This window comes from Calliphora vicina, chromosome 2 (genome assembly GCF_958450345.1).
Source record: "Calliphora vicina chromosome 2, idCalVici1.1, whole genome shotgun sequence".
In the NCBI taxonomy this organism is placed as follows: Eukaryota; Metazoa; Arthropoda; class Insecta; order Diptera; family Calliphoridae; genus Calliphora; species Calliphora vicina.
The window spans coordinates 123,086,359-123,230,537 of record NC_088781.1 but is presented as its reverse complement, the minus strand read 5'-3'; positions in this window follow the sequence as shown (position 1 = coordinate 123,230,537).

Here is a 144,179-nt window from a genome sequence, read left to right as displayed (position 1 = left end):
GAAATTATTACCCCATTTTTAAATTCTTCTAAATTTTTGCACCACCCTTTCCATCTACTATTCATATGAATGAATTTATAAATTTTATGATTTCCTACAAAAAAAAGATTATGTGAAAATAAAAGAAATGAAAACTAAATTCCTAATAAAAATACAAAAATTATATAATGGTACATATTTTTTTCCTAGCTTTCGGCGTAAAAACACAGATATTACAAATAATTTTTTTTTATGCCCTTTACAGGCTTTATTTTATATTTAAATCTAAAAGGTTTTTTTTTGAACATTTTCATGAAAAGTATTAAATTTAATATTTTATTTACTTACCAACAACACACTTTCCCAGGCCATCCATCGTATGGGCATTGGTTGTGTTTGACGACCAGCCGAACCCTCCAACTGACAATAGTCACTTGTGTAGGCGGAACGATTTATCACAGTACCAATTGTGCAGACTTTAACGCTATATTCAGGACCGATAATGCAACTTCTGAAATGAGAAAAATGTAGAGGAAAAGTTAGAAGAAATTTCATAATTATTATAAAAAACTAACAAAAGAAAATTATTTTAAATTTTTGCTCACTTAAGTGCGTTCTTAATGTACAATTTTTGGGCAATGATTCAAAGCACACTTTAAATCAAAATAAACAGTTTCTATTAAACCACAAAATTATTATTATTATTTTCAAGTTCTTCTTGAACAACTAGAAAACATCCCTTAATTTACACCCCACCAAAAGTCACCCTTCCTACTATTTTGTTTCCTGCTACTATCTCAATCATCTTTATTATAAGTGTTGATTTTTATTAAACTCCCTTCGAATTTTTAACAAAAAAAAGCAAGCGCAACAAAACGTTAAACAATCTTTATTGTCACAGTTAGTGCCAGTTTTGCAAACAGCATTTTTGAAATGAATTAATGCTTGTTTTGTTTATTCTATTTCCCCTCATAAGTCTATATTCTGTAAATTTTTGTTGTTTTGGTTATTTTTTTTGGTGTATCATCATCAAACATTTTTTGCTTATAAATGCCCCGCAGACATATCACTCTAATATCTGGTCTATACAGGATTTCATAAATGTTTAGTGCCCACGGCAATGGAGTTTTTTAAATTAAAAATGGCAAACGGAATTTAAAAGTAAATGGGAGTTTAGCAATTAAATGAGGTCGAATTAAAAAAGCCGTAAACTATAGAGAACTACGACTATGACTAGACTATGACTAGACTATGACTAGACTATGACTAGACTATGACTAGACTATGACTAGACTATGACTAGACTATGACTAGACTATGACTAGACTATGACTAGACTATGACTAGACTATGACTAGACTATGACTAGACTATGACTAGACTATGACTAGACTATGACTAGACTATGACTAGACTATGACTAGACTATGACTAGACTATGACTAGACTATGACTAGACTATGACTAGACTATGACTAGACTATGACTAGACTATGACTAGACTATGACTAGACTATGACTAGACTATGACTAGACTATGACTAGACTATGACTAGACTATGACTAGACTATGACTAGACTATGACTAGACTATGACTAGACTATGACTAGACTATGACTAGACTATGACTAGACTATGACTAGACTATGACTAGACTATGACTAGACTATGACTAGACTATGACTAGACTATGACTAGACTATGACTAGACTATGACTAGACTATGACTAGACTATGACTAGACTATGACTAGACTATGACTAGACTATGACTAGACTATGACTAGACTATGACTAGACTATGACTAGACTATGACTAGACTATGACTAGACTATGACTAGACTATGACTAGACTATGACTAGACTATGACTAGACTATGACTAGACTATGACTAGACTATGACTAGACTATGACTAGACTATGACTAGACTATGACTAGACTATGACTAGACTATGACTAGACTATGACTAGACTATGACTAGACTATGACTAGACTATGACTAGACTATGACTAGACTATGACTAGACTATGACTAGACTATGACTAGACTATGACTAGACTATGACTAGACTATGACTAGACTATGACTAGACTATGACTAGACTATGACTAGACTATGACTAGACTATGACTAGACTATGACTAGACTATGACTAGACTATGACTAGACTATGACTAGACTATGACTAGACTATGACTAGACTATGACTAGACTATGACTAGACTATGACTAGACTATGACTAGACTATGACTAGACTATGACTAGACTATGACTAGACTATGACTAGACTATGACTAGACTATGACTAGACTATGACTAGACTATGACTAGACTATGACTAGACTATGACTAGACTATGACTAGACTATGACTAGACTATGACTAGACTATGACTAGACTATGACTAGACTATGACTAGACTATGACTAGACTATGACTAGACTATGACTAGACTATGACTAGACTATGACTAGACTATGACTAGACTATGACTAGACTATGACTAGACTATGACTAGACTATGACTAGACTATGACTAGACTATGACTAGACTATGACTAGACTATGACTAGACTATGACTAGACTATGACTAGACTATGACTAGACTATGACTAGACTATGACTAGACTATGACTAGACTATGACTAGACTATGACTAGACTATGACTAGACTATGACTAGACTATGACTAGACTATGACTAGACTATGACTAGACTATGACTAGACTATGACTAGACTATGACTAGACTATGACTAGACTATGACTAGACTATGACTAGACTATGACTAGACTATGACTAGACTATGACTAGACTATGACTAGACTATGACTAGACTATGACTAGACTATGACTAGACTATGACTAGACTATGACTAGACTATGACTAGACTATGACTAGACTATGACTAGACTATGACTAGACTATGACTAGACTATGACTAGACTATGACTAGACTATGACTAGACTATGACTAGACTATGACTAGACTATGACTAGACTATGACTAGACTATGACTAGACTATGACTAGACTATGACTAGACTATGACTAGACTATGACTAGACTATGACTAGACTATGACTAGACTATGACTAGACTATGACTAGACTATGACTAGACTATGACTAGACTATGACTAGACTATGACTAGACTATGACTAGACTATGACTAGACTATGACTAGACTATGACTAGACTATGACTAGACTATGACTAGACTATGACTAGACTATGACTAGACTATGACTAGACTATGACTAGACTATGACTAGACTATGACTAGACTATGACTAGACTATGACTAGACTATGACTAGACTATGACTAGACTATGACTAGACTATGACTAGACTATGACTAGACTATGACTAGACTATGACTAGACTATGACTAGACTATGACTAGACTATGACTAGACTATGACTAGACTATGACTAGACTATGACTAGACTATGACTAGACTATGACTAGACTATGACTAGACTATGACTAGACTATGACTAGACTATGACTAGACTATGACTAGACTATGACTAGACTATGACTAGACTATGACTAGACTATGACTAGACTATGACTAGACTATGACTAGACTATGACTAGACTATGACTAGACTATGACTAGACTATGACTAGACTATGACTAGACTATGACTAGACTATGACTAGACTATGACTAGACTATGACTAGACTATGACTAGACTATGACTAGACTATGACTAGACTATGACTAGACTATGACTAGACTATGACTAGACTATGACTAGACTATGACTAGACTATGACTAGACTATGACTAGACTATGACTAGACTATGACAAGACTATGACTAGACTATGACTAGACTATGACTAGACTATGACTAGACTATGACTAGACTATGACTAGACTATGACTAGACTATGACTAGACTATGACTAGACTATGACTAGACTATGACTAGACTATGACTAGACTATGACTAGACTATGACTAGACTATGACTAGACTATGACTAGACTATGACTAGACTATGACTAGACTATGACTAGACTATGACTAGACTATGACTAGACTATGACTAGACTATGACTAGACTATGACTAGACTATGACTAGACTATGACTAGACTATGACTAGACTATGACTAGACTATGACTAGACTATGACTAGACTATGACTAGACTATGACTAGACTATGACTAGACTATGACTAGACTATGACTAGACTATGACTAGACTATGACTAGACTATGACTAGACTATGACTAGACTATGACTAGACTATGACTAGACTATGACTAGACTATGACTAGACTATGACTAGACTATGACTAGACTATGACTAGACTATGACTAGACTATGACTAGACTATGACTAGACTATGACTAGACTATGACTAGACTATGACTAGACTATGACTAGACTATGACTAGACTATGACTAGACTATGACTAGAATGTTCACTACTTTTCTGACTAGACTAGTTCATGTAGGTTACAAACCGAATGTTGAAATGATTGAACCATCCTAATATAAATTCTCAAGGTTTGTCAAGTGGTCAACAGATTTTTTTCACTTATATCACATTTGTCAATATGCGTCTCAAATCTAAAGTAAAAAGGGGTGGTTTTATTTAATTTTGGCTTTAAATTTGTCAAAAGTTATGAATTTTATACTTAAACCTTAATAAAACCATAACGAATGTCATCAGAAGTCACCATGAATTTAATTATGTTGAGATAAGTTAAAGCATAAGCAACATATGATGGAATTAAAATATGATTTCATTGTATGAGACAAAGAAAATAAACAAATGAATTAAGAAAACTTTGAAATAAATTCTTTACCAAACCAGCAGTATTTTTTCAGAAATTTCAATTTCGTTAAAAATTTTATCAGTAACTTCAGACTTAAGAAGGAGTGTGTTACTCATGGATGTATAAATGTTTGCATAATTTCTACTTTCATTTTTCATATTTCCTTTAACCCATTCCTGATTTAAATAACGATTGCATATTTAAATCTTCACATTGATGCCATGTTATGAGGCATTTGCATTTAATTCTTAACATATGTTACCAAATATGGCAGACAATACAGTCAGACTCCTTCCTAGTTTTAACACTTTTTTCTTTTTACTTTTCAAAATTTGTTTATAAAGAAAAGGAAATTAAACGAAACGCAGGATGTATTCTTGATATCAGTTAAAATATGAAGAAAAGGTTGAGATATTTCTTGTGGAAAAAAGTATTTATTTGTTGTATGGGAAAGAAAAATAAATAGATGTATGAATATTTAAATAACTAGTCTAGCTAGATTTTTTTTGTTGTTCTGTAAAGGAAATTACTAAATTAAGTGAAGGGGAAAGATAAATAAGAAGTTTTATTTTCTTTTGTGATATTAGAAGGATGTTAAAAGAAATTACAAAAAATATATTTACATAAATTTAGGAAATTTTGTAAAACATGAAAAATATTAGGAAAAAATATGAACTAGAACTGAATTCAACTAGAACCTGAACTAGAACTGAACTAGAACTGAACTAGAACTGAACTAGAACTGAACTAGAACTGAACTAGAACTGAACTAGAACTGAACTAGAACTGAACTAGAACTGAACTAGAACTGAACTAGAACTGAACTAGAACTGAACTAGAACTGAACTAGAACTGAACTAGAACTGAACTAGAACTGAACTAGAACTGAACTAGAACTGAACTAGAACTGAACTAGAACTGAACTAGAACTGAACTAGAACTGAACTAGAACTGAACTAGAACTGAACTAGAACTGAACTAGAACTGAACTAGAACTGAACTAGAACTGAACTAGAACTGAACTAGAACTGAACTAGAACTGAACTAGAACTGAACTAGAACTGAACTAGAACTGAACTAGAACTGAACTAGAACTGAACTAGAACTGAACTAGAACTGAACTAGAACTGAACTAGAACTGAACTAGAACTGAACTAGAACTGAACTAGAACTGAACTAGAACTGAACTAGAACTGAACTAGAACTGAACTAGAACTGAACTAGAACTGAACTAGAACTGAACTAGAACTGAACTAGAACTGAACTAGAACTGAACTAGAACTGAACTAGAACTGAACTAGAACTGAACTAGAACTGAACTAGAACTGAACTAGAACTGAACTAGAACTGAACTAGAACTGAACTAGAACTGAACTAGAACTGAACTAGAACTGAACTAGAACTGAACTAGAACTGAACTAGAACTGAACTAGAACTGAACTAGAACTGAACTAGAACTGAACTAGAACTGAACTAGAACTGAACTAGAACTGAACTAGAACTGAACTAGAACTGAACTAGAACTGAACTAGAACTGAACTAGAACTGAACTAGAACTGAACTAGAACTGAACTAGAACTGAACTAGAACTGAACTAGAACTGAACTAGAACTGAACTAGAACTGAACTAGAACTGAACTAGAACTGAACTAGAACCTGAACTAGAACCTGAACTAGAACCTGAACTAGAACCTGAACTGGAACATGAACTAGAACCTGAACTAGAACCTGAACTAGAACTGAACTAGAACCTGAACTAGAACCTGAACTAGAACCTGAACTAGAACCTGAACTAGAACCAGAACTAGAACCAGAACTAGAACCTGAACTAGAACCTGAACTAGAACCTGAACTAGAACCTGAACTAGATCCTGAACTAGAACCTGAACTAAAACCTGAACTAGAACCTGAACTAGAACCTGAACTAGAACTGAACTAGAACCTGAACTAGAACCTGTACTAGAACCTGAACTAGAACCTGAACTAGAACATGGACTAAAACCTCAACTAGAACTAAAACCTGAACAAGAACTAGAACCTGAACTAGAAGCTGAACTAGAACCTGAACTAGAACCTGAACCTGAACTAGAACCTGAACTAGAACATGGACTAAAACCTGAACTAGAACCTGAACGAAAACTGAAATAGAACTGAACTAGAACTGAAATAGAACTGAACTAGAACTGAACTAGAAGCTGATCTAGAACCTGAACTAGAACCTGAACTAGAACTGAAATAGAACTGAAGTAGAACTGAACTAGAACTGAACTAGAAGCTGAGCTAGAAGCTGAACTAGAAGGTGAATTAGATATAAACTTAAAAGATTAACTAATTTCATCGAAAGACATAACTGTCATATTTATATTAAAATTTCTTCAAATTAAAATCTATTTATAGAAAATTTCATTAAAACTATGCACATACATATATTTTCCAAGGCTTCTATTTCATCAACAATTTTGACAGTTTTCAATTATCTTCCTCAAATTTTAAGCTTTCAAATAATCCTTAAAATGATGTTGAAACCATAACTCAACTTATGAACTCAATTCAGCAGCACACCGCCATCATGTGTGCATGATCCCTTACTAAGCTTAACAAAAGTATTGACACATTCAATTATCATGTGGAAGAAATGAAAAAAGAAGGAAAATCTAGTTTGCCAAAATAATAAGAAATACAACAATAAACTATTCAAGCATAAATTTTCTAATAATTAAGGTAATTTTAATGGTAAACACCCTTATAACAAATACAATAACAAAACACAAGGAATTACACGCACTGTCAAAACTTTAATAAACAACTAGAAATATTGCAACCCCGTTAAGGATGAATTGCTTTCCACTGTGTTGAGTAATAAGAAAACCTAAGATGAGCTTACAAAACTAATCTCATACACTTGACAGGAGGAAATAAACAAAACGTAACAACATACATACTTAAACTTTTTGGTAACACGAGAGCGGGAGATGAAATACAATAAATTATTAACAATAAAATGTGTAGCATATAATATGGCGTGCATAACCTTTTTTCCCCTGTTTGTTTGTTGGTTTGTGTACTGGTCTGGGTATTTTGGGTTGATGTAAGTATCATATGACTGTAGAAATGGAAAATTGAATTTATACGATACATTATCAATGCAGCTTAAATTCCAGACATATTTATAATCCTTGATCTCATCAACATTACAAACGTCATCATAAGGATGTAGTTGTTGTGGATAATGTTTGAGATGGTGGCAATGTGGATGAGGACAACGTTGTTGCTGATGAGGACCATCAGCACATGTTACAGTGCATGTTTTAAGGCATCATAATAAATGGCATGCAGTTAAAGAAATTAATAATACGAAAATATTTGATTCATTAAAAGAGGCCTTTCAATTCATGATGCCCAGACTTGAAAATATCATAAGCAATGTATGCTGGGTCTTACTGTCCCGAGATGTTACCTATTATTAGGGTCACCAGTTATACGAATACAAGGGCTAAATTTCAAATTACAAAAAGACACTTTAAAAATGACTTACTGATCCATTAGTGAAAATTACTGTCTTAAAATGATACATTGACTTCTTTAGTACTCAATGCAGTACTGCTGGGGTATCATTACCAATAATACAATATTTTTCTCTACGTGTACATTCTCACATGTCTTTTTACACTCAAACGCATACATTAGGGTGGTCTTTATTTTGCACATCTTGGATTTTCGAGGAAAAATCGGATAAAGTTTAGAGATTGCATATTTTATACTTCAGAATTAGCTGTTCGATCATATCTGGTTTTCCTTTTGTCACTGGTCATTTTAATTCGTGTGCGTATGAATTCATGAAGTTAGTTTAGGTGCTCTTGCTCCTGGGTACAAGATTGGTACCAAATTCTAAATTGCCAGGCAATTTCAGCTCTGTTCCAAAGGCAATTTCCTTGAATACGATGGATTCAAAATTTCTGCCCTGATCGGAGTGCAACTCCTGTGGAACACTGACAACCGTTTTAGCATTCTGGTTGGGTATGGGATATACCTCTGGCCATTTGCTAAAATAATCCGTCACCATTAGTAAGTAACGGTTTCCGGTATCACTGACAGGAAAAGGACCAGCTACATCCATTGCAATCCGCTCGAATGGGGTACCCGAGTTGTACTGTTGAAGTTGTCCACGACTTCTTCTCACTGGGCCCTTGGTTGCCATGTATTGTTGGCAATTGGCTACCCAATCGGCTACTGCTTGCTGACAATCCACACTATAAAAACGTTGTTTTAACTTTTCTAGGGTTTTTGTCACGTCAAGATGACCACAACTACTTCGTCATGGAACTCTTTCATTACTTCGTTTCATTGCGGGTAGGCTTTCTGTCTTCTTCTTTTGCTGATATTATTTTCGCAAGTATGGGGCCACTCCTTTCAGCTAAAGATCAATCTTCACTGGATTCTACAATGATTGCATCTCACGTTGCAGGGCCGTCTTAAGAGCGCGTCCGCATTGACATGTTTCAAACCTTTCCGGTGCTCGATGCTAAATTCATAGCTCTGAAGCTGCTCAATCCAACAGCAACCACCTGAGGATAGAATGATCGGTTCTCAGTTGGAAGTGTTGACCATACAGATACTTGTGGTAGTGCACGTCTCGTTAGGCAGTAGATTCTTTCAGACTTCGAAAGTATTCGGCTGTAATAGTCTATAACGTTTTCCGTCCCGCTGATCACCTCTGAAAGCATCACTATCTATAACAAACTTTGCTCCAGGAATGGGATATGACAAAATTGGTCCCGTAAAAAACAATTCCTTTAACTGCAGGAATGCCTGTACTTGAGATTCACTCCACTGGAATGGTCGTGACTTCTTAGTGATGATACATGATCTAGTAGAAGATCTAGAAAACTGCGCAATTCGTAAAGAGTTTTCGGACGAGGCCAGTGCTTTACAGCTCGTATTTTATATTCATCTTTTAATATGCCGTCTGCTGTTACGCAATGCCCTAAATGCTTAACATTTCTTTGCACTAAGTTTGAGTCCAGCCGCTGATATTCATTTAAGGAATTCTTCAAGGTTTTTCAGGTGTTCATAGAAAGACATCCCCATGACAATTATGTCATCGAGATACACCAAGCTTGTCTTACAGTGAAGTACGAATGTGGCTGGAGCATTGCTAAGTCCAAATGGCATCCCATTAAGCTGCTCTACCTGCCAATAACCACTTTGCAAGTCCAATATGGAGAACCATTTTATTCCAGCTAGTGTGTCCAGATTGTCGTCAATTCTTGGCAGCGGTTAGCTGTATTTCTTGGAGACGAATAACGTCTCCAAGAAAGACAGCTAACCGCTTTCTATAATCGACGCAAAATCTAGTGCTGCCGCCTTTCTTCTTAACTAAAACAACAGGCGAGATCCAAGAACTTGAGGATGGTTCGATTATACCGTTCCACTCCATTTTGTTGACCAATTCCTTCACTTCGTTTTGCTAGAGGAATACTTGTGGGTGCCTGTTTTATAGGCCTCGCTTTGCAAGTATTTATTCGATGATTTAAAATTGCCGTACTTCTTGGAGACGAATAACGTCTCCAAGAAAGACAGCTAACCGCTTTCTATAATCGACGCAAAATCTAGTGCTGCCGCCTTTCTTCTTAACTAAAACAACAGGCGAGATCCAAGAACTTGAGGATGGTTTGATTATACCGTTCCACTCCATTTTGTTGACCAATTCCTTCACTTCGTTTTGCTAGAGGAATACTTTTGGGTGCCTGTTTTATAGGCCTCGGTTTGCAAGTATTTATTCGTTGATTTAAAATTGCCGTACTACTTTGGCTTTAACGTTTTAAGTCGAAGACGGAGGAATGTCTTTTCAGAAGCTGTTTGGCCTAATTTCATATCACTGGCGCTACTTTTTTCGCCAGTAGCTCGTATTCTTTAAGTCAACTTTAATCAAATTTTCAGCATTTGATTTTTAGATTACGGAGAACCATTTTAGACCTTGATAGCATCGAAAATCCAAAAATTGCAAAATAAGGACCACCCTAGTATGTATAAATAGCTATAGGGGTTGAGTTGAGCAGATTTTGACACATAAAATAAAAATCCTTCTTTGTGTTACATCTCTTACTCTCTATATTGCCTTAACATAACGCAACGCAACTCAAAGCAACACAATACTGTTAAACAAAAAAAAAAAAAAGGAAAATTGACACGTGTCAGTGTCATTGTCAATACTTGTCAAAATAAAACGTAGTTTTCGTTACGTTCTTCATAATATCCAATGGAAAAAAAGCCAGCATGATAACGTTACTGTAAAGTAGCTCCATTATGATTCGTCTTTATTTCAAGCTCATCGTCAACGGCGTCGTCATCACCGCCATCAGGACATTTTGTCTGATGGAATGTCCTGTATTAAATTATCTTTCACTTACTTGTTTTTTCGTAAAAGCGTGTTTGCGTTTTAATTTTTTTGTTTTTTTTTCGCAAATGTCTGCATTTAAAACGTTAAAAATTTAATAGTCTCACAATGCCCAACATGTGAAAAATTCTTTTGAACTTTGCACTTGTTCCTTTTTGTCAGGTCGTCATTTTGTAAATTAAACCTTTCACTCAACATTTTGGGGTAAAAGTAAAAATAACAATAATATTTGTATGTTGTGTGTATTCATTCATTTTTAAGTTGTAACGTTATTGTTTTTTTGAATACAATACAAGAGTGATAGAATTAAATGGAAATATATGCGATAGAACTGGAGGAAATGGACGAAATCATGGATTTTAGTAGAATTATTAGTAATTATGGATTTTGTTTGGAACGCTATAATCGTAATTCGAGCGATCGGAAAGATTTATACAAAAACTTCTGTGATTATTGGGTGTATGATTTAAATATTAGTTTTAAAAATTTAGCTGAAAGTAATGGTCATTGTTAGCTATCACCTTTTCCCATCTTACTGGCAACATATGGATACCGAGCTAAAAGAACTGCTCATCTTTTGAGGCCAAGAACGAATCAAGCCAATATCGGATAGTCTGTTCCAAAGAGAAGCGTATCTCATCGAAATAAATAGTAGTCGGACGGTGCACGGTCTGGACTATAAATCGAGTGAGGCGAAACTTCCCAATCACTTCATTCTTAATACTTTTTAACAGGTATTAATATGTGGGCGAGCGTTGTCATGATGGTTTCATGTCTGGCCGCATATTCTGGGCGTGTTTCGGCCAATGCTCGCGGATATGTTGCATTCGGTGTTTGTCTGGTCAGATTTCAGCAGCTCATAATAGATATGACGCTTTTGGTCCCACCAAATACAGATAATTACCTTAGTGTCATGGATATTTGGCTTTGGTGTCGATTCGTCTGTTTGGTTACATGCGATTTCTTACGCTTCGGGTTATCGTAATGTCCCCATTTAATGATTATTTCATTTAAATAAACCGGATACTTTTGATTGCAAATAAATGCCGTTTAGTAGTTTGAAAATGGTAACAATTCTTTATTTATTCAAATGTACAACAACAACAGAATTAAATAGTCATTCAATATTTTTTATACACGTTTGTAAATTCGCAGAAATACAGACACAATTTATAATGTACACGAATTTACTTGAAAAACACAACACACTTTAAAGCACTTAGTTGATGTTTATTCGAAAAGCGTCTCTGATAAACTGACTCACGACTGCAACCTCTGCCACTATTTATAACACTGCCATCTGCACTCTAGATTGTTCTTTAACTGTCAAAATTCGAATATTCTAGATCTTACTAATACATACGCATTCTGTGGTGTACTTTCTACAATGTTTTTTAACTGAATATTCGAATTCGAATACAGCGTTGCCAACTTACGATCAAATCAACTGAAAGCTTTTATTTAATAATGCCCACAGATATGTTACAGTTTGCTATTACAGCACTGCTATTTGAAAGCATTATGCTACTTTTAAATCAGCCCTTAAAATCGTTATATTTGAATTCAAGTACAATTTCGTAACAATACCAAATGTGCCCGCCTCTGGATGAATCCTGCTGCCTTTTGAAATTACTGCTTGAGTAGCTTCCAATGATTTTGCAAGCTCTTGTTAATTTTTACAACAATCTTGATGGAGTAATGCCACCAATTCTTGGTCTTCAAACTTGTTTGGCTGGTCTGGTCGATCTTTGTCTTCCGTGTCAAAATCACCTCTTCTGAACAGCGCAAAACATTTCTCGCATGTTGAAACCGATGAAAAACATTCACCATAAACTTTGGTAAGCAATCGGTATGTTTCAGCGGCACATTTTTTTTTTAAATTTAAGAAGCAAAACTTCCCTCATTTGAACGATATGTCATCTATTGTAAATCCCGCATTTTTAAGTCATACACCCAATAACATTCAGAGGAATACATATCAGTTAGAATGTATTCGTTTTACTGATATCTTAGGAAGACTGATTGACGTTCATATACTTCAAAGAGAAATTTCAAAAAGGAACATAATGCCTGACCAAAAGACTACCTTGCAGGACGTTTATGAATTAATCATAGTATCATTGAGATAACCATATTATTATGGACTGATGTTAGACTGATAAAGAATTCGTAGAAACGTAATGAATACTGACTGTAGAACGCCATATTGCTTAAAATATCAATGGAAAAATAATATGTCTTCTAAGAATTTAAAGGAAAATATCACAGTTTTCTACAAGCTTTTCACATGTTAAATTAGTGGATTCACTATTGATATGCCTACACTTGTTTGCGATGGGCACAAAAACACTAATCTTTATTCATATCCTTTATCTTCAAAGTGGTTGAGAATCGCACTGCAAAACAATGTTGGAACGATGCTGGACTTAGCTTTTATGATTATATTCATAAAAAACATCAATTCAAAGACTCACAGAAATTCTAGAAAAAACAGCGTCTTATTAATGTGTGAAATTACATATTTTGGAGCTGTAAAAGAATTTCATATCCACTGTGCCCTGAACTTTATTACAAAAATGGGTGGTACAAAAAACAGTAACAAAATTATTGAAAGCAGCGAAGAATCTACCCGCATATTCTCCACCAGGACATCTATGTCTTTTTGTCTTGAAAGCAGATCCTATTTGTGGTAATTTTATGTCTCATATGCGGCACCAAAGTCTACCAAATTTCTATTATATTTCTTCTTTAATTTATTTTGTTTTCAACATCTCCCTTTGCAAAACTTGTAAAGTTAAGTTGGTTATTTTTTTATAATCCAGTAGTTCTGCATCGAGATCCAGGCCAAGGTCCATAAATCTTTTACAATTGAAGTTGGCTTGGATGGGCAGTTGAATAAGCTGACTATATTTGTAGTAATTTAAGGTCTCATATGTGGTACAAACCAAAAAGGTCTATTTAATCTCTATAATACTTCTTCTTTAATTTTTTCTTTTCAACATCTCTCTCCCTTCCCCATACTTGTAAAGTTTAGTTGGTTGTTGTTGTGACAGCTAAAACTATAGAATTTTCTAATCCGGGAGTTCTGCATTGAGGTACAGGCCAAGGTTCATAAATCCATCGGAATATGTTAAGTTGGATTGGATTGGATGAAGAGTTGAATGATGAGAACTCGGACCACAAGCTAGTCACACGTTTGGGACGGCACGCTATATGCGAAACCATTAGGCATTAAGTCTGTTGTAATAAATTTATATATGCAGTATCATGCGACTACTGCTGAATAAAAATTCCCATAGAATGGATCCTAAGTGATGTCGAAACTAGGAAGACTCCTACGATGATATGGTGTTCTGAAGTTATCTGCAAGTAGCCTATGCCGTATCATGCGACTGCTGCTGAATACAAATTCCAATAGAATGGATCCTAAGTGATGTCGAAACTAGGAAGACTCCTCCGATGACATGGTGTTCTGAAGTTATCTGCAAGTAGCCTATGACAGTCCTTAAGGCAGTATGTTGGCAGATTTTAATATTTATTCACTGGGTATCACTCAACGAAGCTGAGCATACTGGTATAGCATTGACCACTGACCGACCAGTTATCTTGTAGTAACCAATAAGGTATCCATGTTTGAGAAAATTGTATCTACATCGGTTGTAATCTGTTTGTCTAATCAATATATATTATTACTTACTCCATTTATTGTTAATCGCTTTACGATCCTACTATATTCTCCAATGATGTTAGTCGATCCCATATGATAATACAAATTCTAGCCGACAAATGGCCGTCAATTCTGATAACAATCCAAAGGGAAAGCTCAAAGCAAATTATGTAAGCACTATATTCTTAATGCAAGATATTCAGTTCTTGACGCAGTGCAATTGGGTTCAATTGGGTTAGACAAGTCCAGAACTCACAGCCATCATTCTCAGACTTAGATTAGATCAATCACAGAAAAAGAGAAAGATCCTCGTAAAAATTTCCATGTTATTCCCAAGACGACCATTTAATGAGGTAGTCTATTAGTACACACAGCCTCAGAAGTGAGTAAACACCATTGAATTTTTTTTATTTTTTTAAGATCATGAAAATCATTATAGTCCGACTTAAATCTATTTTTTCAGAACCGAATCTATTATTCAACCCAATCTCCAGCAAACCGAAACTTTTAAATTTTAATCGATGGATAGATTTTAGGATTTTTATTATCTTAAAAAAATCAAATAATTTTTGGTGTATACTCACTTTTGAGGCTTACTGTAGTTCTGGAAGACGAAACAAAAGTGGCTTAATTGCTACTGAAGAGAAAATAAATGTTGGACTGACTGAAGCTATAGTAGCCCAGCCTTAGTGTGAGGGAAACTAACTGGGGACGACACCTAATAATGTTTCGCTCCGCGAGTTCAGATGTGGATGAATCTGCTTATAGGATTGCAGTTATTCAAAATTTCTCCCCCTCCAAAAAATTCGTTAATGACACTGACAGTCATGCATAGTATTAAAATGTAAGACAGACAACATATGTGATCTTTTAGCCAGGTAAGTCCTGTACACTATATAGTACAATCAATATACTCAATATAAAAGAAAAAAGCAATGAAATAAATGGTAAGAAAATAATAAATTTTTTCTTTATTCGCAGCATTGCTCATCAGAAATTTCAGTTGCAAAAGTCCATCTGACCATAAGGAAAGGACATGTATGCTTTTACAATGTTTTACTTATTTAACAGAAACGTCCATGTTTAACAAATAATAACCTTATATGTGAATGGTAAAGGATCCTGAAATAACTTCCTATGTTAATTATACAATATTTACCTTTCAAAATTTTCACAAAATATCCACAATATACATATATAAATCAAACCACAAATCTATTAGCAATCAAAGACTTTTCATCACCAAAAATTCTTGATAAGTTGATTTTTTCAATAAAAGTTATTTACTATAATTTAATGCAATTTAGTGTTGTGTATTGGTGTATTTTTCATACGAACTGATAGAGCTGACACCTACTCCATCATTTATAATTCCCTTAATGTCATTGCAAAAAATCGGGGAGTTGAAATCATAACCAAAAAAAAAAAAACATGCACACATTCAAAAACACACAGGCATTCGCAGGAAAAAGAAATAAGCCAACATAGCAAACATTGTAAAGGTTTGGATGTAAGTAAAATTAGGGGGAAAAATATGCAGTGAAGAGGCCTTTCTAAAGGCCTTATTTTGCAGAGACAAGGATACCCAGCTGAATTGCAAAATCGTTTCAAATTTATATGTAGTGACATTGGTAGCCAAGGCCTTACATACGTTTTTCTGATAGAGGTAAGATAGAAGGCCTTCTTAAGAAGGCATATTAGAAGGTATTCCGTTGAAGGGCTGTAAGAAGACTTGCCGCGTAATGCCCCATAGAATGTCTACATAGGAATTTATATTAAAATGCCTGCAAATGAAAGTGTAATTGAAGGTCTGCTGAAGCAAGCCTTTAAGAGGAAAATATTCTTAATGAATTCAGCATAAAACCCATAGCAGAACAAGCAAGGTACAATTATTAGAAAGTACGTTCTCAATTATACATTCCCTATAACGTCAAACAAAAGAAAATTAGAAAAAAAAAACAAAACAAAATGTCTAAGACAAAAAAAAATAGTTAAACAAATTTTTGTGTATTTACTTTTTTTCCTAAAATATTCAATTCAAATTAAATTTTTTCCAAATAAATATGTGTTAGTTTTAATATAACGTGCAAAACATTGAGAAAACAAAATAAAAAGTGATTAAAGTAAATGCGTTATTTGACGTTGTAGGGGTAAATATTGAAAACTCTCCCTAATAATTGTACCTGGTTGGTTCTACCATGCATAAAACCTAAATAATAGTTGCTATATTGTTAATAACTTATATGTCATTTTGAAGGCTAAATATCTGTCGTTTATTCCCACTTAGTTATTGAACTTAATAGTGTAAACAAGAAAGTTTTTTTTGCTTCGAAGAAGGCGAAAATCAAAACTGTCTATAACTTTTCTATAGAAAATCAAACTTTTCGGTAACATTTCAATGTTTTCGATAGCTTTTCTATAGAAAATCAATGTTATCGATAACTTTTCTATAGAAAATAAAAGTTATCGATAACTTTTCTATAGAAAATAAAAGTTATCGATAACTTTTCTATAGAAAATAAAAGTTATCGATAACTTTTCTATAGAAAATAAAAGTTATCGATAACTTTTCTATAGAAAATAAAATTTATAGATAACTTTTCTATAGAAAATAAAAGTTATCGATAAATTTTTCATTGAAAATAAAAGTAATCAATATGTTCCGTAGAAAATTAATGTTACCGGTAACTACTCTATATAAAACCAAAATTATCGATAAATTATCTATAGAAAATCATATTCACATAGAAAATCATAGATATCTAAATTTTTCTATAAAAAATCAAAGTTATCGATAACTTTATGATAACTTTTCCATAGAATATCAAAGCTTTCGATATTTTTTCCATAAAAAATCAATGTTATCGATAACTTTTCTATAAAATATCAATGTTATCGATAACTTTTCAGTAAACCAAAGTTATCCACAACTATCAAAGTTATCGATTTCCTTTCTATAGAAAATTTAACTTTTTCAAAGAACAAATTTCGGGAACCAAAATGTTTGTCTATCGATAACTTTTCTATAGACAATTCAAAATTAACTTACAGTCCAGCGCTGATCTGAGTTTTTTTTACAGTAAATGAAAAAAATGTTTTAAAAAATGTTTCTTATTGCCAGAGTTATACTGTGGAATTTTATGGTAATCATTTTTGTGGAAGATCTTAACCCTCTAACTCCTATCTTTAGGGGTCTTTAGTTTGACCATTTTTTTTCGAGAAAATCAAAATAACTCCTTACAAAAAGGACATTTAAGGATTAAAATATTCCTCGAAAGTTTTTGCCGGAAAATTTCAGTGGGGGTCACCAAAGATACTAAAGTTGTAAATAAAGCTCTTTAAGCTTAATTAGCAAAATGTTTAAAAAGATCCCCATAAATTAATTTATGATCCGAATGACCTGATATTTAAAATATAAATAGTCCTTGGGAAGATCTATAAAAAGCATGCATACACATGTACGTTATCACGTTTAGGTCAAGAGATATTTAGGTTTATTTATTTATTTTTTTTTAATTCTGCTCGATCTTTTTTTGTTTTTTTGGATATGGCGGGCCTACGAAGGGTAGATTTTTTTTTTAAATATCAGCTATATTTGCTATCTGCGATAAAACATGCATCCATTACGATTACCCGAAGAGTAAGAGATCATATGTGAAGCCCGACCAACCTGCCGAATCTACATGAAAGCCACATAGCCATGACAGTAAGGTAATGCTGTACCCAATGCAACTTATTCCTTTGAAGCGAGCATTGGCCGAAAAATACCCAAAATATACGTCAAGAATTGAAACTGTAATATTCCATCATGACAAAGCTGGGCGACATGTTGCAATACCTGTTAAAAACTATTTAGAAAGATGTGGTTGGAGAGTTTTGATTCACCTGTCTTATAGTCTAGACCTTGCCCCGTACGATGCAGAATGCTCTCTCTAGGATACACGTCACTTCAGAATAAAGTATCCGAAATTGGTCTGATTCGTTCTTGGCCCCAAAAGATGAGAAGTTCTTTTGGTTCGTAATCCATATGTTGCCTGAAAGATGGGAAAAGGTCACAGCTAGCCAATACTATGAACAAATTTATATTGTACAAATAATAATAAAGAGAGCAAAATACATTTTATTACAGAGAGACAACAGATGAGAGTAAATGCAAAACCAATCATGCAATTCTCATCATTTCTCATTTGCAAATCTTGTAGGAAAAGACATAGTGGAAGGAGTATCGGATGTTAAAGAATATTTAAACATGTATGTATTTTAGAAAGCCTATAAAGTGAATCCCTAACATATTTTCCGCTGCGAATAAATACAATTTTTATAAACATCATTCGCATACACATTGGACCAGCCAACCGAGACAACAAACAACATGGGGTATCAGAGATGGGAACACATTTATGCTCCAACATGAGTATAACATCGAATGTCATATGTCAGTTATAGGCTGTAATGCCAGGCACCAGGATAGACTGGTAGAAGGAAAGGTAAAGTAATATGACTGCTAAATATTTATGTACAAAACAGAATTTATAAAACATATTAAATACATACTACTATCCCCCATAGCTATACTGAATGCTCTCACACGCATTCAAATATATAGTAGATCTCATGGATGGTTGGCCTTGTCAGCATCCTCAAACCATTTATAAAATTCATGCATTTGTACATGTGTATAAAAGCATATTATATCAGCACATGCCTCGAAATATGTACATCTCTGCACCACATTTACTCATTCACTACCAAACCCTGTCAAAGTTAAGAGTAAAATAGTTTGGGGCACAAACAAAGAATAAAAACTGAAAGCTTATGATTCTATTTAGTTTATTCATTTTTTTCACATGCAGTTTCTGCAGCATATGTGGGGTCTACCAGCCAGTAGTGGTTGTTTGGTTGTGTTGGATACTGTTTGGTTGCCGACCTGGCTGCTGGATGGCTGCTGCATGGCTCGCTCGTTGATATTATTATATGCCTGATGCATTCCATTTATGATGGTTTTTAATACTAAATGTCATCAAAGGTACTGTGTAGGATGAATGATAAAATTGCAATGGAAAGTTGCTTCATAATGATGATAGTGTGGTTGTTGTTCTTGTTATTGCTATTGCAACTATAACAGCTACTGCTGCAGTTTCCGCTGTTGTTGTTTTGTTGCTTTCATTTTATGTTGATGACGTTGGCATAAGTGTCAAAATAAGAGTGAACAAAATAACGCGTTCAGTGTAATAAATTTAACCCATGTCGGGTTTAAATTTGTAAAATATATATAAATAAATCCATGTCAGTTCAATGGAAAAATGTACATTTATATTACAATAACTTTTACAAGTAACAAGGGATCATACACAAGAATCACACCTGCAGATGATAGTGCAAGTGTGTATTCCAGCAATTTTCAAGTCATACTAATATTTTTAAAGCATCTGAACAAGGATTTTAGTAAGGATGATAGGTAGAGAACGGATGAGAATTAATGGATCCAAATAGCTTTGGAAATCCATCTGACTTTTGCGTTTCACTCAAGATGTAATACAAAAATCTGCTGAATCAGATTAAGATAGTCTCATTAGTAGATCTACTTTATAATGAAGACCTTGGTATAGGCAGCTGTAAGTAATAGAGGAGACCATGATCTAGTCTTTGGATATGACACAAATATCTATCTATCTGACCTCATCAACTTTTCGACTGTTCAATGTATCTTCACCTTTGGAACAGGGTTGTACATATTGGTGAAGTTCTACACCTTGATGTTATGCTTCAAAGGCATTCAAATATGTAGCGACACCGGAGCTTCTAGGTACACGAACCTCATTTCTGGTATGAGCTTATAAATTTAAATTTTGCAGCTGACCGAGTCCCCATCCTCGTACAATGGGGACCCAGTGAGCACTTTGTCCTGAGTGAAACGTTTTTGAGGTCACTTCGGTGAGAAGATCTGTGGTTAAATTACTGATGTTTGTGCTAGTGGAAAATTTCGGGCAACCAATTGTAAATTACTAAGTGCTGTTGCTGACTTAACAGAGCCATTAATAAATAGCAGAAATGCAATTGGCTTAGTTCTTGGAAAAAGTGTCGGAATGGTGGTGTTCGTGACACAAAGGATGTTGGGCTTGGCTCTCGGTTGAGATCAATTGTGTCTGGAGTCAGAACCACACACTTTGACTCTTATCGGTTGAGAGTTTTTGAAGTCAGAAAGCAGGCCATACGCTGCTGTTTTATTAATTATACTAGACTTTGCTGATTGAATAGCTAGTCTATTTAAGAAGATTTGCCAAATGCATTGTTTCTATTCGGCGTTAAGAGCACCGTGCGGTTAGGTCTTCGAGGCGGGTACGCACGATAATCTTAGACACATCTGTTTAATATATATGTAAGACTGTTGAACTCTATGGGGTCATTATTACACTTCACTTATTTAGTTGTAATATCCCAAGAAGCTCTAGCAACCAATGTGGATATCACGAAGAGGAAACGAAACACTTTACAAGCAGCCCTATTTCTATATATACATATTTTCAAAAAGGAAATCAGAAGTGCCTGAGAGCGTTTATGTTTTAAATTTAGAAAGCATTAATTCATTACGTCTAGTGTTTATAAAAAACCGACTTTTTAAAAAACCGGTTTGTCGGTTAACCGAAAATTGGCCTTTTTTAAAAAACCGGTTTTTCGGTTAACCGACATCGAAAAAACCGGTTAAACCGGTTAACCGTCATATATGTGTAGAAAACATAAAATGTCCAATAAAGTATATACAGCTTAAAAAATTTTAGTTTTTAGTAGTCAGGAATGGTTAATATTAAATAACTATGAATAGACAAAAGTGCTAAGTCCATTTTATTTTGTAAAAATTTCAAAATTATTATCTCAGTCAAATGGAATTGAGTATAAATATGTTACTATATATATATTACTTGTTTTAATTATTGGTGTATTCATTAAATTTCAACCAAAAAATATATGTAAATCAATTTTTTAATTAAATATTTGATAATTTTTAAACTTATTATCACCTCGACTTTCTGATATGAAACAGAGAATGTTCCAAGTCCAAAAAAGGACATATAAGGTGCAAACGCACTTCTTCATAACTGTGATAATTTGTCATTATAAATCTTACCAAATAATTAATAAAACTACATTATCAGATTTCAAAAATATTAAAATTAAATTTTAAGAACAAAATACACTAATGAATTCAAATTGATAGAAATAAGGTATGCACATCAAATTCAAGTTAACGTTAAGTAAAATCATCACTCAGTTTATAATGAATCATTATTAAGATTTAACTTAACTTCTAGAATTATGCGGAATTTCATTTTTAATAGTTTCATTATGTGCAATTTATTCAGAAAATGTTTTTAAGTAAACTCATCGTCCTCTACTATTTAGAATCATTGTAATTCTTAAAAATATCAATATAAATAGGTTTGTATTGTAAATCAGCAGTTTAGGTTTCAAATAAGACCAATAATGTGTATACAAAGAATATAAAAAATGCACAAAACCATGAGATTTCTTGATTTTAGACCTAAATTTTAAAAACCGGTTAACCGACTGATAAAAACCGGATAAACCGGTTAACCGAAAATCAACATTTTAAATTAACCGGTTCGCAAAAAACCGAGATTTCGAAGAAAAACCGGTTTTTCGGTTAACCGGTTAACCGGTTTATAAACACTAATTACGTCCAAGTGAATAGAATCAATGAACATGATTTGGAGACATCAGTTTAGGGTAATTGCGTTTATTGTAATTGTCAGTTATACTGTATTAAGGCTTTCAATTTCGATGATTTGAATGAAGAGCATTCGACAGTAGACAGTGTGGATGATATATGTCTACTCTTACACAAGATCTCCAACATGCAAGCAAAAGTAGACGATTTGGAAAGATTAGCACGCAATGTTGAACTAGAGATTTACATATATCAAGACAAATAAAGCTATGAGAATCAAAAACATACTCCAAGAACAAGGACAATGCAATTTTACATGGGAAGACGTAAAAACAATTGCAACAAATTGTGTAAGATGGAGATGCTTTGTTGAAGCCATATGCTCCCAAGAGGGGTAATGGAGAAAAAAACTGAAACCTAAGCGAGGCAACATCCACAAATAGAGTATATGTTATGCTACAATCATTTCATTCATGGCATTTTCAATGTTCGATTAATATACAACTGTAATATTTCCTAATGAACTAGAAGAATCAATAAGAGCACAGCATTACACTTTCGTCATCATTTAGAACATAACATCTCCATATGTATGCTATCCCTTGGTTGGATTAGCGCTTAGCTTCTCTCTTGGTTTTTAGGAGATTTGGTACATTTTTGCATTATTTTTTGCCTATGCCCATTGAGTATTAACTTTCTTGGGGTGATTTGGCAATGGTAACGTTTACTTTCTCTACCATTTTATTCAATTCATTTATTTTGCATTATTCTTGATATTTGCATTATTCTAGATAAAAGATTATCCTGGAAACTAACTATTCAGAACAGTATTAACAAGGCCTATAAAGCCATACAATCCTGTAAAAAGGTAATTGTTACTAACTGGGTTATTAAGCCGAAGAATATCAATTGGATCTTTAAAGCAGTTGTTAAACCCATCTTGTTTTATGAAGTACTGATGTGGTGGCACGCCTTGGAGAATGCTACTCACCGGAAGGCCGTTGAACGAGTTCTAAGGACTATCGCGATACTGACTACAGGCACAGTAGATTTCATGGTATTACAAATGGCTCTCACCTCAGCTGTGAGACTGAAAGCTGGCTGTTCATGGTCTGGTAAGGACCTTGGGCATTCTAAGATAATGAATTGCTATTACTATGAATTACATTGCAAAACCATTTTTCTATATTAATTTCCATATTATAATCCCGAACAAGGATTTAAGGCAGCGCGAACCCTTCCAACCTGACGATGTCATAAGGGTACCTATAGTAGGGAGCACAAATGCGTACATGTTGGTACTTTGTGCACTTATTATGGAATAAAAATAAATATGTTTAATATGTAACAAAATAAATTACAATTCAAAACAAAAAGCATCGAGTTCTAGGTAAAACACCGACTAAACTAAAATAACTCGCATGTACTCAATTTTACACCCCACAAAAACTTTAGGGAAGAATTGCATTTTTAAATTGTTTTTTTTATTATTTTTCATTTACTAAAGTTGGAATATTCCCTCTCTAGTGCTCAATACGCAGCTAAAGCTCAAATTGGTTGAAGTTAATCGGTATTGTTCCAACCTTCACTTTACGATTCAACTAAAATTCTCAATAGGATAGAGCTCGGGACAAGGCTGTCGTTAACGGAATATCGGGTGTCTTCACGACATTTAGGTTAACCGAAGAATCCCTGGTATCGCTAACTGAGATAGTGAAACATTTTAGGATAACGGTTATATGGGTCCCTTGGCACAATGAAAATCAGGGCTATTGCATAGCAAATGAATTGGCCAAAAGGGGTGCAATGATGAATGAGTAGGCGATCCATTTTCTGGTACTTCTCTTGTTAAATGCTAGATGGCTGTACTGCACAAACTATATGAGACTGCACAAAACAGATGGACCAATGAACCTTTCTGTGTTATAACGAGGTCGACTTGGCCCGTATACGACGCCAGCAGGACGAATCTACTTCTGGAATTCCATCGTGAGAAAATAATAAATGTCTCCTTTATTACAGGACACTGTATAATTGGGACAAATGCTAGAAGACTGTAATAACGAAGAAGAGGAGGATACTGTGTCTAACCTTTTCTGCCAATGCACTGCTCTGACAATCCTGAGGGAATGTATCCTTGAAATCCCATTCCTATCATGCTTGGGTGAGCTATGGATGAATCTTAGACGAATTTACTCCTTTATCAGGGAATTTGGTTGGTATAACTCGGAGACAACGGAAGTATTATAAATACCACTTAGGTATCACAATGGGATCAGTTGGACCCAAGTGAGCTGCTTGACGAGAGGCTGGCTGCCCATGGAACCTAACCTAACATATCTTCTTTTGCAGACTTGAAACATTAATCTGTCAAAGTAGCCTGGGTTTGCGAAAATACCATCGCTTCGGATCCGTCCCTTCGTTCCTTTTTTATACCCTTCACCATGAGTGGCAAGGGTATATATAAGTTTGTCATTCCGTTTGTAATTTCCACATTTTTCATTTGCGACCCCATAAAGTATATATATTTTGGATCGTTATAGATAGCGGAATCGATATAGCCATGCCCGTCTGTCCGTCTGTGTGTTGAAATCAACTTTCCGAAGCTCCCGAATAACTTACATACACGATTCATACATCAGTATCTCCGAAATTCTTCCGGCTCGGTAGCTATTTAAAATCGAGAAAATCGGTCCACAAATGGCTGAGATATAAGGAAAAAACTAGGACAACCTCGATTTTTGACATATTTTTGACCTATATCTGGATTACTAAGTCATTAATATAGACAATATGGATATCTAATGATAGATATTTCAAAGACCTTTGCAACGACGTATATAAGACCATAGTAAGTTGGACATACAATGGGTCAAAATCGGAAAAAAATATTTTTTAACCCGAATTTTTTTTTCATCAAAAATTTTTTTTTGTCATAAATTCTTTTTCCAAAAAAATTAATCAAAGAAATTTAAAAAAAAAAAAAATTTTGATAAAACTTTTTTAAAATAAAATTAAAAAAAAAATTTAAAACATTAAAAAAAAATTTTGATTTTGTTTAAATAAAAATATTTAAAAAAAAAATAGTTTTAAGTATAATTTGGTGAAGGGTATATAAGATTCGGCACAGCCGAATATAGCTCTCTTACTTTTTCTTCTTCCAGTTAGTCTATCGCCAGCTGGCAAATTTGTATGTCGGCTGATATAAATCACAAACTGCGAAACGTTTTGCTTGTCTGCAGATACACCCAGAGCCTCTGACGGGAATCGAACCCGTAATCCTCAGATTAATAGTCCAGCTCACTATCGATTAGTCTATCGGGGCACATTTCAATAGAGCATTCCCTTTTATCAAAAGAACACAGTGTGTCAAATTTAATAATATTTGAAGGCAATACCAAAACATTTTTAAAAAATATTAAATATCAAATTTATTGGAGGTTGTCTCACATTTTGGTCCATAACTTTGGTTCTACTTGATAGATTTTGCCCCATTTGCAATACCAAATGTTTCTGATCAACAAAAAATATTTAAGAAAAAGTTCATTCTCCTAAGTCCTGGCATGTAGGCCCTATCGTGCCTTAAACTGACAGACAGACGGACATAGCTAGATTGTATTAGAATCTTATGATCACCCAGAATATATATACGTTGTGGGTCTGCGATGAATATTTTGATATATTATAAACGGAATTCCGAATCAATATACCCGTCATGTTTTTGATGGTGGGCATAAAAATATGTTACTGTAATCTATATTCCATTTTTTCTCTACATTTTTGAAAATGTCACTCTAAAATTCTCAATCTAAATAACTACTTTCATATACATTTTGCCACTAAATTGTAATCAAAGGGTTAATATTTTGTTTTAGCTTTCAATAAATTTATGGCTTCATAAAAAATAAATACATCTATGCAGGTAACAGCTATTAATATGAAAGTGAACGCGCGTTGGAGCGTTATGAACTCTGAAGGAATGAGTGTGTTGGCTGTGATAAAGCTCTAATGTTATGAAAACATAAGTACATATATAATTTTATAGCATTTATTGTAGTATTTTTGCTTTGACATAACAGTACATGCAGCCAATGATGATGGTGGTGATGACGATGACATTAGTTTTAACAGATCACCAATTTTAATTTTTCACCTGTATGAGTTTATGTTTTAAACATAAATGGACAACAAAGTAAGTTGGCAATGAAGCGAGAGTTACAGGAATGTAGGAGATAATTAAAGCAGAAGGATTTAAACAGAAATTAAGATTTATTTTGTGGTTTTATATGTTCTGTATGTTGTTAATATATTTTCCTTTAATTTTATAATAATCTCTTTTATAATTTGAAAATTAAAGTATATTTATATATGACCTAATTTTAATATTGTAATTTAATAATACTGTTAATTGCCTATATAAAATTGAAGGCTATTTTAAGGGTTTTGTTTTGCAAATAATAAATATTGTGAAAAATCCTTTTGAAAATTGTTTTTAAATCCCATAAATTCTTCTCATAATTACAAAAGATATTTCTAAATCCTTTCAGTTTTTGTAGTAAGCTTTTTGCTAAAGCAAGCAATTTAAATTTCAATTTAAAACTTATAGCTTACATACAGACATATGTATATAAAGCCAATAAGGAAATACATACAAGTCCTTATACAAAACGTATATGTACATTGTACATATATACAACTCTTTGCACCATACTATACTATATACAAGACTTTAACTTTCCTTTCCTTTCAGTTCGTTATTTTTTTTTGTTCTTTCACAAAATAATGCTTGTGAAATAAATATGTCACAAATGAAAATTGCAATTAATTTTTGCCAACAATACAACATACTAAAAAATATCGCATTATGGTAGTTTGAGGAGCAAAAATATAAAAAAAAATTTATATATAAAGCTACTGACAAAATATTGTATTGTATGAGCCATACATATTGGCAAAAATCAAAAAAAGGAAATAAACTACCAAAGAAACAAGCAAGCAGCACAAAGAATCATTGCCAAAAACATAAAGATCTTTTTTTTTTGTAGCTGTTTTTCACCCATACCCCGAAACAAGAAAAATTCACTATGACACACTTATTACAAGGATTTGTAAGGATTGAAAAGACGTACATGAACACAAATTTGTTATATGTAAGTTTTGTTTTTTCTTTATTGTCTGAAAAAATTTAATAAATTTAAAGATTTTTGCTCATACTATGGTGCAAGAGAAAGGCACTGTGGGCTGCAGTAAGAAAATATTTAAGTTAAGGCAGCAGAAAATTATGTATTATTTTAAACACTTTTTTAAAAAAGCTCTATTTCCAATAACTTTTTTACTCCAATGTTTTTTGTTATATTATAACAAATTAACTATATTACAACAAACGATTTTTTGAATGAAAATATATTTTTTCACAAAAATTTGATTTTTTCAAAAAAAGCTACTTTTTGATAAAGAATAATAAATGAATACCTTATTAAAACAAATAATTTTTTTTAACGAAAAGATAATTTTTTTCATAAAAATTAGATTTTTTCACAAGCTCTTTTTTCAACAAAAGCTATTTTTCAGAAAAAATCAGCTGTTTCATAAAGAATCTTCTATTTTCGCAAAAATTCCTTATTTGTAATAACTAAATTTTATACAAAAAGTTTTTTCGCAGAAATTTTTTTTCCAAAAAATCCAATTTTTTCAAAAAAAAAAATTATATGTAACAAAAAAAAAAAACGTTTTCAAGCATTTTTATGTGTTTATTTGAAAAAATTTCTTAACCTTTATGTCAACAGCAGAACTGCTTTACGCACGTCAACAGCAACATACCTGGGTATGTTCATACGTTTTATATGGTGAATGACTGCCCTTAGCATAAAAATGCTAATATCTAACTCGTTTGTTGGAATTTCTGTATTATTTATGATAACCAGTTTTACCCTCACATTTAGTCATTGTTTTTTGAAAAAAGTGGTGGTGAGGTATGACAAAAAATGCTTTTTATTGAGTTTTTGCAAGGATACAAATTTTTCAAAATTAAGACTTTTCTATGAGATATAGCAAAATAAAAATAGATTTTGAAATTTATAATCAGGAAAAAGTTCCCAAAAAAGTTTTGAAAAATCCCAAAAGTGGGATATTTTAGTTTTTTTGCTATAATATATCCACACCAGGAGCGGGGTTATCGGAATCCTTTACAAAATAATTAAGAACATATTTGGCCATCTAAAATAGGTTACTACGCGATTTGAGAATTTTTGCTCTAAAGTTGAATTTTACATAAAAAATATGCGTTATTTCAATGGACCTGGTCCCCTCCGTATCAAGAATTTTTAAATTTATTTTCATTTAAAATATTTAGTGTATAGTTAGCTTTTCAAAAAGTATAAATTCCTAATACATCATCTTTGAAATTTTTTAGATAACTTAAAAATAAAAAAGTACTTTTAGCCTTTATAAATTTTTTTAAATTCAAATACATATAACTTTGGAGTCAGTCACGATTTTTAAATAACTCTTTCTTTGTTTCACATATATAGGGCCTTTTCGGAAATGCATCACTGCGCTGCATTTGATGCGCATCTGTGATTAGTTTGCGATGCTCATGCAAATCAGCTGATGCTGATGCGCAGACAATGCATCAGCCATTTTTGTGATGCTTTTTTGATGGGTTTTTGCGCATCATATGTTTCACTGTTGCTTTTTAGAACTCATGATATTTGCAGTGTTGGCAACTTTTGCATTTTAGAATGTACTGCGCATCAGATGCAGCGCAGTGATGCATTTCCGAAAAGGCCCATATTTGTTGTTAGTCCAACAAAAGAAAAATGGAGATAATCGGGATAATGGGGAAAACATTGAAAAATACAATACTTTTCAATTTTATCATTATTTTGCATGCGTTTTACTATGGATACGGAAAATTATCCAATTCAGAGCTACAACATTTTAAAAATACAAAACATACCCACGTATGTTGCCATTGACATGAAGGTTAATATATAACCAATATTTTTTTTTACAGAAAAAGCTTATTTCTTTATATTTTTTCTTAAAGGAAAAAAAAGTATTTTTAATAAAAAATGAGCATAAATTTCCTTCCCTAGTAACTTTTTCAATAAAAAAAATTTCACGCAAATCAAAATTTGTTTATTTGTAAAAATTTATAAATAATATTTTTACAGAAAAACTTATCTCTTAAATTTTTCACAAAGAAAAACAAGTGAGATAGCTGTATTCGGTTGTGCCGAATCTTATATACTAAATTATACTTAAAAATATTTTTTTTTTTTTTAAAAAAATATATATTTTTTTTAAATTGTTTTTAAAAACTTTTTCAAAAATTTTTTTTTCGAATTTTTTTTTATTTTAAATTTTTTTGGAAAAATAATTTAAGACAAGAAAAAAATGTTTTTATGAAAAACAAATTATATATCAGCCATTTGTGGGCCGATTTTGTCGAGCCGGAAGAATTCTCGATGTATTGATGTATGAATCATGTATGTAAGTTATTTGGGTGCTACGGAAAGTTGATTTCAACACACAGAAGGGCAGACGGACATGGCTATATCGACTTCGCTATCTACAACACTCATGGCGAAGGGTATAAAAATAATAAAAATGAGCAAAAAGTTTATTCACTATTAAATCTTGTTAAATAGAAATGATATTTCATGCATTTTGATTTGTTTATTTGCTAAAAACTAAGTTTTTTACAAAAGGTTTTTTTCGTAGAATAATTGTATTACAAAAAAGCTTATTTATTTTTTCTCCAAAATAAATAATAAATAAAAAACTTTTTCAATAAAAAAGCTTTTTCATGCATCTTCCCCTTGAAAATGTGTTTCACTAAAAACACATCCAAAACAGCTTTTTATAAACATTTTTCATCAAAAATCCCAATTTTATTATTATTTATTTAACACTATTAAGTTTTTTCATAAAAACTCGTTTTCCAGCCTTTTTTGTACAAATAAAAATTAAATAAAAAATTAAAATTGTTCAACAGTAGTAGCCTTTTTTCACAAAAAACTTCAGAAACTATTTTTTTAAAAAACTTTTTATTATAAAAAGTTCAAATAATTACCAAAAATCTACAAATTACTTTTTGTAATCTTTTCCTTTTCGACGAAAATAACTAATTTAACTACATAAATTTCTTTCACAGCTTTTCAAAAAAGTTTTTTTCAACAAATTACTTTCTGGACAATTTTCCTTTTAGAAGAAGGAAAATTGTACAGCAAAAAGTTTTTTTTCCACAAATTACTATCTGCACACTTTTCCTTTCTGGAAAAAAAAATTTCAACAAAAGAGCTTTTTTGGGCAAAATAAACTATATATTTTTTTACAAAGAACTTTTTTTCACCAAAAAGCTTTTTTCACAAAATTTAATAATAAAAACACATTTTTACTAAATAAGCATTTACTAAAAAAATATATCAAAAACTATATTTTTTAAGCTTTTTTCACACAATAACATATAAATATTATTTTTTATGGTTCAGCTTTTATTTTATTTATTAGCAAAGAAAGTTTTTCGGCAAAAGAGCTTATTTGTTGATAAAATGTTCCAAAGAACTTTTTTCCAAAAGAGCTGTTTTCGGAAAAATTAATAAAGCATATTTTCCGAAAAAAAAGCTTTTTGTAAGAAAATAAAACGAAATAAGCTTTTTTTAAATGTATAAATTTTCAAGAAATGCAAGGATACTTTTTTGTTTTTCATTTTTGACAAAGAACAGCCCAAAGAACGGTTTCTCACAAATTTTTTTTTTTCAATAAAAAAACTTTTTTTATAAAAATTGTCTCAACAAAAAAGCTTTTTCACAGAAAATATAATGCAACCAACTACTTTTGTTAAAAAAAAATATGTACTTATGTCACATAACAAAATTGTCAGCAATTAATGTTTACGTTAAATAAAGCTTTTTCTGTGCCAAATAAAAAATTATTTTTTTCCAAGAACTTTTTTAAACCAAAAAAAAATTTCACAAAAATTATTAAAAAAACATAATTTACGAAAGAAGCCTTTTCACAAAGATGTATTTTGTACAGGTTTTTTTCACAAAAAAAAAATAAAAGCCATTTTTACGGAAAATACAAAAAAGCTTTTTTTTACAAAAAAAAACTTTATTAGAGAAAGATTTTACTAAAAAAAGTAGCAAAAAAGCTTTTTCATTAAACTAAGCATTTTCTATATAAGTTTGTCATTCTATATAAGTTTGTCATTTCTAGTACATTCTTCATTTCCGACCCTATAAAGTATATATATTCTGGATACTTATAGATAGCGGAGTCAATTAAGCCATGTCCGTCTGTCTGTTGAAACCAATTCCGAGACCTCCAAATAACTTACATACACGATTCACACATCAATATCTCCGGAATTCTTCCGGCTCGGTTGCTATTTAAAATCGAGAAAATCGGTCCACAAATGGCTGAGATAAAAACCAGGACATTTACCTATATCTGGATTATTAAGTCATATAGACAATATAAATATCTAATGATAGAAAAAATTTGAAAATTTTAAATTTGAAAAAAAAAATGTTTTAAATTTAAAAAATTTAAAATTTTTTTTTAAATTTAAAAAAAACAATTCGAAAAAAATTTTTTTTCCAAAAAATGTAAAAACAAATTTGGAAAAAAATAAATTTTGTTGACGTAAAAATATTTAAAATTTTTATTTTGAAGTATAATTTGGTGAAGGCTATATAAGATTCGGCACAGCCAAATATAGCTCCCTTTTTTTAAAATTAATTTGCTGCAGACTTTAACGTGAATGTTATAAGGTTCATATCAATATTTGTTATAATTATATATCTTCCCCACAGTGCTCAAAGTCTTTGTTCAGGAAAATCTTTAAATTTATAGTATAGAAATTGTTTAACTGAACTTTTTTTTACATGTCCTTGCATGCTTTGTTCAATACAAACTCATACACATCCTTACACTTGCATGTAAGCCACTCACACATAAAGACACATGAGCAATTTAATACTTTGTTACAAATTTGTTAGATTTTCTCCACGTTCATCTTCATGCAACATTTATGCATGTATGTGTCTGAACATATGTATGTATAGTTAAGTTGATACTAAAATTTGTAGCCTGAACAAATGAAACAATGGTTGTTCGAGTGTTAAACATAGAAAATCGTTAAGAAAATCTAGTAATAACAATAAATTTAATAGATTTTCTAGTTGTTTTTTGTTCATACATATTAGTCTAGTTTTATATGGTGTCCCTAAATGTATGCTTTAGTTTCTTATTTTTTTTTATAACTATGGCAAACAATAAAACGAACTTTCCTGTTAAATCCTATAAATTTGTTGCTTTTGTTGAGCAGCCACGCTAGAAACCCACGTTTTAGCGACAGTAGTGCTGTTGCTGCTGCCGTGCGGGTTAAAAAAGCAAACATTTAATTTCTTTTATATTAACAAAACGTGCTGTTTTCCACATGCATGCATTCATGCATGCCTGCATACATGATGATGATGTTGATGACGATCATGACGTTTGCTGCTGCTCTTTCTTTCCATTTCGCCTCTACGAACGAGGTGTTTCATGTGTAACTGGCAAAAATCTAATTAATGACTTGTGGCAAGTTTGTGCACTTGCATTGTTGCTGTTACTGTATGACCAACCGTTAAATTGTGGCAGTTATATAAAGAAAACTGTATGAATTTTTTTAAATAAATATTGTTGAGTATTAACAATAGTTATTGGTTTTGTTAATAATTCATGTTGTTCTTGGTTTTGTGTAGAAAAAAAAGGAATAATTTCTGGGTCATGTAGGTATATATAATTAAATATTAAGTGAAACGCACGGAAACCGGATATGGGCTTTAAACATTTTAAATAAATCTTAAGGAAATAAAATATGTTTCATAATAAATTAGTGTTGAATTTATTCATACGCATTTCAGTACAATATCCTGCTGTGAGATTAAAACAAATGCGTTTTAAATTTTGAAAAAATTTTAAGAAAATTTTGTGTTATAAAATTGTTGGAAATAAATTTAAAGCGTTTAGTGTTCTAGTAGGGTGGATCTTATTTTAAAATGTTTCTATTTTCACTGCTCGCAAGGTATTAAATTGGTTTCCATCATCTAAAAACCAAACTGATTATTTCTAATATTTATATGGAGTATTGAATTCTGTTTTCTACGATATTCATCATGTTTATCAATATTTCCATCGTTAAACACTTATACTTATAAACAATGTTGATAACACACTGTTATTAAAAGCTTTGAGTGAACATTGTAGAAATAGATAATGCAGGAATTTGCTAGAAGATGGCGCGGAGTATATAAATAGTAACAGCTAGTTGCTGAGCAGTCAGTATATACGCAATACAGCTAATCTGCTAATGTATTATTACGAGGTGTCTCCGTTTTTAATGCAAAACATGGCGGATCTACAGCGGACACTCTAAAAAGCCCGTAATTCCGGATGTAGTTCGTACCATGACCACGGAATGAATGGCACTCCGTAAATGTGTCTAACGGTGGCCTCGGGAAATGGGCATTGTCCGGTTGCATTCATGTCCATCAACAGCAAGGGTCTCTGTTGTATTATGTTCTATTTTTTATCCACAAGGGGATCTGTTGTATGATGTTCTTTTTTTCTCGTCATATGTTTCATTACAGATGGAACATATATTAAACAATAATAATGAAAATAAATCAGAACAGGTCATTATGGACCTAACTGAACCTGTTAAAGGATCCCATGATTCTAACTCGATAATCGAAGAAATAGATGATACCTTGGTGTTGGGGGACTCTTGTGCCGAATCAACTGGGATATCTTTACCAACGTATTCTCTCCTCTAACTTATATCTATTTTCTCTTGTTAACTCTACTCCCGCTTAAATTATAACTTTCGCTCTTCTTTCACTTCTCTCTTTTATTTTCTCTTCCTCAGGGAACACAAAGGGAATGAATACACGTCATCTGTACAAGACAAAAAGCTTTGGTCAGCTTTAGGGAACCTAACCTACGAATGTATGAATAAGACGCGTTACTGGAATCAACGCCTAACACAATCCTCTACATCCGATTCCACGGTGCACCAGACAAAACAAGTGAAGAGTGGGGCCGCACAAAAACATCTAAAACTCTTTATGGAGCAAGACATGTACATAGAGGACGCAATAATAATGTGCCTAAAGCCGATTAAAGAGGTTCGAAGCGAGCTGCGGGACCTTAAAATCTCTAGGAAGAGAGGTAGGTCAGACGTATCAACTCCGAATCCCCCAAAAAGAGTTGCTAGTGCATATGCAGATGGTGTTAATTCTACCAAAACTATAGACACTTTTAAATCTTCTCTACCTTCGTACAAAGATGTGGTTCAAATCGTATAGCTGGGAGTAATCCAGACTCTCCGAGGACAATATGATCTGATAACATACTAAAGCTTATACAAGCAGCATTCCTGGAAAAATTACGGAGCTAAAAAGGGCTCTATAAAACCACAGCTACATTTTTAAATCTGACTGGCTTGTTTTTAACTGCAAGGAAAACGATTCAGCACAGTGGATCAAGCAACATGCTGCCACACTGGAACCTTGGAAGGAAGCTGTGCTAAAGGTTGTATCAGAAGATGAGGTAACACGGACAGAAATATTTAGATATTTTATCGAAACTACCTTTGTAATTGACCCAAAATCGGAGTCCAAACTAAAGCGAAAGAAATTACCAATACAGAGCTAACCACTTACACCAGAGGGCAAGACAGATAACGTCTAGGTTAGGTTATAATGGCAGCCAGTATTAACCAGCTCACTTGGGACCATGACTTGGTCCCTTTGTGATACCCTAAGGATCATGCTCAGGTCCTCAAGAGGTCCTTCACACGAATGAACGAATCCATTTTCCTGATATCCACAGTGAATAGATACGCTAGGCCGTGCAAAAAAAGGACTACCTATTGTCGGAGTCCGAGTTCCCGACAGACAAAGACAGAGGAGATATGCAATCGTTTCATCGTCTTCATCGTGGCAACTTCTATAGAAGTCGTTGTATGGAATGTTCAGTCTCCTAGAATGCGCACCAAGCAAGCAGTGGCCAGTAAACACTGATATCAGAGCTCGCAGCCTAGCCCGTGATAGCCCCCTGATGGACCTATGATTAGATGATCTGAGCTGGGCAGACTCAAATAATTTACGCTGTACGAGTGCATTACAGCAAGATAGCGGTAAACCGACCAGAAGATTGATCTCATCAACTTGTAGACGTGATCCTCTTTTGGCCAGTTCATCCGGAATAGCATTGTCACCCAGTAAGGGAAAAATATGCAGTAAAGAGGCCATCCTAAATGCCTTCCAGCCGCATGGCAAAATCATTTCAATTTTACACAGCATGTCATTGCGAGCCAATGCCTTGCATTCTCGCTGCTGTTAGAGGGCTTACTTATGATGGGCTGCTGGTAGCCAATTTTCATTTACTTAGAAGGGGATTCATAGGGCTTTTTGAACACCTTCTAATATCAGGCAGCGTGGAATGAATATCGTATCTTTTAGAATGAGTAAGTATGCCTTTTAGAACTGAAGTACTATCATTTTTTCTCACTGGGCAAGTACACCAGAGTGACCAGGCACTCAAAATAACTGCAGGTTAGATTGTCTCGCCATCTCGTTAAGATGTATCCTGCATTCATGTACCAATCTAGATTTCGACAACAGACAACGTCTAGCATGGAGGACATTAAGTGTCTTAAAATGCAAATAGACCAACCTTATTATTCTGGCACAAGTCTGACAGGCAAAAGAAGGACGTACCCAATTTAACGGTTGCGGTTCGTCAAAATCAAGAGGACAAAAAGTCATCTGATGAGTCTAACAGTTTGAAGATAGCAATAAATTCTAAAGCGACCAAGCTAAACTTCGAAAACAAGAAGAGAAGCTATGGAAACAGGAAACCAAAGAGCTTTAGTCCCTCCTCAGAAGAAGCAGTACTCAACAGTGTTGCTACTTTAACCCAAAACTGGGGTGTTAAAATAAAATGTTTAACCTTTAAACGTTATCCGAGTTGTCTTAAATTTACAGCCTTTGGTTTTTAGTTAACGAAAAACAATTTTAGACCCTGGCAGCAGCGAATATCAAAAAAGTGAAAAGTTCTACAAAAACTTAATCTTAAAATTATTTAATAAAATGTTCCAATTTGATTCTCTAATCTCAAGTTTATGATTTACAAATTCGTTTTCGTTCGAATAACCTGCTTCTTATTATATATCCTTGAGTTTTATAGCTAAAAATCTCTTAATACCACTTGTTTTTGAAATATTTTAATCTGTGACCTTGTTTGAATCCTTGTTTTTCTTTTTTTTTAGTCATAAATTTAGCTTTATTTATGTTTATCATTTCTTTTTTTTTCATAATAATTTCACTCAATTGAATTCTAATATTAGTATCATCACCCAGTTGTAGTTTTGCTACTTATAGCTTTAGCTGTGCCAGTAGTTTAATATACAACATTTTATTACCAAAAAAAAAGTATAAAAAAAATAAGAAATAATATGGAAAAAAACAAACTTGTTGTTCCTTCGGATCTCAGTGAATATACAACATCAACATGTTGAAAATGTTTTGTACCATTTTATGAGTACAAGTTAATATTTATTTTTTGTTTTGCTTTTTTTTTATTCATCTTCCCATTTTTATCATCTCCAAACTATCTCATTTATAAGCTTTTATGAGTATGTATCTTCTTATGAAAGTATTAAATGTGTTTTTTTGTTGTTGCTGTTGCTGTTGTTGACTTTTTTAAGCCATAATATGGGACCTCTTATTGAAGCCACATACAACGAGTACAACCAACTACAGCTAACAATATTCACTATAACTATACTCTTATGATGATGACCTTAACATGGTCATAAAACGAAGTGACCCTGATGTTTGAATATGTGAGTGAGTGTGGGATATCTGTGTGCCTTTGTGAATGAGTCAGTGTGTCGTTGTTAATAAAAAAAAGAAAGCAATTCACACACATATGGAAAGTCTTGTTAAAAAAGCAATAGTTTGTTAGTTTATTATACAAGTGCTACACACACATGTGGAAATATTTACACTGTTTCCTTTATTTTCCAGAAAAAAAACAAAAACATTATACTCTAATTGAGGACACCTGCTACTGTCAGGGTCAACAACAGGAACATCCGGACGGTCTCCAGATTACCAGCCTTAGTAAAACATTCACTTACAAGACCGTTGCCTAAGGAGCGGAAAGCCATCACCACCATGAAAATATACATCCTCCAATATCGCTATTCCCTGTATACAGACATATAAGATGGCCTGGGAATTACCCCATCCGGTCACAATTGAAGTCCGATACCCAGAAAAGCTGACTGCTCATTTTGCTCCCCTTTCGTAAGCCTCTCCAGGTGGGAAAAGGAAATCTCAAACCTTGATAAAAGCATAAGAGGCAAGTGGACAAATTATTCAATATCTCAAGGCAACCCCTGTTCTTTAATATACTCTGAGATCCAGGGTATAATCTCTTCGACCTTTCAACTATACACTAAGTAAATGACCCCATATCCTGAATCATTCTTCAGTCAAGACCACCCCTGTACTTCAATATACCTTGATAATCCGAGTATACCCTCATCGCCCCTTCCAGGATATTGTCAATATGACGATAACATTTTAAATTCTCATGGAAAGTAACTCCGAGTTATTTCTTACTATCCCATACACTAATTAACAGAGTGCCTATCAAACATAACAAGTTCGATCTACGGTTAGTGAAAATATATATCCGTCTCCCATTAAACAACATAACCACAGTCTTCGGAATGCTTAAATTCAGTCCCCGTTCAAAAAATAGTCCTCTAGTCCACACAAATCCTCATTAAGTTGTGTATTTAAAGTCCAGGCTCTCAACCTCGAAGAGAGAACACGAATGTCATCAGCTTAAATAAGCAATAAGTGACCCTTCGCTCACTGAGATTTGTCGGGCAGGAAGACGTTGTAAAGGACAGGGCAAAGCAACGATATCTCAGGCGCTCCAGTAGAAATTGTACAGCCAATGCGACAGGAACTCCGCTACCGTAACCCTATATGTATGATCTTTCAAAAAACTGGTCATCATGAAACATACACCCGTCCCATGAGAGGCTGTGGAGTATCCTAGACTGCAATACTTAATCAAAGACCTTGACAAAGTTCAAAACCTACAGCCGTTATAGGGCACATATTGCTCAAACCTTTCGCAACATAATCTTAGAATACCATCAAAGGAAAGGGGGAGTGGCCACTTCTGAATACAACTTTCCAAATGCGAACAGCAGGGATATTAACCTATAGTTTCCTTCCTGTTTTGGGTCCGTTCCAAGCTTCAAAACTGGAACAAATACAGCCGCCTCCAGAACTACTCAATATTAAGGCAAATACTGAATAAAAAAGCGAATGAAATCTTCATGTTACAATATCCGACTTCATCAGCTCAAAGTCGAATACCATCCACAACACTCGACTTCTTGTTGGACCTCCTCCTTGGGGCATCACCAATTGATGCAGCGTCAATAAACCTAAAACCATTAAAAGTCCTATTAGAGTCAACAATCCATCCGTCTGCAGTGGTCCAGTGCGTAGACCGTATACCCTACTATCATAATATATGGGTTCGTCTGACTAGGTTAATGTATCTGGAAAAAGCAAATTTGTCAGTGGGTTTGCCTTCCCATCCTGAATGAGTACCACCAAACTCTAGAGTGAACGTTCAGACCTTCAATTATCTAGGCGCTCAAAAACAGCAATATAATTCCGAAGTATTCTATGCAAATTCTGAAACTCCGCCCGCTGGATATTACATCTCCCTGGGTTTCCACATGTCCGTCTTAGTCTCTTCTTGCCCCAGAATTAGAAAAAAACTCATTGCTTTGTGTTCTACAATATTTTAAGTTTTGAAATTTAAAACACTTCCTTATACGAACAGCCTTGGTGTTGCCCACTTTCAATATTAGTATATGTATTTATTTTATAACAACATAATAGGCTTCTGTTCTCTTTTTTTATATTTGCTTGCTTGTTTTTTCAGCACAGTTTTTGTTACAAGTATGATGATGTTGACTTTTTCACTATGCTTAAGGTCAAGGATAATGATTTGGGTATGATGATAACAAATGACTACAGCGATGATGACGACGATGAGGATGGACATTGAATGTGAGAATATAAATATATAAATGATGTATTAAGTGCGTAGATTTCGTTAGAAAAATATGTTAGAAGAATTTAAAAAGTAGGGGGAGAAATTATTCAATATTTTAAAGAATATTAAGGAAAATAATGAAAATGGTATGTTTAAAGGGATGTAGATTTAGTTAGTCTGATTAAATTTCAGGTTGTAGTTCATGTTTTAGATATATATATGTGGGCATTCTTCCAATGTCATTTTTGTTGCTTTATCACAACCTCAGTTGTGCCAGAAGTACTCCTATTTTCCGATACAAGTCTCCAACGGGCAGTGTGGGACTTCCAAGTATTACCATCATGCAGTATCCTGTAACCGCGTTTGTTGACGATGTATCTATGAATCTCGTACGAATTACTTTCCAATAGATCCTGAACATACCTTTGTGAGTTGTCCTCCTTCCTGACATCCCTCGGTGGAGTCTCAAGAAGTGTATTGTTGAAGCTAGGATGACTCTTCCGATGACATCACAGGTGGAAATTTTCATGACATTGTAATCCTCTATTGAGGGAACATTAGCATACTCACGTAGATGGTTTTCCGACATGAAGTCTGTGACAATTTTTACGGCAGCATTTTGAAAACTTTGAATATTTCTTCACTGGATATCACTCAACGAAGGGACCACACTGCAGTAGCGTAATTGTTCACTGACCGACCAATCATCTTGTAGGAAACTAACAAAGTTCTTTTATCCATGCCCTATGTGCAGAGCCTTAAGAACCTAGTTTATACTTCGCAATTTGCGCGTGATTGCAGTGGAATGGGGTGAGGAGATAAAGAGGCTGTCAAAGGTGAATCCCAAAATAGTTGGGTGGTTCACAGTCGTAGTTTGAACCCCATCGACTACGACGTCAAGGTTAAGCTCCAACTTCTGCGTCCAGATGGTGAAGAGTGTTGTTGAAGAATTCGTTGGCGATAGTTGTGTATTCCTTCGAGATAAGCATTCACTCGATGGCATATGTCCGTCGCCATTATGCTGCGGTCGTCCTCATATTAATTTATGTCCACTTCCTGGAAGGTGTGGGGAGTTTAGAGATGTAGTAGTTAAACTGAAGTGGTGACAGGACTCCAGCATGTTGAACTTTTTGTTTAACTCTATGGATGGTGAGCGTTTGTCTCTCAACTCTATGAACTACTTAAAGATAATGGCGTGGATGATGATGTCAATGGCCATTGGTAGGTCTAGCTCTATGAATATCGTCCTTTTGCAAGACTTTAGCTGGTTTAAGCTCTGTGAGATCTGAGTGCCAATAGCGTTTAATGCTGTAAAAGTGTCCCTCAGTAGCCTGCTTCCAAGGTTAGGAAATCCGAATGACTCCACACTTTTTCCAGGCTATGGGTATAATCAGGCTCCTCACTGACATGTTACTTTTAAAGACCATTGTCAGGTATTCGACTCCTCGCTCGCCAAGTTAGTTATTTAGCGTTAAAAATGGAGGCGTGTCCGAGATTGGATGGTTGCTTACAACAATACTTCGCGATCATTCTTTGTCGGGTTAGAGAAAGGCCGAACTGTAGACTACCATTTTTCAACCCTTGAACTCAAGTTAACTTTTTTTCAAAATATCCTCATTTACAAACCTGTTGATATCTGATTTAGCTTTCTTTAGTCGTCGGAGTTCTACAGCTTTTGCTGGGAGTATCGTTAATGTTGTGATGGTGCTATGTATTTTACGAAATCCATACTCGAAAGGGAAATTGACCTGTAAAAGTTTCCCTCAGTAACGTGCTTCCCAAGATTAGGAATCATAATGACTTCATCCTTTTTCCAGGTACTGTTTGTGAATAGAGCTCCACAACCCTGTTATCCTTCTTCTTCGGTATAGATAGAGTCCAAACTGTGGACCTAAGCCTGCCAACTCTTTAACTCAAGTTTTAATTTTTTCCACCTATCCACATTTATCAACCTTTTGATATCGTGATTCAGCTTTGCGATCCTTTTGTCATCGCGGTTGGTATAATGGTTCTCATTATGCTCATCTGCATATCCCACAGCTTGAGATGGGAATTGCGAACGCACTACGGATAATTAACCAACTGAAATGGAACGAGCGGCTGCTGCTGTTACGGTTTCGCGAAATTTCCTTTCTCCTTGGTGTACATTGGAGGGTGTTGGAAGATCATTGAAGAGCTGAGCGGTGAATTCTCTGAAGCCGTGAAAGTCAGTTTCCTTTTGATTGTGTAATTACGGCGTTCAGAGAAGATCAAATCCTGACAAACGATTATGAGTAAGTGGTTGACGATGCCGATGATGTCGTTGAGATTCGTCATTGGCAGCATGTGGAGACATAACTTATAGACCACTTCCTTTCACGGTTGAGTGCGGAACAGTTACTGAGGTGACAACCGCCGAAACTAGCATTGCACCTTTATTGGGTGGATATGTGGTGCAACCGGTTTTGGAAAACAATGCAGAACCAAGGTCCAGTTGTCCTTTACTTTACAATTTTCTCCAGCGGGAGTGCTTGACTGGATATCCCGGGTCATTTCGGAGCGTAGAACCAGCAGTCACAGGAATGTTAATTTAGCCGTCTTCCTATGTCTACTATTGTCTTTTTCAGTTCAAACTAGACAAGGTCTGACCTTCACAATAGTAGTATTAAGCATAGCTTCAGACTTTCGAATCAAGAGCCTTTCTTTGCCACTAAAGGACACTGGATTATGTTCGTACCATTCATAGTTTTCTGGTCAATTCCAGCTTGGATGATCCAGTATCACAATAAGTTTTATTCCCTTTAAACTGAAGTATGATTGCAAAATATGCTCCAGTATCGAATACTCCCTCTGCTACCATTCTAAGATTTGTAGTTTATTATCTGCAGTCGTTTAAGAGAACACTAGACATTACTTGCAATATTCTTATATCAAACACTTTCTATAGTCTACTCCCAGGCGTTAGCACTTACTACCCTCCATTGTATGCATCTAGGAAGCCAATTACAAAATATTCTTGTACATTCCACTTCTTTATTTTTCTCTATTTAAAATTTATTTAGCCGCAAAAAAGTGAAAGTTATTTAACCAAAAATTCCATTTAATTTTAGTTCAGTTGTTACAACATCATTTCAGCCACAGAAACCCATTATTATAAATAAAATTACCAGTGGCAAACTTACAGATTGCAGTTAAATCCGAAAACTTACTCTCTAATACAACAATTTTCGTTTCACCGAGAAAAATGTGCATAAATTTAAACGCAAAAAATAAATAAAATTTACTACTTACTAGGAACAAAAAATAAAACACAACAATAACAGAAACATCAACTGTTAGAGAAAATTGCAGAAAATAGAAACTAAAATGATTTTCACAACAAATAAAAACGAAAAAAAAAAAATAAAACACAAAGTAAAAATTGGCTTAAAATAACTTTGAATTTGAACATGCCAAAACAATAAAACTTGTAAACTGCTAACGAAAAAGGAAAAAAAAAACTAAATAAATGAAAGAATGAATGAATGAATGAAAAAAACCCTTAAAATTGAAATGAAATGCAATTAAACCACTCGACCTAGAGGAATAACTACAATAGACCCAAGAACAAGAGTGAGTGAAGATAAAATGGAAATTTCTGCACAAGAAAGTAAAACACTTTGTCGAAGACAGGGATTTCGTTTTTTGAGTGAGAGCTCCTACAATGGTAGATGATCATGTCGGATTTTGGTGTAGAGTTTGAGTCGAATATAGAGATTTAAGATCCAAAATTAGAGAATACAAAGATTATGAACCTTTGATAGGAGGTATTCATTTTGGAATAGCAGAGTCCTTGATTAAATTGGATTGAATTAAATTTTAATATTTTCAAATGCTGTTTTGTCATGTGTTAAGTAGCTCTCTTTAAAAACCATACTTGACCAACCATTCTCACTTTCTTTTATTCATTTGAGTTTGTTCTTTTGTTGCTGCTGTAGTAGCAGTTTTTTTCTTACAAAAGAACCAAAACTACAGCTAAAAAAATCATAGTTTCATACAACAATTGAGGCGTAATTCATTGGTGGTTTTTGCGTTTTTCTGCCATGGGTAATTGCTAAGATTTAAAAACTAAAACATTGTAGATTTTACAAAGCGTAGAATTTTGCAATTTTTTTCTTTCATTTTATAATTTCTATGATGATTTTGATTTTTCTGAATTTTCCTTTTGCCATGACGTTATCGTTATTTTTTTGTTGCTCAACATGAAACGAAGACAAGTCAAAATGTGTATCAGGAAAAAAAAAATATGCGAATTGTTGGGAAAAAAAAGCAAAAGTGTTGCATGTTGTGTATTGTATAAAGTTGCTATGATTTGCATATATGCAAATAGTTTTTCTCCTCTTCTTTTTTTTGCTATATTTCCAAGCCAAGTTTACTTTAGCAATTTTGTTTCTGTTGCTGTTGTTAGACACTCTTACGTTGCAAGTTAAGAAGCCATAAAGGTTGCTTCAAATTTATGCAAAATGCTACTTTTTTTTATTATTTAGTTTATTTTCTTTTAGCTGCTTGTTTTATGTTGCTTTTTTGTATTTAATAAAATGCAAATATTTATTTATGAAACTAGTCTCAACGTTGCATTGTAAGACATAAAGGAAATTAATATTTTTTTATTTTGTTTTGCGAAATAAGAAATTCTAAAGTGAGTTGCTGGTATTTGTTTTAATTTATGCACGGAATTATGTTAGATGTGAAGGACAAAAGGTATTTTTTAAGTATGAAATTTTTTTTGAAAAATTGATTCAAAACTCAGGCTATAAATGCAGGAAAGATTTATAATTATCTGGGATGAATCAAAAATAATTTAAGCGAGAAAAAATTACTCATTCCGTTTGTAACATATCGAATAAAGTCTGGATCCTTATAAAATTCTCAGACAATCTAAATTTATTGCAGATATGATATAAGCGCTGTTGATACGCTTACTAAGAAGCCTTACCAAGAAAGCGACAAATAAGTCAATACTATCGAAAGCATTTTTGTATTAATGTAAGCTAAAACAAATAAAAAGCTTACTGTTATCCCTTATAGAGAAGCAGGTTGTAAGTGAAATAGTGAAATAGTTAATAATTAATGGACTTAAACCTGTCGCTTACAAGAAAGCAGGTTGTATTGCAGAGTAATGCTTCCAAGTGGGAAATCGCCATATAAAAATCATGACTTCTGTAAGCAGGTTTGTAAGGGGTAATATTGCTTCTCTCCCTTACAAACCTACTTAAATGAAGCTCCAATTTGTGCTGGGTAGTTATTTTCTCGGGTAATTTGGACCAGTAGTAGACAATCAACTAATTTACATTACATCCTGCAGACATGCCAATAGGCTTCGCGGGGTTAGAATTAAGAGAAAATGTAAAGGTAAATGTAGAATTAGGATAAATGTATAAATACTAGGGTATTCGATTTATTCGATTTTTCTCTTGTTCAAATAAAACGAATAATTCGATTAAGAGATTTTAACTTGTTCGAATAATTCGATCACACGTTTTAAATTAATCGAATTATTCGAATAATTTAATTTTTTTTTTAAAAGTAAAGAATGAAGTTTTGATGTAGGTTTTTTAATATTTTATTGTTAAAGAAAAACTAAAAATTACATTAAAGTTTGTAAGGCAAGATTGTATACTTTCATGTAACTCTACAAACATTTTCTTCATTTCCCCATTAATTTTTTTTTAAGCAAAAATCTCCATGTTGACGAATACCTATTTTGATGATTTTAGTTTTCTATGGTAAATGTTTATTATTAATCACCTCTTTTCAATTATTATTTTTCTTTTGGTGTAAACAAAATAGCTTACAGATTTGTTTATAACAATATACCTTAATACTCGACAAAAATAGTTCTTAGTTGTGTTTCTACGCATACATACACAAAACTGTTGTAAACATTCTCACAACAAAATGTTATACGTATAACATTTTCTTGTACAAGATCCAATTTAGCAACTTTGGTAAGTGTCCGTGCTAAAATGTTAAAAAAAAACTATATGCTTGTTGCTGTCGAATACGCACTTACACAAAGGTAAACGTAAATAAAAACACAATAATTTATTATAAACATATTTATATGTTAAGAAATAGAGATGTTACTTAAACATTATTTACATATATAAATCCACTTGTGTTACTGGATACAATGTTATTTTGTAAACATTGTTTTAAACAAAAGAAAAACAACTGCATATTAATAGCTTGTTATATTTTTATGAATAAAATAACGAAATATTGCTTTTAAACCAATACAATTAGAGTAGATATTTCTAACCGAAATGAAATTAATTGTTTTTATTAAGTTTTAATGAATAATTGCAATTGGTCTCAGTTGGGATATCTTTAAATCCAACCAAATAAAAATTTGCATATGTCAATTGCTCTTTGTATGTGACAAATTGTACTTAATTTGTTAACTTGTCTTCGTTAAAAAATATGATTACAAAAAAAAAAAAAAAAAAAGGGTGGCAATAATTGTTTTATGACATTTCATATAACAGAGGTGTTAATAGATATATTTTGCTATGAACAACTCCTTTTCCGGTTTGCTTTAATCAAGAACACATTGGTACGCTTGCAATACTATAAAAATTTACTAATTGCATTGTAGAGGTATTTCTTGAAAGTAACATTTCAATAAAATTAAGGAAAAATTCCTCATCACAAGGTATAATCTTGTTGAACCTCTTAGTTTTTCTTGTGCGTCCAAAGAAACGGAAATATCAAAGTAATCACCTTTTTTGTTCATTATCATCGCAAGGAATCATTAATTTTTTCGTGGTGGACTCATACAGTGAGCCACCACTGTTCCTTTTTATCATAGTTTATTTGTATATACGTCTGTTAAGCTTTTGCTCACGTTAACAGCAAGCGGTGATCAATAGCTACGTATGTATGTTGATATGTGCATTTAAAATTCCATAAATTCCTAATGAATTATTGAGTAAAGGGGAGAGAAGTAAGAGTTGATAACCGCTCCAGCGCATATCATTTTTGGTACCCCGAAGAGACGAACATTTTTCTATTACGCATAATACTTTTTAAATTTGGAACTTTGAATAAAAAAACAAAAACTTTTATTAAAAATCAGTTGAAATCATTAAAATAAAGATCCGGAAATTCAATTGAGAAAAAATCTATTGCGTTAATATCAACTTCTCCAAATCTCACAACACCTAATGGGTTTGTTCCTGGAGTGAAATTAAGCCTAACATCATTGGGAAGCATTAAGATGATAGTGTTTGAACATACTTACACGTAACTATAGTGTTAATTAAATTTAAGAAAAAAGAAAAAATACTACTTAAAAATAAATTTTCGTGCATATTTCGATAAAAATTATAAAAAATCCTTAAACTTAAATAAATTAATATGTGAAAGTTAAATCCGAAACCAAGAAACTATACAACTAGTATACATTCACAAAATAAAAGTTCTATAAAAAAAAAAAAATTCTAAAAATTTAATAATTTACCTAGCCTAAATCTAATAAAATACTCTAAAATTAAAATATTGCACATGAAAATTTCTTTTTAAGTTGTTTAAATCAGATTAAGTAATTTAAATATAATTAAAATTTTTCTATAGCCTAAGTATCACAAGATAATTGTCTGCAGCGAATACCATTAATAATACCAGCGTGTCACATTGTCACATTCCTACATACATATTTTTTTCTCCAGTACAAGCAGTTGCAGAGGCCTCTACAATCGCTGTATAAACATATAAACATTTCAATTTCGGTGAGTGAAAAAAAAAAAAAAAACATGCAATTATTCTTAATCTATGTATGTACGTATGTTTAGCTAATAATGTTAACAAAACAACATTGAATTTATTTAAGAACAGAGATTAAGGTTAATTAGAATGATAACAATTTAAACATTCAGATCCAATTCTTTTTTCTTAAACTAATGTTGTTTTGGTTATCATTCAATTGAATTTAATGCAGAAGTTTATTAGTAATGATTATTTGCCAATACTTAAAAGTTAAAAGAATAATATTTGCAGTTTAATTATATATATATATACCGAAACAAGTAAAGCTTAATTTCCTATTTTTGCTATTTTTTATTTTTTTTTTTTTGAATTTTCTAATTTCACTATTAATTACATTATTAAATTTACATATTAAATTTTGAAACAATGGAAATTATCGTAAATTTATTGAACTCTAAATACTTGTTCGGTATTTTCTAGTTTAATTAAGTAAATTTTTGTTAGAGATTTCCGAAAGAATTGTTTACCGGAAAAGTTCATATTTAAGCGTTTCCTTGAAATAGTATGATAATTGTTTCTTTTATATACTAATTTTAATAAGGCTGTTAACAATAGTAATGTAGTTTTCTTTAAGAATTTAATCGAGTTTTATCAACTCAGGAAAACAATGTTAACATTTTTTTTTGTACAATAAATTGAATTATAATATGTATTGCTAATTCATTTAAGTTTTTTCTTACTGTAATGTGATGTGAATGTAGTAATAGGGTGAGTTTGGGATCTTAGTTTAATATTTGGCGCTACTAAGATCAATGGCAGGGAGGGTTATGAAGCGCGTCTCTACCAAATAATACCTAGGAGAGACTATTTAACTGTTATTGTTTTCGGTTGATATTTTTGTTAGATGTTCAGTATAATTGATTTAAATATGGGGTTTATTTGACATCTTCAAGTTATATGATCAATTCCGGTCCACACATGTTTATAAGGAGTCTACAATAATATTTATGTAGCAAATTTTCCATATTGGCAAGCGAGGTAATTGGGACAAGAACCTCACCCACCCGACTGATAGCTAGTATTTGCAATGGCTCCTATCGTCCTATTACCTTGATCCAGAGCACAGTTCGCCAATAGTCAAATGTCATCTATATGTGTTGTCGTTGTGAGTTTATGCTTATCAAAGCAAAAAACTGAACAAAGCATTCACAACATAAGTTTGTTCATTACATAAATTGGCGCCCAACGTGGGGCCTGAAAGCTTGGAAAAATTACAGAAATGTAATAATAACCAATTTTTTTTTGCTCTACAAACTATTTTCAAATCATTTTTTTTAGTTTTTATTTAAATTTCATTAATTTACAAAATTTTATATGTTATATATATGAATTTTAATCTAGATTTCAAATAATTCTTAGTCTCTTTAGGAATTTTGATTATTTGATGTTTTCGATATATCAACCAAAGACCAACTAATAATCCTTTTGAAGTTAGATAGAAGTTTTTATATAATTCATAACTTTTTGTAGAAGTTTAGAAAATATTTATCCTAATATTTTGTATCATAACTGAGTTATCGATATCCTGTTTCTTTCCTGGAATTACAATTTAGGTGCAAAGCGACTAATTGTCCGTTAGAATCAGAGGAAAACATAGAGAAAAATTTAGCATCGGTTTGTTTTGATCAAATATTATGATTAAATAGTTTTTGAATTCCATAGACTGGGTTAATTTCTCCATCAACCGTTAACATTTTATAAATCTTTTCACTTTAACTAAAAACCATTCACTAATCACATCACATATAGTAAGAAAACAAATCGTTATTATACATTACCAAATCAATATATTTTCTTTGTTCAAATCGTATGATTTTTGAAACAAATTCAGCTTTAGGTTAACAATTAACATATTTTTAACCAAATTTATTTGTTTTAATTTAATTTTTTTTTTTTTCTTTACAAATTCGTATAGTTTTAAATATATATAATATTTTTTTCTATTTTTGCTTGCTAATATTTTGGTGACATTTTTCTTGTCTGGAAAAGTATTTTGATTTTTCGGAAATCATTTATCCAACTTTTCTAAATCTTTGAAATAGCCCTTGAAATTTGCATAAAAGTTATTTTTTTTTTTAAACAAAAATAAGTTATTATCAAAAATTTAATTTTGGTTACACACTTGAGTCTTAATTTAATTTCGTGAAGGTATTTCGATCTCCTTTAGGATTGTGCAAGTGAAACACTATTAAACTTAAAATTTTTATTGCATTAATATTTAATTGGTTATATTTCGGATACCGAGGTTTTTGGTTTTGTTTATAATCTATAAACGATCTTTATAGGTTTAATTGTATTGAATAAATAGTTTTGTTTTTTAAACAAAGCATATGTTTATATGTATATGTTTAAACTTCAAAATTTTTGTTTGCTTTAGTTTTTGTATTCGATTGAATACACATTTTATTATTTTTTTTTTTCAATTACACATTTTTGTTTTTTCTTTTGATAAAATTGTTTCATAAATTTAAATTTTTGTAAAAATAATTGAAAAATTTTTATCTTACAATTTTTTTTATTCTAAAAATTTAGTTTTTTTTTGGAAAAACTAAAGGAAAGATAAAATAATATTTTTCATTTCTGTTTAAGAAAACTTATCTGTTCAGTTAAGATAATTTTTCTATTTTTTTTTACAACTTCATAAAAGATTTCTAAATCAATTAAAATTTGTTTTGTTGTTCATAACAATTTCTTCGCAAAATTTTAGTTTTTTTTTTAAAGTATTTTTTTTTTGGAGTTTTTTCAATTTTATTAGATTCTTTTTTTTGAGAAAATTAGTTTTGCAAAATTTTCGTTTTTTAATTTAGTTTGAATTTTTTTTTCTTTACAAGTTTCGTAATAATACTCTTAATTTTTGAATTACCAAAAATTTTGGTTTTTTTTACATTCGTTTTTTTAAAATTTGCATTTCTATTTTTAAAATGGCTATGATGGGAAGATCACCACCTCCAAATTCAGCTATGCCTGAACTAGATAATGATTCTAATTGTCTTGTTTGTAATGAGAATATGTCCGATTGTCAAGAATGTCTTATTATATCGGAATGTAACCATTCGTTTCATCGAATATGTATTGAGAAATATCTCTCTCATTCCGCAGAATGTCCTTGCTGCAAACGGCCTTGTGCATTATCGGAATTAAAAACAATGAATTTTAATGACAGCTCTCAGCCTTCAGTAAAGGCTAAAGCGTTTGCTCCTAAAACTCGTGGTGTTGTGGCTAAACACTACAATACTAGGAAAAATGCGCAAATGTTATTTAATGAACCACAAACCCCTAGTGTAGAATTTAGGTCTGAAATCCAGTCAGCCAGGCCAACAAACACACCACAGACAACTAGGCCTATGTCTCTCAATGAGAATGCATCTCAAAATAATCCGACAATAGTGAATAAAGAAAATAGTTCGACCAATACTTCTGTCACTATAGATTCATCGCAGCTAACAAGTATTATAGAAAATACTGTAAGTCGTTTACTGCAGAATTTGAATATTGTACCTTCCGTTCAAAGTTCCCATGAGAATCGTAATTCTCAACATTTTCAATATTACAATGATAACCGAAATGTTCAACCCTCTACTTGCCGACATCCCTTTGATTTCCCGAACGTTTCAAATTATCCTCACAGTCGACAAGATGGTCGTTACAGAAACTCAACCACTCGTCAAGCATCTCACAATTCCTTTGATGAAAACTTTGCCATTCGTTCAGATAAAATAACTTCTATAATCCAAAATTGGAATATAAAATTCGATGGTTCAAGTAATGGAATTAGTGTAGAGGAATTCCTATATCGAGTTGGATGTTTGACTAGGGAGAATTTCAATAATGATTTTTCATTTGTGTGTAAAAATATTCATATTTTACTAGCTGGTAGAGCTCGAGAATGGTTTTGGCGATACCACAAACAGGTCGAATTTATAGATTGGAAGGAGTTTTGCCAAGCCTTAAAATATCAATATGGAGAGTTTAAATCTCCCTTTGATATTCATGAGGAAATACGAAATCGCAAAATGAAGGCAAACGAAAATTTTGATTCATTTTACGAGTCTATCTGTGCACTATTAGACAAACTTTCAAATCCTATTCCAGAAGCAGAGTTAATAGAAATATTAGTTAGGAACCTTAGACCGGAAATAAGACATGAGCTTCTGTACGTACCAGTTTACTCAATGGCTCATCTGCGAAAATTGGTGCAGATGAGAGAGAATTTGCTGGAGAATGATTATTTCCGTAAGAATGGGCCAAATAAATACTTCCCTAGTTTTGCAACTCGAAGACAAGTGGCTGAAGTCGATTGTTCTTCTGAGCTTAATAATACCGAACCAAATGTTGATCACGAGATAGCTGTTGATGCCATTCAGCAATCGTCAAATATATTAAAGTGCTGGAACTGCGATCAACCTGGTCATCACTGGGAAGATTGCTTAGAAACTCGAATTATTTTCTGCTACGGTTGTGGGCTGAAAAATACTTATAAGCCTCAATGTACCAGATGTGTAAACAAGAAAGTAAACCAGGCAAAAAACTCCATGGCTCAGAACACAATTCGAAAGCCTTAGAATCGGCTAGCTCAGTCTCTAATATTTCCACGAACACTTCAAAATTATTAATTGTAAATTCACAAATCCAAAATGAGAATTGTTTCAATAGCAATAATAATTTTAAAACTTCTGAAAAGATTATAATTCTAAAACCTGAAAATAAAAAGCAAAATTCTCTTAATAAGTACAATGAAAATGACAATGAATTTCTTTATCCATTGATCCCCTATCACATACGAATGAAGCGATATTTAGAAAAAAGAAAAGCTATTTTTAATGTAAACTCTATTAGCAATTGTCCTGGCAGAAAACAAAAACGTTCTTCACTTAGACTTCGGCAATATTATAAAAATCGAAAACTTAGCGCAAAGTATATTTTATCCACCATTATTAACAATTCCTCTGACAAACGATATTATGCACCTGTAAAATTTTTAGAATTTTCTGAATTTGGTCTCCTAGACACTGGGGCAAATATTTCCTGTATCGGTTCCGATCTGGCACTGTTTGATTTTTCTAAATTTGCAGAATTTCGACCTTTAAAGTCTGTCGTAAAAACTGCCGATGGTAGCGTACAAAAAGTCCGTGGAATTTTATATGTTGATGTACATTTTAAGTGTATCGTTAAAAAATTAAAAATTTTAGTTGTCCCTTCTATTACCCAAAGGCTAATTTTAGGCTTAAATTTTTGGGAAAGTTTTAATTTAGCTCCTGATTTCTTTAGTTCCGTAATATATTCGTCTGTCCGAGAAAGTCCTTCAAAAGTGCTGTCCGAATTAGTTGATTGTAGTCATGTCTCTTCTGAAGTAAAGTCTGATGTAAATACCAACCCTGAATATCCTTTAAACTCTGCTCAAAGGTCTCAACTCAATGCAATTGTGAATTTGTTTCCAAATTTCGAGGAACAAGGGTTAGGACGAACTAGTCTGATGACACATGACATTGATGTTGGTGAAGCAAAGGCTGTTAAACAACGCTTCTATCCCATATCGCCTGCAGTCGAAAAACTAATGTTTAAGGAAATTGACCGCATGTTAGAGTTAGGAGTCATAGAGCCCTCGTCTTCTGCATGGAGTTCACCTATGAGGCTTGTGGTAAAACCTAAGAAGGTCAGGTTATGTTTGGATGCAAGGAAATTAAATGAGGTCACCAAAAAGGATGCATACCCTCTTCCAAATATAGAAGGCATATTTTCACGCTTACCTAAGGCAAATTTAATCTCAAAATTAGACCTTAAGGATGCTTATTGGCAAATCGCTTTGTCTGATGATGCAAAACCTTTGACAGCATTTACAGTCCCTGGAAGGCCATTATACCAGTTTGTGGTAATGCCTTTCGGGCTCTGTAATGCTCCGTCCACAATGTGTCGCCTTATGGATAGCTTAATACCTCCTGATCTTCGTTATTCAGTTTTCGGATATCTTGACGACTTGGTCATAGTCTCAGAAGACTTTAACTCTCATCTTTCGGTCCTTGTGCGCATTGCTGAGCAATTTAAAAAGGCAAACCTCACCCTTAACATCTCAAAGTCAAAGTTTTGTGTCACAGAGGTTAATTATTTAGGATATATAATAGGAAACGGTGGTATCAAAACGGACCCAGAAAAAGTAGAATCAATCCGAAAATGGCCAACACCGAAAAACATTAAGCAGGTTCGAGGTTTCCTAGGCTTAGCAGGTTGGTACCGAAGGTTTGTAGCTAATTTTTCATCGATCGTTTTCCCAATAACCGAGGTATTGTCCACTAAGAGAAAATTTTGTTGGACTCCAGAAGCCCAAGAATCCTTTGAACAGATAAAAAACTTATTAACATCCGCACCCATTCTGTCAAATCCTGATTTTTCAAAGAAATTTTATCTACAATGCGATGCAAGCGACTTTGGCATCGGTGCTGTGCTTGTGCAGTTTGACGATGACGGCAACGAAAAACCGATAGCTTTCATGTCGAAAAAGTTGAACACTGCACAGCGCAATTATTCCGTCACCGAACGCGAATGCTTAGCAGCGCTAGAGGCTATAAAAAAATTCCGATGTTATTTGGAACTGCAAGAATTCGAAGTCATTACTGACCACTCTTCATTAGTTTGGTTAATGAAACAACAGGATGTGACAGGAAGGTTAGCGAGATGGGTCTGGAAGCTCCAAGGCTATAAATTTTCTATTAGTCATCGGAAGGGAAAGGATAACGTGGTGCCCGATGCTTTGTCTAGGTTTCCTTTTGAAGAAGTAGGTGAAATAGAGTATATGGAACCGGAAATAGACCTTTCATCACCCCATTTTAATGATGAAGATTACGTGGAATTGAAGAATAAAATAAAGGACAATAATACTAAATTCCCTGATATAAAGATCGTGGACAATTTTGCATATATACGAACATCGCATTACACAGGAGACGTGGAACAGGATAATGAGGCATGGAAATTATGGATACCCAAAAATTTGAGAAAAACAATTATATATCGTTTCCATGATACCCCTATTGCTGCCCACGGAGGAATGGTAAAGACTTTAGAATTAATTAGGAGAAAATTCTATTGGCCTGGTATTGTTCGTGATGTGCGAAATTATATAGGAAATTGCGATACTTGCAAAGAATCAAAAGCTCCAAATAATATACTTAAACCTAATATGGGTAATCAAGTGATTAGTGTTCGTCCATTCCAGAGACTTTATGTCGATATTTTAGGGCCATATCCACGTAGCAAAAAGGGACATATAGGGATATTTATTGTACTTGATCATCTGACCAAATTCCATTGGCTATGTCTATTGAAAAAGTTTACATCCGCTGTAATACAAGATTTTCTCTTAAAGGAAATTTTTCACACGTATGGTGTTCCAGAAACTTTGGTTAGTGACAATGGCTCGCAATTCAAAGCAAACGAGTTCAACGCTTTCTTGACAGCTTTAGGCATTCAGCATACATACACGGCGATATACTCCCCTCAATCAAACGCCTCGGAAAGGGTTAATCGCTCGATAATTGCAGGCATTCGCTGTTATTTAAAGAAAGACCAAACACTTTGGGATCAAAACCTAAGTTTTATAAGCTGTGCGTTGAGAAACTCAGTCCATCAGACACTACAATGTTCTCCATATTTTGCTGTTTTTGGCCAAGAAATGGTTACTCATGGAAGTTCGTATGAACTACTTAAAAATCTAGATAGTTTGAATGAACCAACAATTAAATTGGAAAACAACGATAAACTTCATTTAATACGTAACGATCTGCAGAAACATATTGCTAAGGCCTACGAAACTAACAAAATGAATTACAATTTGAGAGCCAGACCAATTTCTTACGAAATAGGACAATATGTATTTAGACGAAATTTTGCACAATCAAATTTAGAAAAGAAATTTAATGCTAAATTAGCACCTTCTTTTATTAAATCCAAAATTAAAGAAAAAGTTGGAAACAATTATTATATCTTGGAAGATATGGAAGGAAAACTGTTAGGTACTTATCATGCAAAAGATCTTCGTCCTTAATCTTGCTTTTTCCTCCTAATACGTTTGATTAACATCAAAGTATTATGCGGTTTGTAAGGCAAGATTGTATACTTTCATGTAACTCTACAAACATTTTCTTCATTTCCCCATTAATTTTTTTTTAAGCAAAAATCTCCATGTTGACGAATACCTATTTTGATGATTTTAGTTTTCTATGGTAAATGTTTATTATTAATCACCTCTTTTCAATTATTATTTTTCTTTTGGTGTAAACAAAATAGCTTACAGATTTGTTTATAACAATATACCTTAATACTCGACAAAAATAGTTCTTAGTTGTGTTTCTACGCATACATACACAAAACTGTTGTAAACATTCTCACAACAAAATGTTATACGTATAACATTTTCTTGTACAAGATCCAATTTAGCAACTTTGGTAAGTGTCCGTGCTAAAATGTTAAAAAAAAACTATATGCTTGTTGCTGTCGAATACGCACTTACACAAAGGTAAACGTAAATAAAAACACAATAATTTATTATAAACATATTTATATGTTAAGAAATAGAGATGTTACTTAAACATTATTTACATATATAAATCCACTTGTGTTACTGGATACAATGTTATTTTGTAAACATTGTTTTAAACAAAAGAAAAACAACTGCATATTAATAGCTTGTTATATTTTTATGAATAAAATAACGAAATATTGCTTTTAAACCAATACAATTAGAGTAGATATTTCTAACCGAAATGAAATTAATTGTTTTTATTAAGTTTTAATGAATAATTGCAATTGGTCTCAGTTGGGATATCTTTAAATCCAACCAAATAAAAATTTGCATATGTCAATTGCTCTTTGTATGTGACAAATTGTACTTAATTTGTTAACTTGTCTTCGTTAAAAAATATGATTACAAAAAAAAAAAAAAAAAAAGGGTGGCAATAATTGTTTTATGACATTTCATATAACAGAGGTGTTAATAGATATATTTTGCTATGAACAACTCCTTTTCCGGTTTGCTTTAATCAAGAACACATTGGTACGCTTGCAATACTATAAAAATTTACTAATTGCATTGTAGAGGTATTTCTTGAAAGTAACATTTCAATAAAATTAAGGAAAAATTCCTCATCACAAGGTATAATCTTGTTGAACCTCTTAGTTTTTCTTGTGCGTCCAAAGAAACGGAAATATCAAAGTAATCACCTTTTTTGTTCATTATCATCGCAAGGAATCATTAATTTTTTCGTGGTGGACTCATACAGTGAGCCACCACTGTTCCTTTTTATCATAGTTTATTTGTATATACGTCTGTTAAGCTTTTGCTCACGTTAACAGCAAGCGGTGATCAATAGCTACGTATGTATGTTGATATGTGCATTTAAAATTCCATAAATTCCTAATGAATTATTGAGTAAAGGGGAGAGAAGTAAGAGTTGATAACCGCTCCAGCGCATATCATTTTTGGTACCCCGAAGAGACGAACATTTTTCTATTACGCATAATACTTTTTAAATTTGGAACTTTGAATAAAAAAACAAAAACTTTTATTAAAAATCAGTTGAAATCATTAAAATAAAGATCCGGAAATTCAATTGAGAAAAAATCTATTGCGTTAATATCAACTTCTCCAAATCTCACAACACCTAATGGGTTTGTTCCTGGAGTGAAATTAAGCCTAACATCATTGGGAAGCATTAAGATGATAGTGTTTGAACATACTTACACGTAACTATAGTGTTAATTAAATTTAAGAAAAAAGAAAAAATACTACTTAAAAATAAATTTTCGTGCATATTTCGATAAAAATTATAAAAAATCCTTAAACTTAAATAAATTAATATGTGAAAGTTAAATCCGAAACCAAGAAACTATACAACTAGTATACATTCACAAAATAAAAGTTCTATAAAAAAAAAAAAATTCTAAAAATTTAATAATTTACCTAGCCTAAATCTAATAAAATACTCTAAAATTAAAATATTGCACATGAAAATTTCTTTTTAAGTTGTTTAAATCAGATTAAGTAATTTAAATATAATTAAAATTTTTCTATAGCCTAAGTATCACAAGATAATTGTCTGCAGCGAATACCATTAATAATACCAGCGTGTCACATTGTCACATTCCTACATACATATTTTTTTCTCCAGTACAAGCAGTTGCAGAGGCCTCTACAATCGCTGTATAAACATATAAACATTTCAATTTCGGTGAGTGAAAAAAAAAAAAAAAACATGCAATTATTCTTAATCTATGTATGTACGTATGTTTAGCTAATAATGTTAACAAAACAACATTGAATTTATTTAAGAACAGAGATTAAGGTTAATTAGAATGATAACAATTTAAACATTCAGATCCAATTCTTTTTTCTTAAACTAATGTTGTTTTGGTTATCATTCAATTGAATTTAATGCAGAAGTTTATTAGTAATGATTATTTGCCAATACTTAAAAGTTAAAAGAATAATATTTGCAGTTTAATTATATATATATATACCGAAACAAGTAAAGCTTAATTTCCTATTTTTGCTATTTTTTATTTTTTTTTTTTTGAATTTTCTAATTTCACTATTAATTACATTATTAAATTTACATATTAAATTTTGAAACAATGGAAATTATCGTAAATTTATTGAACTCTAAATACTTGTTCGGTATTTTCTAGTTTAATTAAGTAAATTTTTGTTAGAGATTTCCGAAAGAATTGTTTACCGGAAAAGTTCATATTTAAGCGTTTCCTTGAAATAGTATGATAATTGTTTCTTTTATATACTAATTTTAATAAGGCTGTTAACAATAGTAATGTAGTTTTCTTTAAGAATTTAATCGAGTTTTATCAACTCAGGAAAACAATGTTAACATTTTTTTTTGTACAATAAATTGAATTATAATATGTATTGCTAATTCATTTAAGTTTTTTCTTACTGTAATGTGATGTGAATGTAGTAATAGGGTGAGTTTGGGATCTTAGTTTAATATTTGGCGCTACTAAGATCAATGGCAGGGAGGGTTATGAAGCGCGTCTCTACCAAATAATACCTAGGAGAGACTATTTAACTGTTATTGTTTTCGGTTGATATTTTTGTTAGATGTTCAGTATAATTGATTTAAATATGGGGTTTATTTGACATCTTCAAGTTATATGATCAATTCCGGTCCACACATGTTTATAAGGAGTCTACAATAATATTTATGTAGCAAATTTTCCATATTGGCAAGCGAGGTAATTGGGACAAGAACCTCACCCACCCGACTGATAGCTAGTATTTGCAATGGCTCCTATCGTCCTATTACCTTGATCCAGAGCACAGTTCGCCAATAGTCAAATGTCATCTATATGTGTTGTCGTTGTGAGTTTATGCTTATCAAAGCAAAAAACTGAACAAAGCATTCACAACATAAGTTTGTTCATTACAAGTTAACAACTCAAGTATTGATAATGTTAAAAAACATTCGAAAACAAAGTCCATCATTAAATTTGCATCAGAAATATTCTGATCCGATTTCCTACCGAACAATCTGCAAAACGATTGACTAGCAAACTCTTTAGTTTCCGTTACAGAGCTATGCTTTAAAAAATTTGAACTAGTTGGACATGATCCTGAATTCAAGTACAATATAAACCTATTAATTCGTTCATTAATTCGGGTTTCAAAAAGAGTAACTAATTCTTTAGGAAATGAATTATTCACTTCTAAATTATTTCTAACAAATTGTATTATACTGTCGCTTTTGAATTGTTTGAAAAAGAACAGGGTTTGATGCATTTGGTAGCTTTTTTAGCAAATCTATTATGGTACCAGAAGCAATCTTTATTTTATAGATGCTGAAGAGTTTATATTTTGTCGTTCAGTACTACGACTACGAGTAAAATTGTTAACTATCTTCTCTAATGCATCGATCTTTTGACATAACATGGAAATATCAGCATTTTCAGGAGTTGATTTCATCTCAAAAAGTTGTAGTGAACGTAAACTCATAATTTTATCGGATTGATGTGCCAATTCACTAACATCACTTACTTGACTAATAACGACAATAGATCTGACATTTTCAGGTAATTGTTCCAAAAATAAGGTTTTGAGTAATAAATCATTAAGTTGACCAGAAGCAAGATTTCTCATAATTGCCAGCTACTCAATTCTAAATCATTCAGTAAATAACAAATATTTTATTCCGTACCTTTTATTTTCATTGGTTAAAGTCCTAAATTGAACATTTTGAAAGACTTGTTTTTAGAATTGTAACTTCTTGCAGTAATATTTATATATTTATAGAAGGAGCTATCGGACCACTCATCTACAGTGATTGAAAGACTCCCTTTATATTTAGTTATTTGTCGAATTTCAGAAACAATACAATTTTTGTAAGTCATTATTACTTATTAAAATTTGGAATTTGAAAAATTTTAAGCAATTTAATAAATTTAAATAAAACATTTATTCGTTTTATTCGATTATTCTACATAAAATTGTTCGAATTATTCGTTATTCGAAAATGGCCATTTTTAAATTGTTCGAATAATTATTCGTAAGAAATTATTCGATTAATCGAACGATCATTACTCGAATGAATACCCTAATAAATACTTACAGTGCAAGCTCGGTATTCGCGACTACCTATTATAGCGACGGCTCGGTTATCGCGACAGCTTACGAAAAACGGGTTCTATTTACGCAACTTTTATCTATTTTTGATTACCATGTCTATAACCCATAAAGCGAAATTCCCGTCTTTTGGTTTATTGAACTTTTTGGATGATTTCGATCTTCAATTTTGTCAGTTTATTCGTGTCATTTGTTGTGTAAATACATCTCTTAATATGAGAAAAGTTCAACATATTTTAAAGCCAAAGATTTCTCAAAAATTAGAGATTTTAAACAAATTTAAAATTGGAGATTCCATAAATTCAATTTATGTAAATTACAAGTTGCATAAGTCTTCGGTGTTCCGCATTATAAAGCATTAAAACTCATTAAAAAATTTCGTACGTACAACAGAAAGTGGACCTGGCAAACGTTGCACCTTAAAGAAAGCTGAGTACCCAAGAATGGAAAAAATGCTTTATAAGTGGTTTGTGAAACAAATGAAAAAAAAAATGTTCCAATATCAGCAACGATTTTACGATCAAAAGCCAATCAATTATATTCCAAAATTTATCAAACCAATTCAGGTTTCAATGCCAGTGGAGGATGGTTGAAGAAATTCAGGTGTCGACATGGAATTAGATTTTTAAAAATTACAAGCGTGATATTGTCTTTGAAACCTCATCTTATTAATCCATTTGTGAAAGAGTTTAAGGATTACGTTGATGAGCATGGGTTGTCTCTTTACCAAATCTACAATGCACAGTGGTTTAGAAAAGCTTTTTTTTTGGAAATAATTCAGTATCTCGGGAACTATAAGGGATATTGTTACGAAATTTCACATGGTTGGATCTGAGGTTTTTTTAAGTAGAATTACGTTTGTTCAGCTTTCTACGGCTAATAGGGGCAAGTGCGTAACCCCTTAAATATGGTCACATCGGGTCTTAATTTTTTTTTAAAAATCGCCAAAATTCCATTTATGATCCGAATGAGCTGAATTAAATATAAATAGTCCTTGGGAATGTCTAAAAAAATGTGCTTACATTATGTAGGTTATCTCTATTAGTTGAAGAGATATTTAGGTTGATTGATTATTTTTTTAATTTTGCTCGATTTTATATTGGCGATCAGCTATATTGGCGATAAATACAAATAACTTGCTAACAGCTATCTTCCATCCAAAGTTGGAACATATAAAAAGGGCCGTATTTTTTTTTCCAAAAAAGCCCATATATTTTTCCTTTCTAGAAACAAATTTTCTTCGGGTCTATATACAATTTTTATATGATGCGGAAAATTAACTTAATGGAAAAGCGTGTAAAGAAAAATTTGGCTCACTTAAGCCGACATAGCACCCCATAGACCTATCCAAACTTGGCCAATTTTTAGAAAACAATTTCGGTTTGAGTAAAAAATTCTAAAAAGGCAAAGCACCGATCTACGAAAATTCTTCATATTTGTATAACCTTATATATTTCTTAAATACTTACAAAGTTTTTTTACTATCACACTTTAATTAACGTGACAGTAGGCACTTTTCTAAAAACCTCAGTTTTTGGAACACATTTTCCCCGTTTTAGGAATTTCGGTATTTGGAAATAAAAGATGTCAAAAATTATAATGTCATTGATTTAAGGACATTTGAGTCTATATTAGTTTCAAATTTTGTTATGATATCTTTAACCGTTCAAATTTTATTTTAATTCAAATTTTATATTTTTATTTGTGGAAAATCACCATATTACAATTTTTATAGTTTTTAAGGTAAATGACGTCCCAAAATTTTATAAAGTTATTTAATTTTACTAACATATCAATCCTCAAGTCCTAAGGTTTTCAACCGTATCAAATACTTTAATAAAAAGCCTTTATTTACTCCTCAGAAGTTCCACAAACCTTGCCCACTTTGAAAATTTTTTACGTTTTTTCATATATTTCATGCGTCCCAAAACTGACAGGCAAGGGGCTTTGGGTGATCCAATAGTTTTGAAAGGTAGCTTAAAATGGAAAGTTTGAATGCCGTATAGCCATATTGGTTTTATAACTGTTTTGTAAAAATGAAATTTGTACTCCAAGTCCAGTTGGCCAATTAGCCAGTGCAATTGAATTGAATTTAATTTTATTTGTGTAACCTTGGCTTCAATATGGTGGGTCCATATTAAACGGCGATCAAGATGGATACCGAGATATCTCACATGGCTCTGTTCTGGAATTTTGTTATTATTTATCTTAATGGAAGGACAAAATTCTCGTCTTTGAGTAAATGTAACGTGAATACATTTTGTTGCATTGACTTAAATTTTCCATTTGTTCAGCCATTTTTCCAAATCGCCAATGTGAGACTGGAGTTGTTCAGAAGCTTTTGAAGGGTTTTCATGTATACTTACTAAAGCGATATTGTTCGCAAATGTAGATGTGTTAGACAGTGCACTCGTAGGCATATCTGCAGATTATAAAATATATACTGCGGCCCTAGTAAACTTCCCTGTGGTACACCAGCGGATATTTTTCGACGTGATCTGATTTGGACAGATCTTTCTTGTATGTAATTTTTAAGCAGTTTATGTATATTTTCAGGTAGTAATCTAATAATATTGTGCAATAGTCCATCGTGCTTTACTTTATCGAAGGCTTGAATTATGTCACGCAGAGCAATACAGTTTGCTTCTTTCTGAAACCATAATATTGGTCAGGAATAGTGCAATTTTCGTCAAACTTGTCAAGTAGCAACTTTTCAAAAAGTTTTGAGAATATTGACAATAGACTAATGGGATGGTATGATGTCACCTGAGTGTCATTATTTCCCCATTTTGGTATCATAACAATCTCAGATATTTTCCATGAGGATGGGAAATATCCAATAAAAAATAATTCTGAGTGCTGAGTTAGGCAGATTACTTATCATCGTGGTAGTAATTTTATATATAACATGGGGTCGATTCTAACTTTTCATTTTCGTTTTCATAAGAATTTTCATCATATCACAATTAAAAAGTGCGAGAATTGTACTTCAATTTGTTTTATTCCACTAGTTCTTTTCATATGAAAACATTTTATTTATCATTTTTTCACTAAACGAGAATCAGAAACATTATGAAATTATGAAAAAACTTTTCATTTCACCGTTACACAGAACCAGAATCGACCCCCAGGTGATTTTCCAGCCTCTTCACGGTAGACAACCGGAATTTTATTTTATTATCACTAATAGATTAATTTGTGTCAATTGATTAGCAAATACTTCGATTTTTTCTAGGCCCTAAGTGTTTAAGATAATTTTTCAGATTAGATTTCTTATTAATATTTAAGGCAAGGGGAAGTCTTCATTGGCATTGATTAAGTTTAACCTTTAAGCTATTGACGTCTGAGTGTTCACTTTTCTTTGATATGATACTCAATGTTTCTAAGACATTTTGAATGTCTGTAATTCCCCAAATCGTCAGCGGTTTGTATTTCGTATTGATTATACCCTTCAACATGAGTGGCAAGGGTATATATAAGTTTGTCATTCCGTTTGTAATTTTCACATTTTTCATTTGCGACCCCATAAAGTATATATTTTCTCGATCGTTATAGATAGCGGAATCGATATAGTCATGTCCGTCTGTCCGTCTCAACTTTCCGAAGACCCCAAATAACTTACATACACGATTCATACATCAATATCTCCGAAACTCTTCCGGCTCGGTCGCTATTTAAAATCGAGAAAATCGGTCCTCAAATGGCTGAGATATAAGGAAAAAACTAGGACAACCTCGATTTTTGACCTATATCTGGATTACTAAGCCATTAATATAGACAATATGGATATCTAATGATAGATATTTCAAAGACCTTTGCAACGACGCATATAAGACCATAGTAAAATATTTTTTAACCCGAATTTTTTTTTCATCAAAATTTTTTTTTTGTCATAAATTCTTTTTCGAAAAAAATTAATTTAAAAAAAAAAATGTTTGAAAAAACTTTTTTTAAAAAAGAATTTGGAAAAAAATGTTTTTAAAAAAATTTTAAAACATTAAAAAAAATTTTTGATTTTGTTTAAAAAAAATATTTTTAAGTGTGAGCTAACTAACATACATTTTATACTTTAAGGCGTTCGTCTTCTTGTTAGGGAATCAAGAGCAAAATAAAGAAGTAAAGCAAAACTTCCCGCATATGATGACGATTCGAGTTCAAAATATACTCCACTATTGTAAAGCCCGCATTTTTAATTCATTCATCCAATAACTTATTAATTTATCTGAGAAACCTAAACAAATGACAAAAAATATTTTCTTTGGTTCTGTAAACTTTGGTTCGCTACTAGTTTTGTAGTTGCGATTTTTATTAACACAGATTTTTATGAAGGCATTCAACCAATTTAATGTTGTGTCATTTTATTTTATTAAATCAATGGTGTATTAGGGGATTATCTATCCAAGTATGCAAAAAACTCAATTTGAAAAAAAAAAAAAAAACAAGTAAGAGAGCTATATTCGGCAGTGCCGAATCTTATATACGCTTCACCAAATTATACTTCAAAATACAAATTTTAAATATTTTAGGTAAACAAAATTTATTTTTTTCCCAAAGTTGTTTTTTCATTTTTTGAAAAAAAAAAAATTTTCGAATTATTTAAAATTTTTTTCAATTTAAAAAATTATTTTTTTTAAATTTAAAATTTTTTTTGTTTTTTAAATTTTAAATTACATTTTTTTTGGTGAAAAAAAATTCGGGTTAATAAATATTACTATTGTCTTTGAAATATCTATCATTAGATATCCATATTGTCTATATTAATGACTTAGTAATCCAGATATAGGTCAAAAATAGGTAAAATATCGAGGTTGTTCTGGTTTTTTTTCCTCATATCTCAGCCATTTGTGGACTAATTTTAAATAGGAAACTTCTCGAATGCATGTCTAACAGAAGATTTGGATCCCGAAAATATTTGGGGTCTTCAGAAAATTGATTTCAACAGACAGACAGACGGACATGGCTTAATCGACTCCGCTATCTATAATGATCCAGAATATATATACTTTATAGGGTTGGAAAATTATGTTGTGGAAATTACAAATGGAATGACAAACTTATATAAAATTGAAAATTGATTTCAACAGACAGACAGACAAACGGACATGGCTTAATCGACTCCGCTATCTATAAGGATCCATAATATATATATATACTTTATAGGGTCGGAAAATTATGTTGTGGAAATTACAAACGGAATTACAAAATTACAAAAACGAGTTAGGGCCTTTCTATATTAAGGTAACGATATGTGCTTCTTTAATATTGTAATATACAATTCAATTCTTCATCTATCATTAAATCTAATGGGATCAAGTTTACTTAGGATACCTTTTCAAGAAACTTTACCTCTGCCTAATGAAGCCCTAAAGATTTAACATAGTGGTTCCTATAAACTAAGGCATAATGATACAAAATCTTTTGTATTACTATCCAAGTAACTAAAATTAATCATTGTCATAATTGAAAATTAATAAAAAAGTTATTTCAAACTAATACTTCTTTCCAATAAACTTCTATTTATAAGCTGTTTCTTAAAAGTACCAATAAGTAAGAAAAAACTACACATCCTTTTTACTAACTGTCAGGATTAAAAACACATTGTTTTTTTAAAAAAAAAACTTCTATGTAATTCTATACTTTTTAAACTCTCTACTCTACTTTATATTCTCTTTGGCTATTATAAGCTTAATGCCTTCAGTTACCTTTTTCCTCGAACAAAACTTTCTAAAGCTTTTAGCATTAAAATCAAAAATAATCTTAAAATGAGAGAATAATTGAAATAAAAAAAAGAAAGAAACCAAATTAAAAACCTCATGTGAGAATAATGAAAGAGAATGGAAGTTATTGGTTGGTGCGGATGATGGTCATTTAAAGTTTTGCAATTCATTGATTTACAATTATTACTAAAAGCTTTCTAACAAAAAAAAAAAAATAGAAAAAAAATAATCAAGCTAATCACCACGTTTGTGAACATAAGTACTTGGAATAAGCTTAACAGGCCGGTCTGTCTATAGCTGGTCAAATGGAAAGAACGAGGGAGTGAATGAATTATGGTGAAATGGTTTATTAGAAAGTAAGATTTTGTATCAGACAACCCTCGTATTAAACCGATTTTCTATATAAACATATATTCCATGTGAATTTGTGTTTGTAGTTATTACTGCTATTATTGAAGCTATGGCTGTTGTTTTAAAATAATCATCAGTGTTCAGTAGGGTGACACTGATTTCAAATTTTTTTTTGAAAATTTTGAAATTTCTTTTAAAATTTTTTTTGGAAAATTTTAAATTTTGGATTTGAAATATTCTTGAAATTTTATAATTTTAAAAATATAAAAACTATTAAATTTTTTTTTGATTTTTTTTCAAGTTTTGAATTTTTTTAAATTTTTAGGAAAATTTTGCAAATCTCGACATTTCAATACCGTTTGTGCTCTAATTTCCAGCATTTGGCTGGACCGATTTGTATACATTTAGAATGGGCCCTACAAATGCTCTAAGGGCGGCGCTATTGGTGCTCAAAGTAGGGTACCTTCGACATGTAAAATTTTTAGTATGAAAAAGTGCAATAGTTTTGAACGACGAAGTTTTAAAGTGGCATATTTTAGAATCTAATTGAGATATTGACTTGATTTTTTTTAGGACTAAAAATTAAATTATCTAAACAAAAAAAAAATAGTTCGGAATAAATGTGGATCAAATTCCTATTAAAATTTTGATAAAACAATAAATATGTAATAAAATCTTCATTTATTAACCAAACTCAATGAAATTTTCAAAGTTTTTTAAATTTGTCATTCTAAATAACAGAATGTAAAAAACCTTGTCAAAACGTCAAAGGGAATCCCGCAATTCCTAAAAAATGGAGCGAAAATTCCAAAAAATGGTATTTTGTACAATTTTGCCCATAGGGTCCACATTTACTTTGTGGCTGGGAAAATACTTTTCGATATAAATAGGGAACACATCAGGGTTTCCAAAGCTGCTTTCCGTTTTCTGATCCCATGTGGCCCAAAGTTGAAATTTTAATTAAAAATAGGTCAAATTTCGGAGGCGTAGGACCGACATATTCGAAAAATAGGACATGCTTTTTATACCAAAATATTCTCCTTAAAGATACCTTACAGAAAAACATGGAATTGTTATATGTGCTTAAAGAAAGTTTTTTTTTAATTAAAAAAAAGAGTTAAGTCAACTTTTTGCGCAAAAAAAGCAAAAATCTACTATTTTTGGAATTTTTAAATTGAAAATCGTTTATTTTTGGATCCATAATCGATATTGCTCTGAAATCTTGTGTAAAAAACGTTAACAATTGTTTTCTTTAATGTTCTTTTGGACTTTTTTTATCCTCCTTTTATTATTTTTCATTTTCGTATTACGCGTATTTCGCCTCATACTTGGCAACAACTTATCATCATATATAGAGAAAATGTTCTTAATTGTTTTAAGGTATTGTGGTTTTTGTGTGCCATCATCAAAAACTTTTCTGTTTCTTCTATAGTATGTTGATGATATCCTGCCCATCCAGGATATCATTTGCTAAGTTGAAATATTCGATTACTTTTTTATGACATTTTTGGTTTAGTTTTTAAGAGTTTATTTGAAAACCAAAATAAATGTTTAAGAAATCTGAGGTTTTATTTTTGATATAAGTTGTAAATAGTTAAGCATATAGTAGTGGTTTTTATTAAGATGGATAATAGAGCAAAGGTTAAAATTCCTAAATATATCAAGAACATTTTTCTAATGTGTAAAACATGACTTGCTGATTTGTTATTTTCTTTTTACATATTTGTAATTTGGATTTTTTAGGAAGTTAATCTGTATTATATATTTGTCTCTGATATTATTAATGTTTTAGCTTTTAAAAAACATCAACATGTTTATAATCGGTTCTCTATATCAAGAGATATCAGCTATTTGTAAAAAATACTCCATAATTAATATTAATCATACGTCACAGGTTACTAAAAAACTTAATATACATATAACTTCTTAAATTCTACTAGGATCTTTTTGAAACTTGGAGCTTAAATAGAAGATCTGCTGGACCTTCAAAATCTTTACTACAGAATTGTAAATGTTATATATAGAGGGGCGCTATACAGGTTCCAAGATGACAATTAGTGTGGAAAATATGTGAAAACGGCAAAAATATGTACTAAATCGAAATATTTTACTGCAGTAAAAAAGGAAATTATTATAAAGTATTTAAGACCATTATTTATTCCTCTCACTTAATGTTACAATATGTCTGTCAATCAGAGTAGTTCTCTGATTGACAGACATTAATTGATTAATATTAATTATGGAGTATTTTTAACAAACAGCTGATATCTCTTGATATAGAGAACCGATTATAAACATGTTGATGTTTTTTAAAAGCTAAAACATTAATAATATCAGAGACAGATACATAATACTGATTAACTTCCTAAAAAATCCAAATTACAATTATGTAAAAAGAAAATAACAAATCAGCAAGTCATGTTTTACACATTAGAAAAATTTTCTTGATATATTTAGGAATTTTAATCTTTTGGATCAAAACACGACCTATATTTTTAAAAAAGGGGACCAAGGAATTGTAAAATTTTAAAATTTCAATTTTTAAATTGTCTATAACTCGGAAATTAGAAGAGATAAATAGCATATAGTGCTTTCGAAAAATATAAAAGTCTTTGAAGTCAGATGGGAAACAAAAAAAAGGCAAGTGTATAAAAATTGTACGTGTCGAAGGTACCCTACTTTAAGCCCCTATAGCGCCGCCGCTGGGGTATTTGTATGACCCATTTTAAGAACTTGAACTCGAATACTCCTTGGCTACGATCGTGTCAAATTTTATTCCAATGGGACCAGCCTTTTTGAAATGCCAGATTTATATTCAAACAATTTTGATTCTGCCCCATTGTGCAATGCCAGATTTATTTTCAAACAATTTTGATTCTGCCCCATTGTGCAATGTTAGACCATGCAAAAAGCGCAAAACCAAGGGGGACCCTAATGTTCAGTGTTGCTTTTATAATCCCACCCACAAAAACACATGCACAACTACATACAATTAAACATTCGATACATAATGCATATGGATGTATGTGTATTTGTTCATTAATGTCTGTATATTGGTGTGAGTACATAGGAATATAATTCCTCACCATTAGCTTTTAACCTCGAACCTTTTTTTTCCATCTGTGCGAGAGACGGTGTATCTGCTTCCGTTTGGTTTTCCCCATACTATGTAGCACAAACAAATAAAATAAATGTTTGTATGTATTAAATAACCGTAATACACTCATACAATTCGACCAGACATTAACAATAATGTTGGACACAGAAATACAAACGAGAAAAAGAACAGAATTGAAATTGTATGACTGAATTCATTGTATTTAATGACAATATGTGGCTAAAAGTTTAAGCATACAAAAACACAATACCAATATACGACATATACTTTCAATATTTGTGTGGCATGTATGTTCGCATAAATGTGTATAAATTCAATGTTATGCGACATTAAGCGATTAAATTAATGTAATGTAATGTCAGCTTAATCAAAGGTTGATCTATTGTAGTTTTTTTTGGTTCATACATATGTACGTACAAACACATGGCCCATGTATGCAGTAAAATGTTGTTGAAGCCCCTAACAGAGGAAAAGGAATTGGTTAATCAATACAACTATAAAATACACACAAGGTCTGAATAAAGTAATTTAACTCGTACGCAAAAGAACTCATTAAATAGTAGTTGTTAAGCCTATTTAAAGCTTTTGTGTAACTTTGTTTAAAAGGAAACAATTAGCTTTAATTTTTGATTAAACTCGTATTAAAGGTGAGCGGAAGCTTTTGGGGGACACAATGAAAAATTAAATGCTTAAGTGGAATTCTGCTCTAGTGCTCCATTCGGTTTAAATTCCGGCCATAATATAGGTATTATGAATGTAAATCTTGCAAGTGCATAATAACATTTTCATGGTCCAGAACGCGACATTCATATGCCTTTGAAGTGAAATCTTAAAAATAAAGTTTTTGGTTCCATTATTCTATAATATTTTAGAAGCACTATTTTCAGTTTGAAATGTAGATTTTTTTCGATTGTGTTATAGAGAACGTGACAAAAAAAATTAACTTGAATGCAAAAATTAAAAATTGGAACGTAATTGTTGAAGGATTTTTTTTAAGGAAAATACAATAATGTGTCTTAGATAGATATATTGATAGATTAGAAGCGGTGTGTACTAAAAGAAATACACTTCCATTAGGAGACCAATAGGATTCATTGAAATTGAATTCGTTGAGAACTATAAGTGAACAATAGAAATGAATTGAATAGAAAAGAAAAGGAGGTGCTATAAAAAGAAGTAAAGTGAAAACTCAGTTCAAAAAGGACAAGTATATACTGGGATCCTTAGAGTCCTGTTACCTAAAATATCCAGCCTATTCTCCTGATAAAGCACAATAAATTGCCCAGTTAATATCTAGCAACATCCACCAGTTCATCGTGGAATCTTTCTCTTAGCCATTTTTGCTTGCGACACTGTAATCTAAGACAGTAACATAGAATATATTCTACTGTTTCTAGTTCCTCAATATCGTCGCTCATCCTACAAATGTCCTGTTCGCTAACATCCTTTACCATTGAAGAATCCAATTGAGCAGTGACTTATTATGCCTACTAAAAATCTAATACTTTTCCTATCCAACCCAATTAGTATTCTGGTTGCCTTTGTATCCAACTTTGACCAAATAGCTTTGGATACCATGCGATCCATCCTACTACATCAGGATTGGTTCGTAGAGTCCCGAAGATCAACCTATAGTGGTAGAATATAAGAGTTTTAATCTCCAGTCCCTATTAATATAGTCAAGATCCGAACCTAGACTGGCCAATTCACCTGCTACCTAATTTCCCTGTATCCCAGCAAAAAATATTCTGGATTTGGAAGCAATAAATATGATTACTGCATCTTATACTGCTACATTAATTGCATCCTAAAATTATTGCCTTACAAAAATGATTTTGGAAGGCATACATTAAGCTATTCGTATAGGTGGTGAAGAACTTAGAAAAAATCAGCGCTTCTTGTTAGGCAATCACTGGGTCTGTAAGATTTTATTGCTTCTCAGCAGCTCTAAAATCTATGTGCACAATTGTTTGCACATATTTAATTTGATGAAATCAGGTTAATTTAAAAGCTGTGAAATATGCTTATTTCGGATTCCTTATGCAGAGCCTCTACGCGAGGAATCCTATATAAAAATCATGTAATATTTCATGCGAAGTGGTAGCAGTTACAAGTGCTCTCTGCCTTACAAACCTGCTTCCGAGGAAGCACCAATTTTTTGCTGGGATGTTATAGTGCCCTGGTACCCAACACAATCGGATTGTGTATAGTTTCAATAATTCTTCGAGAGCTCTCTTACAGTTCAACACTATTCTCGAGAGTAATATTCTGGTTGCCTTTGCATCCAACTTTGACCGCATAGCCTTGTATACCATACAATCCACCCTACTATACAGGGATTGGTTCGTAGAGTCCCGAAGATCAACCTATAGTAGTGGAATATAGGAGTTTTAATTTCCCAGTCCCTATTAATAGTGTCTAGATCCGAAACATGTCAGGCTATTTCACCTGCTACCACATTTCCCTGTATGTTAAAGTGACCTGGTACCCAACACAAACTGATGGTGATAGTTCCAATAACGCTTCTAGAGCCCTCTTACAGTACAGTCTATGACATTTCAAAAGCTTCAGTGCTGTCTGACTACCTACAAAAATACTGATTATTTTTTAAAATTTCTGGCTTTATTGAAAAAGTTGAACTTTGTCATTTAAGAATGGAACAAAATATCATTCATATACTTTTTTTCATTGCATCAATTTGCTTGGGCCAGCACTCAGGGAGTGACCCCTACACATGCAATGCATTGTGTTGGAACTAGAAAAATAGGTTATGGGAAGGAGGGTAGAGGGAGTAGAGTTTGTGGACATTAGAATTGAATTTTTCTACATTGAAAAGGACAGGAAATACTTCGACAGGAAGCTTATTCCACATACGAAAGGTACACAGAGAAAACAGATTCGTGATAACAACAGAATCCACAACTTTAAAATTCAATCACTAAGGTAGAATCATTCGATTGGAAACAAATTCGGTTGCTATCACGAATCAGTTTTCTCTGTGTACGGCTAAAGAACGAATTTTGTCTGTAGTGCTTGTGCGATCCACTGTCTAATCGACCACGAATGGATGAGACCTCGCTGATGAACGCGTATTTCGTTAGAAATTACGGTTATCGGGAACAAGTTCCCTTAATTCATCAGAACACATTCCATTGTGGTATCGATAGAACAGTGAAACACAACCCAAATTGTGATGAATCAATAGAGCTGGATACTGTCACCGATAAGCACCTTCGACCTTCCTATACGCAATCGAGTAACTCCAAAATAGACATTGAAACACCGATCCATACATGAGAGTTGTATTCTATATTGGGTCTGATATAAGGGGTGTAAATAATGAGATCAGATGATGTGAAGTATTTCTTATTCCGTCTTAGAAAACATATGTATATTCTCCAGCGAACATCACACTGAATTCTTATGCCTAGAACACATAGAAATAGATGAAGCAACATGATCTGTCGTGAATTTGTGTGTTATACATACAACATTGAGCCTCATTGGCCCAATCTCTGAAATGTTTGGCTTGTAATTGAATGAATTTCAAATGTTGCTGTCATCTGCAAAATAATAAATAGGGTAGGATGTTGGACTTAGAAGGTCATTTAGAAAAATAAGGCTCCATTTGCGGTACGCCTGAATTAATATTGAATTCGTTTGATGAAATCCAATCTACAACAACGCAAATAAAGCAATCTTTGAGAAAGCTCGATATAAATCGAGAGAAGTCGTTACCCATACCAAAATCAATAAAATTCGATAAGAGCGCCTTAGAAATATCCAGAGCCACCTCTTTTTTCGCCATAACGGTGAATGGAACGAGACCATTTTTCCGATACTGCTTGATAGCTATAACCTTTTCCCATATTACTTGTCATGTCAAAATAACTGCTCATTTTTCAGAGGCCAAGAATGAAATAAGTCAATTTCGGATATTCTGTTCTGAAGTGAAGCGTTTCTGCATCAATCGAAACAAGTAGTGGGGCAATGTCTGAATACAAAGCGGGTGAAGCAAAATTTCCCAACCAATTCATTCTAAATACTTTTTAACAGGTATTAAAACATATGGACGATCGTTGTAATTATGGAATATTACGGTTTCGTGACTTGCTCCTTATTCTGGACGTCTTTCAGCCAATGCTCGCTGCAACCGAATCAGTTGTATTTGGTACAAGTTCCCAAATACAGAGAATTATCTTAGCGCCATGGATATTTGGCTTTGGTGTCGATTCGGCTGGTTGGCCAGGATTCACATACGATCTTTTACACTTCGAGTTATCGTAATGGATCGATTTTTCATCGCAAGTAATGATTTGCTTCAAAACTGATTTTCATTTGTAGCGTTCAAGCTGCATTTCAGACATACAAAATCTTATTTCAAGGTCTCTCGGCTCAATTCATATTTCCCTGCTATGCATCATGCTGCTCGCAAATTGAAATTGTTGCTTGAGTAGCTCCCAATGATTTTGCAAAGGTCTTGTTGAGTTTAACAACAGTATTCATTCTTAGTCTTCAAACTTTTTTGGCTGACTTTGATAGTGTAACGTAGGGATATCGTCCGGTAGCCGAGACTCATATATCCAGCGCATTTGTTAAGGTGGCCAAAACAGACCTTGAAATAATTATTGCGAAAACTAGGGCTATGAGAATAAATAACATAAATCTCAAACACTAATTGGTAATCTGCAGCATTTAGATAAAGCAGATTTCTTCTGATTCTGCTAGGGAAAATGACGATCTAATGGAGCTGAAAATATTTAAAAACTAAGCATAATAATACCAGATTTCTGGCCAAATAACTCTCGAAGACAAACAATTAAAATTGTGATGGATTTGTCTTGTATTGGGTAGCCCTCGAGATGATATAACTGGAAGTGCTATCAACCGAAACACTTGTTAAAGTCGAAAACAGTTCAATCTAGCTGAAAGATACTGAATCAGTTGAATCTATAAAGTTATTCATTGAAGCCGCATGTTTTTTAAAGGAGTTACTCACGTTAAATCTATTGTAGAAGTTGTTTAGATAAGACAGAGGAGGAATCGGTACAACACCTCCCATATGACTGCTCCGCTTTTCTATAATGTAAACAAATACAGCTTGGTACAAGTCTCTTTCATGATCAGAACTTTCTCAGATATGTATCACTGACGAATCTAATTAAATTTTAAGAGAAATTATAAAAATAAACTATACTTTAAAACGATTCTACCACAGCAAGCCTTTTAATATTAAAATCATTAATAATTTATAGCAAATTTGTCCTTCTTTCTTGAACATTCTTAAACTTGTCAAATAAACATTAACATTTTATTTTATTTTTGCCCATTAATCTGATTAGCTTTTGTGGTGCTTTTATCATTTCATATTTTCTAACACCCTTTAACTCTCTACTCTACAAACTTCTATATAAAGCAATCTAGGGAAACTTTATACCTAAAAGTATGCTTCAACAACTAACGACTAACAGCTACTGGTGCACTATAAAAAAAAATATTATAGGAAAAGAGAGAAACCTAAAGAAGACAACAGCAGCAAAATAAACTACCTTTACAATTACCAACACCATTTGTGGCCATCAAATTGTATGATTGATCACAATTTTCCAAAGTAATTATCCGCTTATACACTGTTTCTATAAATGACACACATAGATACACATATAATACATTTGTAGCAAACTTAGATACTACATACATGTAAATGTATCCATTTACCTAATGCTTATGGTAGGTTATTTTGTTAAGCTTCAAATGCAAGCTATGAGTAGGGAATCTCCTGAACTCCCTCCCACTTCCATAAAATACATACTAATACATCGAAAACTTTGTTAAAAGTAAAGTTAATACATTTATATACATATGGATACGTACCCAGCAGTCAATGTATCCCTTATAGACAGTAATTGTCACTAATGTCCTATCACTTGACTGACTCCAATTTATATATTTTGGGCGAGAAGACAATTGGTTACTTTATACACCCCCAGGTAATCTAGAGTGAAGACAATGGTCACTTAAGTGTCTCTAAGTAATCTAGAGTGTAGTCACTTTAAATGTTTTGTAATTCATACAAATTGTTTTGATATAAATCTCAGTGAAGTATAGTTAAACGTCCAAGTATCCAGATAAGTAGCTAGTAATTTAACTGACGTTATGTGAGCAGTATTTGAATCCAATGCGTTGACTAATTTGGACCAGCTATCAGACCTTCTCATTGTAATCAAAAAGGGTCAATTGACTCCCTGCATAGCTAGTTATGTAACTAGTTGTCACCCTAAATGATAGTTAAAATCACTAGTTTGGTACTGTATCCTAGAACTGCTGGTTAGCTATGGTGAGCAAGTGTATGTATCTGTGTGTCTATAATATTTTGTTGTCCATCTATTTTATGTTTTAGTCTGCTATAGTATGTCCGTTCATTTATTCATTCATTCATTCGTTGGTTTGTCCGTCCATTTGGCCATCTATTCATAAAGCTTTATAACATTTGTGGCTAGATTTTGTTGTTTGTGTCACTAATCGTAATTACTTTGTAAATAATTTCATTTTTGTGGACTAAAGAGAGATGGGCGGGCGAAAAGCGATGGAGAGAAACATAAAGTAGAGTAGATTATGGCAGAGAAGTATAAGCTTTAAATGAATTTAGAGTGACCAGCTGTGGTTGGTTTTATTGCTAAATATTTTAGTGAAATGATGACAATAAACAGTTGTGAATTAAATTTAGTTTTGGTGGAATTATTTTAAAAGCCAAATTTATTAAAATTGTTTCATACAAAGAGAGAATTAGTGAATTAATCATATAATGGTGGACTAGATCAGAACTGAATACAGTTAGATTCTCTTTTTGAGAGCCTTTATTTAATGTTGGATAATAAATGGTGATGTCTGGTAGACAGAAGAGTATACTATGGCTTATTGAAAATTATCTAAACATTAGGACTTTTATAATTATGGACCGCAAACAATGTCCTTAGGGACGATGCGATTTCAATCTACACTGACGGCATACAGATGGTAACGGGCTTTTGGAATCTTACAGACTGACCCACAATTGAACGGTCTCTCTTTCCTTAGTGCTTTGATTTTAAGTCGGATAAGAAATGTTGATCTCTCTGGAAGACAGATTAGTATACTATGGTTTATTGAATATTATCTAAATTTGTGCATCAGTAACATCTGGACCTTTAGATTATAGTAACTTTATGATTATAGACCGCAAACTATGTCCTTTGGGACGATGCGGTATGAATCTACATTGATGGCTTAAATATGGAAACGGGCTCAAGAATTTCATCTGATGAACTTTTGGTATCATTCAGACTGACTCACACTTGAAATTTCTACTATTAATATCTACTTGGGCTGCCTTGCTTCAATCAACGTAATTAGGTCGAAATGCCGACTGTGTCCATTCTCAGACCCAACTTAGACAATACCATGGCGTGCTAATCCATATTAGGTCATGAAGGCATCCGGGAAATGAAATCGCAGATGAGTGCACAACTAACGGGTCGTGCTTGGACGTAGCTCTTGCACAAAAGGACACTCACACTCCTTTGTTGGCGATATGGTAGATGAATGGCCGGTAAGAGAAATGGAACTTATCATTCCAATTGTGGAATATCGAGAATGATCTTGTCCTTATTGGTAAAGGAAAGAATCAAGACTCTTTGGGACTTGGCAGAAATTCGATAAGGCTTCTTAATGATATAATTGGACATGTGTCGGAACGTGTGAGTTACCCTCATTATAACTATTGTAGAAGTTGTTTGGAATATGAAGAAGAGAAAGAGTAGGAATCGGTATAGCACCTGTTATGTGAGCATAGACCAATACATCTTGATTCAGGTCTCTTTCATGATCTGAACTATCTCAGAGATGTGTCACTGAAGATTCTAATCAAATTTGTCAGTTTGTATCACAATGGGATACAAAAGCACCACAAACCCACATAACCTAACCATTCAATATTTTATTTCATCCTCAAGGACAGCTTTACAACCATTGATAGATATTATACTCCTATGTGAAGGTTTCAATATCAGTATGGATAAAACGGATAATAAACTGCATTGATTGCCTTTGCAACATGAGTTAGCGTTGTGTGTCGGATACTTGATGGTTGTAAAGTTTTCGAACAAATCCTTCATTTCTCCTTGTGATGCTTAATGAAAGGCCGGAATTTTTTGATAAATTTTTTCTCAAACTTTAAATGTTAAATCATTTCGCTTACAATGATATTTTTGTATTGTTTTCATCTGTTTATGAAGCTATACAGATGAACATAACTATGACGATGAACCTAAGATAGATACTTCTCATGTCGTTCCCACGACAACTGGATGTACGTTCCGGAACGATCCGAGTTTCACTATTCCACAGATTATCAACCCAATTATAGCTGTATCAAACGAAAGTTTTTTCCCAGGAAAGAACTTTCAACAATAGTGGAACTGTTACAATAACCTCCAAATAAATGCTGATAGGAAGTGGTTATCCCCTGGGCGTTCAGTGAAAAAGTAACTGAGGTGATAAAGTACCACGACAATTGGATATTCACTCTGAAGTCACTCGGACAACAATGTTGAATACAGCCACAGCTGTATCAATGTAATGAACTTTCGATAACAATGGACCTGTTACAACAACAACAACAGATAAGGTTTAGAAATAAAATCACAGAGAATGGCAAACATTTAGAATAGACACATGGTCACAAGAAGTGAATGAAATAAATTTTAAACTTTTGAGGAGTTCTGCTTGCTAGCTTTGAAATAGATTCCCAAGATAAGAAACTCAAAAGAAAAGTGAAAGTCTTTAACAGCAGCAGCAGGATAACTAACATATGATAATCGATATATACAACAGTAAAGGGTTTTCCAATCAGGACTTCCAAACTTTGAAAGTAGATAGCGGCCAAATTGTTGAAGCCGCATCTGTTGAATTGGCTGAAATTTATTCAGTTTGTTTTGCCAAATAACCATGGACGTTATATCCGTTCAATTACAAGTGTTTTATTAAAATGGGTGTTCTGTTCGGGTAACGTTCCGTCATAGGTCCATATTTATTTGAGAACGAAGTTGGCAAACCCATCACATACTGTGAAGATAAGAAAAAGCACAAAGACTATCAACTTTATCATTGTGCGCCTGATACTGCGATGGCTGTAAAGATTGACACTTTTGACTATGTTGGATTTTTAAAAGCCAATTAAGCGGATGTAAGCTCACTCACTTCGGAATACTTTTTCATTCCAATGAACCACAAGCTGATATGGGTCTGTGTGGTAGATCGCAAATCTAACTGGACAAAATTAATAAATCACGTTGGGTTCACTTCTCACTTATGAATCATATAAAAAATGAGTTCAAATATATAAACGATTATAAAAAACCAACTTGAAAAAAAGAAGCCATACTGGAAAAGTGAAAAAATGTATGGCGGTCGCAAGAATGCGCAAGATGTTTTTGATTTACCTTGAAGCGAACACTTGAAAGACTAACTCAAATATAGTTTTACACCACAGCTGTGGTCGGACAAACAAAACATGTCAAATTAGTAATTGATTTGTAAAACGAATTTTCTGATCGTGTTTTTGATGTACATTTTCCATTTTGTTTACCATGAATAAATTGAACGAGTTTCGCGTTCGTGTTGGCTCCTGGTTGCTAAGAGTGCCGACTATTGGTATATGAATTCTACTGCCAATTCTAGTTCATTCACTAATTGTGAATTACTATATAGGTTTATTTGGTTGGTCCCCTTGTACTTATAATTCCCCACATTTTGTCAGCATTTAAAGCTTTAAATATTCTAGTAGAATTAAATCTTCTGGGGAGCCAATGGTACAAGTAAACTCTCCCACCTTCAAATATAAATATTTTATGCTAGTTATATGTTTGTGTGCGAATTTATATATTTATGTGTGTATATGTGTGTGTGTAGTAAAGTTCGTATGTGTGTGTGCGTTATGGTGCCACAAAGTATGTATGAATGCGTGCATGTATTTCTACTTGATTTAACACTATTAAGAAATTATTTTTATGACATTAAAGATTTATGTAGTTGTTAACAATATTCCTTCTTTAGCTTTCAATTTATTGTAGTTCATTTTTGGCTTCTTTTGGCTTGGTTAACGTTTATTTCATTTTTCTACATGAATAAATGAAACAAAGATGAGTAATTGCAGCCTTTTTATGAAAGAAACAAAATCAAAAATACTTTTTACAAAATCCATGTGCCACTAAAGTTGATTGGCAGTTTTCTGGCCACAATAAGTTGAAGGTTACAAAATGGGGCAATATATTTTATATTATTTTTTTTAGGTAATAGCAACAAAATTAAGAAAATTGTAGAACAATTGAAAAACATTTTAAGGTGGTTTTGTCTTCTTTAGGGAAAATGTAAGGATATTTAAAATAACCAAGCAAAAACTTTGTACTTACTTTGTACAATTTTCAATGACTTCTACATACCGTCTGTATTATCTAGAAGTAGTTGTATAATGACTTATAATCTAGTTCAGTTCTAGTTCAGTTCTAGTTCAGTTCTAGTTCAGTTCTAGTTCAGTTCTAGTTCAGTTCTAGTTCAGTTCTAGTTCAGTTCTAGTTCAGTTCTAGTTCAGTTCTAGTTCAGTTCTAGTTCAGTTCTAGTTCAGTTCTAGTTCAGTTCTAGTTCAGTTCTAGTTCAGTTCTAGTTCAGTTCTAGTTCAGTTCTAGTTCTAGTTCAGTTCTAGTTCAGTTCTAGTTCAGTTCTAGTTCAGTTCTAGTTCAGTTCTAGTTCAGTTCTAGTTCAGTTCTAGTTCAGTTCTAGTTCAGTTCTAGTTCAGTTCTAGTTCAGTTCTAGTTCAGTTCTAGTTCAGTTCTAGTTCAGTTCTAGTTCAGTTCTAGTTCAGTTCTAGTTCAGTTCTAGTTCAGTTCAGTTCTAGTTCAGTTCTAGTTCTAGTTCAGTTCAGTTCTAGTTCAGTTCTAGTTCAGTTCTAGTTCAGTTCTAGTTCAGTTCTAGTTCAGTTCTAGTTCAGTTCTAGTTCAGTTCTAGTTCAGTTCTAGTTCAGTTCTAGTTCAGTTCTAGTTCAGTTCTAGTTCAGTTCTAGTTCAGTTCTAGTTCAGTTCTAGTTCAGTTCTAGTTCAGTTCTAGTTCAGTTCTAGTTCAGTTCTAGTTCAGTTCTAGTTCAGTTCTAGTTCAGTTCTAGTTCAGTTCTAGTTCAGTTCTAGTTCAGTTCTAGTTCAGTTCTAGTTCAGTTCTAGTTCAGTTCTAGTTCAGTTCTAGTTCAGTTCTAGTTCAGTTCTAGTTCAGTTCTAGTTCAGTTCTAGTTCAGTTCTAGTTCAGTTCTAGTTCAGTTCTAGTTCAGTTCTAGTTCAGTTCTAGTTCAGTTCTAGTTCAGTTCTAGTTCAGTTCTAGTTCAGTTCTAGTTCAGTTCTAGTTCAGTTCTAGTTCAGTTCTAGTTCAGTTCTAGTTCAGTTCTAGTTCAGTTCTAGTTCAGTTCTAGTTCAGTTCTAGTTCAGTTCTAGTTCAGTTCTAGTTCAGTTCTAGTTCAGTTCTAGTTCTAGTTCAGTTCTAGTTCAGTTCTAGTTCAGTTCTAGTTCAGTTCTAGTTCAGTTCTAGTTCAGTTCTAGTTCAGTTCTAGTTCAGTTCTAGTTCAGTTCTAGTTCAGTTCTAGTTCAGTTCTAGTTCAGTTCTAGTTCAGTTCTAGTTCAGTTCTAGTTCAGTTCTAGTTCAGTTCTAGTTCAGTTCTAGTTCAGTTCTAGTTCAGTTCTAGTTCAGTTCTAGTTCAGTTCTAGTTCAGTTCTAGTTCAGTTCTAGTTCAGTTCTAGTTCAGTTCTAGTTCAGTTCTAGTTCAGTTCTAGTTCAGTTCTAAATATTTTATGTTTCCAAAATTTCCATAAAATTATTTTCTTTACGCTTTTCTTTAATTAACCATTTCATGTCAAGTGCTTTCTTAATTGAAAATAAAATAAAACAGAAATTATAATTTATTTGATTTTCCTATACAAAAATTTAATGACATTTCCCTTAGCTATACAACATTACTCCAACATTGAACACGTGTGAGCCACAATGTGTGCAAGTATTACCATAATACATCATATAAAATTTTCATCAATTCTAAAAACCAAAAATATCCTTCAATAATAATTTTAATCAAATGGTAAACATTAAATATCAACAACAACGACAGTAATTGGAAAAGTCGAATGAACGAACAACAAACAGCACACTTTACACTTTGACACTTGTAGGTTGCAAAAAAAAAGTGATCAGGAGCAGGGTGGGAATATGCATGAAGAAAAGCATGCTAAATTTGCAAAAAGTCACCCCTAAGTATAGGCTATATTAAACAGTATTCAATGCACACACACCACAACTTTCATGAGGTCTACTGTGACAAAGAGGGATAGAGCTGAAGCAGAGCGAAGGGTAAAAAATTGGCATTAAATGCATTTTATAATATCTTATTACTTACCGATTGTTATAATAAAAACGTATGTTGGCTGTAAATGTACGTGTGTGTGAGCTTAACAATTGTAATTTTGAAATGAAATGGAAAACCATGAAAAAGGAAAATAAGTAAAATGAATTGACATGAAATGTCTATTGTGCAAATACAATTGTTAAATTGCATCTTTTAACAAAAACCTTTACCATCACACGCACTCATTCACTCACTTACACAAGCATACATACACCGACCAACATAAAAAGCCTATAATTATGCTACATTATTGTTGTTAAAAGTATTATTGTTATATGAACTCGAGTACGAGTTTTAAAGTTTTGGTGGGTGGTTGGTTATCAGCACTACTTGAAGAATATTGATAGTAAACATATGCAGTTTATCTTTCAGAGAATATAATAAAGGTCGTTGTGACAATAAGAAATAATTTACTTTTCTTAATAGCAAATCAAGGGAAAGTTGTAATTTCCTGCCAAAAATTGTATACCAAAGTAATGATGATGAATTTGAGAATCAAGCTTGAAATTTGAGAAAAAATAAACATTTATAGTAATTATTAAAAGGGAAATATAATATTTTGTATACTAGGGTGGCCAATAGTTTGAAGTTTTTGGATTTTATGGACCATATTACATCACTTCATGAATATTGTTGTAAAACCCAATAAGACCTTGCAAGATCATTGGAAGCAACTCAAGCAGCAATTAGAAAACCTTTTTGAGATAAGTTAGATGGATGAATCAAGCAAGTAAATTGGGTACCATACGAATTGATGCTTAGACACCTTGAAAGACTATTTTGTATGCCCGCTGCTTGAACTTTATAAAAGAAAATAATTTTTTCACCGAATCATTACTTGTGATGAAAAAGGGATCGAGTGCGATAACCCGAAACATAACAGATCGTTTGTGATGCACGGCCGACCAGCCGAATCGACACTAAAGCCAAATATCCATGGCGGTAAGGTAATGCTCTGTATTTGGTAACAGCAAAAGGGTCTATTATGGGCTGCTGAAATCTGGCCAGACCATCACAGGGAACCTATACCAAATGCAACATATTCGTTTGAAGCGAGGATTGATCGATAAACTCCCAGAAGTTGCGGCCAGACATGAAATAATAATATTCCATCATGACAACGCTCAACTACATGTTGCAATACCTAAAAACTATTTAGAAAGAAGTGGTTGAGAAGTTTTCCCTCAACCGATTTATAGTTCAGATCTTACACTGTTCGATTACTATTTATTTCGATCGATGCAGAACACTCTCTCTGGGCTATGCTTCACTTGGAAATAGAGTATCCGAAATTGGCTTGATTCGTTCTTGGCCTCAAAAGATGAGCAGTTCTTTTGGCTGGGAATTATTCGCAAATAATTATCACGTGCCGAAAAGTTATCAACCACTGCCCGAACTAGAAATAGTATTAGTGACTATACCTAGTGTATTCTTTCATGCTCGTGCTGTTAAATGTGTTTTATTGGATCTCAACTTAAATAAGTCTCCGGGGCCATATGGCATAACAGTGCTGGTCTTGAAGCAGTGCTAATCCATTAGCTAACCTTTTCAGCACTTCATACAGTGCCGGCGTATTTCCTGTATGTTGGAAGGTTGCTAATGTAACGCCAATTCCTAAAAAGGGAGAGGCTAATAACCCCGAAAATTCCATTTAATAGCTATTGGTTCAGGAGATCCCAAAGTTCGTTATCAAGGGTATGGTAAACTTCCATACCTTAATTATTTGGACAATTTACTTAACGATCGCCAATATGGCTTCCATAGAGGACGCACTACGTGAGACTTGCTAGCCTTCCTATTGAAAAAATCATGTCATTGCATTTTCTCGATTTGTAGCGATCTCTCTCAGATATCGCACTATACGAGTTGTTATAGAAGGGATCTCATTAAGCGAGTTCAAAATAAATTCAGGGGTACCGCAAGGCTCCATTCTTTCTCCTACTCTATTCATTATTTCTCTAAACGACCTTCTACCCCAAAATTTCAATCTATTCTTTTGCAGATGACAGCAACATTTGCTTTCATACTCATATTATAGACAAAGCCTGGAAATGAGGGAAAACATGAATGATTTCCTTAACAATCTCTGAATGGGGTCCTATTCGGACGACCCCGAATAGTCGCATTCTACCCCCGCAAGACTCAGTTTTGCATGTTGACACAAAAACAAACTATAGACTGTATTTATGTCTGGTGTAAGTATTGTGGAATCAGACGCTCCTGATGTTCTGGGCATGACAATACAATGTGAGGTCCGCTGGTCTAATAACATTTTTAAAGTGTTGAAAGAATCATTCAAGTGTCTGGGTTTTCTGAAACGTTAGAGGAATTAATTTATTCCATTTGATCTATTCACCATTTACACCCCATGTATGGCCCGGTACTTCAAAGTCTTTTTTGGAGCTTCTCAAAAACACAGTTTGTGATCGATTGTCCAGTTGTGCGGTCCAACACATTACAGGAAAAATTATTTTTTTAGTAGTACTGTGCATCTGAAACAAACTTCCCGTTGAAGTCTTGCCTGTCATTTTCAATGTAGGAAATTTTAAATCGAATGTCCACAAATACTACTCCCTCTTTCTTCCCTCTCATTTCCTAGTTCCAACACAATGCTTTGCATGAGTAGGGATTATTCTCAGAGTGCTAGTCCAAGAAGAAAAACTTACTGGATCTACAGAGGGAGAAGAGAAGCAATTTGTCCAAATTTCGTGGCTGTCTGTGTTTTGGCTAGGCGAACAGGAGATGACGATGGTGATTATTGACGACAGAATCAACTCCATTGATTCGCTGGAGCACCGAAGTAATGTGTGCTGGGTTTCACTGTTCTATCGGTACTACAATGTAATTTATTCTGATGCAAATAGTGAACTTGTTCCTGTTACCCGCAGATTCTTACCTAGTACACATTTTTCATCAAGAACTCATCCATTTGTAGTCGATTGGCCAGTGGACTGCACAACACACTACAGGGAAATTTGTTCTATAGCCGTTCTTCCCCCTGCAGTATTTTCTGCTGTTTTCAATGAAGGAAAATTCAAATCGAATGTACGCAAACACTAATCCCTCTCTCCTTCCTACCATAATCTAATTCCTTTGTTCCAACAGAATGCTTTGTATGAGAAGGGGTCATCCCGAGAGTTCTGGTCCAAGAAGAAAAAACATCCTTTAGTGGATCAGCATGGGAGAGGAGAACTTATAGTCCAAATTTTGTGTCTCTACACGCAGAGAAAAAATATAGTTGGGTATGGTTACTGTAACCATTTCAATATTGTTACAAGTTTTTTAACTATATTATAGTCACAGTAACCATTTACATGATTGTGGTAAGCATAATATGGTTAACTTACGATTCACATGATTGTCTCAACCATATATGTATATGGTTACAGTAAACATATATATGTTTGTGACAACCATTTATATGATGAAGGACTTATCATATTATGGTGCTCTCGGCTTAAGGCTTATCATAATCTGAGAACAACATATTATGATAAAATTATTCATCATAAATATGGTTGCCACAAACATATATATGTTTACTGTAACCATATATATGGTTGAGACAATCATGTGAATCGTAAGTTAACCATATTATGGTTACCACAATCATGTAAATGGTTACTGTGACTATAATATAGTTAAAAAACTTGTAGCACTATATAAATGGTTACAGTAACCAAGCCCAATTATATTTTTTCTCTGCGTGTACTTTTTGATATTAGGGATGAGCGATGTTGAATCAGTCAGTAACTAAATTGAGTTCAATATTTTTAAAAAGCAAGGTATAGTGAAATTTTGAAATTTGAATTATCAAATGCGTATACATCGCTAACTATAAGAGATAAAAAGCAAATGCACTCTTGACTTTTAAAATGTATTTAATTCATTGATTTTGCACAAACCCCAGACAATTAAAATTTTACATATCAGAGGTACGCTATTTAGAGACGCCACAGTGCATGTGTGAAATTTCATGTCAATCGAAATAGAAAGTTTTGATTCTGCCCCAATGTACATTATAATGAAATAGTTTTGGCTTTTAACTCTTTTACAGAGTGTCAACATATTTCCTTTGAAATACTTTCCGTCTATCCGTATCTCTTCTAATTCTTACTTTAGGCCTCCTTTTAATTAATTGGCTATACATAATTTCACCAACACTTGACCTTTTTTATTTGTATGAGCTTTTAACCCTCCAGTACCCTTTCGACACTTTGTAGATGACCATAATTATTGTTCCTGCAAATATTTATTCATTCATTCGTTTATTTATTGTCCTTGATAATTATAATAGCCACAAAAAGAATTCAATTACAAAAGCTGTCATATTAATAACTCTCCAGTAACCAATAAATCAAAATGAACAAAAGAATAAAACATACAAAAAAAAAAAAACGTTAGTCTTTTTTCCAAGTCCTTTAGAAAATCTGCTAAACTAAAAAGCTAAAACTGTATTACAAAAAAATAGCTGGGGTTAAAATTTTATTAATTGAAGCAAACAAATAAAAAACAAACATACAAACACAACAATTTTATTAAGAAACAAATATAGAGCTGGCTGCTAGCAAAAAAAAAGATACGCCTTAATTTATGCTTTAAAAAAAATTAATTACCACAAATTGTTAAAACCGCTTATTTAAATGAAATGAAAATGAAAGTAATAAAATAATGTTGATAACCCAAACAAATACAAATGAACGTATGTATGTATTTGTAAATGAAAAATATTTAAATTAATGGATTTAAAAGATACTAATTCAATAATCTATGCACAGATTTTATATACAGCAAATAAATTTTAAAGCGAGGAAGGCATCGAGTTGAAATATGGTATATAAATAAAACAAATCCTTTTCAGAAGAATAATATTGTACACAAATTATACGAAACGCCATTCAAAATTAAATTTTTTGAAAAGCACATAATTTCCATACTGTAATTTTGAAAACCTAATTACGAATCAGGCACATGATGGACAAAATGACATTCAATATTAAATTTTATAGAAAATTTACTGAATTTTAGCAAAACTTTACCTTTTATACTTATGATCAAGCAATAGAATTTAGTTACTTTGAGCCAGTGTCTCTAAACCTAGATCCGGCACTATTACTTGTATTCATACAGATTTTATAAAATAATTTTGTTGTTTGTGTTATGGACACAAACCCAAATTTGTTAAATGAAAATCAACATATTTTTTAATTAAAATTTTTTCCATAATGAAAACATAAAAAATGCACTTTTACTCTTGCAGAGTTACACACACATATATACAGATGAATTTCCTAAAAGTAGACAACAGTTTTCGCACATTAAATGAGACCAACATTATTTAGGGTTAAGTTGAAAATGAAAAAGTTATTTAACGAGAATTGTGAGAAAACAAATGGGTAATGCTTAAGTACCCAAGTTTGCATCAAAACGGGGACCCTTCGACTCTACTTGATTGTTCGCACGTAGTGAACTACCACGTAAACCAAGTTTCAATATATTTGATTAAAATTCCTAAGACCCTCATGGTAAAATGCTAAATTCATTCATATTTAAGTTAATTCTTTGGAAAATGAAAGATGGCCTTTTTGAAATATCCTCTGTTTAGGGATATAGATATCATATTTTAATGAGGATCGAATTGCTAAAAAATTATATCAGGGAAAATATTTCAATAGAAAATTTTGTGACTGAACAATTTTCAATAGAAAATTTTGTCACCGAAAATGTGTATTTCAATAGAAAATTTTGTCACCGAAAATATGTATGTATTTCTATAGAAAATTTTGTCAGCGAAAATATTTCGATAGAAAATTTTGTCAGCGAAATATTTCGATAGAAAATATTGTCAGCGAAAATAGTTCTATAGAAAATTTTGTCACCGAAAATTTTTCTATAGAAAATTTTGTCACCAAAAATCTTATCACAAACGTTTTTTATAGAAAATTCTGTCACAAAAGTTTCTTATAGAAAATTTTGCACAAAAGTTTATAATAGAAAATTTATTTTCAAAAACTCCTTATAGAAGAGTTTGTCACAAAAGTTTTTTATAGATAATTTTTGTCACAAACGTTTATTATATATCAAGTATGATTTAGAATTTTTTTTACAAAAGTTTCATATAAAAGTTTCTGATAAGAAATTTTTTCACACAAGTATCTTATAAAACATCACAAGCTTCTTATTGGATATTTGTGACAAAAGTCTCTTATAGGATAGTTTGTCACACAAGTTTCTTATGGAAGATTTTGTCATGACATAGTTTTTGACAAAATTTTCAATAAGAAACTTGTGAGAAAAAATGTTTTATAAGAAAGTTTTGTGACAAACAATTTTTTATAGAAAATTATGTCACAAAATTTCATATATAATATTTTGTCACAAAACTTAAATATAAAAAATAGTTTGTCACAAAACTTTCTTATAAAACATTTTTTCTCACAAGTTTCTTATTGAAAATTTTGTCAAAAACTATGTCATAAAAGTCTCTTGTAGACAATTTTCCAAACAAGTTTTAGACAGAAAATTATTATAGAAAATTTGTCAAAAAAAAAATGTTATAGAAAATTTTCACATATTTTTTATACCCTACACCACCATAGTGGGGAGGGTATTATGCGTTTGTGCAGATGTTTGTAACGCCCAAAAATATTAGTCTAACACCCACCTTAAAGTATACCGATCGACTTAGAATCATTTTCTGAGTCGATTAAGCGATGTCCGTCCGTCCGTCTGGTTGGCTGGCTGGCTGTCCATGTAAACCTTGTGCGCAGAGTACAGGTCGCAATTTTGAAGATATCTCGATCAAATTTGGTACATATTATTTTTTCGGCTCAAGGACCAAGCCTATTGAAACTGGCTGAAATCGGTTCATTATTTCACCTAGCCCCCATACGAATGTCCTCCCGAAATTGGACTTTATCGGTCATAAATGTTTAATTTATATATGTATCTCCACAAATTCCGCTCCAAATAAGTTTTATATACACAAAATTCATGTCACCAAATTTTGTTACGATCGGTCCATAATTAGTCATAGCTCCCATATAGACCCGCTTCCGTAAATCACTTTAACGTGCATAAATCGCTTAAAAATGTTGGTAAACACACAAAATTCAACATAGTTAACTTTAATATAGACATAAATCACATGACCTAATTTCATGGTGATCGGTCCATAATTGGTCATAGCCCCCATATAACCCCACTTCCGAAAATCACTCAAAAATACAAATTATTGAAATTTTGAAAGAAAAATTTTTTTGCTCTTTTACTTAGTGTAGGATATTATATGGTCGGGCTTGACCGACCATACTTTCTTACTTGTTTTTTATTGAAATTCGCCATACATTATTTTTTATAGAACAATTTCAATAAAAAATGTGTAAGAAAATTTATCGCAAACAATTTCAATATCAAAAAAAATATTGGTACAAATTTAAATCGACAAAATCGGCCCACAAATGGCTGAGATATAAGGAAAAAACCGGGACAACCTCGATTTTTGACTAATTTTTTATCTATATTTGGATTACTAATACTACGTTTATACGCACGGCTTATTCGCAAATAAAAATATTGCAATTAGAAAAAAATGCCGCATAAACAGTGAATTAATTTTTTATTTGCGAATAGCTAACTCACGAAAACAATTCCTGATTAACGACACTATTTGCAAATAAGATTTTAAGCATTGCCATATGTTTTAACGCTTTTAGTCTATTAAGACGTTTTTTAAATATTTCATTGCGTTTTTGAATTACTTGGATAGCAAGACGGACAAGAATTTTTGATTATATAATTTTTACATTTAAAAAACTAAAAAATGTATCATATTTTATTCAATAAAAGAGCTACCAAATAATTAGATTTTACCATCCGGCATCTCATAAAAACAAGAATTTTCCGTAACCAATGTGACATATAAGCAGTGAGTTAGTTAATTGCAAATAATTTTTATTTGCGAATAGGCTACGTATAAACGTAGTATAAGTCATTAATATGGACAATATGGTTATCTAATGATATTTCAAAGTCCATTGCAACGATGTATATAAGGCTATAGTAAGTTGGACCTACAATGAGTCAAAATCAGGAAAAATATTTTTTAACCCGAATTTTTTTTTCATCAAACAAATTTTTTTTTGTCATAAATTCATTTTTTTAAAATTTAAAAAAAATTTAAAAAAAAATTTAAAAAAAAATTTAAAAAAAAATTTTTTAAAAAAAAATTTTTCAAAAAAATTTCCAAAACTAATTTTAAATTTTGTTTATCTAAAAATATTTAAAAAAAATAATTTTAGAGTATAATTCGGCATAGCCGAATAAAGCTCTCTTACTTGTTTTTAAATGGTTTGAATAGAAAAGTTTTCTCCAAAATTGTTTCTATAGAAAAGTTATCACCAAAATCGTTTCCATAGAGAATTTGCCTTCAAATTGTTTCTTTGAAAATATCTCCCAAAAATTAGAATAGAATCAATATGTTTCCAAAATAATTTGTCTCAATTAGGGTTTTTAATATCCCGACCTTTTTTGATTCCCGGGAATCGAAAAAATTTTCTGTTTCCAAAATTATTTGTCTCAATTAGGGTTTTTAATTTCCCGACCTTTTTTGATTCCCGGGAATTGAAAAAATTTGTTTCTACATTCCCGGGTACGAAATATATAACAATACTATAAATTAGCAATATTTCATATACAAATTTAGTGTTATAATTATTATATATAGAGCTTAATTCATTAAAACTGTCAGCTTTTCATTCCATAAATCCATTCACGTTATATAATTCATTAGCTTCATTCAAAAGCTTAATTTAAATTTAATTAATTGTGAAGTTAATTGATAACAGAATTTATTCAAACTTTGAATGATTAAATTTTTGTTGATTCAAATTACCATAAATTGAGTTGAAATGTTTTTTCTTTTTTACAAAATAAATTGAAAAAAATTTTCTTAAGTTTTTTGGTAAAAGGAATGAATTCAATATTATGACCGAGATATAAACGAAAAACTGTAAAAAAAACTGTTCACGTTTTTTTGTGAAAAACATAGAGCTCTAACTTGTTTTCTTTGTTTGTAATTCCCTGGAATCCCGACTAAAATTCCCGGGAATCGGGTAGTGAAAAATTGACAAAATTCCCGGGAAATTTGTACCGGGAATTCCCGGGATAAAAACCCTAGTCTCAATATGTCCTATATGAAGAATTTATCTGAAAGTTGACTATGTATAGAAATAACTCTTATCAAAATTACTTATGTGTCTCAAAATTTTCGAATGATAGAAATAGCCTTAAATTTCATATAGAAATAATTTGTCCCAAATGTATAGAAATAATTTATGTATATGAAGCATTTGTTCTAAAATTTTCTATTGACAAAATTTGTCTCACAATTTCCTATAGAAAAGAATTTGTCCCAAATTTCCTATAGCAATATCTTTTTTTTCAATAGAACAAAATTAGCTTAAAATTCCATATTGAAATAATTCAGTAATTCAATATTTGCTTCAAAAATTCATATATGAAGAATTTGTCCCATAATTTCTAATGAAAAAGATATTTCCAAAATTTGACTTGGTCCCAAAACTTTGTCTCGGAAAATATTATAGATAATTTTTACACCGAAAATTTTGTTTTTTATGTTTCTTATTGAAAATTATAGACAAAATTTGTCCCAAAAATTTTACCAAAATCGAATATAAAAGTTTTTTTTTTCCTAAAAATATCTGAAAGAAAATGTGTCCCAAATATTTCTCATTGAAAATTTTCACCAAATATTCTTTAAGAATGTTGTGGCCTGTTTTGATAATATTTAGTTGGTTCCTTTACACTCAAAATTTTCATTTAAACTTTAATCCATACATAAGGTGGTTATTTTTTTCTGTTGTTTTCCCTTTGGAGGCCATGGCAAAAATAACTTGGTGTTTTTCATAACTTCATATATATGAAATGTAAAACACTCCTCATACACCAAGTTTAATACTATTTAATGCATTATGTGTTTATATGTCTGAGTTTGGCAAAATCTCACTGTATGGGTGCGTTTTTAATACTGCATCTTCATGTGTATGTAAAATAACGTGCAACATTGCCACACGAAAAAAAAAAGAAATAAGAATTGTGTTAATATCCGGGTGTGCGTTTCAAATTGAGCGGATTAAGTTAAATTACAATCTTGTTTTTTTTTTGCTTGCTTGCTTTCGTTTCTTTTCACAACTGTTTTTCAGAGTGTCTGGCGTTTTTGTAGTGCAGACAAATGTGAATATCAAAAATTCTTCATTTCTATGGTATTATTACTTTTATTTTCTGGTTTATTTTCTTGTACAAGGTACTTTCATTTAAATGTTAAATTAAACATAACACCCTTGCAACAAAAAGACCACAGAAATATGTACAAACAGACAGCCGGAAAGACATACAGACGGACATACAGACGTACATTGTTGTTGGCGTCGTCGCCACTACTTGTACAAGTTCATGCATAAAATAAAAGCTTTAACGGTCTAACTGAACACCGTTACTAATATATAATTCCCTTTGGTGTAATTGTTAGAAATGTCTAAAAGGTTTTTTCACTGTTTTTCGTTTTTGGATTTTTCTATTTCAACTTGATCTAATGTAATGCATTTTAGGTATTAGACGAGTTGATTGCATGTCCTTGGCCATAAACAATGTTAAATCCCTGAAACAAACAAACTAACCAACACACAAACACATCAAATGAACAATACCACTACACATTAAGAAAAACAGACACACACATGTACAGACAGACAATCACTAGAATTGAAATGAAAATTCGTTATGGACACGTGTTTGTTGTTCTTTCCACATTCATTCATTCATTCATTGGTTTGCCTGTTTGTTTGTTTGTTCCTTGGTTTGTCCTCATTGTCCTTTATTATTCCTTTGCCATTTGCTAGAGGTGAAATATCAAATGTTTGTACATATGTGTGTTGCTGGCATTAACGCATGATTATTGAAATGTTTATTTAGAGGTTTTTATTAATCAACCACTTTATTTTCGTAGAATTTTTTTTTTTTGGGCTGAAGGATGATTTTTCTTTTGTTGAAGTTGAAAATTTAATTAAATAAAAATGCATATTTATAAGAAAGATTTATCTGTATATGGTTATTAAAGAGTTGTAACCCCAAAAGTATACAGGAAAAATAAATAATGAAAAAAAGAATAAAAAGACTCGTTTTAAAAGGAAATTAATTTTGATGATATTCATCTTTCTGATACAGCTGCTACAAGCAGACAAAATCAATCAATCCTATGTATAGATAATTTTACAACAGATTAAAGGAAATCAAATTTTTCTTTTGAATTTGAAAATCATCCTGAAAGCATTTGCTGCTACTTTAGCTATTTGCAATCAAAAGTCACAATATTAGAAAAGGTAACTTTGTACCTTGCGTAACAGGTTGGTGAGTTTAGGTGACACTTTACTAATAATCATTGATAATTTTTATCTAACTACCTACAATTGCTACCATAAAATAATTATTTTAATGGCTTATGGAGCTGAAACTAAATTTTTGGACAAGGTATCGCACCCTATCACTTCCAATCTTGTTGATATTTGGTACACGAGTTCTCTATTTTAATAAAAATTTAAATTACCTTTCAAAACTTTTAAATTTTTATGGTTTGGATTCTTTCAAGGATCAAAATTCAAATTATATTGAAGAATAGTCTAAATTGTGCAGCTTCATTTGTAAACAACTTTTGAAGGGCTTAACCAAATTTTGTCTCATAGTTTAAACGATCTCGATTACTTCGTTTCCACTACAGTTGAATATCAATTCCCGAACGACTTCTGTTCCACTTGCCCCAAACTCAGCTATAGCTGTATCAATCGTAAATATTGGATCAATGACTTAAAAATACGGGATTTTTTTTGTATCAATCGGAACAAATAGTAGTTGGATGGGGCAAGGTATGGACTATAAGGAGGGTGAGATGAAAACTCCCAACCACTTAAATATAAATAGTATTTAATAGGTATTGCAGCATGTGGCCGATTGTTGTAATGGATCCATTTTAATCGCAAGTAATGATTCGATTGCAGCTAATACTGGACTATATGAAGACTTATGATTGCAGCAAAAACGATGGCAGCTAAAACTTGACTATATAAAGACATAATATTACAGCTAAAATTGAACTACATAAAGACCTACGATTGAAGCTAAAAATTAACTACAAAAAGACCTACGATTCAAGCTAAAATTTAACTATATAAGGACCTACGATTGAAGCTAAAATTGAACTACATAAGGATAAACGCTTGAAGCTTAAATTGAACTACATAAGGACCTACGATTCAAGCTAAAATTTAACTACATAAGGACCTACGATTGAAGCTAAAACTCAACTACAAAAAGACCAACGACAGCAGCTAAAATTGAACTATGTACGTAAAGAGCTACGATTGAAGCTAAAATTGAACTACATAAGGAACTACGATTGCAGCTAAAATTGAATTACATAAGGACCTGAAATTGCTGTTAAATTTAACTCCATAAGGACCTACGATTGCAGCTAAAATTGAACTACATTAGGACCTACATTTGCAGATAAAATTTAACTACAAAACTACCACCGACAGCAGCTAAAATTTAACTACATAAAGACCTACGATTGAAGCTAAAATCTAAATATATAAAGACCAACGATTGCAGCTAAATTTTAACTATATAAGGACTTTGGATTGCAGGTAAAATTGAACTACATAAAGACTATCGATTGCAGCTAAAATAGAACTGCATAAAGACCTACGATTGCAGCTAAAATTTAAGTACATAAGCACTTACGATTGCAGCTAAAATTTAACTACATAAGGACTTACAATTGCAGCTAAAATGGAACCACTTAAGGACCTTCGATTGCAGTTAAAATCGAACTACATAAGTACCTACGGTTGTTGCTAAATTTGAGCTACTTAGGGACCTTCGATTGCAGATAAATTTGAAATATATAAGGACCTGCGATTGCAGCTAAAATTGAACTACAAAAGGACCAACGACAGCAGCTAAAATTGAACTACATAAAGACATAGGATTGAAGCTAAACCTGAACTACATAAAGACATAAGATTGATGCTAAGATTGAACTACATAAAGACCCACGATTGCAGCTAAAATTCAACTACATACAGACCTACTATTGAAGCTAAAATTTATCAACATAAAGACCGACGATTGCAGCTAAAATTTAAATACATAAGGACCTAAGAATGCAGCTAAAATTGAACTACATAAGGACCTACGATTGCAGCTAAAATTGATTTTTATAAGGACCTACGATTGCAGCTAAAATTGATCTTCATAAGTACCTACGATTGCAGCTAAAATTGATCTTCATAAGCACCTACGATTGCAGCTAAAATTGAACTACATAAAGACCTACGATTGAAACTAAAATTGCACAGCATAAGGACCTACAAATTCCTCTAAAATTGAACTACGTAAGGACCTACGATTACAGCTAAAATTTAATTACATAAGGACCTGAAATTGGAGCTAAAATTGAACTACATAAGGACTTACCATTGCAGCTAAAATTGAACTACATAAGGACCTACGATTGCAGCTAAAATTTAGCTATATAAGAACCTACAATTGCAGCTAAAATTGATCTATATAAGAACCTACGAAGGATATTTTATCGACAGTTTAACTGTTTGCTATTAAAATGACGAGCTTAGACTTTAAAGCAACAACAGGAAATAAACTTCCATTAATAACTAAGCTCTTAGTCCCCAAAATAACATTTGTATTAATAAATATTTGTAATTAATCAAAATTTCTAAAACCTCACAGCATTTAATTTAACATTTATTACTATGTATAAACAAATGACACAAACAGCTGCTACAAAAATACACAAAATTATTAATTTATTAACGAAACCTATAAAACAACTTCAAAAGCTCTGCAACAAAGATTTATTTTATTGAAGTCTTCTCAAACTAAGAAAAATGGTAACGATGATAAAGTATGATTGCATATTATTATTTTAAGTCTACCAGACCAAAATTAACATAAATTTAAACATGTCATTTGGATGCTTGAATATTTTCTCTGACCCAAATAACCTTTGCCATGTAAACAACTGAATAATACAAAGAATGAATAAGAAATGAACATTTCTATTTCTTATTAATATTTTAGGAAAATTATGAAAATGTTATTTTCTTTTGCTGTTTATTAAAGTAAAACAAACATTTGTTAATACTAATAATAATAATATTTCAGTGCAGAAATGGTTGATTTTGTTTGTCTTTGAATAATATTAACATAACCTCAAAGAATTTGACAGTATTATTAAGTTGTGTTGACAAAATGTCTGTGAATATGTACAAAAAAAAAGAAAATTTTGAAAAATGATTTAACAACATTTTCTTTCAACTTTTGTTTTCATCGAGCTGGAGGTGTTAATTTTAGATTTGTTGATTTATGTTAATTTTCAAAATTGAAATATTTTACTGTTGAAAAATTCTTAATTTTTAATAAAGAAAAAGCTGTTTTTTTTTGGTTTTTCATTCTGCTGAATTTTTAATGTGTGTTTAATAAATTTTGTGGTTCGTCAAAAGTGTGTGTTTGATGTTTGTTGTCAAGAAATTCTAATTAAAAGTTGGTAAATTGTTTAAAAGTTATCAATCATTTCATAAGTTCTTTATTAATATTAAATTTTGGATGATTGTAAAGTAGAAAGCCATTAAGTAGCTAAATATATACATTAGGGTGGTGATTATTTTGAACAGAGCTCCTATTAAATCTTATTTTTGAATGAAGCTAAAATTTAGCTACATAAGGACCTACGATTGAAGCTAAAATTTAACTAAATAAGGACCTACGATTGAAGCTTCATAGGACCTATGATTGAAGCGAAAATTGAGCTACATAAGGACCTATAATTGGAGATAATATTCAGCTACATAAAGACCTACGATTGATTCTAAAATTTAACTACATAAGGACCTACGATTGAAGCTAAAACTGAGCTACACAAGGATCTGCGATTGAAGCTAGAATTGAGCTACATAAGGACCTACGATTGAAGATAAAATTTAACCACATAAGGACCTTCGATTAAAGCTAAAATTTAACTACATAAGGACCTACGATTGAAGCTAAAATTTAACTGCATAAGGACCTACGATTGAAGCTAAAATTTAACTACATAAGGACCTACGATTGAAGCTAAAATTTAACTACATAAGGACCTACGATTGAAGCTAAAATTTAACTACATAAGGACCTACGATTGAAGCTAAAATTTAACTACATAAGGACCTACGATTGAAGCTAAAATTTAACTACATAAGGACCTACGATTGAAGCTAAAATTTAACTACATAAGGACCTACGATTGAAGCTAAAATTTAACTGCATAAGGACCTACGATTGAAGCTAAAATTTAACTACATAAGGACCTACGATTGAAGCTAAAATTTAACTACATAAGGACCTACGATTGAAGCTAAAATTTATCTACATAAGGACCTACGATTGAATCTAAAATTTAACTACATAAGGACCTACGATTGAAGCTAAAATTTAACTACATAAGGACCTACGATTGAAGCTAAAATTTAACTACATAAGGACCTACGATTGAAGCTAAAATTTAACTACATAATGACCTACGATTGAAGCTAAAACTTAACTACATAAGGACCTACGATTGAAGTCAAAATTTAACTATATAAGGACCTACGATTGCAGCTAAAATTTAGCTATATAAGGACCTACGATTGCAGCTAAAATTAAACTACATAAGGACCTATGATTGAAGCTATAATTTAACTACAAAAAGACCTGTGATTAAGGCTAAAATTTAACTGCATAAGGACCTATGATTGAAGCTAAAACTTAACTACATAAGGACCTATGATTGAAGCTAAAATTTAACTACAAAAAGATCTGTGATTAAGGCTAAAATTTAACTGCATAAGGACCTATGATCGAAACTAAAATTTATCTACATAAGGAACTACGATTGAAGCTAAAATTTAACTACATAAGGACCTACGATTGAAGCTAAAATTTAACTACATAAGGACCTGCGATTGAAGCTAAAATTTAACTACATAAGACCTACGATTGAAGCTAAAACTTAACTACAGATGGACCTACGATTGAAGCTAAAATTGAGCTACACAAGGACCTACGATTGAATCTAAAATTTAACTACATAAGGACCTACGTTTGAAGCTAAAATTTAACTTCATAAGGACCTAGGATTGAAGCTAAAATTTAACTACATAAGGACCTACGATTGAAGCTAAAATTTAACTACATAAGGACCAACGATATGGACCTACGATTGAAGCTAAAATTGAGCTACACAAGGACCTACGATTGAATCTAAAATTTAACTACATAAGGACCTACGATTGAAGTTAAATTTTATCTACATAAGGACCTTCGATTGAAGCTAAAATTTAACTACATAAGGAACTACGATTGTAGCTAAAATTTAACTACATAAGGAGACGTTTCACTTCAGAACAGAGTATCCGAAATTTGCTCGATTCGTTCTTGGCCTCAAAATATGAGCTGTTCCTTTGGAATTTCAAAATCAAATCTAATAACTTAACAATTCTTGCATTTTGAAGTTATACACCCTACATACACCGCGACTTTCTCCAAACACTTCAAATAAAATTTACAATCTCTAAACATTAACCGGTTTCGCTCTAATATTCTGCACTTTTTTGTGACAGAGAAAAATTTTAGACCTTGGCAGCAACAAAAATCGAAAAATCCCATATAAGGGCCATCTTAATGTACATGAGTAGTTTATTTTAATGACAAGTTAACAGATTAATATTAAGTAATTAATTTTGTATAAAACAAAGATGAAAATATGATGAATGTAAGGATTGTATTTTAGATATCGTAAGAGTTCAGAGACTGTTTAAATCAAAATTAAAATAAAATTTTCTAAACTTTTTTAGTGACTAGGCTGACCCAAGGGACATGTGTTAAAGATTATTAAGGTTTCTGTATTATTTAACTAAAATTTTATTAAAAACTTATAAATTTCTCCCTTAAACTACTATTGTATATTAATAACAAAATCCATTACTATTGTCCTAATTTCAAAATTAATAACAAGATTTAACTCTGTCATCTGTTTTATTTGTTTTGTTTAGCTGCAGCCCATAATAAGCCAACTTAACAATCTGCATTTAAACATTAACTCAACCTAAATAAGTTTACTATTTTTGTTTTACTAAAACCACAAAAGGAAATTCATCTCATCAGCAGCAGCAATAGAAAAAAGTTGAAACAATAAATCCCTTGATTAGCTTCTTAAACAGGAGCAGTACTTGAAGTTTCCTTTAAAATCATCATGTTTACTTATGTTGATGTATTGTATGCACAAATGTATTTATGTTATTTTTGTCGATGTTGTTGTTGTTGATGTTATTTTGCCTGTAAATTGTAAATGTTAAATTAACAAACACTATTGTTAATAACAACTGACAGTATAACTTCCTAGAAAAACAACAGCAAAAAAAAAAATCATCAACATCACATAAAACAACAACTACAGAAACCCTTCACAAATATCGTCTATATATAGCAACAGTATACATCCTTATGTACTTACATTCATACTATATTCAAAAAGAAAAACCACTCAATATGCCAATGTACTCGTTCGTTAGTACTTTTCTATACTTAAACATTCATAATTACTTTCATTTAGATTAACTTTCTAAACGCACACATTTACACACTTACACACAGGCGGCAACCTTATCCTGCAGTTTTAAAGGTAGTAATTGCCAACTTTGCACGAGCAACATCTTTACTTAGACAGGACTTGATGACGAAAGTTTCGTTGATAATGTAAAGTTATGCTGAGGTTCCCCCATCTTCAGCTTTCATTAACAAAATCACTAGAAAATAGGACCCTATTTTGATACATGCCACCAACAGACCACCAGTTACTAGTAATTTCACTAGTAAAAGGTGACAAGTTCTTTTTTAAATACTCGTTTATATTCGCGCATTTAAATGCTTGCAAGTTATGTTGATGGCTAACTTATGCTGGTTCCTTGCAACTAACATTTTTATCAACTCGGAACTGGTTCCAAAATCTGCAGACATACCACATTTAATACATACATAACTACCAACACTCACACTGAGACATACTTAAAGCCAACCACCCACACTCCCAGCAAAAGTTGCAAAAAACGGAAAGAGTTTACAGGAAACAAGAAGCAACAAAATGGAGAGAAGAACAACGACAGAAAAATCCTAAAAGGATGGCAAACTTTAATCCCCACCCTGAAATATAAAATGATTGAATACAAGTAGTATTTAAAAATGGAAACTGTATGTAACTAAATTAGTACAGTGGTGAACGTAGTAGTGGGGACCATATGGTAAGCAAATGCTCGCTTCAAACGAATCAGTTGCGTTCGATATAGGTTCCATGTGATGGTCTTGCTAGATTTCAGCAGCTCATAATAAGGCTCCCACCAAATACAGATAACTACCTTAGCGCTACAGTTTTTTGGCTTTGGTGTCTCTTACGCTTCGGGTTATCGTAATGAATCCATTTTTCATCGCAAGTAATCTTTCGCTTCAAAAATTATTTTCTTTAATAGCATTCAAACATCATTTCCTACTCGCAAGCTTTTCGAAATTACTGCTTGAGTAGTTCCGAATGATTTGGCAAGCTCTTGTTGAGCTTGACAACAATCTTCATGACTTCAATTCATATCGTACCCAATTTCCCTGCTTTTGGATGAATCTTCCTGCTCGCAAACGTTTCGAAATTACTGCTTGATTAGTTCCCAATGATTTGGCAAGCTCTTGTTGAGCTTGACAACAATGATCATGGAGGAATGCAATTCTTGGTCTTCCAACTTTTTTAGTAATCTCGAACGAAATACATATTGGCTAGGACCGACTGGGAGCCAAAGCATTTATCTCATCGGATTTTATTCATTAGTTATTTTTATTTAATAAACCAGAGAAGTTTGCTAATTGTGCAATGAAGAATTCATCTCGTTGGATAGTTCTAAAATTAGATTGTAATAACTGTATTGGAAGCATAGCCCTAGACCCTCTAGTAAAGTTGATTTCAAAGTAAATAAACATTTGAAGAACCTGGGAGGACTAAGCAACAACACAACCTTGTCATTAAATCTCTGCTCATGGAACTTCAATCTATGATATGTAAAACTGTTGCGTATGCGGATGATATCATAGTAAACATTTTGCTATTTCTTTACATTTCATAGTCTGCTTTTACACACAGCTATTTTTCCTGAAGCAAGTTTGAGTTTATAACAGTGAGAAAAGAAGAAAGAAGAGGGATATATACTTGCTTGTACCGAAAAAATACTTCAATTCTCTTTTGTTATTTCATTCTCATTATGGAATCATATTAGGTTTTGACATAAAAATTTAACACAGACTTTCTGTGATCGTGTAATTTTAAGAGATTAAGAAAAATTGCTGTGTGTAAAAGCAAACATACTAGCTTCCCCAAGTTTACTTAGTGTTTCAAGCGTAAATAGTGGGCTTGTATGAATCTTGGGAAAATAAAGCTCGTGCTCTTCTCAAACAAGTTGAGCTATGGTATAAGGAAGAACATATGTTTTTGGATTGTACTACATAATATCTGAGAATTTTCTTGCTCTCGCAATCGAGGACATCATGGTAGCTATTGTCATATATACTTGTTGCTGGACCAACAAGTATTAATCCAAGGAATACAAAATGACTATTCGATATGGCGATCTTACAAACTAGTTTGGTGGATGACACAGATCAATTCCATCGAAGTATAAGCAGACATATCTAGTAGACCTCTTATTAAATCATGACGGGTGCGCTACATTTTCCTTGAATATTCCTGTTATTAATTGTTTGTGAATTCGAACTCATAGCTACACATTTGTCTTAGAACTCGACAGGAGCTATTATTTTAGGATGTGTTGAGTATATCCTCGTAAAGGTTCACAGACAGTCTCTTTTTCACGGACACGTCAACTATGATTGAGGCTGAGACTCCCGGTAGTTATACAAGTCTGCGGCTAGTGTTACCATTCGTTATTAGAAGAAGGCAAAATTCAAATGATCATAATAATGAAGCGTAATTCTTTCGTAGATCTCGAACATCAAAATGAAGGTTTATTGGCAGGGGTACTAGAGGATATACGGATATGTACTGACAGTCGCGATTAAATACATTTCGGTTGTCTATACATCAATAAATCTATAAATCAAGGTTACTTCATAAATGTCGGATGTCTGTGTGTACGCGGATATATTAAAATAAGAGAACGAAAAAGCTAGAACAAGTTATCGTCTGCGTAATGGGAAGACCGACTAAACCTATAAATTCTCCTGTACTTTGGGAATTTATGGGTCTGCTCAAACTCTAGGATGTACTTTGACTTAGTTGTCAACTTTAGGGTTGCTATGGCCCTATTGCGATCGAATCACGGGATTGGTTTCGTGTGCTCGTAGTTGGATTGACAGGTCTCTTCTAGATGGGTGCGCATGCGACGAGGTTGAGTCTACCTTTTTGAAGATTAATGTAGATGCTTTCATCATTTCTGAATGGACCCCTGAGCAACATAGACTATTGCACTCCCAGACTATTCTTCTATAGTGGCTTCAATATTGTAGTTGACAGATGGAACAAACTTGCATGTCCGTACACTATGTGAGGGAAGAATTTATACTGCGTGTGTGTATCTTTTAGACTACCGGATCAGTGTACAGTTTTTCAGACTGAAATTTCAGCTGCGAACTAGATGATGTTATACTGAGTGGATTTTCGGGTTAACACTGAGGCCACCTTAGTGGAGTTTCTTTTGAGTGTACTAAAGATGCTTTCAACATGTAGACGAGAAGGTGTCACTGAGATATATACACTGTCTGTTAGCACTGCAATACAATATGTAGAGAAGATATACGAATAGATATGTTTGGAGCACAAGGCGAGTACTTAGTGTGAGAGTGTAGATGATGATTGCAGGTACTATTCGCATCAATCCAAATTTATCTTATGATCAGGGATATTGTTCGCAATGCATCCATAAGATATTATACTCATGGAACCTTATGGAGGAAATTCGACCACGCGACTATATAGTATACTCCCAGACTCTTCTTCGATAGTGGCTTCAATATTGTAGTTGACAGATATAAACTCAAAGGTGGAAAGGTAAGGAATCTTCTATATTAAACACACTTTGATGCGTTTATCTTTCAGACTACCAGATCAGTGCAGTGTTCTTTAGGCTGAAATTTCAACCGCGAACTCGATGAGGTTATACCGAGTATAATGGGTGAATATTTGGATTAACACTGCGGCCAAATAATCTCTTATGAGTGTCCAATCTGGTCTTAGGATTTCGAACAAATCTAAATGAGATGCCAAGACATTCTACAATTGGGTACCGGTATACCAAACTGGCCCAGGGCCCTGCTTTGTAGATTAATTTGCTAACAGAAGAGCTCCTTTCTGGAATTAAGAGTTTGACCGATTGATTGGTATACAGTTCTCATTGTGCAAACAATGAGTTCAGGGAGCACTCCATGATTGTGCGCAAACTGGACTGTGGTCGAACTGCAACATTGATTAACATTTAGCATGATCACCGGTTGATGATCATTCGGTTTGCATGCTTGGATATAGAATATCCCATATATTGACTTATGTTTATTAAGATGTCATGATGCTTTGTGTGAGTGATCCTAGATTAGCAGTCAAATGTTTTTCAGCCACCACTGTATGTCTGTAACTAAGAGTCATATTAAATAGAGTAAAAATCAAGTTGTTAAGCTTTGTGTCATATTAAAGGTTTTATTTCTCAGATGCAAAAAAAAAAAACAAACAACAAAGAATGAAATTAAAAGAAAACTATTTTGCTCTCTATATACAAATCATAGTGAAGTATGTGCTTATATGTATGTGCGTAGAAAATTCTGTGGGGGTATGAATATCCCAGGAGTTCAAGGAGACTGTACCGAACTAGTGACTTTACCTATCATTTAGGGTGACAACTAGTTACATTACTAGCTATCACTATGGTTTTTAACACCCGCATGTCCTAAGCGTTTTGGATTATAATGCGAAGCATTGGATTCACATACCCATTACATAGAGGCAGTTACCTTACTAGCTACCTAACTGGTTACTTGATCAGCTAAAAATACATAGACAGTCCAATTATCGATTGCTTTTAAACAAATCTTCCTCCTACAACTCTTCAATAGGTTACTTCTGGTAGGTAAAATAACTACATTTTAAAATGCAGTACAAAATAAATTTTTAAAGTGATTACACTCTAGGTTACTTAGAGACACTAAAGTGACAATTGACTTCACGATGTCACTATACTTAAGCAAAAATAAAATAAACTGTATGAGAATTATATCAACATAATTTGTATAAAACCAGTTTGAACGAATTATACACAAAAAAGTACAGTAATGCCTCGGTTTACATCGTTCCCTTCAATTTCGATTTACATCGCTTTTGTTGTTTATAAACAAAAACAGGGGAATTAAACGTTTTTTAATAACAAAAGTATTTAATTGTAATATTAAAGAACATATTAATTATGAATTCAAAAGATGAAACTAATAATATTCTAAAAAAAGCGAAATGTAATTTCTTTAAAAACTGAATTAGAAATTATAAGGCGTACCGACCGTTGAGAAAAGGTATTTATCTTAGTCAATACGATGGGTCTTCCACCTACAACAATAAGTACAATTATCAAAATGCAGCAGAAATGCCGGCCACTGCAGCTGCGTCTTGTTCTCTTGAAAACACGTCAAGAATAAGACCAGTAATCGTGGAAAAAATGGAAAACGCGTTATTGTGGATTAAAAGATTTGGGCGAAAAAAACATTCCGGTAACAACTATAGTTATCCAAAGAAAAGCTGTTAGTTTGTTTTGTGAATTCAAATCTAATTCTGTACAAGAATAAGATATGGCTGATTTAATTTTACGGCCAGAGCACAATTCATAATTTAAAATTTGTCGTAGCATCAGCAAGTGAGAACAACGAAGCAGCTCAAAGTTTTCCGAAAAAGGAAGGATTGAAGGATATAATTGAAGATGGGGGATACACCCCTCAGCAAGTGTTTAATGTAGATGAAAAAGGCCTATTGAGAATGCCAACAAGAACATTTATATCTAAAGAAGAAAAAATAGCAGCCGGGTTTCTAAGGATAGGCTTACGCTTATGATTGGTGGTAATGCAGCGGGGGACTTTAATATAAAACCCTTATTAGTATAGAAGTCGGAAACTCCAAGGGCTATGAAAAACATTGCAAAAGCAAATCTTCCGTTAGTGTAGATGTCCAACAAAAATGCTTGGGTAACTTCTAAATTATTCAAATATTATATTCAAAATACAGAAATAAAAAAATACTGAGAAAAAAAAAAGAAGTCACATATTAGATGACAATGCTCCAGGCCGCATTACAAATTTAGATACCATGAGCGGTAATATCAAAGTCGTATTTTTACCTGTAAACATAACTTCGTTCATTCGACCAATGGACAAGGTGTTATTGCTGCTTAAAAAAAAATAGTTAAGGCGAAGCTTTAACAATCTAATTGGTGAAATAGACAAGAAATCGAATGAAAATATCATGCAAGCAGTGGACAATATAAAACAAAGTTTGGGAGAGTTATCTGTGTCGACTATGCAAAATGCGTGGAAAAAATATGGCCTAACTAATTTTGAGTTATTTGCACGCAGAAACCAGTAAAATCAGCAACAAAATCAGGGGAAATTGAAAATAAAATACATCCAAAGATTCCATTGGCAAAGCTGCCATTAGTTGCATTAATAAAGCTATGCAGATTGCTGGAGAATTTGACGATGATGAGGAAAGAGTTGAGTTGTCAAAACTATCAATAAATATAAGCCTTAAGTCTTATAGAGAACTGTTCGAACATAAAAATTTGACCTTGTCACAGAAGCGAATTGATTAATTTCAAACCTGTTCAATCGGGAACAACATCCTACACAGCAAACTACTTTTGATGATGATGTGATTGAATTATCTTTTAAGTTTTTAAGTACAAATTTAAATACCTCTTCCAATACTATATTAGAATTAATAAAGCATTGATTTTTATACTATTCATTTTACTTTTTGTAATCAACTAAATAAATTTAACTTAAATAATTTTTCAACTTAATACAAGTTATATGAGCTATTAAACTTTAACTAGTTTGTTTTTTCTTATGTACATATGAAAATCAAACCATCTGAAAGTATGAGTTATTCAAAATTCGATTAACGTCGTTTCGATTAACGTCGCCTTTTTCCGGAACCAATTACGACGTTAATCGAGGCATTACTGTACAGACCAATATAAACGTTTAAAGTGCCCACACTCTAGATTATTTAGAGACACTTAAGTGACAATTGACTGCACTCTAGATTACCTGGGATGCATAAAGTAACCAATTGACTTCTCTCTGTACTACAAATACCACATACTTGTCAAATAACCCAAAATGTATAAATTTGAGTTAGCCAAGAGATCAGACATTAGTGACAATTACTGTATATAAGGGATACATTGACTACTGGCTTAACTGCTGGGATGTATGTAGATATACTTTCGTATATTTTGACGCTGTTACCATGTCTAACGCTGAGAGTTAACAGCTGTTAGGAAAATTGTATAAATGTCTATAAAGACAAATTAAAATGCATTTTTTATTGTTTGCAGTTGATTTTTGTTTTGCCGCACAGTAGGAAGAAAAAAAAAACAACACTAAATTGAGATTTTTGTTGCTTCAGAATATAAAAAAAGAATGAGTCTCAAATAACACTTGCCAGTTTACTCATTGGGAATTGGCAAATTGTAAGTGTGTCTGTAAATGTTTGAAAGTGTGTATGTATGTATATATATCTGTGTGTTTGAATAGTTGAAAACTTAATGTTTCGTTAGTTGTCTAACTTTTTCCTTTTGATTTCCATGGTGTATTTAAAATCTATATTAATCTGTTTGCATGTGTATTTTGTCTAACTATTTATATGGCTGTGTCAGTTGTTCGGTTTGACGTTTTTCCTATAATTTTAGTGGCAGGGTTGGAGTTATTTTTTGTTTCTTGTTTTTTTTTTTTTTGTTGTATAAGTATACAATTTATTTTAAGAGTACGTAGAAGGTAAATGCACTTTGACAGCCTTTTAGCATTTTGTTGAAGTTTGAGTTTGAGCTTGTGTGTTGTTTGGCTGTTTGTATATTAATGGCTGTAGGGGTGGGTTTGAGAGTGGTGTTTGTTTAAGAGGTATTAGTAATTAGTCGTTTAATGTGTTGCTTCGACTTCCGACTTTATTAAATTCCTGACAATTTAATTGTTTTTTATGTTTTATGCTGTCGTTATTATGTCTTTTAATGTGGTTTCATGTAAATTGATAGTGTTTATAAGGTTTCACAGGGAATTTATTTAAAGAAAATTATTAATTTCTTTGAATTGCTGTTGAATATGACAGTTTTCTTGGATTGCTAAATAGGGTTTTCAATTGAATTTTACAATTAAGTAATTTGAAGTGGCGTGAAGACATAATTGTATTACAAGTATTTATTTGTAATGTTTTTGTGATAAAAAGTCAAATTCTAAGAATTATGAAACTAAGAATCTTATTTATACAGAAACTTAAAATTTTGCTTAAATTATACAATTTTAGCTTTTTTGTAAAAATTACTTATTTACTACTTTTTTCAAAAATTATATTTTAGCTGAATTTAAGAATAATCTTGATTAAACATCTTATTTTAGCATTAATTTTTGCCAAAAATTTTAATTAGTTTAAATAATTTAATTTGTAATATTTGCAAAAAAAAGTACTTTTCTACTTTTTCAGAAAAATAATTTTAATAATAAATTTATTTGAAACATGAAATTACAACTTTTTAAAAATAAATAAATTTTCAACTCAATTTATGTTCAAATAAATAAATTTGATTAAATTATGAAATTTTAATTTTTCATAAAAATTACTTTTTTACTACACTTAGCATTAATTTTTCTCAAAAAATCGGAAATTTTAACTATTAGTAAAAAATGATTTTCAACTCAATTTATGTTTAAATACATAAGTAAATTTTATTAAATTATGAAATTTTAAATTTTTTGCTAAAAGTACTTTTTACTACACTTTTCAAAATTCATATTTTTTGAGAATTTTTTAATGATTTTTTAACAAGCTTGATTAAAGGCCAAATGTTAGCATCAATTTGTATTATAAAATCAGAATTTTGAAACATTATTAAAAAATTTTTATAAATTCATAATTTTAATGATTTTTAACTCAATATATGTTTAAATAAATAAATTTTATTAAATTATAAAATTTTAACTTTTTGCAAAATGTACTTTTTTACTACACTTTTCAAAAACCATATTTTTTTTGGAAAATTTTAACTATTAGTAAAAAAGTTCTTTTCTACAACTATTTGGAAACTGATAATTTTAATGATTTTTAACTCAATTTATGTTTAAATAAATAAATTGCATTAAATTTTAAATTTTTGAAAAAGTACTTTTTTTATTTTTCAACTAATTTTAATAATTTTTCAACAAACTTGATTAAATGGCGAAGTTTAGATTAAATTTGCCTCAAAAATTCTAAAATTTTAACTATTACTAAAAAAGTACTTTTTTACTACTTTTTAGAAATTCATAATTTATGTTTAAATAAATATTTTTTTACCGTTATTTATTTATTGAACCCGCCTTGTTTTCTTGGGCCTAACAATAAGTATTAAAATCTTATATCTCAAATCAAAACTAAATGCTCTCTGACGGGGGCCTTGATGGACAAATGGGCCCCATCTTAGCGTGGTGGTAGATCAGCTCTACGAAGAATTGATCGTGTTTGGTTCTGTGCGAGAAGTCTTGAAAGCGGTGTATTTTTCACGGACATTCCTGATCTCATTCTTAACAAATAGATCTTGTTATTTCTTATGTACCATGGTGCACCCGTCATTGTCCTAAGAATTTTAAATTGAGCCCCTCTGTACAAGTTCAATACTCGAATTACTGGTCGTTCCCCACAATTGGATTTTATATGTCCAAATTGCTTTTAAAACTCTTTTATACAGAAAAACTCTTCTATAGAAAAGTTTGTTTAGAGACTTTTCTATAGAAAAGTTTGTTTAGAGACTTTTCTATAGAAAAGTTTGTTTAGAGACTTTTCTATAGAAAAGTTTGTTTAGAGACTTTTCTATACACAAGTTTGTTTAGAGACTTTTCTATACAAAATTTTGTTTAGAGACTTTTCTATACAAAAGTTTGTTTAGAGACTTTTCTATGCAAAAGTTTGTTTAGAGACTCTTCTATAGAAAAGTTTGTCTAGAGACTTTTCTATAGAAAAGTTTGTCTAGAGACTTTTCTATAGAAAAGTTTGTCTAGAGACTTTTCTATAGAAAAGTTTGTCTAGAGACTTTTCTATAGAATAGTTTGTCTAGAGACTTTTCTATAGAAAAGTTTGTCTAGAGACTTTTCTATAGAAAAGTTTGTCTAGAGACTTTTCTATAGAAAAGTTTGTCTAGAGACTTTTCTATAGAAAAGTTTGTCTAGAGACTTTTCTATAGAAAAGTTTGTCTAGAGACTTTTCTATAGAAAAGTTTGTCTAGAGACTTTTCTATAGAAAAGTTTGTCTAGAGACTTTTCTATAGAAAAGTTTGTCTAGAGACTTTTCTTTAGAAAAGTTTGTCTAGAGACTTTTCTATAGAAAAGTTTGTCTAGAGACTTTTCTATAGAAAAGTTTGTCTAGAGACTTTTCTATAGAAAAGTTTGTCTAGAGACTTTTCTATAGAAAAGTTTGTCTAGAGACTTTTCTATAGAAAAGTTTGTCTAGAGACTTTTCTATAGAAAAGTTTGTCTAGAGACTTTTCTATAGAAAAGTTTGTCTAGAGACTTTTCTATAGAAAAGTTTGTCTAGAGACTTTTCTATAGAAAAGTTTGTCTAGAGACTTTTCTATAGAAAAGTTTGTCTAGAGACTTTTCTATAGAAAAGTTTGTCTAGAGACTTTTCTATAGAAAAGTTTGTCTAGAGACTTTTCTATAGAAAAGTTTGTCTAGAGACTTTTCTATAGAAAAGTTTGTCTAGAGACTTTTCTATAGAAAAGTTTGTCTAGAGACTTTTCTATAGAAAAGTTTGCCTAGAGACTTTTCTATAGAAAAGTTTGTCTAGAGACTTTTCTATAGAAAAGTTTGTCTAGAGACTTTTCTATAGAAAAGTTTGTCTAGAGACTTTTCTATAGAAAAGTTTGTCTAGAGACTTTTCTATAGAAAAGTTTGTCTAGAGACTTTTCTATAGAAAAGTTTGTCTAGAGACTTTTCTATAGAAAAGTTTGTCTAGAGACTTTTCTATAGAAAAGTTTGTCTAGAGACTTTTCTATAGAAAAGTTTGTCTAGAGACTTTTCTATAGAAAACTTTGTCTAGAGACTTTTCTATAGAAAACTTTGTCTAGAGACTTTTCTATAGAAAACTTTGTCTAGAGACTTTTCTATAGAAAACTTTGTCTAGAGACTTTTCTATAGAAAACTTTGTCTAGAGACTTTTCTATAGAAAACTTTGTCTAGAGACTTTTCTATAGAAAAGTTTGTCTAGAGACTTTTCTATAGAAAAGTTTGTCTAGAGACTTTTCTATAGAAAAGTTTGTCTAGAGACTTTTCTATAGAAAAGTTTGTCTAGAGACTTTTCTATAGAAAAGTTTGTCTAGAGACTTTTCTATAGAAAAGTTTGTCTAGAGACTTTTCTATAGAAAAGTTTGTCTAGAGACTTTTCTATAGAAAAGTTTGTCTAGAGACTTTTCTATAGAAAAGTTTGTCTAGAGACTTTTCTATAGAAACGTTTATCTAGAGACTTTTCTATAGAAAAGTTTGTCTAGAGACTTTTCTATAGAAAAGTTTGTCTAGAGACTTTTCTATAGAAAAGTTTGTCTAGAGACGTTTCTATAGTACAGACTTTACTACAGAAAAGTTTGTGTAGAAACTTTTCAATAAAAAGTGTGTGTAGAAATTGTTCTATGGACAATTTTGTGTAAAGAGTTTTCTATAGAAATGTTTGTGTAGAGAGTTTTATATAGAAAAGTTTGTGTATAGAATTATGTATAGAAATACAAAAACAATTTTTAATTGGAATTTTTATTTCAACATTTAATAGATTTTAAAATATTGCCAAAACTCGAAACTTCATATAAAATGACCCACCTCTAAACCGATAACATAAACCGATTTGGCTCAAATTTTCAAAATTTAAGTTGTAGGGAGCATTAAACATCTGAAAAGCTCAAAACAAGGAGCAACTCAATATTGAAAACTAATTTTCTTTTCGACACACCCTCTTATTACTTACTTTATATTATGAAACTACTACTCTGTTGAGTTAATTTTTATTTTGTTTTGCGAAAGTACCCCAAGTACTTTTCACTTACTTTCATTTACCTTTATTTTCCTGTTCTCTCTTATCAAAACTTTGGTTTGTATTATTTTTGCAAAAAATATTCCCTCAAATTTTGTTCACTTTGTTGAAAAATAATTAAAACTCTTATATATTTTATATACAATATTTTAAGGTTCATTGGTAGGATTTTTGTTACACTGGCTTTCTGCTCTGTAATTAAAAAGTTGTTGTGAAAGGAGTTTTTTTTATACTTTTCTCCAATATTTTTCCAAATATTCTCGACATTTTTCTCAGCTGAAATGAAGTAAGTATTTTGTTTTAATTTTCTCTAGGAAAACATACACATCAAATATATTAAAAAAAAAATAACTAAGTGGGAGTTTAATGACATGCATAAATTATTGACGTTCATTGAACTTGGCACACGACCAAAAACTTTTACAGGTTGTGCTTTTTATTCAGTTTCCTCTGTTTTTATTCCACACAATTTTTGCTGCTGGATTATGTTTCAATATGAAAAAAGTTAGTTTTTTGTTTTCGTTAAGAAGACTTAATGTTGCAGGATAGTTGCTGGAAAATTAAAATTAATTTCATAAAACTTTAAACAAAAAAATAAAAGAATTTTTTTTTTCACATTTACAAGAAAAAAAGAATTATATATAATTTAAAAATATATTTTAAAATATATTTTAAAAAATATAATTTAAAAATTTCATATTATTTTAACAAATTATAAAATTGTTTTATAATTTAATATTTTCTTTAAATTAAAATTTTATATATTTTTTTATTTTCTAGTTTGTCTTAAATTAGTTTTTTTTTGTTATTTTTTAATTTTTATTAAAATTTCTATTTCTATTTTTTTGTTGCCATTTAACGCTAGAACACCTTTAAAACTGATGACCTACATTTTTGCTGTGCTCAGCAAATGTATGAAAGGAAACATAAATTTTAATATTTTTCTTTTTTTGGTTTGTGAAAAATTTATAGAAAAAATACACAGATATGAAAGCAGAATTTATGAAAAAATTTTGCAATAAATCAAAGTTTATATTTTTAGAAAAATAATGCAACATACTCGCTCCTACATACATACTTATAAACAGAGAAAAAAAAAACTTCAGTTGAACACGAATATGTAAAAGACTTTTGCATAATTTTGAAATAGCAAATGATTTTATTAAATAGTTTTTTGTACTTGAAAGTCAGACTGAGAATATTGGTTTGTGATCAACTTAAATTAATTGTTATACCCTACTCCATATATATAGCCAAATAGCTCTGCTCACTATTTTGAGGGGGTAATATTTGTAATGCACATTTATCTACTTAAAAAAATAGCAGAAAATGGTACTTTTTTGAGATTAGAACTATTAGGAGAAAAAATGACTCTAGACTAGTTTTTGGTACTCTTTTTTGCCCTTGTTTGTCTAAACTATTTGAGAAAATAATCCTGGACCCCATTTTAACATTCTTGTATATTCAAAACATTATCCCAGATCATCAAATTGGATTTCGTGAGTATCACGGAATAATTGAGCAAGTTAACCGCTTAACTGGTGAGACACGAAGAATTTTCGAACTAAAAAAGTACAGTTTGGCAATAATTCTAGATGTTTCCCAGGCTTTTGACAAGGTTTGGCATAAAGGTCTAATATACAAGATAAAATGTCTACTGCCTTCTAGTACCTTCTAGTAAAATACCTAAAGGATCGCTTGTTTAGGATAAAGTGCGGCGAATATGCGATCAATGCTGGTATACCTCAGGGAAGTGTTTGAGGGCCAACACTATACCTATTACACACCTATGATTTGCCCGAGTCCAAAGAATTAACAATTCCCACATTTGCTGATGGCACTGCAATTCCTAGTTCTCATGTGGTCTTAAATATAGCATCTAGAAACCCAGATAATCATTTCAGGCGCGTGGAGGCGTGGTTAACAAATTGAAAAATACAAGTAAATGAAATCAAAAGTAAGCACATAACATTTTAGCTTAGAAGAGGAAGTTGTACACCAGTGACACTAAAAAGTGTGAATATCCCACAGTCTGATAAAAGTCATTCTGTATAAGACGGTCTTCAAACCAATTTGAAAATATGGAAACCAATTAATCTGCGTTTCCGCATACACCGTAATCGGCACCAAAAACGGTGTATGTGGAAACGTAGCTTTATGGAAAACAGCAACCAATACCAATATAGATCTCATACAGAGGGCACAATCCAAAATTCTTAGAATCATGACGGTAGCTCCATTGTAAATAAGAAATGAGAACACCCACAGAGACCTAGATGTGTCCTTGGTCAAAGATGAATTTATAAAAACTTGTGAAGCTCTAATTAAATGAGTGGTAAATCAGCTCTATTCAGCCTTGATCTATATTGAGCTACTGAAAGTAGCCTTGCGATTGGTTTCGGATGATGATGTCGTTTTGACAAATATGATTTTAATTGAGTTTTGTTATATAACTTGCGAACAAATGATTGAAAACGGATTTTCCAAGGTCATATTCAAGGAAAACTGCTATCCTTTATTGACTATGTTTTAGCAGGCTCAACAACTTTGCTGAACATCACTTTGCGATATTCGGACATCTAGATGGTCAAAATGCATGAAAAAGCAAACAAAATACAATTTCCTCTATACAATATTTACTAACTTAAAATCAATATATCTCGATTCCTAGACCTGACTCAGCGACACGCCGGGACTATATAACTTTTCCCGATAAGCAGAGCCCCGCCGATTTGTGCTGTAACATAGTGTTATTAATGGTTATAAAGTTGTCAACACTCGTGAATATTGAATTTTAATTGAGGCTTCTTCTTCACCGTAATTTAATCGATAAACTCGAGTCTCACGGTACTGTAACTGGACAATAGACCAAAACAATATGAACGTAGCGACCGTACTCAGATATACAGTAGAGCAAAGCATTGAGAATGAGTCAGGGAACTTAGCGCACCGACGCACAGTGGCGCCATTTCAGTTTTTTCGTTTCAAAAATCAAATGAGATAATCCAAAAATTTAAATGGAATATCGCCTTCCAGGTGCCTACTTATGGGTTAGCAAAGTTGAAATTTGTGGAAAAATCTATTTTATGTGAAGTAAAATAAAATATTTTTTAAAATTTTTGATTTTTTATGTTTCTTTTTAAAAAAAAAAAAAATTTTGGATGGTTTTTCACGGTTAATGTCACTTTTGAAACCAAGTATTTTTTCAAAATTTTGCCTCTAGCAAAAAATGGGGCAAGCACGGGCAGTTGGAATTTTTTGCATTAGTAAAAGGAATAATCAAAGAACTTATTTTGAAAATATAGAAATTGATAGTTTTTTTTTTTATTTTCCATCAAAGTTGAGAAACATTGAAAAAATGGATATTTGGTAAATATCCATTTACCTGGACAAATACAAAGAAAACAGTACAAATTTTGTTTATTATTTTCTTAATAAATAGATCTGTCAATAGAATCAAAAATAATGACGTTCCGCTACATAGTTTTCGATATATCGCTGGCTTAACATGCAAAGGTCTAAGTCCACTTTTTTTAGAAATTGAGATTTTAATGCAGTAATGTACAATAGATAAAAATAAATTGATTACAAAGAAACAAATTGGAGTTATCTCGCTTTTTGTTGTTGTTTTGTAGTGATGAGCAAAAGCGCTTAGTAAAATTTATCATAATTAGCTCAAAGTCCCAAGAAAAAGTACAGTTTAACAATTTCTGTCAAATTGTTCAATGACATATAATAAGTAAGAAAAAATTACCAACCATTTTTTTCTTTTAAAATTTAAAAAAGTAATTTTTGGAAGAGGGTCTTATTTGGGAGCTATGACTAATTACGGACCGATCGAAATCAAAGTTATTTGCGTTGAATTTTATGTGTATACCAACATTTTTAAGAGTGATTTTTGGAAGCGGGCCCTATATGGGAGCTATGACTAATTATAGACCGATCGGCATGAAATTAGGTGACATGATTTCCAGAGTATTCCAAGTATTTCAGGAGGACATTTGTATGGGAGCTATAGGAAATAATGGACCGATTTCAGCTAGTAGAAGCCTATTCGTCCTTGGGCCTAAAAAAAGTGTGAAAAACAAGTAGGAGAGCTATATTTGGCTGAGCCGAATCTTATACATATATCCTTCTTAAAAAAGTTTTTTCCAAATTTTTAAAATTTTTAAAAATTAAAAATAAAAATTTTTGGCAAAAAAAATTTTTTTATGAAAAAAAAAAAATTCGGGTTAAAATATATAATATAACTTATGTTATCATGCGTTTACAGAATTCAAAAATATTTAAGCAAAAAAAGTTTGAATGTTTTTTGTCTCTCCTGTACAATTTTAAAATATGGTCTTAGAGCCTTTGCATATTAAGCCAGCGATATTGTATATGAATGCTGACCAAATTACTTCAAAATTGTCTGTTTTTTTTTAAACTGAAAATCAGTCAATTTTGAAGGGCTATATCTTCTAAACCAAAAATCTGATTGTATTAAGGGAAATCGTTGGACAATTTACTGTACAATAGGTTTATTCAATATTTTTTAGGGGAGTTTTTGATATTTGCAACCTCTCTTGTTCTACGGGCGCCACTGTGCGACTCGACGTTCTAATGATGAGCTAAGCGAAGAGTTTTTGCAAAAATGTGATTTAAAACTATATAAAACGAGCAGATGTCTATCGAGGTGCTATAGATGGACTTTTGCCCGACAGCATATTCATAATGTTGTAGGTATTCTGAAGTCTGCAATACACCATACAAAATTGAGTCTAATATCGGAGTCTAAAATGTGTGTCTAACAAGTCCAGTTGATTACATATTTTAACATACCCTAAGGCTTTAGTGTACAGCACAAAAATATGATTGTTATAGTTTCTGGTTATATGATTTTCATAAAATAAAATACTAAATCAAAAACATGGTGGTAGTTGGATTTCGGACAAAAGTTAAAATGACGAATAAAAAACAATAAACCAATTTTTGTGTTGGAAACTGCAGTGTTATGACCTTAAAAATAAACTAATAAATTACTAGTATTTTGGACTAGGTATTTTTATTTAAAATAAAAATAAATTTAAACAAGTGTAACCAAAAAAAAGAAGAGCATAAAATTCAGTCAAAACTGAAATTAAAACCATACAGTTACAGGAATGTAGTGAATGTGTATAGCAGCGGGAAAAAACTATTGGATTTAACTTGAAAGGCCTTCTAAAAGACATGTTTACAGATATTATAAAAATAAACGATTTTGCAATGCAGCTGGCTGTCCTTGCACCGGCAAAATAAGGCCTTTAGGAAGGCCTCTTTACTGCATCTTTTTCCCCTTTGGGTATGATTACATGTGAGGGTGTTACACTGTATGAGTGTGTTTTAGACATGTGTATGTGTCACTGTTTCCGTTAAAAACATGTCATCATTTAAAAGTGTATATATGGACCAAAAATGAAAACAATGGCAACGAAAATTTTTAAGTAAATGCTAAAATAATGCCAAAAACAAAGTGTAATAAGTGTGACACTAACTACAAGTACATACTTTTAAATACAAACACATACTGGTGGTGTTTCGGTTTAAGCCCACAGGATGTAGTGACTGCACACACAGAAATGTAGACATATTTTGTTAAATTCTATATATATTTACTGCTTATATTTCTATGTTGTAGTTTAGTTTAGTATTACTCCCTTTTTTTACACATATATTCAAAATTTGCTCTACCTTCTCTGTTGATTATTGCCACATCCGTTTTAGTTACAGTTTGTGTTTTGAGTGTGTTAAGTTTAAATACATTTGCATTTAAATGCATTTAATTAAATCACTTAAACTACAGCAAACAACCAAACAGAGCACCGACATTCGTGAAAAAAGTGCCAAAAGGTCGGCAAAAACTGTTACTACTAGTTGAACTGGAATAATGACTAAAAATAGCAACAACACATCCACCAAAAAATTCAAAAAAAAAATCTAGATAAAATGCTATGTTGGACTATGGTGAATCTTTAATACCCTTTAGTATTATTTAGAAGTACACACATTAACTTCACTCGTTTCATTATTGATGCCCATTGACACATGTATAAGAATGCATCTAGTAGAACTATATGGATTTTCAATGCTCCCAAGATCCTGAAAATTTGTGCAAAATCGGACAATGTTTAGAGGTTGCACGTTTTATTTGAACTTTCGAGTTTTGGCTCAAAGTAGCAATATTTTCCAAAAATATTTAAAAATTAAATTTAAAAAAATTTCAATTAAACTTTCCATTATAATTCAGTACCAGAAAAGTCATAAAATTTAATGCATATCTCTATCTTTGTTTAAATTATTCCGTAAGATTTCGTAGCCATTTTTCTAATATATAATTTCAGATTGTTTTGTGGGTCGCTTATTTACATGATTCGTGATCGTAATTATACCCTACACCACCATAGTGGGGAGGGTATAATGCGTTTGTGCAGATGTTTGTAACGCCCAAAACTATTAGTCTAACACCCGCCTTATTAAACGATGTCCGTCCGTCCGTCCGTCTGGCTGGCTGGTTGGCTGGCTGTCCATGTAAACCTTGTTCGCAGAGTACAGGTCGCAATTTTGAAGATATTTCTATAAAATTTGGTACATATTATTTTTTCGGCCCAATGACGAAGCCTATTGAAAGTGGCTGAAATCGATCTATTATTTCACCTAGCCCCCATACAAATACATTTCCAAAATTGGACTTTGTCGGTCAAAAATGTTTAATTTATATATGGATTTCCACAAATTCCGCTCCAAATAAGTTTTATATATACGAAATTCATGTCACCAAATTTTGTTACGATCGGTCCATAATTAGTCATAGCTCCCATATAGACCCGCTTCCGAAAATCACTTTAACGCGCATAAATCGCTTAAAAATTTTGGTATACACACAAAATTCAACATAGTTAACTGATCGGTCCATAATTGGTCATAGCTCCCATATAAGGCTCACTTCCGAAAATCATTCAAAAATATAAATTATTGAAATTTTAAAAGAAAAATGTTTTTGCTCTTTTACTTAGTATAGGGTATTATATGGTCGGGCTTGATCGGCCATACTTTCTTACTTGTTTTAAATGTCTTGGACCTCTACACTAAAAATTATTGAAATTATAAAATAGATGAAATTGATTTGTTAAAATCAAGTTTTGTTTTCTATTGAACTGTGACTATTACAAAAATAAGACAACTTTTTACTTGGACATATTAAACCCATACTAACCCGAAGCCAGAAATTTCGAGTACATGTACATGTCGTTAGCTTAGTGTGCAAACGTGCTAAGTCCCTTTTCACAACTTTTACAGGAGACACAAAAAATATTCTAAAATCCTTATTTGGTAGGATTTATAATGATAAGTAATCACAGTTTAACTTATAGTTAAACATTTTCTATAACTTATTTTGTTTTTTTTGTGGACTTAGCATATTTTCTTATATCGATTTTGTTCTTCCGATTGTAACACATCAAAATATTAGTCGCAGACCCACATAAAGTGTATATAAAGAGTGAGTCAGAAGAAACACATACAAACTATTCCAGCCAAAACTTATTCTTGGTTCAATAAATTATTATTTTTTCTCACCGAAAAAATGTACATACGTATAAAAAATTTTTGAAACTTTTCATAAAAATCCAATATGGACTTTCAAAAAATAACAAAAGATCTAAGGGTTCATCGTTATACTGTTTCCAAAGCCATTAAACAGTATAAGGAAGACTTTAACTGGATCAGGAAGAAAACAATTTCTAAAAATGTCTGGTAAGGCAAAATAAGTCGAACAGCTGTTTCGAAGAGCACCGAACACTTCTATTAGAAAAGCAGCTTCGAAAGTTAAATGCTCTGATTATTTTGTGCGCAGAGTGAAAGCAAATGCTGGGCTGAAATTGTATAAATCAATGCGGTAAATAATTTAGAAGTAAAAGAACGAGTGAAAAAATTTAAGTTAAATTTTATAAAAATGAAACTTTTGTACTCACAAAAGTTTCATTTTTATTTTCAGATGAAACTTTTGTACTCACAGACTTTTTACCACTTCCGGGACAAGAGTTTTATGTTGGCTGATGTACGAGGTAATTTTTAAGAATAAAACCGGACAAAAATAACAGATAAGATTCCCCAAGAAGTTTATTGTGTGGCATGCAATTTGCAGGCACGATAAATTCAGAAATACATATATATTAGTGAGTATCTAAAAAAACGGCTTTTACCTTTCTTAAAGCAGCACAGAGGGCCTTCATATTTCTGGACCGATTTGACATCGTATCACTATTGAAAAAAGCCCTTGAGTGGTATCACACAATAATGTAAATCCACCCAACTGTCCAGAACTTCGACCTGTAGAAAGGTATTGGGCTCTTGTAAAAAATAATTAAATAACTCAGGAAGGGTATCCCAGGACATGTCCGATTTTAAGTGTAAATGGACCACCTCGTCCAAAAAGGTAACTGTAGCAACTAAAAAGTGGATACATTTATAAATACAGAGTAATATAACTACTAGGGTATTCATTCGACTGATGATCGTTCGATTAATCGAATAATTTCTTACGAATAATTCTTCGAACAATTTAAAAATTGCCATTTTCGAATAACGAATAATTCGAACAATTTTATGTAGAATAATCGAATAAAGCGAATAAATGTTCATATATATTTAAACTTATTAAATTGCTTAAAATTTTTCATAATTTCAAATTTAAATAAGTGATAATGACTCACAAAATTTGTATTGTATCTGCAATTCGAAAAATAACTAAAGACAAAGGGACTTTCGATCACTGTAGATGAGTGTTCCGATAGCTCATTCTATAAATATTACAGCAAGAAGTTACAATACTGAAAACAAATCTTTAAAAATTTTTAACTTAGGACTTGAACCAATGAAAATAAAAGGTACGGAATAAAATATTTGTTATTTCGCTGGCGAAATATTAGAAGAATCGCAATTAATAATCAAAATATTAACATAGATTAAAGTAGAGTTGAATGTGATGGAGAATGTGATTTTGAAACGGTCATCGAAAGTGATGTTGAGGATGAAGGCCATGATCTTAAAATATATGTATATAAGTGATATTATTAACCGCGTACGTAAATGTTGCAAAATATTTAATAAATCAAATGATAATCACAAATATTGCAAACTAACTTTTTGTTGCAAGAAAAGTATGGAGTTCGTATTATACATGATTTTGAACATCGTTCAACATCTTTGTCTAACATGGTAATAAACTTTGTGCGTATTTGCAAATGCGTCAATCATGCACTGCCTGAATTCAAATAAGCCACGTTCACTGACAATGATATCAAACTTTGGACAGATTCCCTTTATTGTGTAATTCCCCAAGACCACTTTATTAAGCAATGATTCGGAAACGTTGATAGAGCTTGATGTATAATACAATTTGTTATAAATAATTTAGAAATAGTGAATAATTAATTTATTAAAGAATTAGTTATACAATTTAAAACCTGAATTAATGAACGACATAAAAAAGTTCTTAATACGTTTATATTGTATTTGAATTCTAGGGTTTGCTAGTCAATTGTTTTGTAGATTGTTCGGCATTTAATCTGATCAGAATATTTCTGTTGAAAATTTAATGATGGCATTCGAAATTTTTTTAACATTATCAATACTTAAATTGGTTACTTTAACCTTTTTTTTTGTTTTTCTTTAACAATAAAATATTAAAAACCCGACATCAAAACTTCATTCTTTACTTTTTTATACAAATTTTAATTATTCGAATAATTCGATTAATTTTAAACGTGTGATCGAATTATTCGAACAAGTTGAAATCTCTTATTCGAATTATTCGTTTTATTCGAACAAGAGAAAAATCGAATAATTCGAATACCCTAATAACTACCAATATTTTAATGTTTAATGAATTTATATAAGTTTTTTCTGACTCACCCCCATACAATTGTCCCCTGAAATACTGTTGTTTATGTGGCAATCCTGATACAATTTTGAACAAATTATTTCTATTTACTCTGAAATTATACTGTAAAGTATAACAAAAATCGGTCAATATTTGTCCCAAGTCAAGTACAAGTATTTACTGAATCGATTATGGGAAAAAACAATTCAGAAATTACTTTAAACAAATTGGTTAATTTTGTTTAAATGGGTTTAATTTTTCAGAGTGAGAGAGTTTTCTTCTGAAAGACAGAAAGCAACTCTGAATCGAAATTCTTCATGAACTCTTTGATGAATATTACTTCAAAATGTTACAAACGGGATGACAAACCTATATCTACTCTAATTTACCACGAGTGTTGGTGAAGGGTATGAAAAAAACTGCCAAAAGCATTTTCATCATCAACAACAAGCATCACCGCCGCTATCATCCAGGGTGAACAAAAATAAAAACAATACAAATTCTCATTTTTAGTGTTAAGTAAAACTAAAACAATATCTAAGCATATAAACACCTTAGCAAAAAGGTTAGTTAAACAAATTTTATAAAGTTTTTTCAAAAGCTACGATTAACCATATATTCAGCTAAACTCCGCTCAGTAATAAAAAATTAATTCGCTAAAAGTTTAAACACTTTTACAATTATAGTTCTACAGATATTCGAAATTAATTATATACTTTGTATAGGGTGTGCCACGCCCACTATTCCAATCCCGAATAATTTCAGCGAAACTATGCAAATTTATAAAAGAGCCATTTGACTAAGTTTGAAGAATCTTCCAATTATAGTTCACAAAATATTTAGAATGACTATTTACTTTGTAGTTTCCGTTTTTTCCGACCCGTCCCATTTTTCATTAAACTTCATGCAGTGATAAACCGTTGAAAATCGTCACAATTATAGTTCTGCACATATTATAAAATAACTATTTACTTATCTACAATTACATATTTACCCCCATATGCATAAACAGTTTTTTAAATTTGTCAAAGGTTTATAAAACAAAAGCTATGTTCAATAACTAAAAGTTGTTACTAGTTAGTAACAATTGTTACTGGAAAAGCGTTCATTAACTCAAAAAACTTGCAAGTAGAGAAAAAATCAAGAGCGTATAAATTTTTGAGATTGTTCTCTCGTTGCAAACTATTACAAGTTCTATTTTGAATTCGTAATAGTTAGCAGCTTATATTTCATATGTTTTGTGTTATTGTTTATTTATTTACAATTTTATTTTTGTTTTGAAAAAATGTAAAAAAAAGAATTTTCAATAAAATTAAAGAAAATGTGAGTATTTATACATTTTAAAAGGAATAAAATAAGAAAATTGTGTGTATAAAACAATTGTTACTGGAAAAGCGTTCATTTACTTCTTACTATTTTTGAGAATTTAGGAGAGTAATTTTGTAAATTTTGATTTTATTCCCTCGTTGCAAGTATTTACTGGGAAAGTAAATGAACAGACCTAAATTATCAAAATATATTTATTAAAGCGAATTTAAATTACTAAAGTCTTCTTCTTTGTTTTCTATAACAACTCTCACTTAAAACAGAGCGAAATCAATACTGTTTAATTGTTTCTGTTATTTATATACAACAAATTGGACAAACACGCATTGCTTTGTATACCTTTTAGCTTAAGGTTCACATGTACACGTTTTTGCATATGTGTTAGTAACATCTTTAAACGCTTATAACTCCTAAAAAACTGATCGGATTTCAATAAAACATATATTCTGCACTTCTGTGAATAAATCCCTTATCATTTTATATTTCTTGCCCAAATTGAATATATAATGTGAAATTAAGAGGGGTCTAAAGAAATCGACTTGCCTATTAATATTATGATATTAAATACAACTATTGTGTGCCCCAATAGACTAGTTGATAGTGGGCTGGTCTATAAATTTGAATGTTGCGGGTTCGATTCCCACCAAATGCGCTGTGTGTATCTGCAGACAAGCAAAACGTTTCGCAGTTTGTGTTTGTTTAAAAAAGGTGGAACCATTTTTTGTATTAATTAAAAATAGAGGTAGTCGTGGTTTTAGGCTTGTATCTCAGCCATTTATGGACCGATGTTCCCTATTTTAAACAGCGACCTAAGTTAGTATATGGGTAATATATTGATGTATCAACCATGTATGTAAGTTATTTGGGGGCTGGGGAAATTTGATTTCAACATAAAGAGGGATTGAAGGATATTTTTCTTTTAACCATTTCGAATCGTTAGACAACCTTGGTTTTAAATTTAGTGTAAATTTTATAACATTTTTTAAACCATTTTCCTCGAGTGTCTGCCGCTGCTGCTTAGTCAGCATTTGTTGAATTGCTGAAGGGCAACTAAATACAACACAGATAGAAATTTGCGCGAAAAAAAAATAACAAAAATATCCACGACAATAACAACAACAAAAACTACAACATTAAAATTAGTTTTTGTGTAAATTTTTAGGTTCGTTAGTTTGATTGTATTTTTCATTCATTTTCATGAAAATTAGTGCAAAATGTTGCAAACCTACTAACAAAATTTTTGTTTTATTTTCAGATTATTTCTGTTTTTTTTGCCATTATTTTAACGGAAAATAATACATTTATAATGACAACTGCGACAAACAAATGGGAGTGGAATAAGTTGAAAAACAATTTGGAACCAAATGGGGGTTACTAGCGAAAGGAAGCTGTTAAAAATAAATTTTAAATTTAAAGTGTATAATGAGAGCTAGAAATTGACACTTTAATTTTAAATTACATGGCGTAAAGAGAATTGGAATTTGAAATATTTTAGTTGTTTGGGGGAAAAAAATTGTAATCATTGTGATCTTTATTTAAAAATTAAACCTAAGGCAAGGTTAGGTTCTACATATTCTGAGAGAAGGAAATTTCTATACCCTCCAATATGACTGGAAGTGAATGAGGTAACTAGGCTCGATTTTTCGTAAAAGTTACTTAAGTTTCGACACACAATTTGAAATTCAAATAGCTTAGAAAACAATTCTAATTGTATCACAAATATTTCTTTGTTTTTTGCGACCTTATAAATTCAAATAAAATCTTCCAACTCTTTATTTCTTTTAAACATACCTATCCACCATATGTTGCTATCAAAAGAATGAACATCAGCTAAAAATAAAACAACAACCAAAGCATAACGAATGAATTCAATTTAATATTTTCAAGTTAAATACCTCTAACCACATGTTGCCATTATCAGCCAAACATGATTACCAAACATTTTTAATAATCGATTTGTGTTTGACTAAACAAATTCAACATTTTCCATGATTTTCTAAACAAAAACGATAAATAAAATATAGAAAAAAATATAATGAAATAAGTTTTTGGTATTTCGTTGATATAAAAATAAAACCAAACACGCAAATGTAAAATATTGTTGTCTAAATGGCCATAATAAATGGCGAAACATTTAGAGGAAATCTATGAGGGAAGAGTCTAGTTGAATTTAAAAAACTTTTAGTTGAAAAGCAGGACACAAAGCAAAGAGTGTTCAAAGAAGTCCATAACTCTTGAGAAACAATATTGAAGATGCCATATTGATTCTTCAGACCAAAGCTTAATGAATGAAAACCATTTTGGTTGAACTAAGTTGCTCTGTAGAGAATATGTTGATGCATCATTCATGCAGAGGGTCTTGCAATAGGAAACTTCGAACTTTGACAGTTAATAGCGGTCATATTATTGAAGCTACATCTATCTGAATTGGCTGTTGTTTATTCAGTTTGTTTTGCCAAATCACCATGGATGGATACAGCGTTTAACAATACGTGCAAATGATAAAATTGTTTTATCAAAATGGGAAATGTATTTGCAGTGTTGTGGAGTACTTTGCATTTAATAGACAATAAACCAAAACTTTTCCGACGGCTAAAAGCAAGATCTGCAGAAAAGATCGCCGATGTTCTTGAGAATATGCAGGAGAATCCGAAATAGTCGATTTCGCGTCATTCACAAGAATTCCACTTTTCGCTGACCACAACTTGAGGAATTTTGGGTTTGCACTCGAACAAATGTCAAGTGATCCAGGAGCTGAAGGTAAACGACCATAGAAAACGACGTGTGTTCACTGAATGAGCTCTGGAGCAGTTGGAAAATTACCCTAATTTTCATCAAAAGATCATCTTCAGCGATGAGGGCCAAAGAAATATGTACAGATGATGCCGCCAGTGCAAAATCCACACCAATCTGTAACTTTTTTTGGAAGCAATTCTGTTTGTTGATGTACATCATCCTGAAATGGTCCACATTGCTGAAGATGATTTTTTGATGAAAATTAGGTTAATTTTGCGTTGTGACTTGGGCCTGCAATCGTAAAAACTTCAACTGATCCAGGAGCTGAAGGTAAACGACCTTAGACAACGATGTGTGTTCGCTTAATGAGCCCTGGAACAGTTGAAAAATTACCCTAATTTTCATAAAAATATCATCTTCAAAAAGTCAATGTTTGATGATGATTTTGGACTGGCGGCATCATTGGTCCATATTCCTTTGAGAACACCGTTGTCTAGGCCATCACTGTCAACGGCGCACAGTGGCTAATTTTCGTTTTTCATCGGCCAACACTCTGTAACTTTTGAACCGATAGAGATATTTTAGACATTTTTTTTTGGTGGACAGATAACTTTCTCCAGTTTTAATTTCATTAAAATCGGTTTAGTAGTTGTTGCGCAATTTAAGGTTAAAGTTGAACTTTTAATTTTTTTATAGCATTTAGTATGAAATTGCAAATTTTTTGTTTTTTGAATCAGCTATACTTATTAGCAGATAAAAACAAGTAAGGAAGTATGTTCGGCCAAGCTCGACCATATAATACACTATTATTAATTTCTGTGTATGATTTTCGGAAGAGGGCATTGTATGGGAGCTATGACAAATTATGGACCGATCGCCATGAAATTAGGTCGTGTGATTTATGTCTATATGGAAGTAATTTCTATTGAATTTTGTGTTTATACCAACATTTTTAAGAGATTTATGCTCATTAAGGTGATTTTCGGAAGCGGGTCTTATATGGGAGCTATGCCAATTATGGACCGATCGCCATGAAATTATGTGGTGTAATTTATGTCTATATGAATGTTAATTCTGTTGAATTTTATGTTTATACCAACATCTTTAAGAGATTTATGCTCGTTAAAGTGATTTTCGGAAGCGGGTTTTATATGGGAGCTATGGCAAATTATGGAACGATCATCATAAAATTAGGTGACATTAATTCGGTTTATATAAAACTTATTTGGAGCAAAATTTGTGCAGATACATATATAAATTAACCATAAAGTATAATTTTGAGAGGACATTTGTATGGGTGATAGGTGAAATAGTGGACCGATTTCAGTAATTTTCAATAGACTTCGTCCTCGGGTCGAAAAAATGTATGTACCGAATTTTATTGTAATATCTTCAAAATTGCGACTTGTACTTTGCGCCAGTCATAGGAACAAGTAAAATAAAAATAGAAAAAAAATGTGGGAGTAGTTTCACTCAAATGAAAAAAGTGTTCAACAAACAGGTCAAAACAGGTCAACAAGTATATATATGCTTAAAGAGGACACCTTGGACTTTCTCCTGGTAGTAAAATTTGTTTAACCCCTTTTGACCCTAAGCACTTTTATTCCACTGAAATTCAAATTTGGCTAAAATATAGTACCTGAGAAAAAAATTAATAACACATAAGATATAAACGGTACAGCGACAAATCAGATCACCTCTTAAAGACTATTATCCTACCAACATAACAAAAGAAAAATCATTCAATTATCTATAATTAATTAAGTAATGATAATTTACTTCCGATCAAATTTACAAAAATCACATTTTTTATAAAATAACATAAAATATTTGACTTTAACAGCATTCCACGCACACAATTGACAATATTTTTATCTAATTTTTTGGCTACTTTAGTTTCAATGTGTTTACTATTGAATGGCAATAAAATTTTTGAAACCGGAGTTAACAAAAAGTTGGACTTTTGGCCGATGAAATTGAGATATGAGCCACCGTGCGGCGAGCGCTGTAGGTCGATGATTACCATTTTATTTTGGCCTGATTTTGATGATATGGATACCAACGACATGTAGTTTCAGCAGTATGACGCTACATTGGACATTATTCACTTGCGATTTGAGGTCATGGTCATCTCACGTGGAGGTGATGTCAACTGGACACCGAGATCTTGAAATTGGACTCCGTTTCTTGTGGGGTTCTCTTAAGTCGCAGGTTTATGCGAATAATCTACAAACCACAGCGACCTTCAAAGCCAACATAACCCATGCATAACGAAATTTGACATCGGATGCTCGCCATCCAACGAAATCGCACCGGATATTTGCACAATGTTATATTCCATACATAAGGCCTTTCTAGCGAATAACAAATTTCGATGATATCTCACAAACACTTTGTTTTATTTAAATTTTAAGATAAAAATATCAAAAGCTGTCGACTAATTTTTTCGGCATCAGTAAGTCTCTTTCATTTCGCTATCAGCTATTGGAAATTTTAATTTGTAAACATTTTGATTTAAAAAGTTCCGAGATTTTTTAGGAATATTAACAATTCATTCATTCAACATTTCGTAGAAACTTCTACTTATCAACATTGGTGATAACATAATGCTATTAACATTGTTTATAAGTATATCAACATTAAATGTGAATCAGCTTTAAAAGCTTTAGTTGATCGTTGTAAAAATATAACTTTTGAGTTTTTTCCGTTAGATTATTCATGAGATTTCTAGAAAATGGCGCTGTGTATATAAAATATAAGAGCGAGTTGTGAGTGATTCAGTGTATCGTAGGCGCTGTTATGTTTAACATCAACCGTATTACCAGAGTGTTTTTAAAGTGTGTGTATTAAGGTGGATCAATTTGTTCGGGCATGAAAAAACGTGACAGGCGTATAGCAAAATCGGAATCTACATAAAATTCCAAGAAAATTACCAAAAGAAAGTATGGGTCTAAAATCAAAACCCAGCTCCCGCTGATAGACTTCAAAATACATGTTTAAGAAATGTCACTGTCCAATAAATTGAAACTTTTTGATTGGAACAGAATAGCGACCCTCTAATTCTGAAAAGACATGTTGAGTAGATCATTTTTGTAGAATAAACTTATAGTCCAGCTGGTCTGAATTTTTTTTACAGTGGGTCAAAGTTTTAATTTTTCGAAGGGTGCTTATACAAACTGAAAAAATTGTTGTAAGTTAATGTCTGATAGAATTCTTATTGTCAGAGTTATGTAGTTGAATTTTATGGGGATAATTTTTGTGGAAGATCTTAACCCTCTATCTCCACACTTTAGAGGTCAATTTGACCCCTTTTTCGAGAAAATCAAAAAAATCCTTAAAAAAAGGATGTTTATTTTGAAGTCTCTCAGCGGGAGTTAGGTTTTGATTTTAGACCCATAGTTTCTTGGGGAAATTTTCTTAGAATTTTTCGTAGATTACGTTTTTGCTATACGCCTGTTGACCAAAAGAATTTAACCACCGTAATGTGTACACAGAGAATACAGACTCGTGATGGCAACCGAATTTGTTGCCAATCGAATGATTCGGTTGTACACATAGAATTTTTCGATTCTATCAACAGAAAGACAGTTGACAAAGAAGAATTTCGATTATAGCAACCAAACTTTTGTTACCCCTTTTAAAATTCTATAGCCACAACTGTAAAATTCGGTCACTAAGGTAGAATCATTCGATTGGCAACAAATTCGGTTGCTATCACGAATCTGTTTTCTCTGTGTATTAAAAGAAAGTGACCAAGTAATTAAACTGTCGCATAGATTTTAATAAATAAAAAGTTGTTACACATTTTTAAACTGCTATTTGCTTTTATTTGCAATTAGAAGAATCCGGTTTATTTAAAGAAAATAAACCACCGTTTTTAAAAGGTAAAAACGTAACAATATGTTTCTGCAAAATTTCTGCCATATATTTCTATTTTGAAAATATATTATAGGTGCATATCTCTCAATAATAAATTTATGACTTTAAATTATTTAACTAATTTCACTAAACTCTATCCTTACCATTTACACACATTCGCACACCAAATCGATGAAACATAATTTATGAAAATTTGCATTTAATACATGAACATCCTATAAAATAAAAGACTCACTCCAGAACAGTTCAGCCAACAGACTGGTAAAATATTGAAAAAAAAAATGGTTCTTCAAACAAGGAAGTGAACTAACAGAGAAACAAACATGCAAATAAATGAACACACTGAAAATGATGGCGGGGTTGAGAGAGAGGGTGGTATGGGAGACAAAAAACAATTCATGCAAATGTATAGATAAGCAGCCAATATGTATGCATTCATGGATGTGTGTGGTGGCAGTCAGTTTATTTTGCTTTCATTTCCTGTTTTTGTAGAAAATTAATTTACTATAATTCATCAATTTGACTTTAACCAAAGTTCAACAAATGGGGTTAAGTGTGCTGGAAGTATCTTTCTTTTTGTACAGCTACAACATTATATAGCAAAGAAAAAACAAATAAAAAAAGGGTTGTTGCTCCTGTTATTGCTGTTGGTTTTATAAAAACACAGCAACATATTTCAATATGGCTTTAACAGCATACAAAAACACACACCTAAAGTAAAAGAGCATCACTTGTTTTTGACAGTTGAGTTGGAATGGCAAAAATAGCAAAAACAAAACAGCTGAAACCTGGAGCTAGCAAGAGTAAGCAGGAAACTTTAAATATATTGATATTTTATGGCACATTAGGGGGTTATCTTTAGAATGGTAACGTATCTATATACATTTAACTATATGAGTATAAGTTTGTGTATATAGACTATTTGCTATTTATTTATGTTACCACATTTATTTTATTGAGTTTTCTTGGTAACTTCAACTATTTATATGTGAGAGTGTGTTTGTGTTTTTGCCACAAACCCAACCACCGGACTGGGGTTAGAGTCTCTAAAAACAACAACAAACAAAAAAGGTGTAAACAAAATGGTTTTGTGGCAAATGTTGCTCTATAAAAAAGTGTATAAAACTATAAAATAAGGGTAAAATTGTATATTTAATGGAAAATTCAATATAAAAAGGTTTGATCGATTTGGTAATATACAAAAATTTAGTCTAAATAAATAAAGCCAATACAGCAATTTAAATAATATAAAGCAAGTAGTTAACAATAAATTTCATCATGATTATTTTGATATTAAATTTAAGCCAGTTAGGTAGATATATTCATAATTTAAATACCAAAAACCAAAATAAATATGAATTTTGACATTTTGCAAATGTTTGAAATAAAATGAAGGTTTTCTATATATAATCAATAACACTACTAAACTAAATAATATTTTTGAATAGGTCGTGGAGACGAGAACCGAAATGTATTTTTTATAGGCGATGGCGAGTATATAAGTCCGTGGCTTTTTTAATGAAACACAGGTTTTTGGATATAAAAAAAATTATTTTATTTTTCAACATAGTCTCTTTTGAGGTTCATACACTTTGTCGAACGTTTCTCTAATTTTTGTATAGCTTCAAAAAATTGAGATTTATAGTGATCATCAAAATAGGTATTTGTTTGTGAGAAAATTGTATCTGCCGAGCCATTTCTACAGGTTTGGAAACAAGAGGTAGCCACTCTGTATAAATCCGGAGAACAGGACGGATGAGAAGGCAATTCGTAGCCTAATTCATGGATTTTTGCCATGGAATCTGCACGTGTGTGCACTCTTGTATTGTCCTGGTGAAAAAGAAATTTTTTTGTTTGTTTGAAAAAAAAAACGACCGCATCTTTTTTCAAATCCTCATTAATGGTATATCTAAAATTCGCCACAAATTGTTTTACCCTTTTGAAGGTAGTCAATGTGGACTATACCGCATGCATCCCAAAAACGGTCCCATGACTTTATTAAATTGCAAACCCACCTTCGTCTTCTTTGGCGCTGATTCACCCCGAGAAACTCACTGTTTCGACTGCTGTTTGGTCTCTGGTGTGTTGAGGTGTATCCATGTTTCGTTCACGGTTACGAAATTGTGCAAACCCTTAGCTGTATGATAAAAAATGCTGTTTTTAGAAATTAAATTTAAATATTTTATGAAATATTTAATGTTTTTCTAACCTTAATCTAAAAAATTTTCTAATTTTTTTTAGATTTCCAAACAAATCTAAATAAATTACCTATGATAAAAACTATTGACAAATTGGAATTTAGCAATTAATTGTATAGTCCTGCAAACATTATTAATTATTAAACTAAAAATGGTACTGAGTTTGAAGATCAACATCAGTAGATTTTAAACCTGAGATAAACACCTTTTTTGGTGAAAACCTAAAAGTGGAAATAACTGGAAAATTTTACGAGAAAATATGTTTTGCATGAGGAGCCCTTTTTGGCTGTCGAGTATTGTAATAGATAAATTATACTACAATTTCACAAAAAAATTTAATCTGATTTTTTTCAAGACCTACATATGTACTCTGGAACTTTGGATAATGGTGAATCGTATGATGATTTAAATGTTGATGACTTAAATAATTATTTTGCTAACATTGGTAGTTCTGGTTCTGGAGTGCTGTTGACATTGATAGCTCCTTGTTTTCTGAAAATTCGTTTTCTTTTCGTTGTGTGAATGAAGTCGAGGTTCTAGAGGCTTTAAACAAAGTTAAAACTGTTTCGGTTGGGACTGATTTATATCTCAATTAGATTTATAAAGATTATTTTCCCGCATATTTCTACATATCTTTTGCATTTATTTAATACAATATTAATGACGTCTCAATTTCCATCTTTATGGAAGGTAGCTCGTGTGGTGCCAATCCCAAATCTAAAACTGTTAATGAACCTGAAGACCTTCGACCAATCTCGATTTTGCCTGCTCTTTCTAAAGTAATGGAACACCTGCTCAGAGATCAGGTTCTTGAATTCACTAGTATGAACATTTATGAGTCCCAATACGCTTTTCGTAGGGGTTTTAATACTTCGTCGTTACTTTTGAATCATACTGAATCTATTAGATCTAGTGTGAATGATGATAAACTTAATGTTCTTGTATCCTTGGATATTTCTAAGGCTTTTGATTGTCTCAATCATTGTTTAATGATTAATAAGCTCAGTGAACAATTTGCATTCTCGAAATCGAGTTGTAGACTAATATTGTCATATCTTAAAGATAGAAGGCAGTTTGTTTCTAGAAAGGGTGTTAGCTCAAACTTACTTTCTTTAAGTTCTTTTTTATAAAATAATGAAAACTCACAAGCCTGCACCATTATATAGAAGCTTTACATTCAGTCGTTCTACCCGCAATCCGCAGATTATAATGCATAGAATTGTTTATTCATGAGAGATCTTTTTTTTGTAAGAATTACACATTGCGAAAATAATCTACCAAATGAATTGAGAATCTTTTCTCATTCTAATAATGGTTTTAAGCTTAAATTACTTAATTTTTTACAGTTAAATTGTTCATAACTTTGTAATATGCATATTTGTTTTAGTTTACTATTATGCTTTTATTAAGCAATTTGCAGTTTTTGGTTATTATTGTTTCAATTCTTACCATGAACCACTAATTTGGATTGGTTATTTCTTTTTAATTGCTTTTGTATCGATGATTATATTAGTTTGGTTATGGCTGGGAAGCCGTTTAGGGAACATTGTATTATTATTTACTTATTTTTAATATATAATATTACTGCATTTTTTTTGCTCAGGTTATTTTCTATGTAATATGAATTTTTGTATGGCTTTTTTGGCTCTATATTACATGAATAAATAAATAAATAAGAAATAAATAAAAAATTTTATTTGTCATAATTTTTTTCATACTACAAATTTAAAAAATTGTTGAATACAATTTAAAAAAAATAAAAAACTAAAAAAATTTTAAATTTTTTTACCTAAAAATATTACCATACACTAAATAAATAAGCCAAACATTTTTCATTTAAAATTTCAATAATTTATTTTCGTGAAATATTTTTGGAAATGGGCCTTATTTAGGATCATTTATGGACCGATCGCCTTGAGATTAGGACGTGTGTTTTATGTCTATTTGAAACTTATTTTTGTTTAATTATATTTGGATTTCTACAGTTTTAAGAGATTTATGGTAGTTAAAGTGATTGTAGGAAGTGGGCTTTATATGGAAGCTATAACCAATTATCTATTGATCACTATGAATTATTTTGGGCACAAGGTTTACATAGGCAACCAATTATCGGCCGATGACCATGAATTAAATTTGATCGAAATATCTTTAAAATTTCGACTTGTACTTTGCGCCCGCCAGAGGGACGTACATCATATTAGGGTGTTATAGTAATATTTTTGGGCTTTACAAACATCAGCACAAATGAATAATACCCTCTCCACTACGGTGGTGTATGGTATAAATACAAATTTCTCATACAAATAAGAAATTACCCCTCGATCATAAATATAAATTTGGAAATAAAGTAACGTTATTCTGCCGACGTTATTTCTTATGCTAAGAAATAAAATTTAGATATGGATTTGATTAAGTTTTAATTTTTGAGACACCTAAAAGAAATTTCTGTTTATAGTAATAAGTTATCTCTTATAGTTTAATTTGAGTTTAAATTTTGAAATTTTCCATTTTTACCTTGACTTTATATTGTTTTTCTCAAATACCTTCGTTATTACATATTCAAATATGTTTCATCGAATGTCCTCTTATTTCCAATAATTACCAAAATGACATGTAAAAACGTTTTTGGTAATATATCAGTCCGCCTAAACGTAAAAAATAATCAAAGTCAAAATTTTTAAATGAGTTTTACAAATTTCTAAATTTTTCAAATTTTTTTGTATTCAATAATTCTTAAAGATTTTTTACAACAAGTTGTAATATTTTTAAATTTTGTGAATACTTTTAAATCGAAAATATTATTCTGATATAGGAGTTATATTGAACGAACCTCACAAAAGTTGGTAGAAAGATCAGTTCATATAAAACTTGTTTTATATTAATTATTATAAGAAAATTATGACTGTAAAAGTCATATTCTGAGGGAGACCTTATATGTCCACAAATTTCAGAGTAGTTACAACTAATTTGTACAACATTTTTTCAGGATTGCCGCATAATAAATATATTTATGACAGCTGAAACTGCATGGGGACTATGTGAAATCATGTACTGATATTGCTCATTTACTGTACACAACAAGTCTTAGCTACAGAGAATACTTCTGGAGAATTTAAGCCAGCTAGCTCCTTTCCTTTGGGCTCTTTCGTGTTTTCAACAGACAGGGAGACGAACGGACATAGCTAGATCGTCTTAGAATGTTGTGATTATTCAGCATCTATATAATTTTTTGTTATACGATGGTGGGTATAATAACACTGTCCAACAGCATTTTTGGAACAGAATAGCGACCCTATAATTCGGAAAGAGCACATTGAGTAGATAATTTTTTTAGAATAAACTTATAGTCCAGCTGGTCTGAATTTTTTTTTACAGTGGGTCAAAGTTTTAAATTTTTGATTGAATGTTATACAAATTAGTTGTAACTTCTCTGAAATTATACTGTAAAGTATGGTGCAAATCGGACAACATTTGTGGACATATATGGTCAATTCACAAGGTCTCTTATCAGTCATATTGTCATAATGTCGTAATATATCACGACTCGGCAGTTCTGCTTAACCGACTCTTAGGCATTCGGCGCAGGTCTCTTCTGGTTGGTTACGATAACACAATAAACATAGCATACAGATTAGTATTAGTTTAGGACATTTTTTTCTTGAAAAGCAATAAAAACCATTGTGAAATATTACGACACTATGACAATATGACATGATAAGAGAGATATCTTGTGAATTGACCAATAAGGTCTCCCTCAGAATATGACTTTTACAGTCATAATTTTCTTCATATTTGAGAAAATTCTTATTGTCAGAGTTATATTGTGAAATTTTATGGGGATCATTTTTGTGGAAGATCTTAACCCTCTATCTCCTCTCTTTAAGGGTCAAATTGACTCTTTTTTCGAGAAAATCAAAAAAAAAATCCTTTTAAAAAGGACATTAAGGATTAAAATATTTTACGAAAATTTTTCCTAGAAAATTTCAGTGAGGGTCACCAAAGATACAAAATTTGTAAATATAGCCCTTTACGCTTAATTAGCATAGTTACACGCCATCTCATTAAAAATATCTCCAAAAATCCAAGTATGATCCGAATGAGCTAAAATTTAAAATATAAATAGTCCTAAAGGAGATCTACAAAAAACATGCATGCATATGTTAGTTACCTCTAATAACTCTAACAATAAGAATTCTCTCAGATATGAACTTACAACATTTTTTTCAGTTTGTATAATGTTACCTTCAATCAAAAATTTAAAACTTTGACCCACTGTAAAAAAAAATTCAGACCAGCTGGACTATAAGTTTATTCTATAAAAATTATCTACTCAACGTGCTCTTTCAGAATTAGAGTAAGTTCGGGTAATGTGGTATACCTATTTTTTATTTGACTATAATTTTTAGAATCTTAATTCGATTGGAACAGTTTTCAGCTGGTGTTTTACTACAAGTGTTAGGTTTACATCCATGAAAGTAAAAAAGTCTTTTAAGTTCAAGTTTCAGAGAAATTTGGGAAAAAGGGAAAACACCCATAAACAAGCTATTGAAAAAATTGGCGGGTAATGTGGTACACCATGTTCTTTTAATATTGTATACCAAACCGCATAACCGATACATAGTATTTTAATTTGTAAATGAGTTGCGTTTTATTTAAATCATCTTTAATGGATACGGTTAATGTTGGCGGCTGACCAATACATTCTTCGCTTCGTAGGAGACATTGAATGACTGATGCGAAACAAACTTTCATTTGTTGTTTCTAATAGCTCAGATAGCGTTCTTAAAATCGTCCGCTGCCCATTTTTATACTTCACATTTCTTTGGCATATTATTTGCTTGAAATTCTTTAGCTATACCACATTTGCCGACCACGTATAAATTATTATAAAATTAAACATATACACTAAATATACTATATTGTTACATATGTTCTTCAATAGCAAAATATTCCCATTTGACTTTAAAATTAAATTAATAATGTTTAAAACACGTGATTGTAGAAAAAAAATAATTTTTAACAGATCACAAAAAAAGTCTACCATAAGATAATGCTGATTTTTTACAACTGACTATTAACATGACCTGCAAAAATGAAGTATAACCACCCAATGTGAATTTTCTGAGATCATAAAACTCTTAAGCTTGGTACCGCTACTCCTATGCTCTTAGTTTTAGAGAAAAGCAGCTATACCACATTACTCGCCTATACCACATTACCCGAACTTACTCTATAGGGTCGCTATTCTGTTCCAATCAAAAATATTCAATTTGTTGGAAAGTGTAATTATTACGATATCTTAAACCAGAAGCTTTAAAAAACCAAAAGAAAAAAAATATTTTTTACCACATTTTTTTCGATCGACCCCACCAACTGTGGGTCGTTTTAGTGGACAAACGACCCACAGTTGGTGGGGTCTACTTTTATTTCGCTTTTTTTAATCCAGAAAATTTGTTGCATATCGTAAGCTGTTGTTAAATGCTCAACATTACGTATGAGTAATAAACAATTAATTTGTATAAATTAAATATTAATCATACGTTCCCTATACATGAGTCTAATGAAATGAATTTCTAGTTTCCGGTTTATCACAAATTTTTCTTAAAGTTTGAAAAATAAAAAATTAGTTAATTGAAAAGTGAGATAAATTTTGTGACAATTGCGTTAAAAAAATTATATAAATTTTACTTAAGATTTTCAGGCTGTACGCAATCATATAATCTAAAGAACTAAACTTTCTTTTGCTAATACCATCTTTTAAATCTCACTTACCTTACAGTTTCCTTTTTGCAACAATTTTTTTTTTAATATTTCCAATTCTTTTTAGCTCATTTATACTATTTTTCCAAAGTGTTGTTTTTTACCACAATATATATCTACCTCCCCCCCAACAAAGACAAGCCAAAAAAACAATATTTTGCTCTTGATTATTAACTATAGGAAAATCTCTTTATGCCATATTTTCTTTCCCCTACCATTATGGCTTACTGTGATAATTGAAAATATAAATTTTTTTTTTCATATTTTTTAGCCACAAAAAACAACAAAAATGAAACTTGTGGCCAAAAAATTAAGAAAAAAAAAAACAAAAAATATGAAAAGTCTACTTAATACAGACTTAACAGCTTTTAAGTTTTTTTTCCATGTTCAACCACCACTCTTCCTCATCCTCGCTAATACTCTAGGTTTGATATTTTTATATCAACAAGAAAAAAAAATAAAAGACGAAGAAAAGTTTAATAAAACTTTTGAGACATTTTCTTAAGCACAGATTATCGTTATAATCAGTAAAGTAGGCGAAAGTTGCTTTTAGTTTTTTCACTTCCCTTCTTTTTCTAGGTTTTTTTACGTTTGGTATCTATTAGTTAGTTTAGTTGTGTTACTTTTTTGCTCATCTTACAAATTTGTTCTTTTAACTACATAGTTCGGTTATTAGTGTATGTGTATTATATTTTTTTTGGGGGGTTTCATTTTGATATGTTTGGAGATTTCATAAAAATTTGTTCTGGGATTATGAGCTAAAAAAACTGTATATATAAGAAAATTGTAAGAAAATCTTAGATTCTATGTTGTGAGTAGTTTTGTTTTTCTTATGGTGGCAAAAGTATTTATATAGAAAGTTTTAGTTTAAACAGTTTTTTTTGTCTGTACCTAAGTTTTATATATGAAAATTGATTACATGTAATATGATGATGTAAAAGTTATTATTAAGTATATGAGTTTTGTTAAAAGAGAATGTAATATAGAAAAAGTTGTAGAATTAGAAAAAATGGCTAAACATTTAAAATATTACTTTAATTTTTAATAAGATATTTAATTGAAATTAAGACTAATGATTTGATAACTATGAAAAAGAGATTGACCAACAACGTACCGAGGGGAATTAGCAGAAAAAATGAAGTAAATCTGTAACTTATTCTTTTTCTTCTCCCATGGATATAGAGAAGGTGTAGCTGAAATTTAGTTTTGAATTTGGAGTTAAAAAACCTGGGAGGGCATGAGTATCAATGACCCAATTCGGGGTACATTGGGTATATAAAATTGAAAATTATTCAAATATGCTCATAGTTTTACGATCAGCTTTTTGGTTCAGAAGATATAGCCCTTCAAAGTTGACTGATTTTCAGTGTTCAGATACAGTATCTCGAAAACTAGGTAACAGATCGTCATTCTTTTGATTGATCTATTTTTTGTAAGAAAATTGTACAGTCTGCTTTGTTTTTGTCCGGGTAAATCGATATTTGCCGACTATACATTTTTCAATATATTTCTCAACTTTGATGGAAAATAAATAAAACTATAAATGTCAGTGAATTTACAATAATTCTGTTTTACTATACACTATAATGGCAGTCTTTAAACTTTGTGTGAGCTATGGCAGAACAACGTTTGCCGGGACAGCTAGCTGAACCTGGTCCGCGTTGCTGGCCCTTACAATAATTCTGTTTTATATTGCATTTCGATTTGAATATACAGTGTCGGACAAAAAAAAGTACGGACTCCCCCGACCTGACATCGCACCCGAAACACTGAGGTGGTCATTTGACAAAGTTGTAGCAGATATCTATAAGTACATTGGCATGGTATGCCCTTAAAAAAAGAAACGGATGTATTTAAGGCAAAAGGGATATTATATTTATGAATTCATCTTAAGAACAGGGGATATATGTTTCTTTTTTTATTTACTCGGGAGCAAACCACATACAAAACATGAATTTTCCAAATGTAAGCCAGCAATAGTCAACGATTGGCCTTATGCTTTGGTATGCGTGAAATCATTACGTCTTCGCATTTTAATCAGCCACCGATGATTGTGGCCTCAATTAAATTCGGTGAAAATTTTTTGATGGTCAATCGTGTTCCGTTGCATAATTTGGCTCGTTTATGTTGCGGAGAAACATTATCTGTGATCCAGCCTTCAATGTTTCAGTAGCATAATTGAGGCTTATTCTTCGTTCATTACTATGTCAATCGATTTGTATTTCATTGTTTCGCCAATCAGTTTCAATTAATTCGCTCATTGAGCTTGTTGACATCATCATTTTTTGGTACCAAAATTGCACGTTGCAGAAGTTCGGCGGGAACGAAATCTGATTTGTCGACGTTGTACTTTCGGAAATTTTGTTTATCATCGGTTGATAATATAAAAGCACTTTTATGGTACAATGTTAACATCGGCCTACTTGTTTCATCGAACGATATGAAAATTTGGTATGTACCGGACATGTTACATCAAATCATTCGCTTCAGACTACACCACTGAGAATTACAATTTTTAGAATGATGTTAAGCAACGAAATTAAAATTAGCATTGTTTGATCGTTGGGAATGACAAAAAGCATTTATTTCTCTAATGAAAAAATAAGAATAATTTTTTGACAATTTTTTTTTGGATTTTTTTTTTAACTTATTTATATAACCAAAAATTGCCTATTTTTCATATGGTCATTAAACAACCTTATACTTTATAAACTTTAGTTTTTATTGAATATAAATATTTTTATGTATTGTTGGGCCAATATAATTATATCCAATAATTAAAAAAAAACAAATTTTTACTTGAAAAACTAAATTCACATTTCATACGTTTTACAGCCCACATATGCCGAATTGGGTATTTTTATACCCAATCCACAAAATCGTACTTGTAGCTTAGGAAAGTGGGCCTAATCACTTGGTTATTTTTTTTCTGATAGAGGACATCCAAGGCTACTACACATAAGGAGGGCATTGCCCGTTTTCTAGAGATATTTATTTTGTATTATTATAATGATGTGGAGGCACCTCTATATATACGATCCACCAAATGAAATTTTTTGTGTATATTTAGGAGTTAAAAAGGCAACTTTTAACAGGTATTACTTAGCGATAGCGCAAAAAAAGAAAATTCGCTCCACCCTACTGTACAGTGTCATTAGCGGTATAGTATAAAAATTTGATTTTACCACGCCCCTCCGCCATCTGAAGATTCACTGAAAATTTGATAATCGGTCCCGCCATATCTCCGGAACCACTAGGCCGATTTCGTGCAAACTTCACATAAAAAATCTACAGACCATCTCCAACGTACCCTGAGATTTTGGTTGAAATCGGTCCACCCGTTTTCGCAGTTAGTGGTGACATCAAAATGTACACTTCTTTTTATATATAAGATTGGGAAATTTAGCACAATTCTTACTATAATATTAATTTTGTATTCCCGTATAATTCTTGATAAATTTTTATATTTGCCGTATTTTAAAAATAAGTTTTTGGATGGTGCCCGTACTTGCACCATTTTTTGCTGGAGGTTGAATTTTGAAAAAAGACATGGTTCCAAAAAGGAGTTGCATGTATTTTTGGGCAATTTATGACATATACCTTCTTTTACGGATTGTGAGCAATATTTTACAAAAAATTTTAATCTTTTCTTGAATATTTTAGAAAAAAATGTAAAATATATTTAAAAAAATAAAATTTAAATCTTTTCTGGAATAATTTTAAGTCATAAAAGCCTTTAAAAGAAAACTTAAAAAATCAAAAATTTTTTATTTTACTTCCAATATTGAGCAATTTTTAACCAAAAAAAAAATATTTTTCAATCATTTCTGGAATATTTTACAAAAAATTTAAAAATAAATTTTTAAATCTTTTCTGGAATAATTTTAAAACAAAAATTTTTAAAAATATTTAATTTTACTTCCCATAAAACTGATTTTTCCACAAATTTCAACTTTGCTAACCCATAAGTAGACACTTAAACGGCGTAAAACCCTTTTCAAATGCTCATTTCATAGCCGGATCAATCTGTTATCTAATTTCCTTGCCCTTTAAATTACCCTTTTTTGATTACCTCAAAAGTTATGATTTTAGCAACGAAAAAACTCAAATGGCGCCACTGCACAGTGGTATACAAAAAAAAGATCGAAATAAATCTGTAACTTCGAAACTGATTTGAATGAAATTTGACACGTGCAAAGAGTTTAAGTTTTGAATATGGGTAGCATGGGCCCATCTTAAATGAAAACAAATTTGAAAATTGTAGATACTGAGGGAACCAGGTCCATACAAAAAATGCCTATTTTTTATTTTTTAGGGCAAAAATTCTCAAATCGAGTAGTTGATATCAAAATGTAGTAATCTATTATAGATGGCTGAATATATTCTTAATGATTTTGTAAGCGGTTACGATAACTTCGTCCCTGGTATGAATATTAAAAAAACTAAAAACTAAAAAAATCAATTTTTGAGATTTTTCAAAACATTATTGGAAATTTCGGGATTCCTGATAATAAATTTTATTTCAATATATTGAATATTATCAATATAAAGATCTATATAACTGTATTTCATTAAATTTCATTAAAAAGTATTCGTAATTTTTTGCATTTTTTTGTCATATTTTTCAAAAAAGTTATACAGGCAAATCCCTGTATAACGAACGATACATTGTCAGGTCCATTCGTTAAAGTGAGATTCGTTATACCGGAATTTGCTTGTATATATTTTTGACAAATAGACAAAATCCATTATAAAAATCCATACTGCAACCATATATATGGTTGATACAATCATGTGAATTGTAAATTAACCATATTATGGTTACAACAATCATGTTATTAGTTACTGTAACCTCAATATTGTTAAAAAACTTGTAAAAATATTGAAATGGTTACAGTAAACATGCACAACTATATTTTTTCACTGCGTGTAAGAAACAAACCTTTTTACAAAATTTTATAAAATTATTTTACAGCTTAATTTTTTAGATTTTAGATCTTTAAGACACTCTCGTGTGCTACTCCAACAGTAAACATTCTAGTGAGAAAGATAAAACATGGACCAGTTCTATCTAATGCCTTCACATACTGTTTTATAAGTACCAGTTTGATATGTAATGGAGGCAAAATGATCTTATATCTGGAAACCAAATGGCTGGTTGATAACAATTTGTTTTCCAACAATCATATTTGCTTTCAAATGATAGTCTTTCTAGATGTAATGGTCACGTTTTGCTCTGTTGTCACATAAACAGATGAAAGATGGAAATTTAGTATAGCCACTTTGTTGACCTAACAAGAAACAATTTTCAACCGAAAAAACTTCAACTATCTTTTTGTCCGATAAATTTGATAGATGTTGATTCATAGGAGATGATTTTTCAAAAGTTTTTCCCAATTTTTGAGGCGTTTAAACTATTTAGTTAATAACCTGCTAAATAAATAAAGATTTTTAAAAATATAACTGCAATTAATGGAGTTTCCAAAATGTGGTCGAGCGTTGACATGATGGACAGATTTTAGCTGCTCATAATAGATGGAAGCATTTTGCTCCCACCAAATACAGAGAATTATCTTAGCGCCATGGATATTTGGCTTTGGTGTCGATTCGGCTATTTGGCCGGGCCTCGCATACGATTTTTAACATTGGGTTATCGTAATGGATCAATTTTTCTTCGCATGTAATGATTCGGTGCAAAAATTATTTTCTTTTATAGCCTTCAAGCATCATTTCGGACAACATCGTCTTTCAAGGTTTGACTTTGCGATTTGTATGATGCCCAATTTCCCTACTTTTGGATGCTTCAAAACGTTTTGAAATTGCTGCGTAAGAAGCTCCAAATGATTTTGCAAGCTCTTTTTGAGTTTGACAACAATATTCATAGAGTAATACATCCAAATCTATATCTTCCAACATTTTTGGGTGGCTGAACGATCTTTGTCTTCCGTCTGTGTGAACCGAACAAACTATCTTTCGCATGTTGAAATCGATCGAAGAAATTCACCATAAGATTTGGTGAGTAATCTATGTACTTCTGTGACACTTTTTATACCCTACACCACCATAGTGGGGAGGGTATTATGCGTTTGTGCAGATGTTTGTAACGCCCAAAAATATTAGTCTAACACCCACCTTAAAGTATACCGATCGACTTAGAATCACTTTCTGAGTCGATTAAACGATGTCCGTCCGTCCGTCCGTCTGGTTGGCTGGCTGGCTGGCTGGCTGTCCATGTAAACCTTGTGCGCAGAGTACAGGTCGCAATTTTGAAGATATTTCGATCAAATTTGGTACATATTACTTTTTCGGCCCAAGGACCAAGCCTATTGAAACTGGCTGAAATCGGTCCATTATTTCACCTAGCCCCCATACAAATGTCCCCTCGAAATTGGACTTTATCGGTCATAAATGTATAATTTATCTATGTATCTACACAAATTTCGCTCCAAATAAGTTTTATATATACAAAATTCATGTCACCAAATTTTGTTACGATCGGTCCATAATTAGTCATAGCTCCCATATAGACCCGCTTCCGAAAATCACTTTAACGTGCATAAATCACTTAAAAATGTTGGTATACACACAAAATTCAACATAAATAACTTTCATATAGACATAAATCACACGACCTAATTTTATGGTGATCGGTCCATAATTGATCATAGCTTCCATATAAGGCCCCTTCGAAAAATCACTCAAAAATATAAATTATTGATATTTTAAAAGAAAAATATTTTTACTCATTTACTTGGTGTAGGGTATTATATGGTCGGGCTTGACCGACCATACTTTCTTACTTGTTTCATATTAAAGAAGTAATACAAAACTTCTCGTTTTATTGGAACAAAAGTCGACATTTTCGAAGAAGGAAAGAATTTGTCGTTACACTAAACGACCCTTAAAATAAATTATTAAAAACAAAAACAGCGTTCAAAATATACGCCATAATTACCGCCAAGTCCCGCATTTCTATGTCATTCACCCAATAATAATTTTCACCATTTCAAATCCTTAAGAAATCATTGCAGACTCTTAGCATTTATTGTGATTCCCTTCACAAAATGAGCTGAGTGACGTTGATGATTTAATGTCTTCATTTCGATCCTGATTTCAAGCAGTGAGAACGTCTGCATTACTATTTATAAAGGTAGCTTAGATTAC